Below are 144,179 nucleotides of genomic sequence, written 5' to 3' on the forward strand. Positions count from 1 at the left end.
GGTGGAGATTCTAGACCAAGAAGGCTTCTGAGCCATGGTTCACCCTGGATCACTTTCCATTTAAGAAATACTTTACATGAACTCAGGTATACGGGCATACAAAATGGGCATAATCAGCAGACCTTTTTAATTAAATAAATAAGGAATTTAATTTGAAACTGATTTGATACACAGAATTTCACCATTCGCTGAATAAGAAAGCAAATATCCAAGGCTATGGACATGCGTGTCTATTTTTAAACGAAGGACTAAATCTTGGCTGAGTGTTTGATACCGACGAGTGTTTCTACGAAGCATCTTCAGGGTCTTTCAGAGGTCCTAGGTCATTGGTCTTCATAATCTTCAGTACTGAGAATACCACCCCACATGAATTCCTACTACGAAAGTGGCAGGGCCCTTTTAGACGTTGTTTTCAATTTTGTCCTTAATCGCAAGCCAAATTCAGGGAATATGTTTTTTCTAGAGAAACTAAAGCAACTCGAACAGAATCTTTTTTTTTTTATGAATTAAATATTCTCACATAATACAACTCAAAGACACACCGATCTGATGCATGCTTAGTAATGATAATGGGAAAATATTAAGGTTTGTTTGCTGGTGTGTTTGGCCTGGAAATGGTACTAAAGAATAGAAAATGATATATATATATCAAAACAACCGAGCAGACTTGAGCCTGAGCGGAGATGTTCTGTGCAGAGTTCCTCGGTGTGTTCTTGGAACCGTGCTGGGAGCCAGGCTCTGAACCGGGTCGACATCACATGACCCAGCTTGCTCTGATTGTGGGTTTGATACTGAATGAATTTTCGGTTGTCGGTGAGTTCAGAAACCTTTCCCTTTTACAGTTTCCTTGGCCTTTCGTGACCTCCATGTTTGGCGGTCTGATCTATATCTAGTGTAAGGAGCGGGGTGCTAGGACTTCGGAGGAGGAAGCGTAATGGCAGCCGCATTTCTCATCGAGAACCCGATTCTCTGTGTGATGCGGGTTCCGGTTCATTTCGCGTCGTGCCAAGCAGAGAGTTGATTGTGTTTAATTACTGTTACCTCAAGGGTCTCAGAACACATCTCTCTTCTCCTGAGCCCGCAGAGCGCCTATGGTAATGTAAGAGTTGTAATGATAACAACTTAATACATCAGACAGGCTAGAGAACAGAGGTGACTAACTTGGGCCCATGAACCCCTTTTTTAAGAGATGAGGATATTACCAGGGGGTCCTCTCCCTGTTCATGCCTTCCTGCATCCCTCCCCTGCCCCGAGAGAGGATTTATTATTTTTTCCTGGAACTCCAAGAAGATTGTAATTAAAAACGGGGAGAGGAGGAGGAGAGGGGGAGGGGGGAGAAAAAGGAGAGGGAGAAATAGGAGAGGAAGAGGGGGAGGGGAGGGAGAAGGGAAGAGAGAAAGGGAAGAAAGGGAGATTGGAATTGAAGATCTTCTATCTGGGAGGGGGGCAAGGCCAACCGAGCGGAGTCTTGCATGTTTCAACTTTCCCCGGCACCATTTCCGTTACAACTGAAATTCTAGAAACTACACTAAGGGATTTTTCCCCCTTCTCTTTTTGTTACTTTAACAGCAAAAAGGAGTCTGTTACATGTTGATTATATTAAATTAGCCACTGCCTGTCCTCCACCCCCACCCCTTCCCCCAAGGGATGTTGAGCAATATCCTGAGGAGGGGAGACTGGGTGTGGATCTGGGCTATGTCTGGTCTTCTGCTGTAGTAGGTGAGGCTTGATTCCTGTGAAACCCTCCCCCCCCCTCCAAACACATCTCTCCCTTCAGGGTCCAGCCTGTGACTGTTAATCCTGCTGGGCTTCACCCTCACCAAAGGGCCAATTAAAAACAGAGAGGCGGCTGCTGCCCACGGGAGCTCTAAGTGCAGTCGAGACAAGGAATACGTGGTAGCTGTGGAAAGCTCTTCGGGATCCAAGAGGATGAAGCCTTGATGGTTGAACGGTTGTGTGAGGAACATACATTCCAAGTCACTGGAGACTACAATCACACCGCAAAAGTGCCGGCGTGTGTGTGTGTGTGTGTGTGTGTGTGTGTGTGTGTGTGTGTGTGTGTGTGTGTGTAAGCTAGCAGGCTCCACAACAATGGAACATGACCAAGAATCTTGCTATTATTATTATCTTCGTCAAGTTTGGACTAGCCTTTTCTCTGTCCTCAAAATATTGAAGAGTTGAATGGGGATTTTAAAACCTGCCGAGGGATAGATTTGGATTCTATGTACAAACTAAATGTCACCCAAAAGAAATGTCTCAATAGAAATAGGCGGTTCTCATGAAGATGCTTAATTGAGAGGATGCTATGTGCATGCGCACATGCGTGTGTCTCTGTGTAGGGAGTATACATGTGCAAATGTCTGCCTCTATGTGTGTGCATGTGTATCTGTGTGTGTATGTGTGTGCAAATGCATGTGCATGTATGTGCATGCAGGCATGTTGATATATATATACACGTATATATACACACATATATATACATATATATGTATATATCTGCCTGTCTTTGTGTGTGCATATGTAGATGTCTATATCTATTTGTCTCTCTTCTCTTCTCTCTCTCTCTCTCTCTCTCTCTCTCTCCCCGTGTGTGTGTGTGTGTGTGTGTGTGTGTGTGTGTGTTGTCTGTCTTTCTGTGTTCAATAATACCCAACCAAGAGTTAGCCCTTCCTACCTGCTAGGTAATGAGACATTAGTATTAAAGGAAGGTATGCACACTTTCTGAACTGGTTAGTGTGTGCTCTAGCCTCAGGAAACATGCATATATACTGTGGCTGGTATACAGAGAGAGAGAGGCATTTACACCAAACTGCAGAATGTGTACCATTAAATCATTAGCTAATAAACTTCTCTCCGTTCTCTGGGCCAGAGAGAAAAAGAAACAAGTCTGGAGGCTGTGTTGATCATGGCATCCCCTAAACAATACTGAAGACCGTTTAGTGCTGACCACGTTCTGTGCACCTTGAGCGTACCTGCTACTCATTACTATAGCCAAGGCGTTGGTGTTGCAGACTGGGCCCATCTTACAGAAGGGAAAGCCACGGCACAGAACAGTTGATTGTGATGTTTGACACCTTGTCAACTGGAAGTCTGACTCTAGTCCTCATTTGAAACCTGTGAAGCCTTTGCTATGATGGCTTCCCCAATTCTGTCCTCTGTTGGTTACATGGCATTGGTCTGATTACTACAACTAAGAAAAGCAGGGGTTAAAGAGTTATATTCCATTTTCTACTTTTTATAATCACCTCAAAAATACTGTAAAAAGCATCAGGATCCATTCAGACTTACATCACAATGACTTCTGACATTTCATCCTATCTTTGTGTATGTGTGTGTGTGTGTGTGTGTGTGTGTGTGTGTGTGTGTGTGTGTGCCTGTAGATCAGAGCCAGTTTCTGTTCTGAGACAGAACCTCTCAGTGAATCAGGATCTCATCAGCTCTGCTAGGCTGGATGGCCAGCGAGCTGTGGCAACCCACCTGATTTTCCTTCTATCAACTCTGAGATTACAGATGTGCATCATTTTTACAATATGGTTTCGATGTGGGTAGCGGGACTCAAACTCAGATCTTCACACTTGTGCAGCGAGCGCTTTACCTGCTAAGCCATCACCCCAGTTCTATCTCACCTTTACAAATGCCTTCTTAAAGTGGAAATATCTGAGGAAGAGGCTAATGTCAGATTATACCAGTCCCTACAGAGAGACAAAGAATGGGGTGGAGCAACAGGCATCTGTGTTAAATGTCATCAAAGAAGCAAGCATGGTGGATGGTCCGATACTGGGAATTTCTGGGTTTGTGTTAGACCTCATCTTGTCACCTTCAAGACATATTAACTCCTTTCCTGGGTGATGCTCTGGGTACCTTTCATTCTCTGAACATCTCTTGCTCCAAGAACCTTCTGCCCAAGAGATTTAGGAAATGCAGCATTAATGTCCCAGCTATTTTGTTCATGGCTGAGGAACCTTAGAGCTTAGAAAGAACAATGGGTCCTCCTAGGCTACTTGGCTGTTAACGATTAGGCTGGTTGAAGACTGGTTCAACAGAAGGTCCTTGAATTTGCTTTCCTGGTGGCTTCGAACTCACACAAAGGCTTAAGGAATGCCTAATTTAAACAGTTCATTCTACTAGGAGAGGAGATGTAGTGCTGACAGGAAAAGCAAGCTCTGAACCACAACCCTTTCTCCTTGGGCAGGAACAACTGAAATGAATTCAATCTTGCTAGCCAGAAGTGATTTCCAACCAATATTTTCCACGCACTGGATAAAGTCTTCTGCAAAATGTCACGGCAATCTTGACATGACAGACACGGAGTCACTGGTGTGACCTCAGTAAGGGATAGTTGAGAGGGTGCCAGTGATTCCAAATTCAAACCATCTGCATCGCTCCAACAGGACCACGTGCTGACCCGGACCTGTGCCTGATCTCTATGGGAATCCAAGTCATTGAGAAATTGAGGGTCAGAGTTGGGGTTCCCGTGTTTGTCTTTTTGTTTTGTTTGAGACTGGTCTCATGTAGCTCAGGCTGACTCCACACTTGCTGTGTAGCTGAGGATGGATTTTTGAACTCTTTCTGCCTCCATGTCCCAAAGGCTGAGAAACAGATACACCATCACAGGAGCCCTAGTGTCTGTGCTGTCTAAAGAACTCTGGATGATTGAGTATAGTCTGTGTGGAGAAATACTAACCTGAGACAAACAAGGTCCAAGGTCATTGGCAGACGGAGACGTGTTCTTCATCTCTTACACACACACACACACACACACACACACACACACACACACACACACCTTCATGTTTCTGTCTAGTCTGTATAGAAGGGGATACATGTGAAAGAAGTCCATCAGCACAAAGGGATAGATATAAAAATGTCACACATTCATGATGCTGGCTCATCCCTAAATGAAGATCACAGGTTCAAGTGCAGCCTTGGATAGTTATTTCAGAAAACACCAGGGAAGACCATTCCTCAGCCTTTGTCTGGGCTGTCTCTGAGGGACGGATTTGTGGGAACACAGTCATTGTGACCCTATGGCTTTCAGAGTCACACACACGAAGCTTTCAGTAGAACAGCACTTAGGTCTGAAAGCGTGTAGAAGGACCATTCCACATCTGCCTTCCTTTTGCCAACTATGTTTATGACGGGTAGCCCCACCTACAGCAGCAGTGCCTCACTCTACCCGGAGTGAATTCTGGGCCACGATAGTGGCTTCCTAAATCACTATCTCTAGGTTTCATTCTAGCTGTCCTTGCCATATTTTTGGAGATTTTTTCCATTTGCATAAATTTTAGGTATTTAAGCCTCCCTCCCATGTTTTCTGTAATGACAGACTTCTTGTGCCTAGCTAGACTGCCAAGTCCATCCAGGACAACAGCTGATCATGAAGTGTGTGACTCAGTGGCCGGCATTTGAAGACAGCCTTCAACTGGTTCCAAAAAAGGAGTCTACTGCCGGCATCTTCTAGCCATTACCATAATCTGTGAATTAGAGAAGGGGAGGGGGAGGGGAAGGAGATGGAGAGGGAGAAGGAGAGGGGAGGAGAGAGGGCTCCTGTCTGATGTCTTTAAAAGATTCTTAATTAACCACAGGAGGATCCTCTCCTTTGTAGAGAAACCAGCTTCCGGGGCTTCACCTCTGACCATGGGGACTTTTAGAATGAAGTGGTCTCTGAGATGAATCTGTAACTTCCTTTAATGTCTTAATTTCACTATTTTCCCTGCGCCAGCCGGAACCCGAGAGTCAGCATGCACAGTCTGCCTTGCAACCGAGCTGCTGGATCGATCATCTGTGACTCAGCTGTCTAGAGAGCCATAGCTGGCTTCACAATGATTTTAACACACACACACACACTCTCCCCGCCTCCCTTCTCCGCCCTTCTCCCCTTGTCGCTCACCCCCCCCCCCCACCGCGCCAGCTCAACCACAAGGTTCACTCCCTCTCTTCCTTCCCCAGCCCAGCTCCACAGTGAATCAATAACCAATTCCTTCCAACTGGCCCTTAGCACTGCCAAAGGGAGACTCCTAGTTCCCTGGCTCCAACCTCGAGCCAGCGAAGCAGCTCATAAGGTCAGCGTCCCAGGCTGAAGCAGACAGCAGGACAAATAAACAGCTTTGAGGAGACAGACACGGAGTCAGGAAAATCCCCTACTTGACTAGACTATCATTTTCAGTGGAGCCTGGCCTGGGAACACCAGGTTCAAACTCATGACGTTAGGGTGAAAACTACCGTAGAATAAGCGTTGCTCTCAAGCCTACTTCTCTTTAGTGACCATATCTTATTAAAGCATGTGTGCGTGTGTGTGTGTGCGTGTGCATGTTCATACACATACACACAGACACACACACTCACACACACACACACTCACACACACACACATTCACACACACACTCACACACACATACAGACACACACTCACACAGACACACACACACTCACAGACACACTCACAGACATACTCACAGACACATACACTCACAGACATACACACCACACACATTCACAGACACACACACACTCACAGACACACACAGACATACCACACACATACACACACACACAATCAGATGTGGGGGGAGGAGTCAGTGTTAAATATTCATGAAAATCATACACTTCTAGAACTTTAGTTGAGGCTGTATTATATCTCTCCCAAACTCAAACCACAGGGAGGATGGGAAACCTAATGAGTAGCGTCTTTGGAAAAAGAATGGGTGTAGGACCTGGGATGTTCCTTGAAATCATGGCTCCAAATGTACTTTGCTATCACAAATACCACCAAAGATGAATCTATCATACATTGCTAAGATACCATCCGTATTTTGAGGCACTCTTTCTTTTTTCTTTTTTTATTAACTTGAATATTTCTTATATACATTTCGAGTGTTATTCCCGGTTTCCGGGCAAACATCCCCCTCCCCCCTCCCCTTCCTTATGGGTGTTCCCCTCCCCACCCTCCCCCCATTGCCGCCCTCCCCCCAACAGTCTAGTTCACTGGGGGTTCAGTCTTAGCAGGACCCAGGGCTTCCCCTTCCTCTGGTGCTCTTACTAGGATATTCATTGCTACCTATGAGGTCAGAGTCCAGGGTCAGTCCATGTATAGTCTTTAGGTAGTGGCTTAGTCCCTGGAAGCTCTGGTTGCTTGGCATTGTTGTACATATGGGGTCTGGAGCCCCTTCAAGTTCTTCCAGTTCTTTCTCTGATTCCTTCAACGGGGGTCCCGTTCTCAGTTCAGTAGTTTGCTGCTGGCATTCGCCTCTGTATTTGCTGTATTCTGGCTGTGTCTCTCAGGAGCGATCTACATCCGGCTCCTGTCGGCCTGCACTTCTTTGCTTCATCCATCTTGTCTAATTGGATGGCTGTATATGTATGGGCCACATGTGGGGCAGGCTCTGAATGGGTGTTCCTTCTGTCTCTGTTTTAATCTTTGAGGCACTCTTTCTTAAAGGGACACAGCTGTGGTCTTCTAAGAGCATGTTTACACAGCTCCACATTGGTTTTTTTTTTTAAACAACAACAACAACTTCTTTTGGTATTCCTTTTCTTAAAGAGGGATCCCACAGTTCATCTAAGAGGCAAATACCTTAACGCCTGAGTCTATGTTGGGCTGGAGAAACTGGGTGGGGCTGGGCACGCCGGTGAAGAGGCTTACTCTCAGGGTCTGCATGTGTTCTTGATGGTTGGGGACAGAGAAGAGAAAAGCTGTGAGGTCCAGCTTTTCACTCCTGTTTGTGACTTAGTGTTCTCCTTTGTGCCAGGCTGCTCTCTGTGCTCTTTGGGGCCACTGAATACACACCTATGTATTTCTGTGTGTATGCTCACATTTCTGGAGAAGCCGATGGGAGAGAACATGCTGGGTACAAAGAGAACATTCAGTAAATGCCACAGAGGGTAGACCTTGTGAGCAGACTGGTGCCCTTTCTTCTAGACATACTAGAAGGACTTGTAGAATATCTCCCATCTCTGCAATGACTGTAGGGGATGAGTAACTGTCAGTTCTTCCTTGGGTTACTGCAACTGGAGCAATAGTATACTCTTTCTCTGGTCATAAGACGGAAAAAAGACATAATCCTACAGCTGATTTCAGACAGGTCTCTTGCCTGGTAGAAGAGCTGGTCTGAGAATGATTGGGGAGAGTCGTGCTATTTATTTATATTTATGTCAATTTAGCACAAGGCAGAGTTATCTGGGAAGAGAGAACCTTGATGACAAGATCCCTCAATCAGATTGGTCCTGTGCTCACTGCGGGCAGTGTCACTCCCTAGGCCTAGGTCCTGAATTGGATAAGAAAGTGGGATGAGCAAGCAAGTTATAAGGAACAAGCTGGTAAGCAACAAGCCTCTGTGGCATCTGAAGGAGTTTCTGTCTCCAGGAACTTCCCTTCCTGGTGGATTAAACTCAGCTTTAATAAATTCCACCCTAAGCTGACTTTGATCATGGTATTTTGTCACAAAGTAGAAAGCAAGTTAAGACGAGAGGTCAGTGGCCCTTTGGTCTGTGACTTCAGTGCCCATGAAGTCCTGTGTTTTTCATGGATTCACGCTCCTCTTGTTTTTGGAGGATGTCTCCTACATTCCAAACCGTTCTGCCTAATACGTCTTTTCTTCTTCCAACTCTCTCCTCTCTTTTGAGAAGCCTTCTGCCTAATACGTCTTTTCTTCTTCCAACTCTCTCCTCTCTTTTGAGAAGCCATGGCTTTCTCTTATTTAGATTCTTGGCAGAATCAACGCTGTATCTAGCATTTTTAAGGTTTCTGGCTCCTATCCAGTCTGCACTTGTATGCAAAAACCAACCAGCCAAACAACCAAACAAAAAACAAAAACAAAAAAACCCCCGAAACCAAACAGAAACAAAAACAAAAACGACAACGACAACAACAACAAAAAACTTCCAAAGCAACAATACCCACAGAAGGCTAAGTTGCCTGTGGTTTTTAAATGGAAGTGGAAGCTCTGAGGCTGACCAATAATGGCCATAACTTCTAGTATATATTACTTAGTAGGTTTATGTTAGATTTAAAAATCATTTGAGAACCCAAGGGGAATTCCGAGAGCTTCAAGAGCTCAAATATGAAAGTTGTGTTGACCACAGTATTAGCCTCACTGAATTCTTCAGCAAGAGGCAACTGTTGCCTTTGGGCAGATCTAGAGTAGCCACGTCCTGTGCTAACAGGTTTATATGCTTAGACATATAACCTAACATCTGAAGAGTCTAAATCTGACCCTGTCAGCTGCATCTTTGCAACACACAACCGCACAACACAACAAAGCTTGACTTCATCAGTACTCAAATAATCGAGAATAGACTCTTCCAGTTAGAAACGACCTGTAACTATTTGACAAATGGCCTTTTCGCATGATTATTTCTCAAATGCTAGTCATTGAAAGACTTGAAAATAGTGCTCTTCGAGATTCTTAGGCATGAAATAAGTGTGTAATTTAAAAGCCTGGTTTCACAACAGATTCTTTATCCAGATTTTTTATAAGTTATATACTAGACAAATTTAAATTGTAGACCGAGTTGAAAATTATAAGGTGCCCTGAAAAAAATCGGGCCAGAATTTTAAAATCCTAAGTTCTTATCTGTCCCTAAATGAGTACAATTTCTCTAAGCCTCAGTCTGTGCATCTGAAGAATGGCCGTTTAAGCTTAATAACAGCCACTGTTTATTGAGCTGTTGCTTCATGCCTATCTTTGTACTAGGAGGGTACTGTAGATAATTATAGCACTATTTATTTTCTCCTTCCTTCTTCTTAGTGGGCAATATTTTCTGTATCTTACTCTGAATGTGGAAGGAAACCAGGGCTCAGGTAGACTGAGAAACCTTCCCAAGTTCATGCAGATAGCAGTAGGTGGCAAAGTAAAAATTAAAATTTGGCAAATGTTCAAGATTTCAGATTGCTTTAAAGCCCGCACACTTGACTACCACTTGGCAATGTTTGTCTTGGAGCATCATGGAGATGCTCCCAGCTATCAAGCCCTTCCAGACTTTTCTATGTAGCCTCTGTGCCTTGATGGTTGTGATTTTCATTGTTAATATGTTTAAAGATCAGAGTGTGGCAGTTAATTCCCCATTCATCTGACTGTAATCTAAATGAGAGCTCCAGTCTGCTTATTTAATTAACTGGCTCAGAGCTATTTTGTGGCAAAATGAAGACATCTCAGTCATGAAATTCCAGCCTGTTCTGATAAGGTTGCATTTGGAGAGGAGTGAACTTAGCCCTGAAGGGTACCTGATAAGGGTACATGAGTGACCCTAAGGGCACAGGAATGACCCTAAGCTCTTTCCCTCTTGGTACCCCTCCTCCATAGCTAGGATGTTTTGCTTACACCCCAGCACCACAAGTCGACTCTAGCTGTTTGATCTGGCTGGTTGTCGGTACTGGTTATGTTTTTAATCCCACACCACCTCCTTGATTTTGGGTGCGATCTACACACTAGGGATTTAGTTTCAGAGAATGGCTAATATTATTTGAGGGGTTGACAGTTGGGGCAGTTATAAGACATGCCCCATTGCTCCAACAATCAGGGCCCAGATGATTAAAAAAAAAAAACTAAAAGGTAGAAGAAAGAAAGCATTCTATTTTAGGAACTTAAGTGCTATGCCAGACAGGAGAGAGTAAGCTCTGAGAGAAGGCTAGGGTGAGAAGAGAAAGACTGAATGGAACAAGACTTCGGTGGGACCTGGGGAGATGTTTCAGTTGGCAAAGTGCTTACCTTGCAAGCATGAGGGCCTTAGTTCGGGTCTTAGAACCCTCGATTAAGTTAAAAAGCCAGGTATAGTCATGCTTGCCTATAATCTCAGTTTGGGAGAGATAAAGACAGGTAGGTAGGGCCCATTGGTTGTCCAGAATAATATATTCAATGAGTTACTAGCTTTGCATGCAAACACATACACACACACACACACACACACACACACACACACACACGTGCACACATGCACATCATATGCATGCACACATGCACTCACGAATGCACACACTCACATGCACGTATGCATACACCACTACCCACGCACCATGCACACACTCACGTATGTACGCACAAGGGGAAGAGAGAGACAGAGTGACAGAGACAGAGAAATGGAGAAAGACAGAATGAGAGAACTTGGGTGAGAAAAGGAGAATGAGGAGACAATGGGGACTCTGAGGGTGTAAGCAGTGTGAAGAACAAGACGGACCAGGATGGCATGAGCCATCCTCTGTGAAGAGACTTCAAGACTTTTCAGTTAAAACCTAGAACGCCCCATCCAAGAACATTCCAGATCCACTGGTTGCAGTTGCGCAGACCCATGGCTCTGGAAGTGTCCTCCAGAGACCCCAAACTTTCTCCTAGGGACTCCTCAGACAGGAAAGTTTTCACCCCTTCTCCTCTTTTGTTCGGATTTAAAATTATCATATGAAACTTACAAGGAACTGTAGTCAAATCGTTATATACTGCAAAACAAAATTTGACTGAGTGCAAATCAATGAACCGGATACATCCATTCATCAGGATTTACTTTATCTGTAGAGCGGGGATTTCTTTTATAGGAATAGGAGTTATGAACTCAGACCCCAGGAAGACAGTACTACTTAACAATTAAAACTAAGTGAGGGGGACTGGAGAGAGGGCTCAGCAGTTAAGAACACTTGCTGTTCTCTTAGAGGACTAGAGTTCAGGTCCCAGTGCCCACATCAGATAGCTCAGAACTGCTGTAACTTCAACTTCCGAGGACCTAATGGTCTCTTATGGCCCCTTCAGTCCCTCTCCCCCTCCCTCCCCCGCTTCCCCTCCCCTTCCTCCTTCCTTCATGTCTACTCATGAAGGATCATTTCCCCTGACTCTCAAAAGCTCAATCAAATGATTAACTCATAAGGACATGGGGAAGAAGAGGAAAGCTAAGACGATTCCAATAACCATCTCTCTCCCTCTCCTAACATCTATCAGATTAGGACCCCAATAGTCCCTCACCCGCCGTGACTGACAGCGACAGGTCCAGGCTTAAGTAAGCCCAGTTAGGAAGCTGCAGCTGCGTCGAGGACATGATGACGATGGCCGAGCTGTACACGGATTGTGGGATTTTCCGGCTCCTCTCCTTGTCTTCTGGTACACTCTTACTGAACTTCTCTCTGAGCCTTAGGATGAAAGGTGTACATGTCCCATTTAGGGTTGAGCATTCACCTATCACTTATTCACAGTACCTTGAGCAGTCATGATTTTCTGTCTACTCTACATGTAGAAATTTCTCTAATAAAGGCTCAGAAGAATGTTTGCCTATGGATACAAGAATGGGAGACATTTTGATGCTATATCAATGTAGTTTAAAAAGACTAGTCAGCTCATTGCTAGGGCCTATGACATCTCCATTTGTGTATTTTTGACTGAGTCTACAGTGCCAGGCAGGAACTTTTCCTTCTTGCACAGCAAGCCTTAAATCCAAGCAGAGAGCAGTTGGTTGTCCCTATAACAGTTGTACCATTATCATACAAGAGGACATATCTTGCCTTGTAGGTTAAGGATCCTCGTTCTTAGGAGTCATAACTGGGTAAAACTATTGAAGTGACGCGTCTTCCCCCTGTATAACACCTTCCTGTGACTCTGTGAAAACTAGACAGCAGGGTGGAAGCTTCCAGTTCAACTCCAACCTAATTCTTCTATATCTTGTAACTGGGGTGAAGCACCCACATTGTACACACATATACAGGCACACATCATCTATCTACTACACGTGCGGATACACATAATCATACCGAAAAGCAAGGATCAGTCTTATACAAGTTCAATGTTGGATCTGTCGGAATATCTAATTCTCCTCTGTTTACTCAGCTAATCTCTCTCTCATAACAAATTTTCATCTGCTCCTTCAAGGGAGTTTTAATTTTCTGTCTTATTTATATTTAAATTTTCTGTACTTAATGTTCTTCTGAAAATGATTTATCCTTTAATTGAACATGCCTGGTAGGAGTCAATGCATTGTCTTGACATTGTGATATATAGATTCTGCCTATTAACACTACAGAAATCACTATAAACCTTTACTGGCATTTTAATTAAAATGAAAACTTGCTGATAGTTCACGAGCCCTGTGAGAAAGGGAAGAGAAAGACAGCAACAGAAAATTTGCCATGTAATGGATCATACATGAATGTGTTGGTAGGCAAATAGTACCACTTTATATATGTGCTGTGACATGGGGTTTTAGGACACATTGAGAAGTAAGATACATCCCCATAGAGAAGGCCGGAATGTGGCCGTTTCTCCTTTCAGGAAAGTGGGGGCTGACCCGCCCTTATAAAAACACAGTGTGATCTACTCCTTCCTCCTGTGACATTTTTTTTTTCTGTGACACAGAACCTGATGAACTAGAAACTGGTCAATTCTGATTGGCCTTTCTTGTTCTCCGGGTACGGTGGTGTATCTATTTGCCTTGGGAATTTCCCATGTTCCTCATTTATTTGCACCTGCCCATTAAGACAGAAAGTAAAAGTACCCAATGATAATGTATGGCCTGCTGTTATCAACAGAAGAAATAAAATATCCATCCGTCACGATGCCTTTTATAAAATTTTATAAAATCAAGAGGAAGTTAATGATTGCCTATTATATTAACACTCTGTGCTACGGCTACATTTTTATTACTTTCCGTTCACGTACACTTACATGATGTATTGGGAGCTAATGATTTTCCTTAGACAGCTGCAACCTATTTTGGTGAAAGAGTCTTGGATTTATTTTGTTTAATTTGTGACGCACAGCCTGATGATGGGACTCCTTTATGAGCTGACTTTTAGACTTTTGTATGTCACCCATGGAACTTTGTAAAAGCCTACATACTGCTTGGCATCAAAGACTGTCTCAGAGCCAACCTGACTTTTCCTTGGCCCCAGAATGTGAATTCATGTAGCTTTCAGAACACTGCAGAGCCTAACAATGAGAAAAGGAACCGTGACCTAAATCTGAGATGTAAGGATTCACTAAGAGCTGGGCAGAGGTGGAGAGCAGTGACAGCTGCTGCAGTTTCTACCTTCCATTGACCGTCAGAACTGGGAAAAATGCATGCATGCAAAATCAAATTTTGCACACTGATGTAGGGTGTTTACACCTTTTTTTGGGCTTATAGCAAGGAACGTCCTAATCACGGCTACTCCTCCACTGATGACTGATGTTGACTGAATGGCCCCATTACCCACACCACCATTCAAAATGTTTCTCCGGAGGTTCTGCCAGTGTGCATCTTGCATGACTAGCTTGTCATTCAGTATCTCCATCTTTAATCTAGAAGGGGTCTCCCAATCCAACAGGCACTTGAAAAAAGATTACAGAATATCGCTACAGACAGTGAAAAGAGGGCAACTGCTTTTGTTACCTCCTCTATGAAAGATGTTTGTTCTTTTCAAGGGTTCTGTGCTGTCATTGGTGTTTTTTTTGTTGTTTGTTTGGTTGGTTTGGTTTTGGTTTTGCCAACTTGACGCAAACTAGGGTCATCTGGGAGGACAGAACCTCAACAGAGAAAATGCCTTCATCAGATTAGCCTGTAGGCAGGCCAGGCAAGACTGTTCTTAATGACTAAGGTGGGAGGGGCAATCCACTGAGAAGAGAGCTGCCTTTAGGCAGGTGATTCTGGGAGGTATCAGAATTTGAGAGGAAGCCAATAAACAGCACTCCTCTATGGTCTCTGCCTCCTTCAGTTCCTGCCTCCAGGTTCCTGCCTGGAGGTCCTGTCTTGATTTCACATAGTGGCAGACTTGACCTGGGACTCAAAGTGAAATAAGAAACCATTTGTGGACATGATATTTTATACCACAATAGAAACCTAACTAAGACAAGCTCCTAAGGGAGCCTTTTACACTTGTTCACAACATGCCTCTCACTAAAAGGCCCTTTTCCGTTTAGGTCCCCTTTTTTGAAAGTGTGATAAAACCAAGATCCCATTCCGTGTTGCCTCCACTGAGGACAGCCCAAGGCCTGATGTTTCCTTCCCCTTTCTCGTCTCATGTCAGTGATACCTCAATAATTCAGCTTTGAAAATCGCCAGAGTGTGTGCATTGTGCGAGCCCATGAAAGCCTATATTGTTACCCACTCTGTGATTTACTCTCTGGTTCTTTCTGACCAGATCACACTGAGAGTGACTCGAGTTATTTTTTTTTATCCGAGTCCCTGGAAGTTGGCCTATAGACTGGGATCACCTCCTTCATGTGTAGGTACAGCTAAAAGTCTTATTCGAAATCTGACTCATTAGTTCAGTAGGCACCGCACCAAACCCATGTTCTTTGCATAAAGTGGAAATGATACTTGGCCAGCAGGGCCACAGACGGAGACCCAACTGCATAATAATAAGCAGATTGCAGACGTCAGCAGCTAGGGTGCTGCAGCCGGCTCGAAGCCTTCGCTACTTTAGCGTCTATTTGCATTCAAAACCGTTGTGGCTTTTGTGCCCTTTGAATGACGGGTCATCTTCAAATTTCACCGTGAGCTCCCAATCCAAGAGGGCTGGGGGCACTTACACCAGCTCTTGTGTGAGCTGTGCCATGCAAGAAGCAGCCGTCGCCTGAAAAAAATGAGGAATAGCACAGATCCACAGATTTCCTTAGAACCCAACCCTCCAGACAGTGCTCAGACACTGGAGGAAGTCTGAATCTTTAGAACTCACCACAATGTAAGTGAGAGGGGGGAGTTCCTCACTGCGGCCAGTGAAATAAGGGATAACTGGTCTCTAGCAAATGGCCAGACGTTTCAAAGACAATGTTCAAGGGGCAGTTATCACAGAGTCACACAGGTCTCCTCAGGGGGACCCTCAAATTATAAAGCATGAAAATGGTGCTTTGTGTTTCTCCGAGTGAGTCTGTCATGGAGCCAGCTAAATGACGTGAAAATGGTCATCTGCTGCGGATGAGAATAATAACCCCATAAAGTCATTTTTATCCTGAGTTCAGATCCGTCTGCTTCTCTCTCCTCTCTTTCCACATGCTGTAATGGCATAAGTGATGTTTCCAATCAGGGAGGGATGGGAAAAATTAAGAAGCTTCAGAAAACCTGTATCCTGACTTTCCAAGCTCTGTCTAGGCCAGTCTACAGTCTAGGCACAGGCTGCCTTCATCCTGACTGGAGATTACCACAGCCAGGGGAAGCAAGGCAGAGACAGCTGAAAAGAATTGCCCTTGTGACCATTTCCCAAGGAGATGCTAAGGTTGAAGACTTGGAGACTCGGTCTGTTACCATTTTGCCTTCATTTCTCTGGGTAAGAAATCATGCTGGATGAATCTGTGATTCACTTCATAAACACTTGAGGGGATGGTTTCTTGCCTCCCTGAGCTGTGTTTTGAAATCTGGTCTGCACCACCCTTCAAAATATAAAAGGAAAAAAATAAAGGAAAACCTTAATAAACCAAATGAATGTTTTGCTCAGCCTAGGAAAAGAGCATCTCTATTGGTGTTCATCGCGGAAGAGTCTGCTCCAATAGGGTGTGTGTGAGGTAGGTATTGGCCCTGCCTGCCAGAGGGGGCAGTTTACAGAGAGAATGACTACATTTCGAATGGTTTGAAAACATGTCTAGAAAAGTCTAGAAATGCAAGGCTACTTTGTTTATTCTGCGTCTATGTGGCAAATTTGTTGGGACCCAACTGCTTTTCTAAGAACACTCCCTACTCACTGAAGAAGCCTTCTTCATTTGGAATATGTATTCTTCCTCCTCTCTGGAAATTTCTTACATTATACTTTATGGTAGGGTGGGGAGAAGAGCCAGTTAGCAAAGTGTTTACATTGCAAGGACAGGGACCTGAGTTCAATCCTCAAAACCCACATTAAAAAAAAAAATATGGTGGTACAGGCTTGCAATGCTAGCCCAGGGGAATGCAAGAGACAGGCAGATCCCTGTGTCTCACTTGCCAGACAGTCTAACCTAATTGGTAAGCAGGAGGCCAGTCAGAAATCCCTGGCTTAAAAAAAATAACGACAATAAAAGTAAGTGTCAGCTGGGGAGTGAGACCAGACATGGTTCTCTGGTCGCCATAGCTGAGCGCACACACACATTCATATGCATACCCAGGTGTGTGCACATACACACATGCTCACACACATGCAACTCTACACAAACTATATGCTATTCTCACAGTATATGATTTTAGAAGAAACGTTTTAAAAAGAGACAGAGAGTATGAATATTCCGCTTACACTTAAACTGAGCAATTTGCTTGGCCCAATCAGCTAAGTTCCCAGACTCACATGGACTTTGGCCAACAAGATCTGGATGCTCTTCAAGTGAAATACCAGATGGCTCCGCTAACCAGCTCCATCCGCAGTTATCCAATTGCTTTTGCACAGAGAGACTGAGCCTTGAGCGGAGCGAGCCTATAGCGTATTGGTTGTCATCTTTCATTGACTCCTAAGTGAAAAATATATCTCTGGGGACATTCTCATTTCCATAGATGCACAAGTCTTCCATGGCAAGTCTTCCCAACACTCCGTAAAGCACAGCAGATTATCCTACTGACAGAGGACATCGCATGGAAAGTACCGGAAGGTTCAAAGCCAGAGTAGCTGGTCTCATGACACCCTCGTCTTAGGGATTTATATACGTGTACACGTCATTAACCCTTGGGTAAGCCAGTTGTTTGAAGGTACAATAAATGACATCACCAAGTGAACAACGTCTCAAGGCAGGAGACACTCCCCCCCACCACTTTCTCTTATGATATTCACATCATAGACTCCATCAACCTAGAACACAGGAAGGAAACCATTGGAATGCTATTAATTCATCAGGCAGAGGATGAACTTTTAAAGAAGCTTATAGGAAGATGGCCCCTTGGGAAGGATCTTCTTGTGTGGGGAATTTTGTTTGTTACAAGGACCTATGCTGAAACACAGTAAGGTACAGTAAGCATACTGCCTATGACCCGTCAATCTTTAACAATAATCTGGTGTAACTTAGCAACTAAAATACGCTTTGCATTGCTGACTATGAAGGATTTGGTGCTGAAAAATGGACAGTTCATCTCCTAAGATGTTCTACTTGGGGCTTCACTCCTCTTCACCTTGGCTTCGTGGATAATTCCTCCTTCTGTGTGATTTCCTTCTATCCAAGGTACCTTCCCCCCCCCCCATTATAGCTTTCAATGGTTTTTCCCACTCATCTCCCTGGCAGCCTAACTGTTCACTAGAATAACCCACCGTGGTTCTTATTTGGCTTTGGGCATCTTGGGAATCGAATTCCGTGTTCCACGCATGTTAAGCAGGCACTCTTCCCCTGAAGAGCCAACCCGAACTCATTGTACAGTTTAGAGTGGAGGAGATGACAGAAGTATTGGTGACAGCCCTGGACAAAGAGTAAATTGTGACGGCAGTGGCTGCGAGCGCCCCTGGAGCAGACACAGCTTCTTTGGAACGTCCCAGCATCCATTCCTGTGCCTGATTACCGTGATTTCATGCTTATCGGAAACCTTGCGGCTGCTCCTTTATACTTCATTTCCAATGGACACACAGCTCAGACCTGGCCAACCAGGGCATTGCTCCACTCCAAGGCCACAGTGACTAACTTGGAGTTGGAAGTGTGACCCAGCCAGGCCAAAGGAGCTCCATTCCAGGATTCTAGGAAATCTCTAAGGATTTTATTGCTCAGCTGGGAGGATGCCTTATCACCTTGTCATGCTACAAGGACTGTTCCAGAACAATGGAAGCCGTCAGAGAAATGCAGACCTGGACGATCTAGAGGAAACAGAAACGAGGACCATGGATCCACACTAGATCCAGATCTCTCAGATCCAAGCTGCCCAGTTAAGTAGCAATATCCCAGGCCTCAGTCATTTGCAACTAGCGGAGTCCACACTGCCACAGCTCTCATACTCTGATACCTGAGTGTCAATGATACTCATGTGCCCGGCATTAAGGTAAAGACCTCTCACAAAGGCCACCTCCTTTGTTCCACAGGACAGTCCTGCCACTGTCCTCATTGTAGAGATGAGAACACAGAAAGAGGCTACATAGCAGGCAGAGGGTACCGGAGTCTCAGAACTGGTACAGCCATGAGCTTAATTTATCAGGACGACCCTGGGTCATCACTCAGGGCTACAGTCCATCGCCCTCTGTATCCTTGGGTTCCACAACCTTGAATTCGGTCAACCTCAGGTCAAGAACGTTTGGAATAAAACTGTATCTTAGAACACTACTTTTTTGTCATTGTCCCACGAGCAGTAAGTGTAGCAGCTATCTACATAGTATTTAGATGCTATCGAGCACTAGAGTAATCCAGCAATGACTTAAGGGGTGGGAGAGGATGTGTAGGTTCTGTGTAAACACTGCGCTCCACTTTCTGTAGAGGACATGAGTGCCCGTGGGCTTTCTTATCTGCAGGGCGTGATAGAAACAACCTCCCCAGACATCAAGGGTGGCTCCCTTCAAGGGGGCTGGCATTCGTTAAACACCGACACTGAAGGCACCAGTTTAGAGGGTCTTAGAGCTTTAATAATGGTCTTGGCAGTGCTGGTTATAGATAAAAATCTAAAACTCAAAGCTAGACAGAATTTCACTGTCTATGCATGAAACCGGTTAGATACCGAGGCTGTCCACAGGGAACAAGAGTGGCCAGTTCCAAAAGCTTTTCTGAGAAGACAGTTTAAAGATGTCAGAGTGGTATAGTCTCTCCTGGGAAGACTAAGGAAGGTACCAGCCGAGAAAGGAGTCGGTATGGGCCCCGGTGGAGTTAAATGGCCGTCGCAAACATGAGGCAGAGATTCACCCGGGAGTCCCCCACCAGCCAGCTTTTGTGGCTTGCAATTGATTTGTCACGGTCTGGCCCCGGGTGAGGTGAGGTCATTGCGGTTGAAGGTAGAAAACGATCCCAGCATGTTCTCTGGGCCAGGCCTGGGCCTGCATGTCCTCAGGTCAATTCCTTGCCCCTCTCTTGCCCTGCTCTCCCACTGGGGCTGCCTTTCCAGGGTTCCTCTGTGGCAGAGCGACTGCTCGGGTGCTGCCAGTGGAAGGCACCAGCAAGTGTCCAGCTGGTGTGAATGAGTAAAAGTATTTCTCCTTTGTTTTCCGCGTCAGCAGCTGCTGAGTCTTCTGCCTGACAGACCCAACCATGGCTCCCTTCTGCCTCCTGACCCCATGCCCTAAGACCTTTCCATGCTTCTAATCTTGGGACTCCTGGTGTCTCAGACCTCTACCACCCACGTGGCCAATTCTGCTTCAATGTGGTACTGCTTGATGCTTCCTGGAGTCTAAAATACAAACTGATCTCCAGGTCAGCGGCCCTAAACCCAAGTTCCCCAGATTGAAAACAGTCCGGAAGCTTTTGCCAGCCTAACCCATGCGTTCACATCTTGCAACCCCCTCCCAATGGCTCCGTGGAACCAAAGATCCATTTTGCCAGCCTCCTTTCCATAGGCTGCTCCTCCAGGTTTCTGACTCATGTGAAGGCTTGGCGAAGCTGGGAAACAGCATTCATCTCTGAGCACCTTTCTGTCTTCTCAGCGACCATTGTAAATATTGGATTCTGTGTGGGCTGGCGAGAGAAAACATACTTCCCCTTCACCGGAAGACAGGCATCTCGCTCGTCATGGCTTCTTGACACAATTGCTTTTTCCCCCGTTTTTAGTTTAGGAGACCAGCCTGATTTACACTGGAATTGGTGGCTGTGGTTAATGGACTCCGCATATTAATCCAACCTCCTACAAAAGAGCACCAGGGGAGGGCTATCCTCGGAGTGGAGGTGGTTTGCAATGTTTCTATGCCACAGTGCTGTAAGACATCGGTCATTCTCAGTATCTGTTTCCCTGAAGCCATGTATCGCAGAAAAATCAACTCCAAATCCTTCCCTGTGCCCGACAACCAGAGACGTCATCTTCATCCTAAGCTCCGTTCCCGAGAATCTCCACGTTTCCGAAGTCCTTTCTCACTGGTCTGTTTGAACAACCCCTACCAGAATGGGTTCCCAATGGGCAAGCGAAACTGTAGTCGCAGCTGACTGGGAGCTGGCGGAGCCAAAGGGGCTGCTTTAGTGGAGGATTCTGCTGGCTGCAAGTTTGGGGCAGCCGGAGCTGGCCACAGCGGAAGAACCATGGGAGCGTTCACAGGAAGTGGATGTTTTCAGACCAGCTCATCCCTTTCCGACTCTTTCCAGCGATTTCATGTCTCCAAGTAAAGCATTTTGCCTTGTGTGTTCCTGCTGGAGACCTCTTGAGACAGTGGGTGTGTTTTCTTTTTCTTTTTCTTTTTGTTTGCTTTGTTTTTCAACTTCTGCCAAATATGAGGAGCAAAGTCCACAGTGTATAGATGCCCCGATGTTTTAGAGATGAGTCTCCTGCTGAATTTTTTCTTTTCTTATTTTTTAATCTTCCTTTATTTTATGTCCTCTACTTTGGATACAGGCACAGTAAACAGATGGGCCTAAAATCCCAACCATTTAAGAAACTTGGTTCTGACCCCCCCTCCCCATTGGAATGAGAATCTTGTTAAGACGCTGAGGAGGTGAGCTTGACAAACCTCTCCTTTTCCTGTGTCTTGAGCAAATCTGGATGAGAGAAGGGGTGTGGGCTGGTTACTTTTCTCGTTATTGTAACAAAATATCCAGCACAAGCCACTTAAGGGAGGAAGGGTCTGCTTCTGCTGACCGGTAAAAGTGCAGCCCATTGTGGCTACAGAGGCATAGCAGCAGGAGTGTGGATTGGCTGTTCCGGTTGCATCCATGTCAGGAGGGAGGGAAGGATGAGTGTTGATGCTTAGCTCAGCTTCTCCTGTTTAACAGTCTAGTTCCTCAGCCACCGCACATCCAGGGTAGGTCTTCTCTCTTCAGTGAAGTCTCTCTGAAACACCTTCCACAAAATTATGACATAGCGAGAAGGCCCTTGACCAATGCAGTCCCTTGACTATGTTCCCCCAACCCTTCTCCAACCTCCAGATCCAATAAACTTACATTGTTCCCAATTTACACAACCTGTCTCTTTCTTGCTTCCCAGCCCTGGCTTCTGCTTCACTACTGGATAGTCCTAGGCAGTCACGTGACCACATCTAGCCAACCGGCTTGCTTATTGCTCAACTCACACAGGGTTCAGCAGACCCAAGAACTCATGGTGGCTTTGTGCTACACCCGGTCTTTAAAAAAAGATCTCTTTCAGGTCTCGTGTGCCTACACCCATGCAAAAGTTCAAAAAAATTTTTTAAGAAAGATGGGGTGCAGTCTGTTTCAGAAAGCTTTATGTGAGGGTAAGTGTACTGACAAGACAGAGACTTATGTTACTTGGGCGGGGGGGGGGGGAGTCTTCCATGAAAGACAATGTACTATTATTTTAAAGTTGGCACGGATAAAATTATTCCCTGGAAATGAGACATTTACCCATATGAACTAAACTAACTTATTCCATCTGCCGGGATAGCCATGAACATTAGCGAAAGCTAATGTGTTCTGGGGTCCCCAACAAATGAGGCTGGCCCTAAATCAACCGTAGTTTGGAAAATTATGGGTCATACATAGTCTTAGAATGAGTATGGCTTCTCGGTAGCATTTAGCTCAGGGGCCGAGGGTTGGATTGCTTGACATTCTTGGAGCATCATTGGGAAAAGCCAGACGCTCAGGTGGCGGGGGTGGGGATGGGGGTGGGGCACAGGCGGGGTGGGGTGGGTGACAGAGGTGATGCTGGAAGTTGCAGAATGTGGTCTTTAAGAAGCAGATCGGTCCAGGAAGAAAGCAGAGTGGGGAAATTCAAAGCAAAAAGAAGCTCTTATGGATGAGGCAGAGGGAGGTTTTTAATTAATTAGTTAATTAATTAGACATTGTAGTGGTCCCAAAGGCAAGCTGTGAGTGCTGAGCAGCAAGTAAGAGAGGCGTGAGAGAGAAAAAATGGGGATGCTAATGCTAAAGGAATAGTGAACACATGACGAGGGTGGAGACTCTTCAAGGAGGAAAGGAGGACAGCGGGTTGGTGCAGAGGAATCGTGGCAGACCACGGATGGCTATGGGTATACCGCCTCAGAGCCCCAGAATGTCAGCTTTCTGTGGCCATCGAGCAAGCATGTGCGGAATACAGGGTTTAAGCCTATCTCCCCACCCCCGCCGCTGGTCACAACTTTAGAGGATCTGAAAGTCATTTTTTAATCCTCTCTTCAGAGTCTGGTTCTTCTCTCAGTATATAATTTCCCACTTGGGGCATGCTGCTTTGCCACGGAATAGCCTTTTCCTTAAAGCATGTCCAAACTGAACTTGTTTTGTTTTCCTCAAGCTGCATTTGCGACTCAATGAAGAAAACAAGGGGACCACCTAAAAGCTGGCTTCCCTCAAGTTAGACACCAAAGCAGGGTGCTGCCAAGTGGAAGGCCCATCACAGGCGATTCACATTGACACCAGAGTCATTTGTTTTTATTCAGGTGCTAACGGATATGTAGTCACATTAAAGGACAATGTTGGCGTCCGAACTGTAGTCTCAGCTGACCGGAGTTACCAACATTATCGTGACCTATCCACCGCCAAACAGGGACAGCAAGCGGGGCCCTCCCTCTTATATTTTAAAGGCTGTAAGATTTTCTGCAGCTTGTTAATCTGGAGAAGGAGGAGGGAGATGGAGAAAGATGAAGAAATCCCTCTTATCCGACTGGGGATGTGTCCTGTGGGGAAGGTCTGCAAGGTATGGTCACGGTCTCTTCTGAGCTCCTGCAAAATGGAGAACACCCTTTAACCTCCCTACCTTGTCTGGAGAGCCTGACCCCCCCCCCACACCCTCTACCTGGGGAAGGTCTAGTAGTCCTTGGCCGACCCACAAGTTCAAGTCCACCCCCTGCCCAAGAACCCACCAGCAAGCACCTGAGATTTCTAAAATGCCTCTCTATGCAAATGAGGTGTTTCTGGTATTTTAAACTCTAGCCAATGAAACTTCACCCTCCGGAGCACTACTTCCCACTCTCCAAGGTCCATATATGTGTCTGATTCACCACGAATAAAGTTTATGTGGACAAACCCACCTCAAATAAAGGTATGTGCACAAGCTAAAATTGTCTAAGAGAGCTGTTTCATTGAAGACAGACAAAGAGGCCTTCATCTGAAAGAGCTGTAACACTAAGATCCTCTGGACACCCTGAGAGGAGGGAGGGAGCAGAGGACACGGAACGACAGCTGGACACCAACATGCGTACCACAGTGTTCCCAGTGGGAGAGACTTTTTTGGCTTGTGTAAAGCCCTGACTTCAGTTCCCCATGATAGCCAAAAAAAGAGGAAAAAGGAAGGAAGAAAGGAAGGGAAGAAGGAGGAAGGAGGGAGAGAGGAAGGAAGAAAGACAGAGAAAAGAGAATCGAGAATGGGAGGAGAGGGGAGGGGGAAAGAGGAGAGGAGAGGAGAGGGGAGGAGAGGAGGGGAGAGGAGAGGAGAGGGGAGGGGAGGGGAGGAGAGGGGAGGGGAGGGGAGGAGAGGAGAGGAGAGGAGAGGGGAGGAGAGGAGAGGAGGGGAGATGAGAGGAGAGGGGAGGGGAGGGGAGGAGAGGGGAGGGGAGGGGAGGAGGGAAGAGGAGAGGAGAGGAGAGGAGAGGGGAGGAGAGGAGAGGAGGGGAGATGAGAGGAGAGGGGAGGGGAGGAGAGGGGAGGGGAGGGGGGAAGAGGAGAGGAGAGGGGAGGAGAGGAGAGGAGGGGAGAGGAGAGGAGAGGAGGTCCTTCACAGAGGTTAAGAGATAGGATGGTCCTAACACATATGAAAATGTTCCCTAAAGGTCCTGGGTGAAAGAGAGGGGAAATCATTGAGGAGGAGAAGGAGGTTGTTCAGGCAGACAGGAGATAGGGGGATGGCGCTGACAGTCTACTCCTATCTTGCAGACAGTCTACTCCTGTCTTGCAGACAGTCTACTCCTGTCTTGCAGTAGATGAAATTTCACTTGTCTTCCTTGAATTGCAGATTGACAGGAGAACATGTGTTTAAGAAAAGTGTATTTGTGCCTAACTTCAAAGGCAGATGAGTCTTGGAAGCCAAGTAGATGTGGGGATGAAATGTAGACTCGAATCCAGGGTGCGACAAGAAGCCGGACAGAGAGAGGCTCAAATACATATCCAACCAGTGTAGTTCCAGTGGAGAGAGCCATTTTCCAGCAGTCCCTTGGGACTGCTTTCCACTGCCACTAGTGGGGTGAAACAACTCTCCTCCCTACCCTATCTTGCATCTCATACAAAACTCACCCCCTTCATTTTCCGGATGTCACCCTGAAAATCCCCAGAAGAGGGGGTATTATATAACGGTCTGAAGTACCACAGAATATGAAGTAATGAATGAGGTATGTAAATGGCGAGGTGTGAGTCATGGCTCCCTTTGTCCTTACCTTCGTCCCTGCGTTTTAAAAATCGCATGTTTTCCCCACATGATAGAAAGGCAAAACCAAACAAAACCCAGAAAAACTCCTCTAAGTGCCCTCTCATGAAGGAACCTGTTTATTACGTCAGGTTCTGCCTAAGCAACCTTAGGAACGGCAGTCGACGTGTTTTTGAGAATCTATTGTGTGCTGGGCACTCAAATCCACCTACACCCATCTCTATTTCAGAGACAATAAAACCAAAAATAGAGAGGTTAGGTAACGTAGCCATGGTCACCTGGGCACTAATTGTTTTGCTGGAGACTTGAACTGAATCTGATGAATTCAAAGCTCAAGTTTTAATTCATTAAACACAGCATCTCCTCCCTATCCTGCCGTGCTGCCCCACTCTCCCCTGAGAACAGAATTTTCGAGAGCTTTCTAAACCACACTTAGAGCTCGCCACCCATGTCACCAGTGGAAACTTCCTGCTAGAAGACTCTGGGTATTAGCTAGAGTCTTTCTTGTTTTCTCTGCCCGCATCTTAAACTTTGCAGAATGAACCTTCCCTTTCTTAGATTAGACCAATCTACCATCTCCTCAATAACACAGAGAAATGCAAACTGGTGATGTGGCTGAGGAGGGCCGGAAACAATTATGTGTACTTTTAACTCCTGCAAAAGGAATGAATTAATTGCTGGCTCAGTCCGAGATATTACATACGAGATCAGTCTGGAGGCAGAAAGAAGCCAAATGAAGCTCTGATTGAGTTATAGACAGATACATGGGTTAAGGTTGATTTGTGAAATGAGCATTTCAAAATCGTGAGGTGGAAGGGTTCCTCTGAACATTCTGGAACCCAATGGAATGTCATCTTCTCTCCAAAGATAAAACGGACTTGGGACAAATACGGTATTCAAATCAATTTTAGGCTCTGCTGTGGGGACAGCCACACGAAAAAGACAAATCATGCTACTTAGAGTTTAGGATTGATACGATTCCAGTAGATGCGGGTAAATCAGTCAGTAAAAGATGTCAATATTCACTTAACGTAAGAAGAAATAATTCTTGAGAATAAGAATGCCAAGATACCTTCTTCATTTGATAAAAGCTTTCTCTAACAAACATATTAAAAGTCACATATACCTTTGAAATTTCAGTATGAATGTATATATGTATGTATATATGTATGTATATATGTATGTATGTATGTGTATGTATGTATGTATGATATGTTTAAAACATGGTTCCCACTGTGGAGAACAAGCTAGCCTTGACTTCACCCTGTAGCCCAGGCTACACCTTGAGCTCTCAGCTTCTGTCTGCTTCAGCCTCCTAGATCCTAGAATTACAGGTGTGAAACCATGCAGCAGCTCATACCTCAAGATGCTCTAAAGGCTCAGCTGCTGAAGGCTTCGTTAGCCCTGATGCTGCCAACCGGAAGTGGTCTAGGTCGTTAGGAGGTGGGGTCTAAATGCAAGAGCAAGTAGGTTATTGGAGGCGAGCTCTTGAGGGCATATTGAGAGCTTGGTTGTTTTCTGTTGCTCTCTTCCCAGCCACCATAAAGTGACCAAATGTGTTCCTTCATGGGCTTCTCGAGATGTTGCTGGACCTCACCTCAGGCTCCAGAACTCAGCTCAGCATCCATGACTAGAGCTGTGACACTGCAAGCCAAACTAAAGCTCTCAGTCGGGTCTCCTCAGGTAAAATGCTGACTGGCCATTTAGGAATAAAAAGAGAACTCGGACTTCATAGGTCTCGTTCAGTGCTGGCTTGGCCGTCTTAACCAACACAGGGAGCCAAGTGAAACTGGAAAGGAAGGTGTTCAATGTCATACTTGGTATCCTGTTTGATTATTTATTTTTTTAAAAAACTGAAGGAAAGCCAAGCAAGCACAGGGGAGCAAATTGATAATGACAGTACTCGAGAGGAAGAGGAAGGTGGGGAATGGGGTTGAGGTCCAGGCTGGCCTGTGTGGTGAGACCCATGTCTCCTCTGGCCCCACATATAGGGGACTGAAATTCAATAGTAGAGTACTTGCTTAACATAGTCCTCAAAATAGTTGAGCATGGCAATTGTAAGCAAACTTGGCATTGAACATTTTATAACAATGCCACACTAACTGCCATCTTAAGTAGCAACAAGGTCAGAGAAATTGCACCCAGCCCCCTATGCACAGGGGCACAACTAGGTTAGTGGTGTCCATACAAGTTACTTCCTTCATTTTGACAAATTCATCATGCAAGAACTGTCACAGTCAAACACGGCATAAGATTCTCCCTTCTCCGCTTCTTTACCTGCTCAGATGAGAACAAGCAGCCGCAGGCTCCTAAAAGCTGCCGCCATCGCCACCGCCACGCCTTCCCCACCAGAAGGGAATGTATCCTTTCAAGCTGTCAGTCAAATTAAGCCACTCCTCCCTTAAAGCGAAGAGCAACAAAAGAGAATGGATGGATGCTTGTAATGAAAAGAGGTCTCAGGCTGGAGAGACAGCTCAGAAATTAAAAGCATTTGTTCTTCCACAGGACCCACATGGCAGCTCGGAACCATAGTCACACGGTGCAAATACACACATGCAGGCAAAGCACTCATACACTATCAAATAAAATAAATAAGTTTCAATTTTAAAAATCAAAAAAATCTTCGATGTTTGCCTATAGCCAATTACTTTGTCTCTCTCTGTCTTTGTCACTGTCTGTCTCTGTGTCTCTGTCTCTCTGTTTCTATCTCTGTCTATCTGTCTTTGTCTTGTCTGTCTCTGTGTTTCTCTGTCTATCTTTGTGTGATATATTTGTCTGACTCCGTCTGTTTCTTTCTGTGTGTATATCTCTATTTGTCTGTGTCTATCTCTGTCTCTCTGTCTCTGTGTGTATGTGTCTCTCTGTCTCTGTCTCTGTGTATATGTATCTTTGTCTGTCTGCCTGTCTGTCTCTGTTTCTCTGTCTCTGTGTGTTTATATCTGTCTATCTCTCTCCCTCTCTGTCTCTCCGTCACCCACTGCCTCAGTTCTCTCATTCTGCCCTTTTACCTACTGACCTGAATGTTGCTAATGGCTTTTTTCTCTAGCATGGTATATTTAATGCTCACTTACATGGAAGCATGGCGCAATCATTCCTCTACACCTGATTGGTTCATTCCTGTTCTGCTCTATAGAGGCCCCAGGGTTTAACTATTCACCAGCTGAAGGACATTTATCTGATCCAAATTTTAATGGTTACGAGTAAAGCCACACGAATATGTGTATAGGTTCTGAGGTGACACATTTTTGTTTCTCTTGCCCAAGTTGCTGCTTCATACTGGAGCACTTATTTTTCTCAAATGGGTCAGCTTGAGCTAGCTGGGCTAGCAGCAACATAGGAGAGTTACTACAACGTGTTCTGGATCTCAGTCCTTTCTCACAAGCATGCTTTGCACACGTGTCTCAGTCTGCCCTCCAGTCTGGGGACCGTGTCATTCACAGCATGGAGTTTATTGCCTTTGACAACGTCCAAGCTGTCTGTCTGTTTGTTGTTTTCTTTTTTTTTTTTTCTTTTTTTCGGAGCTGGGGACAGAACCCAGGGCCTTGCGCTTGCTAGGCAAGCGCTCTACCACTGAGCTAAATCCCCAGCCCCCTGTTTGTTGTTTTCTTTCTTGTGGATAGAGTTTTGATGTGTTTTAGAGAATCGCTGTCCAGCATGTTCTTAATGTCTTCTGAGAGCTTCTATTGGCTAGTTCTTCATCAACTTTACACAAGCTAGAATCTTTAAGGAAGGAGGGGGACCTCGACTGAGAAAATGTCTCCAATAGATCGGCCTATAGGCAAGTCTGTGGGGATTATTCTTGATTAATGGTTGGTGTGGGAGGAACCGGGCCACTATGGGCGGTGCAAATCCTAGGCAGATGGTCTTTATTTGTATGAGGCAGACTGAGAAAACCATGGTGGGCAAGCCAGTAAGCAGTGAGTCATTTCTTCATGTCCCCTTCAGTTCCTGCCCTAACATCAATGATAGATTGTGACTGAGAAATGGAAGCCCAATAGCCCCCGTTCTCTTCAACTTGGTTTTTGTCAGTATTTTGTCGCAGCAATAGAAAGCCACAAAGAGCTTATTGCTGGTACACTTATCCTAAAACCCGGCTTCGTGTGTTTTATTATTCTGTTTCTGTACCTCATGACCCTACAGTGTAAATTTTATTCGTTAAAGAATAAGGGCAAGTATGGTGTGGTCTCGGCAGTGCCATGACTCTAAGAAGTTCTTTTTTTTCTCCAGACTTCTCCTATTTATTGTTTTGTCCTCAACAACCTCAACAATGTTCAACTCCTACATCGCTGCTGTGCCCAACAGTGTTGGACTAATATAGCTACTTAGTTGTTCTCAATAACACAGAGGATCTCGTTCACTGACTGAAGGGAACATTCTTGATGCTCCTCCTTCTGCTAACCCAATGAAATGAAGCCTCCTCCTGAGGAGACTGCTGTCACATCTTCAATGGAGACGACCACCCAAGGAGCTGGGGGACCCGAGAGTCCTGTGTTCTCAACTCAGCCGACTCTCCATACCAACAGACACATAGGCACCCGGAAGAAAACTTACAGAGGATTTAAGGAATTTGAGACACTGAAAAGAAACAACACAAACTGGGTGGAATTCTGATTAAAAGGCCATGCCTCATAAAAACAAAACAGGAGGAAACGAGAGACTCCATGTTATTTTTATAAGGACAAACAGCCAGATTCAGAGGTCAATAACTTGCCCTAGGAGCAACCCATGAGTCACTGTCATAACTGGGTTAGAACCCAAGGCTCCTCATCCCCAGCCCAGTGACAAGTCATCAGAGCTGTGGACGCTGGCCCTCACTAGGTCTGACACATCCTTCCATGATGCCAGTTGTCAAGGAAATGACCTCCTTCAGGACCCTCCTGTGGTACTGCTGGACTGTCGTTATCGGAGAGGAGGTGAGTAAATGTCTTCGTTTTCACTTGGAGAGAGGAGACAGAAGACAAACATGATGATGTGTATGGAGGTGTCAGGGGAGGGGCGTCTAGAAGAAGGCACAACATCCCCTTCAGAACAGCAAGCAAAGCCCAGGGAGTAGACAACATGAAGAGACTATCACCTCATGTTGGCAAAAAAACACACACAGGAGAAAAGAAAAACTGGAAGAAAGCTTATGAAAGTGATTCTCCTATCTAAAACCGTCTTATCAGTGTGAAATTATGGCTTCTAAAAGTCTTCCGAGAAAGGAGTCGGTTTTCTTCCGGGATGTGGTTCCTAGAGGCTGCCCAGGCCCTGGTAGGTACCCAACACCACATCCATGCTATATACATATATACATTTAAGTGGACTCTGTAGCCTAAATAAAAAAACTTTATGAGAACTCATGAAATTGCAAGGGAATCATAGTCGTGGGGATGGGGAAGTAATCTGAGGAAAGGGAATAGGTGTGGACTTGCTCAAAATACATTATATACATGTGTCAAAGGTCAATCAATAAAAGGGGGATAATAAAATTCTTTACAGTACCATGAGCTACTGAGAAAGGTTTTCTAAACAGAGCTAAACATTGTAAAGACGTTTGAACAGGTGCGTGCCATTACAAGGTGCGGTCTGAGGTCTTTCCTAGTTGACATTCCGTCATTACTAAACCTGGTTTGCCGGGTGAGAGGAAAATTACAAAACAGTCAGAAGAGTGATGTGAAGGAACTCACCCAGGAAGGAAAGCGGGGCTGCCCACTCAGCTCCACGAGGGTCAATTCCATGATGAATCATGTCCTGAACTCATTTCATAGTTTAAAAATGTGCAGTTTCAAACGGTTCAGTCTAACTCTCAGCCAGAGTTCAATGCAAGGGATCGTCTTTCTAGAAGTGATATGCTTCTAGTTTCTGTGCACTTCACCCACCTGCCTGAAATTGCCCTGTCCCAACCCGTCCCATCCTGTTGTCATACTCATGTCTCCCCCTCCTCTGCCACAAAGGGCTTGGGGACTCATTCCCCCCACCCCCATCATGTTCAGAACTAGACTTGTTCCAGTTTGTTCCGTCTGTTTTTATTGGCTTCTTGTAGTACTGAAAATGAAAGGTAGGGCCTTGCCCATGCTGGGCAAGTGTTCTGAAATGGAGTGCAACCCCATTCCTCTGCTTTACTGAAATGCTGTTTATCCCTTACAAACATTGGTTGGTTGAAAATGTAGTTCTCATTAGGAGATATTGGAGTGTCGGACCATAAGGGACTGAAGGGGACAGCGGTATCGGAAGAGATGGCGAAGCTGTTAGGAGAACTTACAGGCTTATCCAGAGGACTCTGGGGACCATTTGTAACTCCAGCTCCAGGCTAGCTGATGCCCTCTTCTGGCTTCTACCATCGCCCCCACACACACGTGACAAATACTTAGACGCACACACACGCACAGATGAAAAAGAGAAGAAATTTTTTTTTCTTTTGGGGACGTGATTAGGGTTGTGTCTTCATGAATGACCACTGACAGAGTAGCAATGGATTTGTGGGTGATGTCAAGCTGAATCAGGTTTAAAGAAATGCTTTGGCTGGACCTCTCGAAAAATCCCTGGAAGTCTGCAAACCACTGGAAAACACTTAGAGTTTTCAGGTTGTTAGTAGATACAGACCGTTGCCCGTGGACCAGAACGGAAGGTCAGATTAAACTTCTCTTTATAAATTATAGTGTTGCTAACAATGAAAAATGCACTAGAAAGGACTCCATCTCTCCTCATTGGCCATGGTCATCATGGTTCACAGGGTTAATCATACTACTTAGTACAAGGGATTACTGAGCCCTTGGAAAATGTCTCGCTGAGGGCTGAGGACTTAGCTCAGTTGGTAAAGTGCGTGCCACATACACAGGAGGTAGTAAGTTGGAGTCCCTGGAGTTTATGCAGAGGTCAGGAGTAGGGGAAGTGTGTGCTTTTGTAATCAGTGCTTGAAGACCCAGTGCTGGCTCCTCAGGGCTTACCAGCCTAGCCTAAGTAGGGGGAGCTCTAAGCTCAGGAGGAGACCCTGAAATCAGGTGGCGAGTGACTGAGGGAGACATCTGTTGTGGATCTCTGGCCTCTACATTAATAGGCAGGAGTGTGTATATGCACCTGTGTGCACTCACCACACACACACACACACACACACACACACACACACACACAAATGACACGCAAACACGAGAACATGCATGCATGCACACACACATTGAAACAGGGTCTCTCATTGGAACCCAGCTTACTAATAGCCTGCTTGCTCTGAGGATCTCTTGTCTTTGCCCCGAGAGGGCTGAGCCCACAGGCCTCCATGTCCACTGGGCATTTGTGTGGGTTCTGGGCATTGAGACTCTAAATGATGGTTTGGGAGATGCTTTAACCCAATATCCCCATATCCCTGTATCCCCGTATCCCCATATGAACTGCATCCCCATATCCCCGTATGAGCCATATCTCTATATCCTTGTATTCCCATATCCCCATATGAACCATATCCCCATATCCCCATATGAGCCATATCTTCATATTCCTGTATTCCCATATCCCTGTATCACTGTGTCCCCATATGAGCCATGTCCCCATATCCTTGAAGCCCCATAGCTCCATAGCCCTATATGAGCTACACTACCCTGGGCAAGAGGACACGTGCCCTACAGTTTTCAAGAGAATGCTTACCAATTATAATGTTGGTAGCAAGAGTGATTATGGGTGGGCATTGTACATAGAGGAAGTACATATGCCTTCAGATTTATCATGATCAGACTGAAGTTATCATCTGCTATTCTCTTCCTTGAATAAGAACACTGGCATGAGGTCTGTCCCCTGGCTACCTTTTAAGATCCGCCCTGTAGTATTGTTAACCATATCTGGTGCAATATTCTGCTTAAAGACGTATGGCAGGATTAGTCACCTAAAAGAGCCTTTATGGTGTCGGTCTCTGTATTAGAAACCCACTCTTGGGCCTTTCATTTATACTAAAGTTTAAATGTTCTTAAAATAAGTTAATGTTTGGAGCAGTTGAGGGGAGGACCGCAAGTGTTCCCTGCAGTCTTCCAACTGCTTTTGAATCCCAAAGTGAGAGCACTTTGGTAAATTCCCTTCTCCTTCCGTTTCTCCCAGACCCTGAGGCTAGTCAGCCAATAGGCAATGCCCGTCTGAGCCACTGGGTGGCACTGGCTGGCCTGAGATCTGGGCGAGAGGGAGGAGGAAAGAAAGGAGAGTGGGAGAGAAATATGGAGGCAGGGGAACCTAAGAGGAAGAGGGATCCAGACAGAGCGAGAGGACAGAGACTAAGCCACAGGCAAAGGCTCCCTGTGAACGCTCTGTGCTGACGTGATTGAAGGGCAGCCCAGTTCTGAACATCCATGTTCATGTTCCCAACAACACTGTGGTTCCCGGTCACCATAGAATGCTGTAGGTCTGCTGATCCTATCAAAGATGACCCCTATCAAAGAGACACAGTCTTCAGGTAGGGAGGGGTGTGTGTGTGTGTGTGTGTGTGTGTGTGTGTGTTAGAGAGAGAGAGAGAGAGAGAGAGAGAGAGAGAGAGCTCTCCTATCCTTTCAGGACTATCTGACTGAGTATCAAATCTTTGCATTGCGAAGAAGGAAGGCAGAAATCTCAAGACCTCCAACTGTCTAGGGCTCAGCGGTTTTGTTTTATGCTAGGCTGGGTAAAATATATTTGTCTCAGCAAACCATGCTCTCTCCCTTTCACAGCTCCCCACCTCTGCCACTGTGGTGTGTAAAAGCAGCTTTCTGCATTACAGAAATGAATGGGTGTGGTCGTGTGCCACAAAAACTTCACTTTCAAAAAAACCAGCAGCAGGTCACATCTTCCTGTGGCTTGTTCCGGTGGGTTCTTCCACAGCGATCTTTCTAATTTTTCCTCCCAACCTGTTCTAACAACCTGCAACACCGGTCTTGGTTCAGGACTACCTGTTGATTGGTTTCTCTGAATCTGGGTTGATTCTGACCCCATAAATCTGGGACGCTCCTGTAAATGGCCTCCAGGGTTAGTGCTGCTATCTGACCATAATCAAGGGGCTGTCTCAGGGAATGTTCTAGAGAGACTTGACCTCTGAAGGTCTCAGGGCACACGGACACACAGACCCATGGCTGTTGAACAGTCCACAATGCAGATGGAGAAGTTATCTAATGGGGTGGGGGAGCATGGAGTCTTGGGGATGCTCCAGCAGCAGTGAGCTAGCTTGAAACCAGATGAGAAGGGTTAGTCCCACCTCAGACCAGCGGGGACTGCAGTTTGCTTCTGGGACCTTCAGCCACTCACTCTGGGCATCCTCCTCTGTTCCTCAGAGCCCTTCCTGATCTCTGCTCTCACTCCCAGCCACCTTCCCTTTGTCCAATACTAACATGGAAATCGCCAATAGTGATTAGGCTGCCTCCCACTGAGGGTCTTAGCGTTTCCATAAGTCCAGGGAGCATTTTAACAAACTGACCCAAGAGTGATGCTGATGTGATACATGGAGGGAGACTAGTTCTTGGACGGGAATGGGTAGGAAGATTTACAAATATCATCTGGCCTGCAGAGTTCTAAGGGTTGGGGTATGAAGAGCAGTTCTATTTGAATTAGGCCACACAAGAGCAACCCAGGCCAGTGGGTTCTCTCTCTCTCTCTCTCTCTCTCTCTCTCTCTCTCTCTCTCTCTCTCTCTGTGTGTGTGTGTGTGTGTGTGTGTGTGAGAGAGAGAGAGAGAGAGAGAGAGAGAGAGAGAGAGAGAGAGAGAGAAAACACAGACTCTCTAAGGAATAAATGGCTGAAGTGTGAGCTTGTGTTTTGACTTTTTTCCACTCCCCCTGCTCTTGGCAAATGAAAGAATCAACATGGGTGAGATTTCTATACAGCACATAGAATAGAACACCCTGGACCGGATGAAGATGTGTTTGTCCTCCCCAAGAAGACAGGGTTTTGTTAGCATGTCTGATTGTGAATAGGTACACTGGAGACCTCTGAGGTACTTCAGAGGTTTCAACTTTCCCTAAACAGACTGCAGTAGCGATCTGTTCTTTGAAGGCCTGGAGACACTGCCTACAGGACTCCTGAGACTGGCGTGTGACGTCGCTTTCCCAGACGTGCAAATGGGAAAAGCAAGATGCTCCTGGTGCACACATGGGCAGTACAGAAATCTGGAGGTCGTTTTAAGATATGAGGTTCAATGGATGGATGACTGTTTTGGCCTTCCAGCTCTGAGATCATAGCTTACACCGATCCAAGCATCCTCTAAAGGGACCAAAAGGGCCAATTGCCCTATAGAGGGTCACTTCCTGGTGTTAACGCCCCTCTTTCCCTTTCACTCTCTGTCCCCTTAGATCACATCACACATGACCTGTGACCGAATTGATCTGTGGTCTCACTTTGTGGGAAACTGAGACAAAGACATTGCCCATCCAATTATGAGACCCCAAGACGAGGTATTGTGGTTTGTACAAAAGCAAAACTGTGGTCTAATAAACACACACACCTTACTACTTTTCTTTGCCTTTTGTAGTGCTGGGGAGGGGGGTCAAACTCGGGGCCGTGCGCTTGCAAGGCAGATGTTTTACCATTGAGCTACACCCAAGCTGACATCTTACTCATAAGTAGTGGACTTCAGTAACTGGATGGCTCAGTGGTTAAAGCGATGCTGCATCAGCCTGTGGTCATGGGTTCAGACCCTGAGCACCCACATGAAAGCCAGACATGGTAGTATTGTATCCACCACCGTAACCCGGTGACACGAGCTCACCAGGCAGCAAACCTAGCTGGAAAATGGTCAACTCCCAATTCTGGGAGAGATCCTGTCTCAAAAACTGAGGTAGAACGTGATAAAAAAAAAAAAAGACATCCAATGTTGAACTCTAGCCTCTGGAGATGTGTATACATAGATGAATGTGTCTGCACACAGACATACATACATCCCCTACCCTGTACCACACACACACACACACACACACACACACACACACACACACACACACACACACATACACACACATTGATGGTATGTGAATACTGGATCGTAATGGCGAAGTTTACCCATAATTCTCTCACCTACTTCTTCCTCTTGCTTGGGGAGTGGTGTCCTTTCTTAGCCCTCCTCCTAGCTCCCTATCTGATATGGACACTGTTCTAATTATGCTCAGTCTCCTAGCTAAAGTTAACCCACAAACAGTTCACTACTGAGGAAAACGGCTCAAGGCTGGTCAGTCTAGGCTAATATCACTGGTGATACCGAAAGCCCACCAGTTTATGCAGAACCTGGACTTGAAAAGATGCTGGAGGCTACAAAGAGCATGGGGCAATGTGCAGACAGAAACTGACTGATACTAAGACTCAGGGCATGAGGTATCCTCTAGGGCAGCATCGCAGTTATGAATGCCAACATGGCTATGAATTCCCAGCAACTGTTCCCAGGAGCCCCTCCTCCCTTATGGGATGAGCTAAAAGGTGCCTCTGCTGTCTTGTAATGAAGAGCGCCTAGCGTGCCTGCCTTCTCTCAAGACCCTGTCTGGCTCCCGGTCAGTAATAAACTGTGACAGGCTAAGACAGATCACACTAGAAGCAAAGACTCAGGAGACAGTTCCTCACCTCAGAGAGGTGAGACCAAGGCACTGGAGCTGGGCAGACCACGGGGATAGATTCGGTGACCCTCAGAAGACCCTCTTTATGGAAGCAGCACCTTGGCCTATGCGCAAGTTTAGTCTTATGCTAAGAATTCAGTCTTAAGGAAATGAGGGCGATCCAGTCACATCCTTCCCTTGTGGAGTGTGCATTCCACAGAGGCTGAGCCTGCAGCTTCTCAGCCATCTCCTCAGTGACTAATGCCTCCGATACAGCGAGTCTACATTCTGAACTGCTTGGGATTGTCTAGATATCAAGTGTGCCAACTCACTGGTGTATTCCAGAAGCTCCGGTTATGTCACAGATAGCTTTAACACAATTCGCGCTAGTGGCCCTTACAGTGGAATGCACTTAGAGGAGTCAAAATATCCACAGGAGAGTTCCCCTGGTTGAAGAAATGTGAACTATTCATAAAGATGAGGACACACTATGTCTGAAGACGTTTAAATATAATTTTCAATTTAAAAGAAGATCATTGTAAATGCATTCGATAGCATCGGAATCACTCGAGAATTTTGTCTTACTATGTAGACATTTTGCAAAGGAAAGAAGACATGGGTGTCCTAAAGGGATACTCAAGAGGAACACGCAGTTCAAAATGACGTTACTAGCAAGAGCTAGTTCGTCAATTATAAGATGAAGACGTATGCAGTAGACTGTTCTGTCTTTAAAATTAGGGAAGCATCTTTTGTCCGTTGGTTGCGTTGTATGTTCTAATCCAAAGCTTTTCCTTTCGTAGGGATACATATGCTGATGGTATATTTTTAGATTGATGGTATCTTGGCGTCAACAATCCAGAGTACCAGTGAGTCGCCACTCAATGGTAGAGGCTTGATAATACATTTCCTCACATGTATGTGTATTTGTGTTTGTAGAAGTATATGTGTGTGCTAGCGTATGCACAGGACGGAGTGTGGGATCCCTGGAGTTGCAGTTGGGTATCTCCTCCATCATTCTTTACTTCCTTTACTGAGGCAAAGGCTTGCATTGAATCTCAAATGTGTTGATTCTGGAGAGCCAGCTTGCCTCAGGGATCCCTTGTCTCTGCTCCCCAAGTGCTGGATTTGTAGGCAGTCACCACGCCACCTGGTTTCTAGATCTATTTTAGGGATGTAATCTCCAGGTCTCATGTGAGTACAGCCAGTATTTTATATGCTGAGTTATCTCCCCAGCCCAGATAATATTTCATTTAGTGTATAAACACAAGTTGATGATCAACCCCGAAGCAGACTTTATTTATTTCAATTTTATTTTATTGTTTCTTCTCTTTTTTTTTAATTTTTATTTATTTTATTTTTTTTTTTTTGAGGCAGGGTCTCTCTACATAGTCATGCGTGATCCAGAACTCACTTAATACGTGAACCAGGCTGGCCTTGAACTCATGGAGATCCACCTGCCTCTGCCTTCTGTGTGCTGGGATTAAAAGGAGGTGTGTTCAACCACACCCAGCTGAAGAAATTAACTTTAATATGTCATTAAAGATAAAGTTTGCAGGGAATTACACATCTACTCTCTAAGATAGTTATTGTTAGCATTTTCTCTAGGCCCCGCCCAACAGTTACCTAGCAACAGTCTGTGTCTCCGCCCCAGGTAGGAGCCAGGAACCAGGAGTATACAAAGAACCAGGGCTCAGCTCCTTTCACTTTCTCTCCATTTTCTCTCTGTCTTTCTCCTCCTCCCACCTCCCCCATCTCTTTCCCTTTCCCCTTCCTCTCCCTTCCCTACACGTCCCTGGCTGGCATCTTCTGTTCTTCTGTGTCCTTCTTCCTCTGCTTCTACTACTTTCCAGGTCCTGGCTCTGCTTCCTGGCTCCCTTCGCCCAGTAAGCTTCCCTGAGTGCTAGGCTTGATTTATTCAAGAGGATACCTTGGTAGGGCCAGCCCACCGAGGCGCTCCCTCCTGTGATACTATGCTTAGCTTCGTTTCCTAAAGCATAACACTTATGGGTTCACGTATTTAGGTAGTGCCTTGTCTCACACTCAAACAAACCTATCTTTTGAGTAATTAGTAATAATGTCAAAAGCTACTGTTGGGAGACACAGCTTGGTGGCCTGTGCTGTCACTTGAGATTTTTGATCTTAGCCATTCTGATGGGTGTAAGAGTCCTTTGATCTGCATTTCCCTGGTGCCCAGGGTGCAGCTCCACAGGAGAATATTAGCCAGTTGCAGTGGAGGCACTGAGGGGGCCTTTGTGATGAAACGAAATTAATTTGTTTTCTGTCCCTTGTGCTTTTAGAACTCTTCCTTGAGGCCAAGTCACAAGAATTGTTTGTAGGATTTCTTCTAGTATCCCTAGAGCTGTATCTCTGATTTTTTTAGTTTACTTTTATGTACTCTGTGTGATGGTTTGCTCGCCCAGGGAGAGGCATTATTATAGGTGTGGTCTTCTTGGAGGAAGTGTGTCACTGTAGGGGTGGGCTTGGAGACCCTCCTCCTAGCTGCCTGAAGATGCCCAGTCTGTTCCTGGCTTCCTTCAGATGAAGATGTAGAACTCTTAGCTCCTCCTGCATTATGCCTGCTTGGATGTTGCCATGTTTCTGCCTTGATGATAATGGACTGAACCTCTGAACCTGTAAGCCAGCCCCAATTAAATGTTGTCCTTTATAAAACTTGCATTGGTCATGGTGTCTGTCCACAGCAGTAAAACCCTAACTAAGCCACTCTGTGAGGTATAGGTTAAGGGTTTGGATTTTTCCGAGTGTTTTTATACTTATACTGTTTATTTTCAAGACTTTTCATTGACTATTAATGATGGCTGTCTGGATGGACAACTTCATCAAAGAGTAGTTGACCAGGACTGTAAGGGTGTACTGATGACCTCCAATTTACCATCCATCCATGGGTCTCTTCTCCAGCCTTAGGAACCACGGTTTACATTCAGTTTTGAGTGTGCATTGTACACGTGTGGACACACCTTGTGCATGCGTGTTGAGTGCCAGAGGTCAACATTGAGCATCTTCCTAATTTTCTACCATACTTTCCAGACAAGGTCTCTCCCTGAAACCTGAGTTCACCATTGGTTAACTAGCTAGCCTTCCAACCTTGAGAATCTTCTCTCCTCTCAGTGTTGGTTTCCAAGGACGTGCAAAGGGCCCACACTTGGGCCCTCGTGTTCATACAGCGGTTAGTCTGCCCACTGAGTCATCTCCGCAGTCCTCATACTTGGTTTTGAGATTGGCAGGAAAACCCTTCGCGCTTTCTGTCTTCAGGATCGTGTGAATGTCACTGCTCATGAGTGACTCTGACATCCACAAATGCAGTTGTCAAACCTGGAGAGGAAAAGGCAGGCAGGATGGCGTTCAGGCAAGGAGCAAAAGATTCTTACATCAGAGGAGTCAAATGTGAGCTTGTGTGTGTGTGAGCGTGTGTGTGTGTGTGTGTGTGTGTGTGTGTGTGTGTGTGTTCCCTGACATCGGAATCCTGAATTAAGAAGCTATTTTCTTTTGCTGTGGAATATAAACAATCTCTAAGAAAATTATTTTCAAAATCACCCTAATAAGGAACCTTAGCTTTTCCAATAAATTATATAGGTTTTAATCTCAGAGACCTTTTGGGAATTCAAAACACACTGTTATTAATTTAATCTTCTTACCCTGTAGGATGTCGTACAAGTGAAGGCCGGTACAAGATAGAACGAGGCCTGTCATTGGATGAGAAGGAAGGAGGGGTGGGAGAAAAGTTTTAGGAAGAGGAGGAGAGGGAGAATGGGAAAATGGCCGCCAGGCAACATGGCGGCTGACGTTAAGATTCCGCGCTGTACCTTTATAGGTTGTTATAAACGTTCTTTTTTTTTTTTTTTTTTTTTTTGGTTCTTTTTTTCGGAGCTGGGGACCGAACCCAGGGCTTTGCGCTTCCTAGGTAAGCGCTCTACCACTGAGCTAAATCCCCAGCCCCGTTATAAACGTTCTTAAGGGATGGATGTGTACAGGGCTTTGTATATTTAGGTGGGCAATTATATCTTATCAATTGGATCAGAGGTTATTGTGTTGTGTGTTCTTTCATGTGGCGATTTAAACTTAAGAGAGTACGTGGCAGCCCGAGACACTAGGCAGCCACGGAATTGAGATGTATATTTCTGGCATGGTGGCAACCTGCCTTGGGGACTGGATGGGTAGAGAGATTGCTGCCAAAGAGGCTCAAAGACAAGCCATCGGCAGTGTGATATGGAATGGAGCAGAGCGGGTGAGAGGCTTTGCTGACTGAGATGAAGATGTCTACCAGAGATCTTGGGGCACTATGGTACTGGACCTAGTGGAGATAAAAGACAGTATTTTTTTTATATAATTTTGCATAGACATTACCTCTGGGGAGGGGAACCCCTGAATTGGATGACATGGAAGTAATTGCATTTTGTTTTGTTTTTAATACCTTTAGCTACTTTGTTACAAAACTCCACATACAAAAGACCCTGTGTCCTTAGAATAGTGTGAGTTTCATAGACAACTGTGGTAAAGCAAAGACATCCACAGGTCAGAATATTGGTATTCCTAAATTTGGGGGTGCTAAGCCAGAAGGTGTATAGACTTAATCATCCAGTGGTGGCTAGCTAAAGGTAGAAGCTTCTAGTAACCTTTGAAATGGGGAGCGGGGTTAATTGGTTTTTCTAACATTTCCTTGAAAATGTGTGCTAGAAGTGGGTGGGGAAATGGCACCAAGCAAACCGTGAGGCCAGACTACCAGGTAGGAACAAAGAAAGTGGGTTCTGGGATGAAACTGTTGTAGATTTCCAAAGCAGGCTTCTTGCTGGCTTGGTGAGCTTCAGAAAGACATTGGATATTCAGTGTCTCTTTCTCTAGAAGTTGACAAATAGATCTTTGGGGGTCACTCTGAAGGGTTCGTGAGTAAGGGAGGCAGAAGGATACACTTAAGAATGTCCTGAGAACAAAACAAAAACAAAAACCAGCCTGCTACTGATTGGGCTCATGGTCAGGCTCAGGAGCCTTTTTCTCCAATCTGTGCATGTGGACAGATGTTGAGAAGGATCACACAAATGCCATAGCAACTAAATTATTATGATGCATTTGATATTTTTATATGGGTTCTTATTGTTTTTTTTGTGATGAATAGCCACACAGCAAAGAGTCATTAGGTGTGATGATTATTTTATCTGTCGGAAAAATTCCTCTTGCTAACCACTAAAATAACCACTAAAAAAAAGGAAAGCTGCTTCATCGTCCTAATTTCTGGAAGCGGAAACCATGTATCATCTCCAACCATGTAAGAATCTGTGCTCACCATGTATCAAGCTGCAGGTTCTCACAGGGACAATGGAACAAAGGTGATCCAAAATGCTGTGTCCTTGTCGCCCATCTGAGGACGTGAGAAAGCAAGCCTAGGGCGGAAGGCTAAATGCTCTTGATTTGAAATGCTAATTTGCTTGGCACGAAGACATTTGTACTTTGTTCACTGTTGCTTTTCTGGATGCTACAAGAGCACCTGGCCTACACCGAGCGAGCGCTCCATGAGTGCTGACTAAATGAATGCACACATGGCGGACTCACAGCAAGCGTCTGGTTCAGAGCGTTTGCAACATTGTTGCCAGCTGTGGCCCCTTTCTTCAGAGGATGCCTAACAATGCACTAGTGCAAGAGGTGCCTCTCCACTTCAGGTCAAGCCCCATCTCAGAGATGATGATCGGTAAGGTTCAGAGAGGAACAGGACTTGGCCAATGATACACAGCGTCAAGGTTGACCTGGGGAGTCCTGGTGCCAATGGTGTAAATGGGCACCTTCCCCAGAATGATTGTGTTACCAGGGGAGAGGGGCATATGGACACCATTGGGTCACCCTGGTGCTTACTTGGTCTTAGAGCCAGCAGCTGTATAATTTAATAAAAACCTTCAAGAGACATCACGAGGTCACTCTCTAACAGCGTGACTGGGTGTTTTGGAGGTACTGTTGAAACTTCTCAGCTATCTCTGCAGGAAATGAGTTCCCAATTCAAACACCCCCCCCCACACACACACACCAAACCAAACCAAACAGCAACAAACCAGTGGATACGGTCTCTCTATGATCTGTTTGCCTCAGATGAGTGGATGAGATTTGGGGCAGTGACTTTGGAGCTTGCCTGGCAGCCCCAGAATCCCTCCACAGAAGAAGGTTCCAGGGGTAGTGCTGAATCTGAGAGAGGGGTCCGATGTTCACTCTTCAAACATTCTCACACTTGCTTGGGTTCTGTCCTGCCATTGTTCTTCTATACCTTCCTCTCCCACTTGCTCAGGGACAGGCCACTCCTATCCCTGGACGCTATCTCAGGTGGACAGACAAACTTTGCCTTTGAGGTGGGTGCTGATAAAAATCCCTCTGCAGCCCTTCTAAGCATCAACATCACATCTTCTCTTCCCCTTCGTTCTGAGGGAGACCGCTTCTCACAGACAGGAGTTATGGAGAAGTCAGACAAATGTGTGAGTCCTGGCTACCGAAAGCAGGCCCCAGTCACCACATAAAATCGCTTTGGTGACCACAGGATTGCTGGAACACCCTAAGGCAAAAGGACCTGGGAGAGTTCACTAGTGGATGCTCTGACCGAATTCCCTGAGTCTGCCTAAAGAGGGAGCTGTTTCCTTGGAGTGCTGACACGAGGGGGCTGCTGCTAGAACTGGGTTTGCAGGCCTGCTCCTGGGAGACCAAGAATAAGTTTGAAACAAACCTAAGTGGCACTTTCCAGGAGATGGATGAGCAGCAGGAAAATCAGATTCCTCTCTCACCCACCAAAGCTACCAACTATACAACTATATGTGCTTTAGGCAAATTGTGAGCACTCAGGCTCAGTCTAGACCCATACAGTGGGAGCCTGGGAGGAGTCCTCCTGCCTCACTGCACCCACACGAGGGCTGTTTGTGCTTGTAAGGCTATCAGGGAGTCCTGGAGGATGTGAAGGATCAGTTTGGAGCTGTTTGCTTCCTCAAAGCAGGCTCCCAAGCCCTTCAAGTCTAGAATCTTATTTATAATGGGGGGGGAGGGGGCACATTTGTAGCATGCATGCAGTGTGTTTCGGGGAGCATGGACATACACACAAGCACACACACATACTCAAGCACACACACACACACGGAGGGGGGTGCATAGAAAGTTCTCGAAGCAAGGATGTTCTCATCCCTGTCATGTTATACAACCGTGAGATGTATTGTCTAGTTATTCAGTTGGTTCTCCACACATAAGCAAAGCAACATCCCAGAAGAGAAAGGCTGTGTTTGTAATCCACACAGGGTCCAGTGCGCCTCTATCTCGTCAGGAAGGGAAGGGACACGGGCCATGTGGATATGAGACAGGAGAGGAGATAGTCCAGTTTACAAATCTGGATAGAGTCATTCTATGTATATACACACATTACATTTATATATACATGCACATATACACACATATACACATGTATACACACATATATAAACATATATGCATATACACATATATATGTATGTACATGCTGTATATGTATGTGCTGTATATGTATGTGTATGTGTATGTGCGTGAATGCATATCACAGTGCATCTCAACCTTCCCAATGCTGCAACCCCTTAATACAGTTCCTCGTGCCGTGATGACCCCCAGGCATTAGACTATTTTCGTTGTTACTTCTGTAACTGTAAACTTGCACCTGCTATTGAATTATAACATAACTATCTGCGTTTTCTTCAATGGTCTTAGGTGACCCCTGTGAAAGGATCAGTTGACCCCTTTGAGGGGGTCACACGACCCACAGTTTGAGAACCACTGCTCTACCAGGATCAGTCCTTCCTCCAGCCTCTGGCTGACTCTCAGCTCTCTACGCATCACCCAGTCATAGAGCACACATCTCCTACCGCACAGCCTCAGTCTGGGGAGTGAAGGAGCCAATCCTGGCTTTCGTGGGATTCTCGGGGCAGCGGAAGACTGAGACAACTGAACCCACAGTCACAGTGCAGAGATGTGGTGAGTACACCAAGCTCTGGGGATACACGGAAGGGGCCTCTAGCCGGGGACATAAGGAGCGAGTGCCTCACACTTTTTTCTAGAGTAGGCTCTTAACAGAAAATGTAAATTTGCCATTTGAAGTAACGAGGGAGGATGCACAGGACACGAGTTTCCCTCTGTACCTCCGCATGAAAGGAAGACGTGACTGAGGTGGATCTAAGAGCATTCTCTGAAGGTTGGGAACCGTGGAGGGGTAGACCAAAGAGCTCCCCGGGTGGCATCTTGTCCTTGGACCCTTCGTTTGCAAGTGAGCATGAAAAGGATGTAGTGTATGGGGAACCACGGTGGTGTAGGAGTGGCTTTTGAGTCAAGAGAGGAAACGGGACTGGGATATAGCCATGCGTATTTAGAAGAACTGGAGCCAAACAGCTTATGGGTTGAAGGCGTGGGTGTTCAGAAATAGAGGGCAAGCAGGAAGGGCGGGGTCATGTTGAGCACGGGTCTGACACAAGGTCATGAAGATGCATTGGAAGCAGAGGGCTGAGGATGGAGCTTAGTGGTTAAGTTGCTTGCCTAGTGTCTTAGTTAGGGTCCAGCACACCTAGTATGCGTGAGGCACCGACTTAATCCCTATAGGCAACTACTTCCACAAAGATGATGACAGCACTTAGGAGGGAAAACGGACACAACTTGGTAACTTGGTGAACAGTGGGGAAAAGATAAACAAACGAACAAATCTCTAGACACCAATGGGCGCATGGGATAATGCCATAGGCCCAGCATAAAGTATTTAATAAATACCATCTGTATACACACAGACTCTGTGGCCCTCTGTCTCCCAGAGAGAAATGTATTCTCACATAATAGAATAAGAAAAACGCTAGCGTCCCAAATCCTCCATCTTGGCTTCTAGTGTGTGGTAGTTCTGCTGCGATCTGGGAAAGGGAGAGAGATGGCCCTGGGGATAAGCATGTGACAATGAAAACTTTCAGAAGGGAAGCCATCAGCACAGCAGGGAAGAATCGAAGTTATGCAAGGGAACATAACCAGGATCCTGTAGAGACCTTAAAGATGAGTTCGTTCTTAACTCAAGGTTTCTTCTCGTTCGAGTGTAGACTAAGAAAACAGTAAGAAGGAACCTGAATGTTTTTCAAAGATATTCACAGAAAGGTTGTTTATAACCTTGAAAATCTGAAAATGACCGTCGTGTCATACAGGAGTAGGCAATGGTCTTAGATAGACCAAGGGGAGTCTGCTCTGTAGCTGAGAGACCTTCCATAGAGTAGGGACTGACAGAGAGATGTCCCAAGGACCTAGCGAGGCTCTCAAAACCACGACTTTAACAATGGAAATGAGGGACTCATGGCAGCCATATATGCCTGCATCCCCAAATATCTCCAAGCCTGTAATAGGAAGACATGCAGACTCACTGTACAGATAACACTGGATTGGGCCACCCAGAGCTCCAGATCCTGTCTTTGTTGTTTATTTATTCTGCCATGCTCTATGCTAAGCCCCAAAGAGAGACTGACAAGAAACCATAATTCCTGCACACACGGTAGACACTGATACATGTGCACTCGATGCTAACACTTCTCTTCTGTGTTGCTAAGCAAACCCTGGCTATCTTTGGCATCTCAGTATAATCCAACTGAATAGTCTATCTTACCTCCTCTTTCTGATATCAAGATAGCCTCATTCCCACCACTGAAAGGGAAGAAGAGCTATTATTAGAGGGGCAGGCTTGGTTACTGGCACCTTATTGTGTATTGGGTCAACCTTTTTGCCCACCTTGAAAGTAGAAATGGTAACGGACCAGCCATTTTAAGACCACTGGGGGAGAGGCAGAGGAAAATAACCACAGGATAAAGATAGCTGAGCAGAAATGTAGAAAGAAGCAGGGTACCTCGAGATATAAATTTGGGTGTGGTATGCTGGTACACATCTTTAATCTTGTACTAAGGAGGCAGAGGTACGTGAATCTCCATGAGTTTGAGGCCAGCCTTGTCTACATAGTGACAACCAGGGTTATCAAGTGAGATCCTCTCAAACAAACAAACAAACAAACAAACAAAAAAGAGCCCCAAAGATATCATGAAATTGTCATAACAATGTTATCTGTCCAGAAAAATGTATTTTTAAAAAATAGATAGTCCCCTAGTTTTCCCAGCTACTGATTGGCTGGACTTCTTGCTACTTACAGCTGTATTAGCCATTTTAGAAACTTTTCAAGTCTGTGGCCCAGGAAGGTATATTCATATCTAATAATTCACATCTAATAAGTTATGGGATCCAATGCAATAAGCGATGGTGTGGTCACAACACATGGGACACGGTACAGTGGAGTCAGCTGTTCTTTGATGGGAGAGGGTTCTTCTGGGGAGAGTCACTTGTCTGACAAGACTTTGAGGGAGGCAGGAATGCTTGAGTTGGGTCCAGTCAGCTATTGTACGGAGAGATGGCAAAATACACACACACACACACACACACAGAGAGAGAGAGAGAGAGAGAGAGAGAGAGAGAGAGAGAGAGAGAGAGAGAGAGAGAGAGAAGTGAAGTAGCATGTCAAACGGAAGATGTTATGATGATGTCATAGTAGCATGTCAAACGGAAGACGCTATGGTGATGTTACTTGACCGGAAGAGGGGGGTGCCTGTGAGACAAGGTGTGAGATCATATGAGGTGATTTAACCAGGTCATTTAAAAGACTCCGGGGTCCTTGGGCAACTCACTGGACTGCCTCTTCTTGTCCCTCCTCAGCTATCAGAAGGGCTTTGCTGAGAGGAGAAGGTGGCTGTGACAGAACGGCAGCCCTGTAAGGATGCTGTGAGAGACCCTCCCGGAGGCTCCACTGCGTTGTGGGACACGGAAGTTTCCATGGGAAGTACCGATCTCGCCCTGCCCACTTGGTTTCACGCTGCATACTGTGCTGAGGACGGAGCTGGCATTTCAGCGTGAACACTAAGTGGTGACTCAGAACCAACAGAAGTGTGGACCGCTGTTTACTCAAAAGGAAGCCTCTGGTGTGACAAACGAGAGTGGGCTGCAACATTGTGCAGGACTCATGAGCCAAGCGGCTTGGAAATAGCACATACCACCGCGGCAGGTGATTCATCTCTCGTTCGATCTTCTCAGGCAGGGCATCAGACGCCAGCCCAGGCAGACCCAGAGCCGGCCGGGGGGATGCTCGGTGCCTAAGTACTGTGGACATCCTTAGTTTCCTATGACACTGCCACTGACTTTGACGGTTCTGTGCGAGCGTAACACTTTCAGTCTAATTAACCATGTTGAACCAACCCGACCACCCCCCCCCGTGCCCCCCACACAGAGTGAAAATTGTAAAGTTCAAAGGTCACACGTGAATTTTCAGCTCACCAGAAGGTCCCTTAATCTTTTTCTTGGAATATTTAAGGAAGAAAAAAATATATTGAAATCGATCCGGTAGAAGGGAGCAAAGGGGTACGGGTAATAAGGTAGTGTCTCAGGCCTCGAGCTAGCTCAGCTTCAGAGATGGCCCAAACTTCCTCTGTAGGCCAGAGGCGACAGAGATACTCAGTACAAAGATCAGGATTTGAAGCCTGTCCCTGGCACAGATGGCAGGGGCAGCTCTGACTGGATCCAAATCTTTCCTAGTTAATGCTTCCGGTCCCCCAAGTAGAGGCCATAGTACTGCCCACCCCCCGCAGAGGCTGTGAAGCTCACAGCATGGGCATGAAACAGTGCTACTGTGGGTTGCACAGTAGGTACCCAACAAATGACAGCCGATTCTATGAGGATCAGGAATCCAGCAATGCTGGATGTTGGGAAAGGCACTCAGCATGACACTGCAAGGGACATCTGAAGCTGCACTTGAAGGTGTCAGGGGCTTTTCCACCTCCACATTGTTCTGTGGTTCTCAGACCTGTGAGGAACAGCCCTGTCTGCAGAGGAGAAAACTGATGGAATGAGGCTTGAGAACATTTAGACACAGGTCTGCTTCCACACTCATTGAGGTTGCTTCCTGCTGGGTAACAAAGTGCTTCCCCTCAGAAGAACCAGAGGTCGGTCTGCCGTCTGGAACTGGCTCGGAGGGCTCTCAGGAGACTGATATGTCTTCAACCCCATCATCCTCTCTACCAAGGGTTATTCAGCAGTTACTAGTTGCAATGGATTCATTCCTCCTTCCTCTTCCTCCCTCCCTTCTTTCCAACCTTCTTCCCTTCCTCCCTCCTTTCCTGTTTGGGGAAGAAGCACAGAAGAAGAAAGCCCAAATGAAGGCTTACAGCAATCACTGATGGAGGAGAGAAAGCTTTCTAACCTGTCCTTCACTATTTCTGACTATTGTGTAATAGGAGCTTTGTCTAACATCCCTCAAAGGACTATCAGGAAATGGCACGCTGTGGCTAATGTGTGTGCAGGGGAACCCTGGAGAAGGCTTCGAAGAAGGTAGGATAACTGATCAATGGGTCCTGAAACAGGTACCTCACACACTCACACCCTGTGGGACCAGCCAGTGACTCATGACCGGCTTTTGCAGAAGAGACCCATGAGCCGGCCTTGTTCTCTATGTTTGTAAGGTTCTTGTCCAGTGGTATTGGGCAAGCATGGTGTTGTCCTTATTTTAAAGCTCTTATTACTCTCTGAGGCCATTTGATCCGGGTTGTTAATGCAGTTGCTCTCGGGGACCTGGTGTTGCTCACACAGACTTCAGGTTGAAAGAATGGTTCTACCAATACATCCCAAGAGAGACAGGGCTGTTAATTAACCTAGAAGTTGTTGTTCTCCATAAGGTGACATGCTGTGCCTCCTTACTGACTCTATTGCCTGTGACTCTGCAATGGAATGGCTTGTGAGGTCACAGCTTCCTCTCTTATCAGAAAGTGTCCATTCCTAGTTGAGGTCTAGTCAGAACTTGGATCCCCACTGTATAGCACTCTAACATAACACTCCCTTCTCGAGTCACTAAAATGCTCGTACGTTTCCACAGGGAGTGCTTAGAAGAGGTATCTTGACTACCCCGGACTCACCGGACACCAGGAGATTGACAAATGCGTCCTCAAGAACTGCGCATACTAGGACAGAACACTGGATGGGTACTGAATGTACCCAGTGAAGTTATAAGACTGGCTCGCTAAGCTGGATAAGAGACGCAAATATTGAATTAATAGTCTAGGCATACATGCACATGCTCACGCACATGCACACACTCATAAGTAGCAGTAGTATCCTTCTGTCCCACCAGTGAGACCTCATACAATGCTACGGGGTAGCTGTCCGAGACCATGAGTCCCTGAACAGAGAGGCCTAGGGCCAGCCACACCCAGCTTCCCTGGGAAGCCGTTTCCATCTTAAGCTCCAACCCTTCAGCATGACATAACCTTTCTATGGTGAAGAAAAAAAAAAAAGGCGAGCCTCAAGGGAAGTCCCTTGGCTTTCTGCATGAGACTAAATAAAGTCTGTGCTGGAAAACATGAAGTATCATAAAGTGTCTCACAGTGCTAAAACTTTTCCCTCTGCCATCTTTTGGGGGGAGTTGTTAAAATGTCCTCCAGTTTCCAAGGAGGCAGGGTCTAGTGGCCCCATTTACTGGACCAGATATTGCGCTCCCAGGGCTCTGAGTTGCCGAGGGCAAAGGGTTAGTCAGCTTCACCTTGCAGAGTTTTAGTAACGCGTTGGCAGCTGATGCAGCTATTTTACACACATGGGGAGCCCAGAGTATCCTCTGAGAGTGGATTCGGGCAGCAGCTTAGTCCTCATTCCCAAGCTGTTGAGACATCCCAGTTTCCCTGGCTGAGGCATAAAGCCTGAAGTGTGTGCACTCCTCATTCTGGTTTATTGGCCCCGGGGAGCCCCATATGCGCGGGTTCAGAACCCACCTCAGCGCCATCAGCTTCCTGGGAAGTTATTACCACTTACTTATATCAGGCTGCTTCCAAGAGTTCTCTCCCTGGAGAAATGGATCAGATCACCCCTTTCTCCTTCTGAAACATACTTCTTAGTTTTACATCTCCTGTATGCAACCTTTTCCTTCTTTCCCATAATTTAAAATCCATCCTGCCTCCCAGCGCCCTCCCCCGCCCCCGCAAACCCACCCGGGCTTGAGAACCACAATTCACAGTAACAATGACACATCATCTGAAGGCAACCAATTGGCGTGGGCTTAGTGTCCCAGAGAACCCTGGGAACTCTTTCTCCATACCGGCATTGACCAATAATACCATGTTTACCATGAGTCAGGTGGCAGCGCTCTACAAACACATCTCATCCGAGTTTCAAAATTGAATTTTTGTAAGGCGCCTAAGTCAGAGTATTGCCTAAGACCAAGAAACATCAAGTAGGTTGTTCGCGGTCACTGCGCTAACAATCAGCGGATCTGGGGCTATGACACCGGACCGCTCCCAGGGCTGGGAGGTGGGGCAGCCGCCACTGTTACAGGTAAGAGAACTGAAGTTTATCAAAACAAAGATCTCCGGGCTGGGGATTTAGCTCAGTGGTAGAGTGCTTACCTAGGAAGCGCAAGGCCCTGGGTTCGGTCCCCAGCTCCGAAAAAAAGAACAAAAAAAAAAAAAAAAACAAACAAAAAAAAAACCAAAAAAAAAAAAAAAAAAAAACAAAGGTCTCAGGCAGTGTTTCTAAGCCTGGCTACTTATTCTAACCATCTGGAGAGTTGAAAGTAAGACCAGTCACGTGATTAGTGCTTCTGATAGTGGCTCTGGGGGGAGAGTCTCGAGCATCAGAATTTTTAGAAAGCTTCCCACGGGGGATTCTAAAATGCAACCCTATTTGATGTCGAATGACGTATGCGACGGCTCTAATCCAAAGCTTACCTAGCCTAAATGGTTTGCGTACTGCAGCACGTACGGCTAGGCAGTGTCAGGACCAGCAACCGTGCTACCCTTCCATGTGCCAAAGGGAGCTGAGCCAAGTCTGCTCACCTATACAATGGAGAGAGTGGAAGAGGCTGGGGAGGTGGCTAAGAGTGCTTGCTGCACAAGCACGAGGACCCGAGTTCAAATCTCCGAAGTTCATGTAAAAAATTGACATAATTCCAAGTGTCTGTAATCCCAGCTCTAGTGTCGGAGGTGGGGGTAGGGCTGGGAGTGGGGAGACAGACTTGGCAGTGGCTAACCCAGTTCAGTGACAGACCTTGTCTCAAGAGAAGAAAACAGAGTGGTCACCGGCACACCTAATGTCCTCCTGGGCTCCACACATGCACCCCAGCACACACCTCCACACAGGTATACCTTCCTTTTTACGTTCCTTTTTAAATAAATGCAATGGCTCCCTGGGAGTATTGATTCCGTCTGGAACTATCTAACACTTATTTTAGGACAAAGCGGCCAAGAGCCCTACTGGTCTTGAACTCAGTTGTCAGTCATGAGAGACAGAAGTGTCCTGGATGGACTTCAGTTATTACAACCCAATGGCAGAACCTTGTCTTCTATGCACGCCTAGAGCAGAAGTTGTCAAAAATGCCCCCCATCTTTATATGTATGTATGCATCCAGGAAGCAGCGCCTTCAGCCACATTCTGGGCAGATTACCCCAGATGGCAGGTGGCTGAGGCAGGGTGGGACTCGAGGGTGCTGAGCGCAAGCTTTCGCACTTTGCAGTGTCAGTCTGAGTGTGCAGGACCAACCCCCCAACTCAGAGGAAACGTGGAGAGGAATCTTACTACTCCCTTGCCCAATCATTTCCACTTAACACACGATGAAAGCAGAACTCTGTGACATGTTTGCTCTGTCTGGGCAAAAGTTCTGCTTTTTTTTTTCTGGAAGATCTTGGCAAAGGAAAAAAAGAGAAAGAAAAACCTTCAGGGAGAGAGAGAGAGAGAGAGAGAGAGAGAGAGAGAGAGAGAGAGAGAGAGAGAGAGAGCGCTTTGCAAACTTTCGACCATTCTGTGAGCATTCATTCTAGCATCGCCCTTTGCTGGTTTCTTGTGTTGCACTGTGCTAGGACGGAGACCTAAGAAATGCTAATCTGGAGCTGATTCAGGCCTCTCCACCTGGGGTGAGGAAAGAGGCTCCCAGCCAACCCGGAGTCAGCAACTGGGATTTCTTTGCCAGGGTCCCTGGAAGAACTTGGCATGCTGTCAGGGTGCATCCTGTTTTATGATCCTCTCGGTAAAGTTGAGTCTTAGACTGCATGCAGAGAGGTTGAGGAAAGAGTTGAGTAGCTGCCCTGACTTCCCCCCAACCACACTGTCCTCAATACCAATCAGACAATGCAACAGTTAAAAGTTGCACTGCCCCCCTGATACAAGGGCTCTCTTGGGGACAGTGGTTGGTCTGATGGGTCAGCTACCGTGGTAAGTTAGATGTTAATTATTTTGACCTTTAACCCTGTCTGGCCAGTCACCAGTTATTAGAGTTCTTCTAGAAAGAGAACTTAGGGGTTATTGTTCCTGGCAAGCTAGAGATTGGCGACTCATCTTGGAACCCTATATACATAAGAAGAACATGAGTTTTACTGACAACTAATTAGAGTAACTTAGGTGGGGGGTCCATGGCTATGCCAAGGGGTTTAAGTCCTTACCTACTACATAAGCCATTTCTCGGCAATGTGTCTACCATAAATGCGAAAATTTAGGAGGCCTACCTCTCCAAGATGTAGCCATGAAGAAAAAGAAATGCACTCATCCTATGGAAACTCAAGCAATACTAGAGAAATGCTTGCCCTTTAGAAGGGCTGACTCAGGGTTGCATTGTGTAGAAGCCTTTCCCCATTGGATAGGAGACGGATCAGGAATGCGTTTGTTGACAAAATACTAACATAGTTTGCCCATGAGAAAGCAGCTCCTGTGGTTACCACCAAATGACAGCTCTTTTCCAGGCAGAACCCTGGATAAAGGAACGCTGGAGACATGATTGACTCACCGTGGCCCTTCCTTGTTTTAGCCCGGCCCTTTTCTGGGTCACATTCCTCTACTTTCTCCAGCTGTGTTTCCTGGCTTCCTCCTGGGGTTCACCACTCAGGGTGCTAAGAGGGCAAGAATAAGGAAGAGGCCTGAGATTTCTCCTCTGCCCTGCCTGCCTCGGCAGTGTCCCAAGCTGTGGTCTGTGACTTTTGGAGGACCGGTTCTGCTGGAGTTCCACATGGTTCATGGGATTGAATAGGAGGGCCCCAGTTGATGGAATTGTTTGGGAAGGATTAGGTGTGACCTTGGTGGAGGAGGCGTGTCACTATGGGAAGGCTTTGAGATTTCCAAGGACTTACACCATTTTCAGTTAACTCTCTGCTTCTGTTTGTGGTTTTGAGGTGTGAGCTCTCAGTTGTACACACACACACACATACACACACACACACACACACACACCCCACATCATTTTACTTCACTACCATGGACTCCAACTCTCTGGAGCTATAAGCCCAGTTAAATGATTTTTTTTAAAAAAATATGTTGTCTTGGCTTCGGTGTTTTACCATAGCCATAAAAAGTAACTAGGGCAGGCACCACGTTTGATTGGTTTTCCCAGTTGCACTCTGATCAGTACAGTAATTGACTCTGAATTCTTTAGACAGGGTTACCCCTATTAGTGGCCCCCATTTCCTCGTCTTCAAACGAGGGAGGAAGTGCTTGCCAAGATTTCTCTCAGTCGCCTGGTCTGTAAGTCTCTGGAGACCTGCTTACCAAGGGACAGTATTGTATCAATCTCCACAATCCAAAATACCCTTCGAGATGTCCCTCAGTGGTCCCCCTTGTCTCCCAGAGTAATATTTACTCTGCCCTCCAACAAAACCTTTCCTTAGGTAAGTTCAGAGTCTAGATCAGTGTTCCTAAACCTGTGGATTGTGACCCATTTGGGAATGAAATGACCCTTTCACAAGGGTCAACTAAGACCATCAGAAAACACAGATATTTACATTATGATTCATAACTGTAGCAAAATTACAGTTATGAAGTAGCCACAAAAATAATTTTATGGTTGGGGGGGTCACCACAAGATGAAGAACTGTATTAAAAGGCCGCAGCTTGAGGAAGGTTAAGAACCACTGGTCTAAATAGTTAGGAATACAGTCAACTAAAAAAATTAGATTTGGTGTTTCCTTCCCATACATTTCACCTCTGTCATTGTCCTGTGCTCTTACTATGCTCTGTAAGTTGTGGACAGTTTGCTACATCAGTACCAATTGCTAAGTCATCATTTTCAAGAGTTTGTTTTATTGAGCAGTGGCTTGGTTGTTTTTGCCCACACACAGATGGCCCTCTTTCTGATTGGGTGATTCCGGTGCATCTAGATCATTGTTATCATTTAATCGCCTGCTTTGTATCCTCGGATGTCGATGGGCATCTTGCATGGCTTCTGTAGGTCGCTACTCAAAGATGTGCGTAGTCACGTGGTTTAGGCAGAGAGCTATTTTCTTTTCCAAACGAGTCATCGTATACAGCTCCAATCGCGTCCCGACTCCTTTTCCCAGGTGGAGGCCCCACAGGAATAGAGGTTGGCTTGGCTGCTCTTAATCCATCCTGGTGACAAGCTCAGGGACTTCCTCAGCTTCTTAGGGAGCTTGTGGACAACCAGAGAGCAAGAAGCTTGTGTTGCAGATAGCTGGATCCTTTCAGGAGTGAAACACTGACTTCCTAGAGGCGAACTCTGAGAGGAAAAGAAGAGTGTCCTTGCAGGGGCAGTGACAGTAGACTGGGAACCATTTTTTGTTTATAGCTAGATATGGTCACAATCACTGCTCCCTTGGTATACTTACCTGAAAGCTTTGGTTAGCCTAACACGACACTCTGAGTAAGCCGTGTGGATTTCCTGAGAGCATCGTTTTCTTTGGTTCACACAGGCCAAATGGGACATGTTTTAAAGATGAAGAAACAGCTTAGAGCATCAAGCAACTTGCCCAATAAGTGGGAAATGATAGGGCCAGGAAATCCCCGGCATGCGCTTGATGAATGACTGCATTCTTGCCTTTTGCTTGTAAACTAAAATGCCCAAACTTCCATTACCTGCTCTGTTAACACCAAACTATTTCCGCCTGTCTTTCTGTGTTGATTCTCTGCCCGAAATGTGTTGATTTTCTGTCCTTGCCTTTCTATGCCGGTTTACCAATACACTGAGCTCGCTCAGATAACAAGAGAAGGCTGGCTTAATGGCAGCCATTAAGAACACTTGTCACTTTGAAAGAAGGCTCACGGCAGTCTGAAATTCTAGTTCCAGAAGATCCAATGCCCTCTCCTGACTTCCATGAACACCTGGCACCCACGAGGCCCACACACGTACAAGCAGACAAAATATTTATACCCATAAAGTAAAAACAAACAATTGTTTAAAAAAGACAGAAAATGTGTCATCTCAAATAAGCAAGCAAAATTCACCCATAGATTTTAGGAGTCTCTTGGGGAGTTTACATAGGTGGGCCCTATTGGGTCCTCAAAACACCTGAGGATAGGGGATGAATCTGAACCTCGTTGGTGACAGCCATTGACAGACACAGTCTCTTTTTTCCGCTCTCTTTTGTTATTTTTCTTTTATAATTTTGTTCTTTTGGGATGAGGTCTTGCTATGTAACCAAGGCTGGCCTTAAACTTTCAATCTTCCTGCCTCTGTCTCCAATGGTGCTTACATTGTAGATGTGCCTTGTGCGACTCCCTATAGATGTGTATCAGCACACCTGGTTAGGCAGAACAGTTAAACAAATACACCCCTGCACCCATACCCTAGGGTGACGCTGCCTGTCCCATCCCCAGGTAACAGCTGTGCACTCCCGGCTTCAAGGGAAGGCAGGAGGAAGGTCTGTGCATACCTTCGGGACAGCAGGGGTCCGGCTACAGGTTATAGTTCTGATATGAAGTTGCAATTCCAGCAGAACCTAGGTTGTCGAAAAACACACTCAGTTTCCCTCTTTCCTGAGTTCTGGCCTTCTAGAGTCTCTGGGAGTGAGACTAGTCTGACTGATGGGAACCAAGCAGTGGCAGTTTTACAGGAGACAGCAATGACACTTGGATTTCTTACGAATTCTGTTGACATTTTCTGGATCTTTGCTTGCTTTATAAATAGCTCACAAAAGGAAGTAACTGGAAGGAGAAGGTTTACCAAAAACAAAAGCTGAATGGCCTTAGAGAGAGCACAAGTTGAAGGGCAGGCAGTAAAGAAGTGGAGGCTAGGATTTTCCACAAAGTTACAAAAGAGGAGTTGTGGGGTGTATGTGTGTGTGTGTGTGTGTGTGTGTGTGTGTGTGTATGAGTGTACATTTGTGCACATGTCTCTATGTGTATATGTGTATGTGTGTGTATATGTGTATGTGTGTGTATGTGTATGCATGTGCATGTGTGTATGTGTGTACACATGTGTATGTATGTGTGTATACACATGTGTGTATGTGTGTTCGTGTGTGTATGTGTGCATGTGTCTGTATGTGTATGTGTGTGCACATGTGTGCATGTGTGCATGTGCATGTGTATCCAAATCAAGAGGCAGAAGAGACAGAAGCACTAGAAAGCAAACGGACATGTTATTTCATAAGATAATACACCTACATTGTCACTCTCTCTACAGTAGGACACCCGTGTGTTCAGTTGAACTTCCCTTCACCGGGAAGATGTCCTGCATCCCCTGAGATTGGAGCTCCTCTCTTTCCTAAAGGCCAGCAGATGTCTTCCTATGTCTCCGTCATCTATCACATACAAATGCTTTGCTTCAGCATCTGTATTCATCTTTAATTCTGAGCATCTCAAACCCAGGAGCACGGCTCTTTCCCAACCTCAAATCTCCTATTCCTGGAGCAGTGCCAGACACAGGGGAGGGAAGGCTGGGGAGTTGACAGGTGAGCGTGCTGCTATAACACACAGGACCCTCAGACTGTAACCTGTGGGTGTGTCTGGCTGGCAAGGCTGCCCCCGTCCTAGAGAAGGGGACAACCTCATCCAGTGAGTTTCATATTTTCCCTGGGGTTCTATACTTGTGGCTTCAACTCTTACACTACCACATGCTGAAACTGTCTCCCGCCATTTTATATTTTCAGGATTAGTGAAAAGGGCGCTCGCAAACGGGCTGGAAGGAGGAAGGGAGATGGGTCAGTGGGTAAATCCGTCGCCTTGCAAGCAGGTGGCCCCGAGTTTGGATCCCGAGAACACACATAAAGGCAGGAGAGGTGTCACATGTCTGTAACTCCACAGGGCTCTCTGTGGTTGGCTAGGAGACAGAGACAGAATCCCAAGAAACCTTTATGCCATCTAGTTGGGCAAACACAGTGGCAAGGAAGAGACTATCTCATGATGGAAAGCAAAGAGCATCGCCTGAGGTTGTCTTCTGACTGACTCAGGCATGCTATAGCAGTTCTCTCCCTCCCTCCCTCTCTCTCTCTCTCTCTCTCTCTCTTTCTCCTTTTCTTTCTTTCTTTCTCTCTCTCTCCCTCTCTCTCCCTCTCCCTCTTCCCCTGCTCCCTCCCCTTCCCTCTTCTCCTCCCTTTCTTCAGCCCTCCCCCACCTCTCTCCTTCCCACCCCTCTCTTCCTTCCCTCATCTCCCCTTCTTCCCTTCCCTTTTCACCCCCCCCCCCACACGAAAGATAAGTTTGATTTTCTTTTTAAGAATGAAGGTTGCTTAATCACCCCTCAGAGACTCTGGAATTGGAAACCGTGACGAGTTGGGGAACGCAGACTGAGAATGTATGTTTGCTTTTTAGAAACAAGCGCCCTCCTAGTTAGATTTGCACAAAGATAAACAAACCCATCTGTGAACAGATACATAAGAGAGAGACAACACCCAGGACTGGGGCGCTGCGGGGAATCAAGCTCAAATAGCCAAACTCCAGTTACTGAGAAGGCAAGAAGTGCATCTCTCTCTGGTGGAACAGAAAAGGGCAGCTTACTCAGAATAACGTGGGGTCTGAGTGGGAAAGAGTCTGAAGGACAGTGTCCCAGACTCACACTCTCGCTCACTCCGGTGGGCGCGGGGGAAGGGATGTAACTAGGATTTAATTCTGCTCTTCCGGGTTCTTTCACTGTGCCCTGATCAATACAGTTCCAAGGAAAAGGCACTTCTTTTAATTCGTCTCTGGTTGATGACACACATGTTAGTCACCTCCCCTCTCTCACCCTCTCCTCCTTCAGAACCAGCCAAACACACCGTGTCCCATGGCAGCCCCAGAACTTAGGCAGGGGAGAAGCTGGGTGTCAGTCAGCCTGGTTCCGGGTGTGAGTCTTCTTGAAGCTTAAGTGAACTCCAAGGAACTCCTCTGGTTGCTAGGAGACAAGATATCTTTAAATGTCAATTACCGTTTCCCTCAAAATAGCTCAAATATCACCCAGCGCTGGGGCTTTAAAAGTTTTATGCGATGCTAGATTTTAAAAGTGTGGCTTAAAACCCCGAGTTCATGATACGCTGCTTTTGAAGAGACACAGATAAAAATCCCAACTTGAGTATTGCCTGGCTGGGTGACCTTGGCTACTATTACCTCTCTCTTGGGACTCCCTTATCTCCTCCCTTAAAGGAGAACAGACACAGAAGTCGACCTCACAATCTCTGAAGCACAATTCACTCCAACTCCTCAATTATCATCACACAGGAGAACATGTGCGGGAGAGCCAGAAAAATAGAAAACCACCAAAATACAACTTATTTTCGTAGGCGCTTTTATCTCTCTTTCCTTGTAAATTATTTTTTTTCCGTGTGTGAGGTACACATCAAAACTTCTGGGTGGGGGGGAGGGGGGAGATGCCAGGAGGTGATGTGAGATCTCAGAATAAAGCTTGGGTGCTTAGAAAGGAACGGTGTGGGGGGAGGTGAGGGGGTGTTTCTCTCCTTGTAATTCTTTACCCTTCAATAAAATGGGTCGATCTGTTCTTATGTGATATTCTATGTCATTATGTTGATGTTAGTAAGGAGCCAGATAGCCTTCTTATGTGTTACTCAATTCACAAAACGTTGTGGTAGGCTTCATTCGAGATGGGACACGTTGCAGCATAGCAGGCATGCAGCGACTTTCAAGGGGAGTGCTGAGATCAGGGCTTTGGTAGGCAGGCAAGAAAGGACTGTGGGAGAGCCATCCGGACTGTCCATGGCTGTCATGGGCATAGTCCATACACCGAGCAAAGGACAAGTCCCTTCAACTGTTCCTTTTGCCACGGAGCTCCTATGTGGGCCAATCCTGGAGCATTCTGCCTGTTCTTCCTCTCAGAACAGCCATTACTTTGAGAACAATTGCTTACACTTTGGTTTAGATTTTCGGGGTGGCCAGTTACTCGCCAAGGATCCCCAAGCAAGGGTACTTCAACTCTCTGCGCGTTCATATTTGCTTAGCTGTGAGTGCATATGGTAACAGAGCTCACAAAGGGTTTATATTGGATAAAGAAAGGCCATTTTCCATGGTGTGGAAGAGGGATGAAGCCATGAGTGTCGGGTATAACCTCTGAGAATGCTCACAACGGCCTTGAGTACAAGATCAACAACCCACCAGAGTTACCCTCCATGTAAACATCAGTTTGGTTCTGGTGCAATGACTCTGCAAGGGGAATTCATGATTAAAGGTTTGGCATGTTCATGCGTAAACACATAAAAATGCATTCAAAGGCACACGTGTGATTAGCTAGACTCATAAAAGCAGAAATCCAGATTTCTTTTTTTCTTTTGAGATATGGTTTTGCTATTGTGGACCAGGGTGGTTTTGAACTCACACCTACCCCCATCTCCTGAGTAAATAACTTTATTTTTTTACTTTGGAATAATCTGCATGCTTTTTCTTGTGTTTACTATAGGTCTATCTACAAACCAGAAAGGCAAAATGTGATTTATATTCCCTAAGCTTGCATCATCCACCTTTGGGAAAGGAAGCAGACTCAAAATGCTTGAGAAAGAGATTCATCTGGATGGTGTTCATGCTCAGAGAGTCAGACACAGCTGGGAGGAGAGTGTGCGGATGCATCAGGAACGCTCAAAGGAAAAAGAAAACCAGGTTTCTGAAGGGATTGAACTGACTTTCTGTGCCAAGGGAGAAAGTCCTGACTGTGAGCCAGGATAGGAGAAAAGGTGTGGAGGGTCAGTCCAGTCTTCCAGTGTTTGAAGATCAACAAGAGGAAAGGCTCGTTTTCCCATCAAATGGACTCCTCATTAAACTGTGTGAGACATTTACAATTACGCAATGTAAATAATATTACCTTTGAATATTAAGATGCAGAAATCTGAAGCAATCAAATATATTCTAAACCCTCTGAAATAATTAACATCAGCTCTGTAGGAGAGACATCTCTAAAAATATCTTTCGGTGCTTCAGTTCTTAATTAGCTCTGTGTGTGTGTGTGTGTGTGTGTGTGTGTGTGTGTGTGTGTGTGTACCTTTTTGTGTGTTTGTGAGTGAGTCTATGTCTCTTTGTGTGTCTGTATGTGTGTGTCTGTATGTGTATGTATCTCTCTGGGTGTGTCTGTGTCTGTATTTGTGTGGGTGTCTGTGTGTGTCTTTGTGTTTCTGCGTCTGCATGTGTCTCTGTGTGTTTGAATCTGTGCGTGCATGCATGTGTGTAGGCATGCTTGTGCCGTGTCATGTGTGTGAAGGCCTGGGACTAATACTTTCCGGTTTTGATCCTCACCTTCCACCATGTTCGAAGCAGGCCTTTCTGCTGCTTTTCTGTTCTTCACATCTCACGACCTTCCCACAATCCTCCTGGTTCTGACTCTGATCTCCCCAAGGGAGTTCTGGGATCAGAGCTACATGCTTCCACGACTGGCTCTTTATCGACTGAGCTATCGTCTCCTCGGCCTTAGGCTTGTTTTACTTTTTTATTTCTTCGTAACAAGGACCATCTCAAAGTCGATAAAGAATTATCCACCATGAGTTGGATGAGCCAACACTTTCAGAAAACTTTGCTTTTCTATTGACTAAGTTATTCACATTGATACTACAGAACCATGAGGCAGTGTATGCCCCAAGGAGAGGCGTCTTTAGTCTTTCCATCACATAGAAGGAGAAAAACCTAAGCCTCAGAGAAGTCAAGAAACTTGGTCAAGGCCGGGCAGGCCAACGCAGAGCTGTCTGACAACCTGGTCCCCGGCCTTCCTCTGGGTCACACTTCTTGGCCACTTCCTGTCTTGACTAAACAAGTGTGCTTCAGGCCAAATCCAGTATCACTAGTGACCAGTGACGAGGCCCTGTCACATCTCCCAGATGAACCCTGTAATTTCCGAGTCTGAGTTGCAAGACCTTTGGCTCTGTGTTCCTGTCTGGCCTGCCCCGAGAAGATGTTTACTCTGAGATGTGCCTCTGTCAGGATGGCTGAGTATCCCCATACTTGCTCGAAATGTGTGTACTGGACCGTGCTGAACCTTAAGATGTGTGACCTCACAGTCAAGACTGGCCCATGTCTCTGCTGCCCATCCACGGGCTTGTTTCAAAGAGGGCGTCGAGGCTATAAGTAGGTTCATGGAGGTTATAAATAGTGCCCTGGGCTTAGGCCAGCTCAGCCTGTTTATGTTTTTTGAGTTGCGCTGCAACCACTGTTGTAATTATAGATGCGTGGGCGAGGATGGGTTCTGACTGACAGTTCCTCCCCCTGCTTCCTTCTTTATTCAGGCCAGCACTTGGGGGTATCTGAACTCAAAATCCCCATCATAAAGTCCCTCCTGCCCAATCACTACTATACTTCCTGGTTAAACTGAAGAAACAAAAGCAACTGGAAGACTTCACTAAATTTCCTTGATCATTCGGATTGCCTCTTATGTAGTCTGTATGGCCTTTAAAAGACATTCTCTTATGGGACACTTAAAAAAAATGTTGCTCTTTGCTGGAGAGATGGCTCAGTCACTAAAGTGATTGTCTCACCGGTACTAGGACCAATGTTTGATTCCCAGAACCCACTTTTAAAAAGCCAGGTGTGGCGGCAGGTGTTTTTAACCCCTATACCGGGGAAGCACAGACAGGCAGACCACTGGGGCTTTCTGGTCAGCCAGTCAGGCCTACTTTGTAAGTTCCAGGCCAGTAAGACTTTGTCACAGGAAAAGGCAGACAGCACCTGAGAAACAACATGAACACACACACACACACACACACACACACACACATACACACAGACACACACATATACACACACTCAGACACACTCAGACACACACAGACACACAGACACGTACACACACACAGACACAGACACACACATAAACACACAGACAGAGAGACAGACAGAGAAGAGAGAGAGAGACAGAGAGAGACATAGAGACAGAGACAGAGATGCTCCTATTCCTCCTACCTGTACAGAGAACAAGAAAGATTTTCTACCCCCATGGCAAAGCACACGTCCCATGATCTTTTTAAACAGGTTTAAACAGGATTCATGGATCTGACCACAGCAATGGTTCCCTTACTCCATAAGGTGTGACATGTATATTGTCTGTACATGAATCTAGTACATTGCTGTGCTCAGAGATGCAAGCTTAGGAAGGGTTATTATGGTCTACATTAGTACTTCCAATGTGCCTGCCATCTTTCACCAGTGAGCAGGGTGGGGTCCCCTCTTCCTACTATGGTCCATAGGAGCCAAAGGACTGACCACAGCCTAAGAATATTTCCTGGCTAGGCAGATCCAGCTACCAGAACAACCAGGAAGATCCCAGCCTCTACCATTGAGACACCAGGGGACTAGATACAGTTGGAAGACATCAGGAGGAATCTGCTGTCTGTGGGCTTAAAGGTACATACATACTCCTGAGGGCAATTTCTCCACTCCAACCACACTCTACCCATGCCTTTTGACATCAGTAAAAGTGAAATAGAAGGAAAGAGACACTGAAGGTGTCTGAGGGGGGCTAGCCCATGCTACCGTCCTGTCTTCCTTTACTTTTGTTATCTAGTTCCAGGGCTATGATGACTTAAGTTACTTGGGGTTTGGGCTGCCTTGAGGGTGGGAACAGTCCAGTACAAATGATTTAAGCTTATCCTGGACTGTCTTACAAATAAAAGATACTCAGACTATGGTTATTTTACATGTTTTTGACAAATTACTGGGGAATAATCCTTAATCTACTCTTCTAACTGCTGGCCTGGCTGCCTCCCCAGCGGTGTACCCCAGATACTTGCTGTTTCTCCTGGCCATGTTCTCATGGTCTCTCTCCCCTCATGGTAGCTCCTCCACCTCCCTCCTCCTTTCTTCTCCTCTTCTCCCCCAACCAGGTCACTCCCAACTCACGTATCTCTAATCCCCCCAGTAATTAATTGGCTGTAGCCAATTTTATTTAACCAATACTTTAAATTAAGGAACAAGGTTTGCACCACAAAAATCTGTAAACAGAAGTCACTTGTAGGCCTAGGCCTTCCTTCCAGTATAGAATTTAGCAGTACAATACACAGCAGCAGACCAAACCTCGACAGAACAGCACAGTGCAGGAAGTCAAAAGAGAAAATAATCCAGTGGTATCCACAGACATGGACCTGAGGTGACATAAACTTGTGACGGACCATTCACAAAAACTACAGATTGGTGCAGCTGCTACAGTGTTGGCCATAGAAGCACGAAGACCTAATTCGGATCCCCTACAAATCCTCATACAGAAAGTGGGGCACAGCATTCATGACCCTCTGATCATGCCTCAGGATGTCACGTGACTACTTCCTTCAAACTCATAGCTCCATGACTTCCCTGCAGTAACTGACAATGATCTGGAACTGTATGCGAAAATAAACCCTTCCTCCCCAAATTGCTTTAGAAAAAAACAAAACAAAACAAAACACAGGATATCCTCTCACAGGAGCAGAAATGCAAGGATGGATATGGAGGTTTTCTGTATTTCCATTTGAGGAGGTTCCCAATCAAAGGCAGAGTCAGCTAGCTACTGGAGCAGGGGGATAGTTCTATTAGGAAGAGTACCAATGTTGCCCTGTGTTTCTGCAATCGAGAATGAGTGTCGGCCAGGTCCAGATCTAGACGCGATGATTTTAGACCCCACCCAGCATTTCAGCGTGATCTGGGTTCCCTGTTGCGCTCTACCCCAGGCTCTCAGCCCAGGTCCCACCCTTGGCCACACTGGAGCTTGTCTGCTGGGATTGATGGAATCATCCGTTTCCTTTCACCACACGTAGCTAACTCCTACTCCTCAGTCGTCTGTTCACAAGCTTTCTACAAGTTTTCGGGCCACTCTGAAATTCTCCCAGCGTTCCCTTGATCCTTTATTTATACTTGGCTAATCCATTCCACACCCTGTATGGGATTTTCTAGTCTGTGTCCACTGGTCTAGGTGCTCCTTCGGACTTATTAGCATGTCTCACCACTCAGCTAGCTCCCAGCTCCTGATGCATTGTGAACAGAGGGGAACTGAAGCTCTTCCCCGTGAAGAAGAACAACAAAAAATATTGGTGCTGACTGTATTGACCCAAACACTATTCCAGTGACTTGGCTAGCCCAGTAGGGATCAGGCGGTAAAGGGCTAATTTTGCTTTCCCCAAGGCTGAGCACACACTGGGTATCCTTAAATGCTTCCTAGACTGACCAACTTGTGATCCTCGACTTTCATGTTTGTCTTAACTGCCCAAACTTCTAATGCTGTATGCCTTCCTACCTCTAAGTTGTCTTCCTGTACACGGAGACCAGAAGTTCATTCATCCGTTGCTCAAAGAACACTGAAAGCTCGGCATCATGAAACTTTCTCCACGGCAGTGCTGTTCTGTCTTGGGATCAGGGAGCTGTCTGAATATTTGACTGCATTTTAGTGAGGTATAGAAATAAAAGAAAAAAGTGCCAGTGTAGACAAAGTGCCACATCACAGTAGAAAGGCTAACGTAAGTCAGAGAGCACTGGTTGTGCAAAAGTGGGCGGGTCTTTATGCCCAGTCTGATACCCAGTTAGGGCTGGGATGGTGTGTGTTCATTAACAAAGAACAAAAAACAAATTAAGAGATGTTGAGAAATTCTGAGAATATACGGTCAATTATAGTATACAAAAGCCATGGTTAATGTTTGTTTGTTTGTTTGTTTTAAAGCTTAGCTTGGGACTGGAGACATGGCCCAGTGATTAAGAACATTTTAACGCTCTTCTGAAGGTCCTGAGTTCAAATCCCAGCAACCACATGGTGGCTTCACAACCATCTGTAATGGGAGCTGATGCCCTCTTCTGGTTTGTTTGAATACAGCTAAAGTGTACTCATATTTATTTCTTAAAAAAAAAAAAAGCATAGCTACCATTTTGCCATGTGTGTAGATGCATATGTTCCTCTGTGTGTGTGTGCGCACACACACATACACACGCATGTGCGCACGTTCAAGCATGTGTATGCATGGGAACATGTGCATTTGTGAGTTTCAGTATATGGAAGCTCAGGGCTAGCCTCAGCTGTGTGATTGGATGGGTGGGGCTTTGTAACAGAGCACAGAACTTGCTGATTTGGCTAGATGGGCTGGCCTGCAAGGCCCAGGAATCCTCCGGGCTCTTCCTTCTCAGTGTTGGGAATATCTATAGATATTGCTTCCTTGCCAGATTTTAAGTGGGTTCTGAGGAATCAAACTGGGATCCTCAGATTTGCACGGCAAACACTTTACCGAAGACCAAGCCCCATTCTTAACCTCCACGATTAACATCTTTACAATTATTTATAAAATTCTTGGAAGTCTCCCTACCCCTCAAATAGAAAATGTCTCAGTGTGTAGCTTGATGTTCCTACCGTTGGTTTTCATGTTGGCTGAGGTTTGGGTTCAGTTGTCATGGCTGCTCCTGGTCTCTGGTGTGTTTAGCGAAGGATGGAGAACCACTTAAGAGAGGCGAGGCCTGTGAGAGACAACTAGGTTCTGGGATTGCTACCCTTGGAAGGGACTTGTGCAGTTCCGCAAAGTGATCAATGTTTATAAAACATGTCAGTCCACATGCTCATCTCTTTCTGCCCAAAGCTGTTCACTTCTCTCCCATGTCATGGAATTCGTTAGAGGTCAAGTGGATAGAGTCACGTGATCTTGAACTTCCAGCCTTCCACAACTGTGAACAAAGGAAACCTCTTTATAACGTACCCCACACCAGTCATTCTGTCACATCAACACGGGACCAATATCACGTGTACACGAATCTAACATTCAAGTCAAAAAAGAAAACGGTGTGTGTGTTATTAGAGTCTTAAAACATTTTCTAGCCTTCTTTCCTAAATGTCTTTGGGAGGAATAGCACTTTAGAAGAAATAAGAGGTCACAGCCTTTTTGTCTCTGCGTCTTCAGCATCCCTGGCATGGGGCTCTGAGCATGGAGTACGGAAAGAGCTTTGTGTCGATGAAGGCAGTTAATGTGGAGATTCCTATCTGGCCAAAGACCTAAAGTAAGTACTGATGAGCCACCTGGCCTTAAGCTGGGCATCCGTACCCCCTCCCCCCATCCCTGTCAGACCCGGAGATCATGAAGGACCAGGAGGAAAGAATATGACTGTAGATGTTTTAGATCCGACATTACCTTTGCAACCACGAGGGTAGGGCAGCTATGGATGCCTGAACACTACCCTCTAAGGTCCCCATCTTTGAATCATGGGTAAAGAAGGTGCCTAGGGTGTGCTATCCTTTCCAGAGAGGCTCCTGACTGTTAACGGCTGCTCGAAGAAAGGGTGTCATTTTCCCTCATGGTGCAGGCACTGGGGGATGGAGTTGGGGGCTAGATTGGGAGGAGAGATGAGAAGGGAAGAAACAGGGTCCCAGAGTGTAATGGGGCATGAATCAAATCACAATCTGCTAAATATTTGTGCGAAACTGTCCAATGTATAGGAGAAAGAGCAAAACTATTAGGCCGTGTCATTTGCCTGCTGCCTGTTGCCTGTTGCCTGTTGCCTGTTGCCTGTTGCCTGTTGCCTGTTGCCTGTTGCCTGTTGCCTGTTGCCTGTTGCCTGTTGCCTGTTGCCTGTTGCCTGTTGCCGATTGACTCGGAACACACGGGTGACATAGGGACAGCTAGATAGACATTGTGGGGTTTTTTTGCCATTTCCTTGCGGTGCCTCTCGATGAAGTTATTCACCAATTTCACCTTCTTCCTCTGGGAAATGAAGACCTAGCAAGATCCATCCCAGAGGCTGGCCAAAGAGTGCGGGAGGGAGAGGGAGGATGCTTCTGCATTTCATCCGCAGGGCATGCTACTCTGCACTCGTGATGCAGAAGCAGGTTTTCTAGGAACCACGGACACAGAAGAGCTTGGAGGGATAAGGTAGCTGTGACTCCACCTGCTGTCCGAGATCCCGCCGGATCCCGAGCGCTATTAAAAATCTCAATTCGGAAATACCTACCGCTTCTGTGACTCTACCCCTGACCTGCCCACCGGGTCATTCCAGCTGTTGCTGTGGTGAGTGGGTGAGCTCTATTTGCTCACCTCACGACTCCTCCCAAGTTAGAGAAGTTGGAAACGCTGACTACCGTCCCGTCCGCTGCGACCTTCATGTCACCCACTCTGTGCTCAGCCAGGCGTGTCTCCTGTGAAGCTGTCACTTCTGCACATGCAGAGTCTTCAGTTGCCTCGGCCTCCTCACCCTTTGAAGTCGGGGCTCATGACTTGGCAACCCGACGATCAGAAGAGGCTGCGTTTGGAATGCGCTGTCGCCAATGGCATGGGGTCGGACTACTACGGCCACCAAAGCGCACGGATGACCCAGGACCACCCCAAGCCTCTGGAAGTGAGTTTGTTCCTCTTGGTGTGGCTCTAATTCTATCCCATTTCCACGTGACAGTGCACTTGTGTAGGCTTTTCAGAGGCTCTCGGGGGTTTCATGGCATTACCTGCTGCTGACTAACATTTGTTTGTGAGTGCCAGCTTTGAGTCTACAAGACCCTCAAGAGCCTCGCATCTCTGTGACTGTGGGCAGACGACCTCGAGGCTGTAAGTCCAGCTAGGCAGGAGACAATAGTCTGAACGGGGAGGGGAGAATAAAAGCAAGACCAAGGAGACAGCACCAGAAGGACACAAAGGCGACTCATCTGAGCCTAGCACGGACAAGTCTCAAGAGGAGAATTCTACCCAGGTTCTATCAAGCCACTCTCGCCTCTTCCGTGGTTAAAAAGAAAGCCAAAACAAACAAGCAAACAAACAAAACCCCAAACAAACCAAACAAAAAAAGACTAAACAACAACAACAAAGACAAAGACAACAAACAAAACCCCCACAAAACCAAAAATCCTTTCGGAAGGAGTCACCATTCTACATATTTGCAGACTTCTAAATGATGCCTGACATCTCCCGCGTCCTTGAATCTGAGCTTTCTACCCAGCGTCCCTCTCTGACGGTCCTCCTTCAAGGTCACCGGCTGCTTCACCACTGCCTTTCTGCGAATCTCCACCTCACTAGTCCCCACCCAGAACGATGCCAGGGACAAGCCTCTCCATACTGAACCCCGTGTCTCTACTTTCCTCAGCTCAGTTTTCTCCCCTTTGTTCCCCTCGTGGGTTCCCTCTCGAGCCTCTCTCTCTTTGTTTTAAGTTAGTGAGATAAGAGGTGTGTCTTTGGACTTCCATCCTCTCGGGCCATGGCTGCCTTCTGCCCTGGAGCGAAATACCACTACACACATCTCCCACCATCTTTGTAGATCTTTACGGGCTCAGCCACATAGTTTCATATAACAACTATCTCTGATTATGGCTTCCAGGTTCTCAGTTTCTGGTAATACAGCGTCTTAAATAGTACATGGTCAAAGCAGGATGCAATCGTGTGTTGCCCTGCTCCCCCCACCCCCAGACTGTCAATCACTCTTGCTCAAACTGAGACCACCACTGAGCCACCCTACCCCCTGAGCCAGGCAGACTGGCCTGCACACTCAGAACAGCTGCTCAAGCCCATGCCAGGTCAGAAACCATCCAACCCACAGAACAACTGTCATTTGCGGCTTGGAAGTCAACAGAGAACCTGCCGGTAGGGTAACCTTTGTCTTTGCCCTCATCCCCGCCCCCTCCAAACTGTGCCACTTAAAGGTCATGGTCATGGGCAGTCCTTATCAATCAAAGCATCAGGAAGAAAGAGAAAGAAAAAAAAAATCCCACTTTGGGATATGGCTAGACGTGTGGGTTTCAAAACACTACAGATTGTTAAATGAGTAATGCGAGTGTGATCTTGGCACGGTAAACACACCCCCGAAACGGTAATAATACTGGTAAGCAGGCAGGAAAGGTAATGTTTGCCTGCAAGGACTTTGGGGGAGAAGTCCAGGCTGTAACTTGTCCTACCGGAGCAGGTAAACTGAGTTACCCCCTCTTCCTCCCCCAGGACAGCATGCCATGCCCACTCTGGGGGAAGGGTGTTCGAGCTGGGGGAAGTAAAGAGAAGACTGAACATAGAGGAAGAAAACAAAGGCCTTCATTTTCTAGTCCAGTCACTGACTCTGGTTGGGCAAGAGTTTCTCAAGAAGAGTGAGTGTCTCTCTCAGGAAGTCGGCTTCATCATTGGGAGGATACTCGGCTGCAGGCTTGCCCTGGATTGGTTTTTCCCTTCTGTGGTGAGGAGATAACTCTGACCAGGCATGGCACCTTTCCCAACAACCAGAGAATCATCTGGATGTACCCAGCGTCCACCTAAGCCTGCCCACCATCCTCCTTGCACGGTGTAAAACTGAAGATGGGTTATGGCAAATGGGAGAAGTCTGCAGCTTCTAAGTGTGTATAGAGGCTAGTCAATGTCTGCCACCTGAGATGGTGTTAGGCCAAACTGAAGCAGCCTTCATGGCCCAGAATATTCTCATCCCATTAAATAACAAGTTTTCCTTTTCGCCCATGGCTTGCTTGACTTCACCTCTTCTTTCTCTGAGGTCTGGTGCCTTGTCTAAGACCTTTTCCCATCATAAGGGCCTCTTCTCCTCATTGGAAAACAATTAGGCCAATGGATTCATTCTAGGATATTGGGTTCTTTTCATTTTTATTGACATTGCATACACATTTGGGAGAGAAGTAAACAGTTTATCTGGAAGATGTATTCTCTAACGGTGACGTGTCTGTCTTGTCCAGATGAGATTCTTTTTACTTTCTAGTGCCCAGAACTCCTACTTGGTGACCACCCATGATGTTTATGCCCAAGCGCAGTGAGTGCCTAGACCCAGGTCACTGTTCAGCCACAGGAAGCGACAGGCAACTTTTGTCAAACGTAACAGGTTGCTTTGGTTCAGTGGCCACTTCAATGTTCAAAAGCATTACTCAATAAATTGAGTGTGATGGCGTGTCTTTGCCCCTGGCCCAAGATGTTTAGCATCTCCCAGCCCTACCCAGGCCCAGGCTGAGAAGGAGTGAGACCATGAAGCCTCGAGTAACATGGGGTAACTTGACAAAGGATGCTCGGAGGCCCTGGGTCCCCCCCATGAGCTCATGCAGATGCATGCAGATGTATTAAGCTCTACAGATGCACCAAGGGACTCAACAGCCAGAGGCCCTGCAGAGATAGAGCAGAAAACTGGAAATGGTTCAGGTTACTTCTGTTTATCTGTAGAAAGCAGAACTGGGGCCTGTGGGCAGCGGACCCAGGAAAGCGCATTTCTGTTCCAGATGACATACAACCAAATATGGAATGCTCGAGGAGCTCGCTTTCCCCGCAGGAGCCGCATCCAGATCTGCATTTGAGCAACTGCCTGAATGCTTGCTGCAGAAGATGCGTGCATGGGACCGGACCAGAACTGCTGCTCTCTGTGACTCTTCGCAGCTACGGGGACAGATGTTCAAACCAAACTAAAATCTCACGTGCACTCCAATATAGAAAGGAGTGGGGCCTCTGCAGCCAAAGGGGGAGTTTTCTTATATCATCCTTCCAAACCCTGGATACCCAGAGCACCTGGATAAGGTGACCAAGAAGTTTCCTCCCATCCCAATGTCCTCTGGGTCTGTGACTAAGCAGGATGATATAGGATATCCTCAGATTCCTTCTCCTCCTTCCTCTCCTTCTGTCTTTTCCCATGACACAGCCTAGATCAGTGGCTCTCAACTTTCCTAATGCTGCAACCCTTAATATAGTTCTTCATGTGGTGACCCCTAACCATAAATCTACCGTTTTGCTGCTACTTCACAGCTGTAATTCTGCTCCGCTATGAATTGTAAATACCTGACATGTGACCCCTGGGAAAGAGTTGCTTGACCCCCCTAAAGGGACTCCACCTACAGGTTGAGAAACAGTGTTCCAAAAGCAAGCAGAGGAAGGAGGCAGAGGCTGTGGCCTGTACAAAGACACGTCAAGATCCTTAGCCGGTTATGTCGGGATAAATCAAAGGCAGCATCACTCTGATGTACCTGGAAGTCAGAAAGGCTCCTTCCGTTCCAAATGTTTCAAGGATCCTGGACTGTAAGAAAAAGCGAAGAGATCAAAAAGGCCATAAGGACCTCAGAGGAGGAAGAGGTAAGACCACAGAGCGAGGAGGAGAGGATGCTCGCAGGTCCCGAGCAGTCAGGTACAAACATGGATCGTTACCAGAGAGCCCAAGCGTATGTACGGGCTTTGTTGCTGGTTTATTGGGGGAGGTTGGATCGTGTTGGTTTGTTAGCGCTGGGGATCTAATGCAGAGCCTCAGCCACACTGTGGAAATGCTTTCTTTGCCACGAGGCTGCACCCTGCACTATCAAGCTTACTTGAAAACAGCGGACTCTCTCCTTACAACGAAGATGTAACAGCGGTGAGCGTAGGATCACGGCTCGTTCTCCTGTCTGCAGCACGGAACTGCAGAAGTGGTTTCCCATGAGGCTCTGCGTCACCCGAGTCCCGCCCTCGCCGGGCACATTGTACTTGGAGAGAGGACAAGGCTTCAGCAGCCCTGAGTCCTTAGAGCTGGAAGCTGCTCACTAGCTTGGAACTGGTAAGAGGAAGGAAGACAAGACTGGGAAGCCCAAGATCTCTCAAAGTAAGGAGAAGTCATACAGTTCTCCAAACCGCCCGCCATGACCTTGCAGCCATACTGACCTTCAGATTGCCCGCCATGACCTTGGTGTCACCCTGAACCAAAATGATAGGGGGTCTTCCCTCCTTTCCTTTTCTTTCTTCCTTCCTTCCTTCCTTCCTTCCTCCCTCCCTCCCTCCCTCCCTCCCTCCCTCCCTCCCTCCCTCCTTTCTTTCTTTCTTTCTTTCTTTCTTTCTTTCTCTCTTTCTTTCATTATACATCCCGAATGTTCCCCCTTCTCCCCCAACATGTCCCCTCCCCATCTCCTTCTCCTCTAAGCGGGTGAGGGCCCTCCCTGGTACACCAAGTCTCTGCAGTGTTAGGTACACCTTTTCCCACTGCCACCCCAGATAAGCCAACCCAGTTGGAGAATGGCAGGTAATAGCTTTAGGGACAGCCCCTGCTCCAGTTGTTGGAGGACCCACATGGAGACTAAGTATGTGCCGGGGGTCTCGGTCCAGTCTGTACTCTTTGGTTGGTGGCTCAGTTTCTGAGAGCCCCCAAGGGTCCAGATTAGTTGACTCTGCTGATCTTCCCATGAAGTTCCCATCCCCTTCCGAGCCCTCAACCCTTCTCCCAACTCTCCCATAAGAGTTCCCAGGCTCTGTCTAATGTTTAGCTGTGGGTCTCGGTATCCGTTTCAGTCGGCTGCTGGGTGGAACCTCTCAGAGGACAGTCCTGCTAGGCTCCTGTCTGCAAGCAGAACAGAGTATTATTAATCATCAGGGGTTGTTTGCTTGCCCTGAAACAATGTTTCAAAGGTTCCAGACAAGTGATGACTGCCAGGCTCAAACTTTCTAGTTCCATGGTCCCTAGAGTTATAAACCGAAATGGGAGAATAAGTTGAGTCTGCTGAAAGCCATGGTTTCTTTTAGCATCTGATGAATGTGAAATTGCAAGGTTACATGATGGTTGAACTCTGACTGGTACAACTCTGAGTAAGTCTGGTTTAAAATAAATTAAGATGATCTTCTTCTGCAACACTTTTCAGAGGCTTCAAAATACTACGGCCATCTAAGAAAGGTCTAAGGAATGGAACGTTTCTTAATTTTATCTGATTCTTTAATTTTATCAAACAAAACAAAACAAAAAAACCAACCACTTTGAACATGTTTTCTCATCGGACAAAGCTTTTTCCTAAATTGCACTTTGGAAGATGCTGTTATAAGTCAAACATGACTTAGGGGACGGATGGGATAGTAAAATGCTTGCCCTGCAACCCAGGGGGCCTAAGCTTTACCCCTGGGTAGAGGTAGGGAGATTGAAGCCGTATGTAATGTGTGTACTTGGAATCCCAACACTGGGGCATGGAGACAGGGAGATCTTACCAGATCAGCAGCAAGCCAGCCTCTTCTAGATTCTGTTTTCCAAGCCGGTGAAAGGTCCTGTGTCAAAAAAAAGCAAAAGTGGACGGTCCCTGAGGAGGCATGCTTGAGGGTTTTCCTGAACTGTACGTGTGCATGCATACATACGAACTTACTTAGGCACGAATCCACCTGAACACTAATGTACACACACATAAATACATGCACAGGCATACAAAATAAATGAATAAGACAAGCATAAAACCAACTCCTATGAACTGAGGAATTTATCAGTGCCCACGATAGTGGGACAAAGTGTTCCGTGGAGGTGAGATGTCACACGCCGTGGGGCTTTATTCACGTTAAGACAATGAAATTGCTTTATGCCAAGCGTCTTCCAGAAGAACGTCACACGTTTACACGTTTTATTTGGATGTTCTATTCTAAATGCTTACATTAAGAATGAAGCAATAGTGGGCTGGTGAGGTGACCCTGCGGATAAAGGTGCTCGCTAAAATGCCTGATAACCTGAGTTACCCGTTTGACCCCCAGAGCCACTCCTTCAGATTGACCTTTGACCTTCACATACAGACTGTGGCCCACATTCAACCCCTGCCAGGTATACAAAATAATAAAAAAAATGAAATAAGTGAGCAGAGGAAATAATATACTCCTGAGTCTAAATATGCTTACTTTTCAAACCTTGAAGATTGCTTGAGATTGGGTTTTGACAATTGTATTATAATCTATAACAATAAATGTCAGTCAGTCATTACATACATGAGATAAACTTGGTGAATTCATCTTATTAGCAAAAGAGAGCATCTCTTTTCTTTTCTTTCTTTCTTTTCTTTTCTTTTTTTTTTTTCTAAAATAATTGTTTCTCTTTGAAACTTCATAGCCAGTTAAATGATTAAAGTTTCTTAGAAATCTTCCCAGTGGACAGTCTAAAAGTGAGCTGGGTAAGATAAAGTATAGGAAGTTTCTGGACTCTTGATCTATGTTACAAAATTCCCTTCCAGAAGGTTTGTAGTTCACATGGTGATAATTTTTTTAATGTATCTATATGCTCATTTGATAATTGCCATCTCGTATTTTCTTTTTTTCTCTTCCTGTGCATTGGTGTTTTGCCTGCGTGTATGTCTATGTGAGGATTTTGGATCCCCTGGAGCTGGAGTTTCAGAGAGTTGCGAGCTGTCATGTGGGTGCTGGGAATTGAACCTGAGTCCTCTGGAAGAGCAGCCAGTGCTCTTAACCACTGAGCCACCTCCCCAGCCCCAACACTTCATTTTTGATTGCCAGTGAGTTTGATTATTTACTGAGATAAATTCGTTAGCAATAATTTAGCTATCAATAAACTATATATGTAAATATTGAGGCCCTCTGCTGAAGCCTTAAGATTTTCCTCACTGATTTCAATGCACTCTGACAAGCCTAATGGGTGACTTATGTCAATAACTCCTAAAACTTAATATTTACCAGTGTTTTTGTTTCACAATCTTCTGCTTTATCGCACCACACTCCACCAGTGAGCTAACACTCCAACCTCTTTTTCACTTTCAGTTTTGAGACAGAGTTTTGTGAAACTGTCCAAGCTGGCCGTGAACTTGGCTCTGTAATCTAAACAAGGCCTCAAATAGAGTGACCCTCCCTCCCCAGTCTTCTGAGTAGCTGGGATTACAGGCTGGGGCTACCAGAGCCAGTTTTTAAGATAAACTATCATATCTACAGACACACACACACACACACACACACACACACACACACACACACAAAGGTTTTCCTTTTTAAAATTGTGTTGCTGTTTCAGATGTCAGGCCCACCAGAGTTTTCTCAAGATGTGTTTTAGTTTCATTTTAAAAACTGTTTTTAAAAAAATGATATGTTGCTCTATTTTTAGCTGAACTAAATGAGTTGTTAATGCCTTGGGGAGGGTCATGGGTTTCAACAGTGTTTAATGTCCTGTGCCATGCCCAGGAGCCACTGAACAGGGCAGGGGTAATTTCCCCATTCTGTGCCCTTCATTCTTCTGTGATTTGCCAAGCGCCCCAGCTGGCCTGGACTTCTTAACACTGAACCTGTATTTTAGGTTGAGCTCCTAATTCTCATTTCCTATCTGGACATTGACTTGCCACTCAGGAATTCTTGCTTTTCCTCACTTCACATAGCACACAGGCAAACTCATACTCTTAAAGAATGTGTTAGCTGAGCCTGGATGGGGAAGCCCATCAGTGCATCCTCTCGAAGACGCTCCCTCGGAAGAGATCTCTAACATGACTGAGGCTGCTATCAGCTGACCTTGAGATGTGGAGATGCATCGAGATTATCCCATGAGCCCAATGTCATAACAAGGGTCCTTACAAGTGAAAGAGGAACACAAGAGAGAATCAATGTCACTGTGTTCTGACATGACTAGTCATTGAGGCTTTTGAGATGGGAGACCACAAACCAAGACATACAGACGGCCTCCACCACAGGCTGGAAGGCATCCTGAGGTAGGAGACTCTTCCTTGGTCCCCTGGCTGCCCTCAGTGAAAGACTATCAGTCAAGCATTCAGCAGAACCACCCTCATGCTGGCACCAGCCCTTGTGACACTCAAGCTACCGGACAACCTAGCTGCTTGCTGCTGAGGCACAAAATCCAGCTCCTCAGGGTACTGTCTTGATTGGGAGCTTTCCAAGTAGCCTGTGATGAATGCTCTATCCTCCCAGCCCTCCTTAAACACTAGAAGACATTGGCCCCTTGGACTAACCAGAGGGCAAGCATCTCTTGGTGGCCCAGTAGAAGGTCTATGACGGATGTAAACGCAGTCCTTCGTCTACATGACTCAGTAAAAAGGCTTCTCTCCAGTGGTCTTCTCTTGCCTACTTTTGACTTTTGTCAGCCACACATTCGTCTGAGATGATAACATGAAATGGGGAAAAGAGGAAGGCAGAAGGTAGCTATGCAACACTGAGGCAATGGCAGACGTGCCCTTGTGTTATGTCCATGGCAATAAAGACAGGAAGCCACCCAAGGAGCTCTAGACTCCTGGGTGGCAGTGGTTCTCAACCTTCCTAGTCCTGTGACCCTTTAATAAAGTTTGTAGTATTGGGCTTACCCCAAATCATAAAACTATTTTCATTGCTACTGTAATGAAACTACTATTTTGCTACTATTATGAATCAGAATGTAAATATCTGATATGCAGGATATCTGATATGCCACCCCTATGAAAGGGGTCACAAGGGTTGAGAACTCTTGCTATGGTGTCTAGAAAGTCTTCAGGGCAGAAACACCAAGGAGCCAGGCAGCCTCTAGACACTGGAAGTTGAGAGAAAGCAAGAGCGGGAAGAAGGATGAAGCTGAAGAAAAGCAGAAGGCTGTTACCTGAGACAGGAAGACCCCACCTAAACGTGGGCAGCATTCCTCTCTGACTTGAGTCACAAACTGAGTAGAAGAGAAAAGGAGCCAAGGACCAACGTTCACCTCTCTTTGCTTCCTGACTGTAGATGCCCCGTGACATGCCGTTTAAAGGTCCCGTGGCCACACCTTCCCTGCAGTGGTGGAGGGTACCCTCAAATTGTGAGCCAAGGTAAGCCCTTCCTTTCTTTAGTTTCTTTTTTTCTCTTCATTCAGGTGTTTTGTCACAGCGGTGAGGAAAAATAACCAACACACACACTTTACATCTCTGCTCCCGGAACCTAAGTGAAAACCGCAGGGGCTGCTAGGTCCCAGGGCTCATGATGACTAAACGCCCAGGATAGTGAACCCAAACTGAGCATGGAACTCTGAAGTCTCTGACCCCTAAAAGATTTGGAGCTGGAACTCCCAAGTCTGCCAGGGGAGTTCCCAGGGGCTGTGCTCTTTCTCCATATTGCCAGCCCTGGAAGAGCTTCTCTTCGTGGGTCATTACAGCCCGTGATTGAAAGCCACAGCAAGCTGGTTAGTGACCGTTCTAGACACCTTGATGAGTGCTCTTCTGGCTGCACGGCTTTGCTTCCTCCAACACCCAGATATTTCCGAAGTGTCTGGAAACACAGCCTACGTCTAGAGCTGAGTCTAAGTAAGATGCGAGATTATAGGAATCTCCCCCAGCAAATCAAGTGGCAAAGACTCGGGCAAAGGGTGAGATAGAAGGAAGCTGGGGAGACGTTCTACTGAAACTTTTTTTTTTTTCAAAGAAATCACAAGGCTGGACCTTCTGCCCAGTGTGAAAAGGAGATAATACAGGGCCTTGACCCCTGGGTTGGGTGAGACTATTTAACTGCTGTCTGCACTGGGACAGATAACCGTCATTGGCTCTTGGGTACCTGCCCCCCTCAACCACATCTCTAAAAGACTGAATAGTTCAAGAGTGTGAACTGAAACCACTCTTAGCTGGAGTTATTGAGCGTTGGGATGGCAAACTACTCCCGGATAAGATATTGTGCTGCCCAAACCAGTCAAAGCTGCTTTAGCCCTTGTCTTAGTTAGGGTTTCACTGTGTGAATGGACACCATGACCAAGTCAAGTCTTAGAAAGGACAACATTTAATTGGAGCTGGCTTCCAGGTTCAGAGGTTCAGTCCATTATCATCAAGGCAGGATCATGGCAGCATCCAGGCAGGCATGGTACAGGAGGAGCTGAGAGCTCTACATCTTCATCTGAAGGCTCCTAGCAGAATACTCACTTCTAGGCAGCTAGGACTAGGGTATTAAAGCCCACTCCCACATTGACACGCCCACTCCAACAAGGCCACACCTACTCCAACAAGGCCACACCTACTCCAACAAGGCCACACCTACTCCAACAAGGCCACACCTACTCCAACAAGGCCACACCTACTCCAACAAGGCCACACCTACTCCAACAAGGCCACACCTACTCCAACAAGGCCACGCCTACTCTAACAAGGCCATGCCTCCAAATAGTGCCACTCCCTGGGCCAGACATATTCAACCACGACAGTCCTCAAGAACTGTGTTCAAGTAAGACACTGAGTGTCAGGAAGAAGTTGTCAGCTCTAGTCAGGGGAATCTGCCTCAGAAAATGCCCTGGGCCTTTGTTCATTGGCTTGAGAGGATCCTCCTTTCTGCATGTCATGACTCTTCAGAGGGGACTCTGAAGAGAAGGTTCTCCCTGTCTTTAATGCCTGTCACACTGCATGGACTACATAAGAGGTGATCATTGCTCTGAGAATGAATATTCCAGGATCTGCTGTTATTACTAAAGTCTACTAGGTACCTAGCAATATAAACGCAATATTCATACTTTTCCAGCTTTTACTGAGATGATGAATTCCCTAGCTCTAGGTCAAGTTCATGCAAAAAAAATCAAAGGGAGTCTTTTTCAGCAAGAATAGTTTTCTTTTTTGCAAATAATATATATATATGTATATGACTGTTCTATATGTTTTATATATATGGTTTTATATATATGGCACTGGAAATTGAATGCCAGTGTTCTAAGTTGTTGAGCCATTTCTGTAGCGCCTCCCACTCCATGCCAGAAAGTATCTTTTTCACCTTAAAAAAAAATTGGCAGGGTTGGGGATTAAATCCAAATCCTGAGGATTCTGTGTGTGTGTGTTATGTGTGTGTGTGTGTACACATGTGAACATGTGTGTAAGGACCAGAGATGGACATCAGATATCTACCTCCATTACTTTCCATTTCTCTCTCTCTCTCTCTCTCTCTCTCTCTCTCTCTCTCTCTCTCTCCATCACCTCATTTTAAACCCAGCATCCACTCCACCTATTGGCTAGGCTTGCTGACCAGTGATCCACCTGCCCCCACCCTCCTTCTACACCGTACTTTGTCCCGGATACTGGAGATCCAAATTTAGATCTGCACCCTTACGTGGCAGACATTTTGAAGACTGAGCCATATTACCAATGCCATGATGTATTTTACTAATGCATTAGAACGTTTTCTCCTAAGAGAGAGAAAACACTGTGTTCTCTGAATTGTAAGATTTGAGGTGGTGTTTGAGGAAGAAAAGCAGAGCAATTAAAGGTAAAATAGGTTAAAAGTTATATCGCAATGCCATAATTGAGTCCATGGTTTTAATAACAGTGTGCACAGGGCGTTGTGTGAGTAGAGCCTCGTGGAAACACACTCAAGATCTACTTCCTGGCGTCCCTGTTACTCTGCATGGCTGTCCGTTCTTCAGTGATGGCGATGCCGTGCTTAGAAGGGCTGGGGAGATGGCTCATCAGTGAAGAACACACACTGCTCTTCCTGAGAACCCAAGTTCAACTCTCTTTAGGTGGCTCCCAACCACCCCAATAACACACACCCCCGGGGGGGATCTGACGTAGCCGGCCTCTGTGAACACTTGCAATCATGCGCTTATCTCCACACGATAGACACATAACTACACATGATGCAAATGGAAATGGAAAACCAGATAATACATCCTGCGAACACACTCAGAGGAGATCATAGTTTTTAACACCCTAATAGGGTATTTGGTTTGATAGCGCAGAACAAAAGAGGGTGGTGGATGAACTGATTCTGCGCAAAGAGCAGCACACTTTCGCAGAGAGGGAGTTCCTCCTAACGGAGCTATTCTGAGTTTTAAAATGGTTTTATTTATTTACATTCCAAATACTGCCTCCCCTTCCTGGTCCCCCCTCCAAAGGCTTTTCATCCTATCCCTCTTCCCCTTTGCCTCCGAGAGGGTGCTCTTCAGACCACCCACCCCCTTCATCTACCCACCCCCACCTCCCCATCCTCCCTTTTTAGGCATAGCCTCTCCCACCAAGGCCAGACCAGACAGTCCTTTGGTGCATATATGCAGGGGCCACCAACCAGCCTGTGCATGTTCTTTGGTTGATGGCTGAGTCTCTGGGAGCCCCCAGAGGTCCAGATTAGTTAACATTGTCGGTCTTCCTATGGGGTTGCCATCTCTTTGAAGGCCTTCAATCCTTCCCTTACTCTTCCATAGGGGTCCCCAACCTCGGTCCAATGGCTGTCTGTAAGTATCTGTCTCAGTCAGCTGCCAGTAGAGCCTCTCAGTGGACAGCCATGTTGGGCCTAAGGAGCTATTCTGAATCCCCCCACACACACCATTAAAGCATAGTTCCTCCAGTTGACATTCATATTCACTTCTGATTTGTAGCACTGTCTATTTATCGTGGCCCATGTAACTAAGTCTGGATCAATAAGCTCGATTAAGGTGCTTGCACAAGGCCCGGAACCATGAACATGATAGGACAAGGTGGCGAAGAGATTGGGTATGTTACACAGCATCGACCAGGCCAACTCCCAAGAGCGTACAGAGTGTGCTGTCAGAGAAACTGCGCTGGTAGAGCATTACAACTGATGGGCAGCTCTCCAAATGGACAAGTGAGTAATAGACTGATGAGAAGGGAACTTCTCGTATCCCTGTCTCAACGCAGTGTGGTCTGGTCTGACTCCTATAAGTTTGTGTGAAGCATGGTTGAGATAATCACCCAGCCCGTTCGTTACCCATTGGGAAGTGTTGCAACTGTTTTTGTAACCCCCAAAAGATGAGAACAGAGTGTCCTTGGATGCATCAGGGGTTTAACTGTTCCTCAAACCTACAAAAGAAGCTTCGAGAAGCATACGCAGACATTGGTCCGCATGCACAACCTACTCAACTGTGCCCAAAGCAAAGTGCCCAAGTGATGAATAGGTAACCACTCTAGTATGACCTCCCCTGCAAAACGGTTGCCTTGGTTGGGTTTCTTAGAGGCTCTCCCAGGGTTCCAGTGTTTCTTGCTTGGTAGTCTGGTATCTTTGTGAGCTTCAGAGTAGGAGAGAAATTTTCCTTGTCTACATTCTGGCTAGATCTAGCTTTGACCTCTTTATAGGGGCTAAGTGAGGGCAAGAAGATCCTAGAGGCCTGAGAAAGAGAGCAGGGCTCTGTTGTCAACCAGACGAAGATTCATTCAGACTTCTGTCACCTGCCACCTAAACAAGGGGTTTATATACAAGAGGGCTCTCCGCCTCCATGGCCACACCTTAATAGGTGAGAATAGACTAAGATGGTCCATGTAAAGGGCTTACATGGTACATGGGTGCTCTACCGATGCCAAATGTAACTAGTAACAATTTGCCAGCCAAATTTCCAAGATTATAATTTCCTGGGCTTGCAGCTAAATCATCTTCCATCAATGGCACATTGTATTTATTACTTTTGTTATATTGTGACAAAAATAACCTGGGAACAATTTGCCTCGTAGGTGGAGGACAGTCCACCTTGGTGGACCAGGCAACGATGCTGGAAATCATCATTTCATGGTGGGCGGGAACCCATAGTGGAGACTCCTCATATGACGGCCAAATATGATTGAGAGTCAGGAGTGGGTGTGGCCTATAAATGCCCCTCCCCTAGTCACCTACACCCACGCTCCTTAGGCCCCGCCAACCAAAGAATCTATAGCTTCCAAAATAGTGCCATCAGTTGGGAGGAGCAGGTGTCCAAAAACATGAAACAGGCACCGGGTCCTTCCCTGCTCAAACCTGTTCTTTCCATCACTGTCCAAACCTTCTCTTGCACACACGAGACTCCAGAGGTTCGCCAAGTCGCCTAGCTGAAAAGGACCAGATATAAACAAGGCAGTGGCAAATGTACTTGCCCTGAGGATTCCCCAGATGCTTTTTAAATGGTTAATATAGAGAGTAGAGAGAGGTTTGGCCTTTTAAAAAATACTCTACAGACAGACATTTTGAAACTGCGAGGGAGGGGGAAATAACACCACCCACACTCCCCATTATCTGAACATTGTACCATTAGCCAAAGGAAAAGCCAGACAAACACATCCATTGCCTGTCGGCCTCCCCTTGGCTGTGCTTACGCTACCCTGGCTACCTTATTTAAAGCTACAGCGACACAATTATTTCTTTTCCCTTCGTCATCTTCCTGTACCTTTAGAACCTCCTCACCTTCTACCAGTGTGGCTACTGATTAAGCCCACCGTAGCTCTTCCTTCCTCCCTACAGTGTAAGCTTCTCTCAGGAAGTGAATCTTAAGTGTTTACTTTTATACCCATCTGTCTAAACAGCCTGGGATCCACTGACAAGGATGAATGAGTCAAGGAATAATGTCTCTTAAAGTCTAGATGGGTGTCTTTCGTGAATGTCAAAAGTGACTATTATTCACATAGTAAATATATATTCTCAATTTTTATGTATGTGTATATGTTTCTATATCTGTGTATGTGTCTGCCTGGGATGTGAAGACACCTTTGGAGGCCGGAAGAGGGCATCAGGACCCCTGGAGCTTGAGTTAGAAGCTGTTGTGAATTGCCCAACAAAGGTGCTGAGGACCAAACTTGGGTCCTGTGCAAGAGCAGCAAACACCCTACCCATCTCTCTAGCCCCTTGTTTTACAATTATATGCATGATTTGTATGATAGATTTTAGGGTGTAGCCTCCGTTGCCCAGGTAGTAATGATCTGGAGCTGAAGTGTAGGCAAAGATAAGATAGAGTTCTCTTCTTTTTTTTTTTTGGAGCTGAGGACCGAACCCAGGGCTTTGAGCATGCTAAGCAAGCGCTCTACCACTGAGCTAAATCCCCAACCCCAGTTCTCTTCTTGAAGGCAAGTGTGTTGGGGTTTTTTTGCTGGACTCTTGAATGTGTTCAGTGCCCTGGGACCTCTTGAATGACATCATGGCGTCATTTGACTTTGAGTCAGGTCAAGAGACTGGGATGTTTCTCTCCCACTTTGGGCTTTCAGAGCTAGGTCATGGCAGTTGACTGTGTCTTTTTCTGGACAAAGCCTCTCTGTCTTTCTCAGGACCCCTACTCTTGCTGGGTTGTGTTGTTGTTGTTGTTGTCGTCGTCGTCCTTGTCATCCTTGTTAGTGGTTTGGGTTTTGTTTTAAGCTGCTTCTATACTTATCCCCTGGAGTAGAGTGAGGGCTAACAGCTCCCCAGTTATTTTGCAGGACCCAGAACCCTTCACTTCCTTGGTGGCTCTTCCTTTCCCTGCCCACACCTTTTTTAAAAATCTCTCTCTCTCTCTCTCTCTCTCTCTCTCTCTCTCTCTCTCTCTCTCTCTTATCTTTATTAACTTGGGTATTTCTTATTTACATTTCGATTGTTATTCCCCTTCCCGGTTTCCCAGCCAACATCTCCCTAACCCCTCCCCCTCCCCTTCTTTATGGGTGTTCCCCTCCCCATCCTCCCCCCACTACCGCCCTCCCCCCAACAATCACGTTCACTGGGGGTTCAGTCTTAGCAGGACCAAGGGCTTCCCCTTCCACTGGTGCTCTTACTAGGCTATTCATTGCTACCTATGAGGTCAGAGCCCAGGGTCAGTCCATGCATAGTCTTTAGGTAGTGGCTTAGTCCCTGGAAGCTCTGGTTGCTTGGCATTGTTGTTCATATGGGGTCTCGAGCTCCTTCAAGCTCTTCCAGTTCTTTCTCTGATTCCTTCAACGGGGGTCCCGTTCTCAGTTCAGTGGTTTGCTGCTGGCATTTGCCTCTGTATTTGCTGTATTCTGGCTGTGTCTCTCAGGAGCGATCTACATCCGGCTCCTGTCGGCCTGCACTTCTTTGCTTCATCCATCTTATCTAGTTTGGTGCCCTGCCCACACCTTTAATAAATATCCTTCCGTGACTCGACTGAGCATGCACTAGGCTCCTTTCCAGGTCTCTAATACAATGGAGAAATACGCTGCAAACCCGAAAAACCTGGACTCTAATGCCAGTCTCATCTATGACTTAGGCAAAGCTGGGCACCCACTGGGCTCCATGTCTTCATCAGAAATGTAAGAAAATTGAGCAGGGTGACCTCTGTCATCATGTGATCTGAAAAAGGCCTTTTCTGTTTAGGGGAGAAGTAAACCTTTGGTCTACTTCCCCCCATTGGCTAGAAAGTACCAATTTGATCCATGTTCTCAAAAATCCTTGTCTTCCAGGAACTCAAGCCCTCTGCACCCCATTCCCCTAGAAGCTGCTTAGCGGACTCACTTCAAAGCTGATGTCAGCAGTGACTGAAGGGACAGGCACCAGCTCCGTGTTTGCCTTCCCTTCAGTTTCCAGTCAGCAACTTCCTAGAAGTCCCAGGTTGCATTGAAAAACTATTATTAGAATGTGAAAACATTTTTATGATAGGAAAACAAGAGCACACCACTACTTATCCAAAGAGATGCTCATTTAACTCTAGAATTTACAATCGATGTCTCTAAACTACTCAGTCTTTTGCTGAGCCATTCCTCCCATAGATACTTAGTGAGTACCTATGTGTACCAGACTTTTCCAGGCATGCAGACACAGGGATAGACTTTCAGTGTTGTGACATGTTTAGTCAGAACTCTGGATACCACCTTAGCTGTTCCCTTTGGCCAAGTATGTTAAAAATTCCTAGAGAGTTACATATTCTCTTCTCTTCTGTGAGGAATTCAGAAATAGGATTCCTTGGGTCTTAGAGGAGTAAGTTTTGTCCAATCTGTTAAAAACAAACCAGACCCTACCTTTGACTTAGCTTTTCTATCTCTGGGTGTGAATTACCAACCCAAAACAACAACTGTGAAATCTGCTAGAAGATAAAGGACATTTCTTGTGAAATGGGAAGTGTCTGACCAAATAACACCATAGTTTGTAAGGTAGGTGTGTGTGTGTGACTTACAATCGCAGCACTGGGAAACCAGAGACAGGTGCATGCCTGGGGTTCACTGGTTGCCAGCCTAGGCTAAGCTGTGAGCCTTGGGTCCCGTGAGAGACTGTGTCTCAAAAATGAAGTTGTGTGGTTTTACACACACACACACACACACACACACACACCACAATTTATATATGTAGTATATGATATGTGCATGTCTATATGTGTATATTACACATATATGTATATATTACATATGTGTATACATTACATACACATGTAATATATACAAACACACACATACATGCATATACATATGTGGTGTTTTGAAAGAGAATTCCCTTCCCCACTTTGGTAGGCTCCGGTATTCAAATACTGAGTCACCAGTTGGTGGCGCCATTTGGGGAAGTTTAGGAGGAAATACGTCACTGGAGGTGGGCTTTGAGGACTTACGCCATTTCCGCCATTTCCGGTTTCTCTGCTTTGTGTTTGTGGTTGAAGAAGTGAGCTCTCAGCTTCTGAAGTATTCTAGCTGCTGTTCCAGTAGCTTGTTGGTTGCCGTGCCTCCCTGCTGTGATGGTGATGGACTCTTAGCACTGTGTAACCATAAGCCAAAATAAACTCTTTCTTCTTTACGTTGCCTTGGTCATGGTGTTGTACCATTGCAGCCACGGGGAGCGGGGGTGGGGGGGGCAGAGAGAGAGACAAAGAGAGAGAGACAGAGAGACAGAGAGAGAGCAGCACTGTGAGCCTCATATATTTGACACTAGGAGCCTCTAAGGTTGTGAATTTACTAGTTCTACTTTGTTGAAAGCTGTAGACCTTTGTAAATATTTAGTCTATGATAACACTCATATAATCTATAGATAGATACATGGATAAACACACACACACACACACACACACACACACACACACACACTCTTACTTGATATTTACCTCATCTTAAAAAGAAATTTCCATGCAAAAGTAGAAGAGAATGAAGTGGAAATCCTCCCTCAGATTATAATGACTTTTTGTTTGCTTTCTGTTTTAATTTTGCGGTAAGGGGTTTTTTGAGTTGAAAATTAAAAATAATTATAAGCCTTATTGTAAACAAAATTGCAAATAAAAAACATCCCATGTGAAAATGAACCAGACCAAAAGTCTCTACATCTCAAATAACTTCTACACGGTAGAGTAGCCATTCTGAAGACACAGGGCTTCACGATGGATTCTAAACTTTTACTATCAGGTGCATTTTTCATACACTTAACTACCACCACAAATGAAAAGCCTTTAAAATTACATGCGCATGCATGTCTCTGTGGTGGTGAGATGTGAGTGCAGGCCTTTGAAGGCCAGAAGAGGGTGTGGGATCCCCCAGGATCAGTGTTCGAGGCAGTTGTGAGTTAGCCATTGTGACTGCTGGGAACTGAACTTTGGTTCTCTACGAGAGCAGAGCTTGTTCCTAACGTTTGAAACATCTTCACATCTGGAGATTTTAAAAAAAATTATTTTTATTTAGTGTTTAATGCATTCATGCATACATTGGTGCACATATACCCAGACAAACAGGTGGGAAGACAGTGTCAGGTCCTTTGTAGCTGAAATTAACAAATGAATCAACAAAGGTTGGTTCTGGGAACCAAACTCTGGTGATCTGGAAGAGTTCTTAACTTGGCAGGGGGAGGCACGGGGGTTGAGGTTGGGGGGAGCTGGGAGGCATGGTTAAACATAGAAGGTGACATGGACTTGGGGAGTGCACACAAGGGAAGCTCTGTGGACCCGCAGTGACAGGAGAGACTTTTTTAATGAGTGCTCAAGCAGAGAATGTGGTCCGTCACTGAGCCTGCCAAATGGAACAAATTGCTATAAGACAGTTACCTTGAACTCAGGAACTGCGGCTTTGTCCGGGGGGGTTTGTTCATGAGAACTATGATTCAAGCTTAGTTTGTCACATTTCCTGCCTTTACACAGATAGCCCCCTGTCATTTCGAACACACAGAGTGACTGCGACCCCAACACCTGCTCCTTAACATTCTCACCCAGATCAAACCGTCCCCATCGTATATAGCTAATTCTTCAGCAACCCTGGGCTGAAGGGGCTGGGGTGCAGTCATCAGAAGACAGAGCAGGAGCGCAATGGGCCTCATGCATTTGACACTGGACATTGTTGAAGTTACCTTTTCAACTGCGCTTAAAGCCATACAGCACCGCACTGAGAAGGCCTTAGACAAGGATAATGAGAGGTCCACAGATTCTAACCAGTTCAATCAAAGCCGAAGCTCAAGGTGACAAGGCTTCAGTTTAGTTACCACACCGGCATCTGTGTGACTGGCCTTGCTAGATGTCTGCGGAGCGTGATCCACTCATGGCGAGGAAGAGGCATACACTAAATGAGCCAGTTGTTGGCAGTTACACTGACCAAGGGAAAAGAACTGGTGGTTGTAGGTAAAGCATGTCATGAAGAAATAATGACATCTGTTTCATGTCTGAGGGATGCCAGGTGGAAGATGGAGATGTTCCTCTGAGTTGTGCCTCTGTTTTTGCCCACGAGCATGTTACACTGGCGGGCCACTGTAGGACCTGGACGACTCCTCAGTATCTCACGAGGTCATCTTCCGAAAAGGTCAACAGTGTGATAACCCACCCACAGTCTCTTCTGAGGGGCTCCACCCTGCCCACACTAACGGGGCAGGCCTTGAGGTTACCTAGTGCCTAGCCCTCTCTAGTGACAGGGTTGGCCCTAGCTGAGCAGCCCAAGCACATGGTAGGCAAGCCACAGACTGCTCAGAGAGTTACAACCTACGCTGAGAGATGGCCTGGCCATGTTCTACCTTGGGGCTCTGAACAAACAAGGCGTCAGTTAGTTACAGAAGATGGGATGTGTTGCTTAATCCTAGCAGAAACAACAACAACAACAACAAAATACCCAAACAAGCACACAAACAACACACACACACACACACACACACACACACCCCACATAAGTTTCTCCTGAGGAAGGCATAGAAGTTACTTGGGATATGGAGTTATCTGTCTTGAGGCCAAGATTTAATATGCTTCCTGCTCTTGGGGAGGAATAATAACTCCTTTTCATATATATATATATATATATATATATATATATATGATGTACATTTATATTCATACATATCATATATATGCATATATATCCAATAGAGACACATCATATACAATACACATATACATATATAGTCAGACATAAGATCCATGGTTTTCAGTTGCCCTGAATAGACTTTGTAAGTGTCAAGAAAACAAGCCCACTGAAACCCATGGGACATTGAAGTCGGCTCCCAGCTGAACTGCTGGGCCATAGGCCTTCTGAGGAAACCAAAGGAAGCACACCGGTAAACTGGTAAAGTCTTGACCATTACTAGGAAGACAATGGTACCCAAAAAAAGAAAAGGGGGAAGTGAAAGTCTTTCAAGATGATTTGAAAAGTTGGTGTGTGCACCTCCCTATTAACGGTGCAGCCTTCATTGAGCCACGACTTTCGGAAGATGGTGTGGCAGATGAGTGATTTCCCACACACTAACAAACACCTTTAAGATAGAGCCCAGATAGATGGACTGACTCCTGCTTGTAAGACAGGCTAGGCACACTGTAAGCACAAGGGACCAATGCCGACTTAGAAGAAAACAACGATACCCAACAATGAGTCAAAAAAGCAGGTGCTAAACTCAGGGTATGCCTGTAGGGTCTATATTTATTATTTTCATTCAGATTTATGGAAAACATTACTCTCTATTTTAAAGTGTATATCCTTGTATGTGTGCATGCTAAGCGTGACTAAATAAAACATCCTTTCTAAAGCTTCTCAAATGGTGCTACTCTTGGTCAAAAATACTTCACGGTTCAAAGCTCAACACAAGGTGGCCTCTGTAGAAACATCTGAGTTTAGAAGTGGAATTACCCTCCTGTTCAGTGCAGAAAAACATCCTACTGGTTTGAGAACTAGAACTGGTCATTTACCGCTCACAGGAACTTTCCCGTGACGGTGGGATGATGAAGAGATGGGCTTTGGAAACAGGTGGGTCTGAATTCAAATCCTGATCCCAGTTGCTCCATTGTCATGGAGCCTCAAGCAAGGCCTTCCCACATCATCATCATCACCACCATCGTCAGCAACACCACCATCACCATCACCATTATATTCTAATACTTTTAATGTTGAGATTATAATACAGTTAAAACATTGCCCTTTTCCCTTTTCTTCTTTCAAAGTCTCCTACATATACCTCCCCGATCTTCAAATTCACAGTGTCGTCTCTCATCGCTACTGCACACATATATGTAAAACATCCCTGTACCCAACATCTCAGGCAATCACTGTGGAAGATGGGGCAGAAAGATCGAAAAAAATGAAAGCGTCAGGGACTTGCAGTGAGATGGTGTCTCCTAGCTATATTGCAGGTTGTACTCATAAAGTATCACCAGCATGGCCACCCAAAGACAAACTGAGTAAGGTCAACCCCAGAATATGCCTAAGGGATTGGGGACAAGCCCAGAGTCTTCAACCCTACCTACACAAAGAACTATAGGCAACTGAGAAAAGCTAGCAGCTGGAGAGGCGGCCCTCCCCAGGGAAGGGCACGCAAATCATTTGTCTGGTGCCCCATGGTCAGCCTTGAAAACACACATACAAGAAGTAGACCAAGTAAGATGTAGAGCAAATGGGTTACATACCGCGTCTTTATTCTTAAAGAGTGGTGCTGAATAGCTCACGGCCCACAGGGCACTGTAAGGATTCAATAGTTTAAGATATCAATGGCTGTGTAACAGAATACAGTGGGTTCACATTAAGGGGGTACACGAAGAAAAATTCCAAGCAAACCCAAGAGATAAGAGTAGAGAAAGATGTATTTCCTGCAGCAGGGAAGGAGTGTGTGGGAGTTCTTCCCAAAGCAATGCTCTGCTGCAACAGAGGAAGCATGGAGATTCGATAAAGGGAACCGATTTATAATCAGAAGAGAGAGCAAGGGTAGGCCTATTCCTGAGCATGCTCAGTCGGGGAGGGGCCCATTCCTGAGCATGCTCAGTCGGGGAGGGGCCCATTCCTGAGCATGCTCAGTCGGGGAGAGCATTTCTGGGTGTGCTCCTAGTTGAAGAAGAAAAACTGTCAGACCAGACAGGCTCTTCTGCCTGTTTATCTCAAGGACATTAGAGTCTATTAGTCAAAAGGGCAAAATGGCTGACAGGAACACCGTTGGCCGTGCTTAGCTTACATTATAAAGATTAGTGAATAGGGCATCTTCTGGGCATGCTCAGTTTTTTCAAAACAAAACAAAACAAAAACTTGTACTGAAGCAAAAGGCACTACACTTTGAAAATCGTGTTAATATAGGAGTGTTCCCCTAAAGCTGTCCGGCTCTTTAACTACTAACAATGCAATGCTAGACCTGGATGATATAGTCTACAAATGTTTGCTGTTAATGTGCAATTTCTTTCATTGGACTTGCAAAGTGTTAAGGCAGACTGAGTCAATATTCTGCAGAGCATGCCTTCCTGTTATCTTGTTGGAGAACCACACCAGAAAAGTATCAATTATTCCGATTTTTACAGTGGCAGAAGTGAGGCCAAAAGTAAAAATTTTTAGGTTAAAATTCTTATTTTTATTAACAAATTAATATCAATAAATTAATAACAAATTAAATTTTATTATATTTATTTCTTTATTCACTTTATATCCCAACACCAGCCTCCTTCTCCTCCCAGTACCCCCTCACCCAGATCCTCCCCTGTTCCTCCCTTCCCTTCTCCTTTAAAAAGGGGAAGCCCTCCTCTAGGTATTAGCACCACCCCTCTACTCTCCACCTTCCTCCTCTTCCAACCCTCGCTGCCAGCACATAAGTCACTGCGGGACTAGGTGCTTCCTCTCTCGCTGAGGCTGGACAATGCAGTTAAGGGAACAGGATCCACAAGCAGGGGACAGAGTCAGGGACTCTAATTTGTGCCCTGATCAATAAAGCGTGGAGCTGGGATTCATTCATCCATTTTGTGCGTTTTTATTGAGTACTGGTTCTGACATTGGAGTTAGGTGTCAGAATACTCTATGGTCCCAAATCTTTACCTCCACAAAGGATATCCTCAGTCAGGGGGACAGACAAAAAGCCAAGCTGAGTCAGTAAAATGTCGAGCAGTTTGCAAGATGGGCGCGCTAAAGACAAAACTAAGTAGGGAAGGGAACCAGAGAGATGTAGAGAGGAGAAGGAGTCAGATCATTGTTTCCAGAAGGGACGTTTGGGGAGCAGTATAAGAAAACGGGAAGACTCCAGACAGAGCGGGTAGAGAGAACATGACTACCGCGTTCCGGCATCAGCAGAGGAAACAATAACGAACTGGGTCAAGGGGACCAGGCCCTGACTGGACGGTGTGTGTGAGAGCCCCTCCTCATGTTCTTAATGCCTCGGGCCAGCACATCTAAAAAGACTGCAGACAAGAAAAACACCCCACTTCCCTACCTTTCTCTCTTCCAGGGAAGAAAGCCCAGCCCTTGGCAGAGGTATTTTGTCAGAATCGGACTCTACCTAAGTAACAAAGGCGTCTGAGGGCAGCCATGATGTGTGAGGCAGTCCCTCCCAGCGCCCCTCTGTGGTCCCCCTGAGCTCATCACCACCCCTTCTTATAGAGGAGCTTCAATTCAAGGCCACTTTAGGTTCCTCTTTAGCAAACTTAGAACAAGACCTACTCAGGGGTAAGAGTTGTCAGACCCCATGGGACATTTATTTTCCGCTTGGTGTTTCTTTCCTCATCTACACTCAGTGTGGTAAAGGTGAGCTTGTGTGGCATTTCCAGCTGACACTTTAAGGAAGGTGACATGAGCATATGAAGCTTGTCACCCTGTGTTGAAACCTCCTCTTGCACCCAGGTTGGTCTAAGCACATGAGAGTCAGGTTACCTGGCTTCGAGTGCCCATCCCATCCAGTAGAATCTCTGTGACCTGAGTCAAAACATCCCAGCCGTCTGAACCTCCCTCTTTAGATTTTTCCCCAACGGGGATGGTGTCCGCGTTGTGCACAGACCGCAGGACTAAATGTGTCTCTGGATATGAACACATGGATTAGCTCCTCCCATTCTGGGTGGAGTTTGCTTGCTCGCTTGTTTTAGTTCTACAAATGAGGATGGTCCAGACACTGAAGGTAGGTGTCCAAGGGACGAACCATCTCTGCCATTCTACTCAAGCCCCATCCAGTATTTCCATCTTCCGTCTCTGGGCTGGGTTCCACCGTCTCTGTCTGGGTGGTCCCGGCCTCTCCCGATGACCAGCTTCTAGAATCCATGAGAGTCTCTTACTGCGTGTATTACCTTCCTGCTAGGGGCAGAGACAGAGCTTTGTGGACCTCACATCGCACTGGGAGAAAGGTTTGTAAAGCCTCCAGGGGGAACAGGCTCTCTTGCAAATGAAGAGACTTTTATCAAGAACAGCTGCAGTGGTATTTTCCCCCTGTAGCTCTCATTCTCCATGGGTGGCTTACTTAGACTTTGGGTTTTGTTTCATGACCGTGGCTTGCTAAAAAACATCCTATTCCTGTAGAAATGAAAACTGCTACTGTGCGACACGGGTTAGAAAGCTCTGACTGGGACACGATCAGCAGTCAACATGACCGTTTAACATCAGCAGAGACCAAAAATCATGTGTCAGGAATAGTTGCAGTATTTTATAGGATTAGCCAGAGCAACTGTCTCAGGCTCACAAAAAAAAGTGTCTCTAACTCAGTGATAAAAAAAAATTCAGTCACCTATTCTTAGTGACTCATATCACTGTGGTCCAGTGAGTTGGCATGACTCCAGAGTTTCTCTCAGAAGCAGAACCCTTTCAGGTAATGATCTCAAGTTTCTCTGGTCTGCTGTCGCCATGGTCTCTGACACGTGGCCTGGAAATGCACTTAGAAAAGGATTCTCACGGGCAAAGAGACTGGCACAGCGAGAGCAACTGTCCCTAGCTTACTGACTTACCTACCTCATTTGTGACTGTAGGTTGAGGTGAGACAGAGATGTGCAAAGAATGAAGAGATGGGAAGACAAGAGAGCTAAGCAGGAAAGACATGCCACGCTCAGTGTGAGCTCAATACCAAAGACATGTCTGCCAAGGGACACCACTGATAATACTCATAATGCCCGACCTGGAAACAAATGAGTATTCGACAACGTGTTCTGAGTGGTTGTGGATATAGGTTCAATGGAACACTCCTCAGCCCGGGACACATTGAAGCACAAAACTACAACAGCTAGAATGAAACCAGATGCAAAACGCATCTTACTTGATTTTGAAGCATTTCAAACTCATTGATGGAGATGGCCAAGAAGAGGACAAAGTTTCCCTACCTGGAGACAAGAGGGTAGATGCGGAAAGGCACAAAGGATTTGCTAGAGCTCCATAATTACAGACTGAATACTGGTAGACTGCATGTGCCCTGTAGTGTGCTGGCTGCTGGGGTTGTAGCTGTGAGGTAGACTCCGTCGGTGAGGGAGGGCAAGACTTCAGAAGCTACACACAGACTTATACCATTTTGAGACGGGACACTCAGTATAAGAAGAAAAGCTTCCTGGAGATCGTCTAGGGGAAGGCATAAGAGAAGGGCCTGATTGTTTGGCTGGAGACAGGAAAGTCTCCAAGGATGTCACAGGGGAGCACAGATGTGAAGACTGGGCTGGCCATGAGGATGAAGGATGAGTGGATGGGGTTGGGGTAGGTAGCCTTGCATTCAGATCCAAGAAGCAAGATGAACTCTCCTGAGGTTCAATGTAGGGACAAGGGGAAAAATGGCCATCCTGGAGCTGAGGCACGAGTGTGCAGGGCTTTCCAGGCCTTGTCTGGGCTTCACATCAAACTGAACTAAGCAACTGTGAATGTCTGAAATGAAGGATAGATGAGCTACACTCATCAACTATTAATGTCTGAAATGAAGGCTGGATGAACTATGCTCGTCTGATCATTACCCCTTAGATACATCACACCAGACTGTACGAATATGTCCAATAACTGCAGGTCAACTAAAAACAAAAGAAGTCCAGTGGAGACTGCCATAATAATCTAAGATGGGATAGCCTAGGTTAGGATGGCTGTAATAGGAGAAGGAAATAGCTCTGGAGGTGGAAATAGCCTCTCTCCTCTTCCTGTGACCTTTCCCCTCTTCCAAAGATGGCTTCTCTCTCCCTCTCCCTCTCCCTCTCCCTCTCCCTCTCCCTCTCCCTCTCCCTCTCCCTCTCCCTCTCCCTCTCCCTCTCCCTCTCCCTCTCCCTCTCCCTCTCCCTCTCCTTCTTCTTCTCCTTCCCCTTCTCTGTGTGAGATGAATGTTTCCAATTTGTTACTCATAGACTATGAAGGAAGAAAGTCAGACAGAGGCCAAGACTGTGCCATGTCTGCAGGTGATCGATTGGAGCAGTTGAGGCTAGGGAACGGTTAGATGCCTACCACCAACCGTTGGACTTGCTGCTGTCCCTTTTGACTCTCCAGTTTCTTGCATATTTCTCCATTGTCTGGTCTTCATCTGAAACCCCACAAGATGACACTTAAGCCCAAGGCTGTAGATAGCATGAGGTAAAAGACAGTGCCTACTCAAACTCTGTGCTTGACTGCAACTCTGGCCAGACTCTTACGTAGAAATGCTCAATGTTTGGGATTGGAAGGGTGAGGGCAGGAGTCAGTTACTAAACTCTTAGTGAGCAATGGCTGTGAAAGGGTCTGCCATGTTCCACTGACAGTGGCAACCTGTGAGCAAAAGTAGCCATGCTTTATTTTTATTTTTATTATTAATGGCATTGGCATTAGAGTGTGTAGTAACTTACAATTTGATAAACATTCCCACGCAGACTTTGTTTTTCCTCTTCTTTCCTTCCTCTTTCTTTCTTTCTTTCTTTCTCTCTTTCTTTTTCTTCCTTCCTCCCTTCCTTCCTTCCTTCCTCCCTTCCTTCCTTCCTTCCTTCCCTCCTTCCTTAAGATGGACTTTCATATCTCTGGAGATAACCTTGGACTTCCAACCTTCCTGCCTCTGCCTCCTCAGTATAGAAATACAGGCCCTCCCTCCGTACTGTGTTCAGCTTTTACAGTCTCCTTTTGAATTGCACACTATTCCCAAGAGCTTGCTCGGACCTCATGTTAACTAATCTCTGAAGCCCATAGAAGTTAACAATTTATGAAAATAGAAACAAAACACACAACTCACCAACTGTGAGGTCAACGTGACACGTGAGACTTTCAGATTTGCAATGTGGAGGTCCTTGGAAGGGGTGAAGTTAATTTACCTGGGAGGTGCCCTTAGTGTAGAAGGCACTGGGACACAGCTGCCTAGAGGACGCCCTGTCTTGTTGCCGAGACCTATTTGGGAGGACAAGGCCTTTCTGAGTTGTTTTCAGTAGCTAAATATTCCTGACACTTGAGTTATTCTGAGCCAGACAATGAGCACTTTGTAAGGAGACTTCATACATTTCATTCAGTTGGATGCACTAAGAACAATCTAAGTGAATGCATTGTGTGCATTCCCTCAAAAAAAAATCACCCAACAAAACAGATATTGTTGTGATGGAAACATCCAGGCTTGAAAAGCAGGAAGCACGAGCACAGTGTCTTTACAAACCTGCTGGATTCTTTCACATCTGCTCAGCAACCATGGCGTCTCCCATTCTCCCATGAGTCACAGCGGGCATTCTGTAGTCATAGAGCTTTAAACTTTCTTGTGTCATCCTGTGTGCCCCCATTTCTACAGTCTGATTGGTAAGAGTCAGCTGGGTATCACCGAAAAGATAATAGACTCAAGACCAGCCCTTGTGGATATGCGTCTTCATTTAAAACTAAGAACCTTGAAAAGGTGATCAAGATGAATTGAGTCTTACTTCAATCCAATTGATGTCCTGGGAAATGGGGGTAGGAATGGGGATCCAGAGACGGACAAAGGATGAGTGCGTAGGGACATAATGCCCAAGGCTACTAGAAGTTTAGAGAGAGGCCTAGACTCAAGCTTCCCTCACACGTTCATAAGGGGCAAAGCTTGGAGGTAACTTGACCTTGAGTTTCTGACCTCCAGGGCAATGAGGCTGTAAGTTTCTGTCATCTTGTGGCTCACGTTAACAGCAGACTTAATAGGCTCACTAAACACACATGCACATGCACACACGCATGCACACTTATACCCAAGATGTAGCCAGAAAATGGCAGGGTTTTATTATTATTTTGTGTGTGTGTGTGTGTGTGTGTGTGTGTGTGTGTGTGTGTGTGTGTGTGTATTGGAGAGAGATTTGTTGTTTTCTGTGCTGTTTTGCAAAACTCAAGACTACATTGAATAAGCACCCAATGGAAGTGGCTAGTGGTAGGCACATTCCGAGTGTAATAAAGACTTGAGGTTCCTTTTCCCATCTTAGAAGAGGTTATCTGTAAAGGGGAAGAGATGGTGTTTACTCTATTAATTAAGCATTGTACCAGTTTCCATGGCTACGTTAGAAACTATAGCAAAGCGAAGAGTCTTAAAATAACAACCGTCACTTGTCTCTGTCGGTTTGCGTGGATCAGGAGTTGGTAGTGACTGTAGTTGGGCAGATCTGAGCCAGGGACTTTGCTATGATCACTGTACCTGAGCCTTCCTCAAAGGTCTCTCTGCTCACCTATCTGTCCCCTCATCTGGGGCAACTCAAGCACCTGGAGCTCCTTGGCTGTCTCTCTGTCCCTTTCCTATCTCTTCATGTGATTACTGAAGGCTTAAGGATTGAGGAACAGACTCCTGGGAGGAGAGAGAGAGACGGGGGTCGGGGGGAGAGGCACTTATTTTTACATCTGAATAGAGAAAAAGAAAAAGAAAAAAATCATTTTCTATCATTTCCTGTGACCTGATTTTAGAACCCAAAGGCTTCATTTCTGTAGCACTTCTTTATCCAAGTAGTCCCAAAGTTCTCTTGGACTCCCTGGGGAGACCTAGACTCCACCCACAACAAAAGAGTGCTGTGTTTCTAATGGATACATGGGATTGGAAAATTGATGCACTCTATCTATTCAGTATTAGCAAGTGCTACTTAAAGCAATAGTACACTACAATACTAGTACTTTCCAAGTGTGTCATATACTAACTGACTGGGTGAACTGGGTACTCACCTTCATTTTATAGATGGTAGACCCTGTCTGTACCCCACCTATATCTCAGTGACCCTTACCCTGTCAGTACCTACCATCCAAATGCTAGAACCTGGCCCACAATCTCTCACTGGGCTTTTCAGATGAGTATATTCTTATATGCTCAATGTGTTGGAAAACAAATGACCTCCAGGACTAGACATCAAGACATCAACAAGTAAGATCTAGTATTAAACAAAGGTATGCACGCGCATGCAAACACACACACACACACACACACACACACACACACACACACCTACCTTAGAAGGATTGGGGAATGGGGGATTCCATTCTGAAGCAAGTTCTAAGGCTTATGCTTGCCCCTGGCCCCAGAATCTTAGCAGCATAAGCTCCAGTAGCAATGGCTGTAGGCTATAAACAGACAACACAACTTTGTCATCTGTCTTTTCTGTCTCCAGACAGGTGTTTTCTGACCTCCTAGATGAACTATGCGGATTTGAATCTGTCTAGGACAACTCATATTGGGCTTTCCTGACTCTAGATCCCACTGTTAGCAATGTGAACTTACATTGTAAGTCCAGATAACTTTCAGAAGTTCAAATGCAACGAGGCTAGAGAAAATATGGTGAAAAAGACCAAAAAGTCCCAGATGGAGAGTTCTGTGACATACTGGGGGCCTGGGATGCCCCAAGGTTTCATGTGCCAAGCACTTACTGAGCTACTAGGAGCCAGGCACAGAGTTGGCTCTGAGATTTATACACACGAAAGACTCTACCAGCTGTGATTGACGTCTTGGTGACTTCAATTACGATGAGTCTTAATGAGAAAGAGCTCTTCTGTGGCAAGTTGTGGGTAGCCAGGTGTGCGTTAGCTCAAGCCTTTAACACCATTGACATACTGGGGGTCGTCTTCCGCCTTCCATCTCCTCCCCAAGCCCAGAGCTGGTTTCTCAGGACTCTGCCGTCTCTCTTGTTCGATGACCTTCCAGCTGATAAAGGCTCCAGGTAAAACGCCTACCGCTGTGGCTGAAGAGTTGTTGCCTTTGTGGCTGCTTGTTTCATGACTGTGGGAACCAAAAGCCTGACCTTGGGCCTTAAATAAGAAATCCCAACAGATTAATCTAATTTTGCTCTCATTTCTCTATTTTTATAGGCAAATATAAGATCATTGATTTTTAAGCCAACCGAATCCCTTCTGGGTGTGGAGTACTATGCCAAGCACCTACCATGAAGCTCCACCTCCCAGAAATAAAGATGAAAATTCAGTAGAAATAAGCCTACTGTCATGGAATCATGAATTTCATTCACCTGAGCTCTCACCTTGGAGAGTTCCTTTATTGAACACTGGCAGTTCCCCGCTTGAGGTGTCTGCCCCACTGTCCTTTGCTAGTGGGTGTCTCTGGGACCATCAAAAGCCACCACCACAGTGAATGGAGAGAGAGAGAGAGAGTAATAGTGGGTGGATAAACAACAGCCTCTCCCACTCAGGTGGATGAGTGTGAGGTGAGTCAGACAGTAATTTTTGCACACTGTAAACCAGATTTGACCAATGTTTCCTATCAGAGATAGCCAACATTTCAAGATGCACTTCCTTGCCTTACCATCCCCCTCCACTGTTCTGGGGTCCCCTCCCACATCCCTGCACTCAAGTCTTTAAGAGCTATTCCGCATAGTCAGCAAATGCCCCTCATATTAAACACTCTGCTATCCGGTGCTGGCACCACAGGTATGAACACTGGTAATGTTTGCATCTCTAGAACACTTTTGAGAGCTGCCTGACATTACCATATGTGAGGGAATATCAGCCATAAAGAGTTTTCCTAGAATGCTAAGCCTGGGAGCAAAATGGGGCGACAGCAGTATCCCAAAGAGGTTCCAATAAAAACACAGGATCTTCAATAATTGGTCAAACAACTGAGGACCAAGGACTGGACAGTTATTTGAGCTGACAGCATGCTATGTGTCCTGTTATGGTTCAGTGGCGAACACTAACTAGATAAAAGTCAGTGGTGGGAATGGCTGCCCCTGCCTGAGCTGGAGATGGGAGGTGGAATAGCTGTTCTTCTTTTCAATCAATGCTCTGCTTTTGCCATTTGTTGAGACTGACCAGAGACCCATGAGCCACTTAAGAACGGATTCTTCCACACAGATGCGGACGCAGGAAGACGTATCTATAACCCAAGATTTGCATTTACCTAGAGTGATCAGACAGCAAGTTGCTAAGTCTCCAGAGTCATAGGTACCCCCTGTGAACACGGTACAGATGGTGTCAAGAGGTTGCGGACCCAGTGATCTGGTCACATGGTCTGCAAATATGTAGCAGAGAAATAAATATAATTAATAAATTGAATAAATGCAATTCATCTTTCTCTTTGAGATAAAGAACAATTTGTTTTCAAGCCTCCTCCCCATAATAATGATAAATTAGACATCAGTAGCCTGCCTCGTGGGCTGGAGAGGAGTAGAAATATGCATGGTTGTAGCCTTCACTGGACTCTGGAGGATGATCGTGTTTCCGACAGTTTTATGGAGCATGGTCCTGACCTGCAGAAGAGGAGATGTGTAGGATGATGTCATACAGGTGAAGACAGGTACAAGACAGAATGAGGCCTGCCACTGGACAAGAAGGAAGGATGGGCAGGAGAAAATTTGAGGGAAGAGGAGGAGACGAGAAGGAGAGGAGGAAGAGGCAGTGGAGAGAACAGGGAGGCAGATGTTAAGATTCCCCTCTGCACATTTACAGGTTGTGATGAATATTCTTAAGGGGTGGATGTGTACAGGGCTTTGTGTGTCTAGATGAGCAATTATATCTTATCAATTGGATGAGAGGTTATCGTGTTGTGTGTTCTTTCATGTGGCGAATTAAGTTCAAGAGAGTGTGTGGTGGTTGGAGACACTAGGCAGCCACGGAATTGGGATGGGTATTTCTGGCATGGTGGCAACCTGCCTTGGAAACTGGATGGGTAGAGAGATTGCAGAGAGAAGCCATCGGCAGTGTGATATGGGATGGAGCAGAGCAGGTGAGACGCTTTGCTGACTGAGACAAAGATGTCTACCAGAGATCTTGGGGCACCACGGTGCCAGACCTAGTGCCTGGTAAAAGACAGCTTCATTTTTTTTATTATTTTACAGCATCAGAGATGTGTTCAGGATGTTCAGTGACACAGGAGTGTAGGCATAAAATTTTTCTCAACCTACTTTAATAAGCATTCGACTTCCTCTCTAACCAGCCATCCATCAGAGATAGTGGAAAAGAAAAATTATTAGAATACAGGAGAAGTGGACCTGTTTAGAAATAGTTTTTTGGAGCGAGTCCAATCTTCATTGTTCTCACTCCAGTCCACTAGCAAACACCAAACATGAATCAGCAGCCCAGTCCTCTTGGCCAGCACCACACACAGATCAGCAATGGCAGTTCAATCCAGAAGAAACCATGAAGCACACCAACCAGCCCAGGTGTGCCAAAGGTGCGAGGAGTCCCAGGAACCTCAAGAGAAGTTCTTCAGTGAGTTTCTCTCTATCAAGCCACTAACGGCAAAGCTCACCACTGCACTGTAAGGTAAACCAATACATGTGTGCTGTCAGGGAAGAATTGCAGGGCAGAGCAGAGCGAACCGATGCAAGAGTTCACACTGTCTGTGGGGTCATATTTATATTCTTTCTAAACATCATCTGTCCTTCCACGTGTCTGCTGTAGCAAAACATCCACTCTCCTGGGTGCCCCAGGAAAACATCATTTGACAGAACAGACTTTCCAAGCAAACCAGAAGTTTCCACTTCACAGGAGCACAGGCACTGCATAAGGATGCTGATGTCCACTGCTCTGGAAGACGGACGGAGTGGAAGGATGGGTTTGGAGACCTTTCCCTTGTGACAGTAGCAACTGTAGCTTTCAGTTGCTTAGTTTCTTTGGCTCTGATGTTGACCTTCCTTGCCTGTGACTGTGTTTCAGATTCTGAAACCTCCCCCTCCATAGCCTTGAAATCAGTTCTTCCTCCTTTTCTCTGTATTCTACCCTCTAATCTTTCCCTCTTTCTACCTCTCTTTGTATGATAAGCAAAGACACCAAGACGCCATCCCCTCACAGCAGTTCCCCTGGAAATGTGTCTTACCTGCTGTCCCAACAGCACCACTGGATTAACACGTCCCATCTCAAACTGTTCCTTGGGCTTTCTGTGCCCCTATGTGTTTGAGCAGCAGCATAAATCTTTCATCAACACACTCTCGAAGCTTGGAAGGAGAAAACTGAAAGAAAGAAAACTTACAAATGACTGTTAGTCAGCTCCCGGATGTTGTCACACTACCTCATTGAATCCTGAGGACTAGCAAGGATCTAGACCATGGGGTCTCAACATGTGGGTCATGACCCCCCTTGGTGACCCACCATTTCCAAAAATGTATTTCCTTTATGCTTTAATTTTATGGTTGGGGGTTGGGTGTCACCACAACATGAGGAGCTGTATTAAAGGGTCACAGCATTAGGCAGCTTGAGAACTACTGGTCTGGACCATATGGACCACATGAGGACAGAAAAAGAAGTTCAGAGAGCTTAAGGAATATGCCTGGAAGTACAGATAAAGTTAGCTTCAAAAAGATGGAGTCTTTGTCTTTAAATTTTGTGGTGTCTTCCAGAAGGTCTCGCGTCTTCCCCCTTAACTATCTCTTTCCCTTTCATGTTTCATTATGCTGCCCCCTATGCTACACCCAGTGGGAGAGCATCCAATAGACACATTGCCCTAAGAGAGTCAGCTGTGTATAGACTCTGGCCTCAGACAAATTTGAAGAGATTCCTACTGGTTTTGGGGGATGTGGGAAAAAGTCATTTCAATAATCCCTCCTTAGACACTAAGGGGTTTACTTTTGTGTGAAGATCAGTGGAGGAAACGTCACCAAGGGGATGGTGGGAGGAAAGTGAGACAAAGGGGTGGGAGGTGGAGAAGGGAGGGGAGGGGAGGAATAAGGTGTGGGCTACAGATGAAACTTGCCATCTCAGGGTTTCCATAGAACCCATCCACTGTCCATTCCAAGCCGGATTTTGTGCACTGCCACCTCACTTCTCCCTGTGGTCCAGGGTGAGTAACCACAGTGACACATTGTAACTCTCTCTTACCCTGACATAGTCTTAAGCACACAGCTAACAGCATGAAGAATTGCCTTGAAGGGGTGGGGGTGGAGGGAAGAGATAGGAGGTGTAAACCTCGGTTCTGTTCTTAGCTGTGGTTGTTATACTCTTACTCATGGGCCCGAGTCTATGCTAAGCCTCCTATGATATCAGTCCATGTGACAGCTACAGGGCAATTTACAGATAGGTAAGGTCAGCTCATAGAGCCCTGGATAGGGTACCAGGGTTGAGATGGATAAAGGCAAACTCCAGAGAGCCCAGCTCCAAGACCTTGTGATCTATAGTACCTCAAAAAGTCACCCAAGTATATCCCTGAGAGAGAAAGAGAGGGGGGATCATTACAAAGAATGGGTAAATCAAATAATTCATATAACCACACTTTCTGAAATAGCCTGAACTGACCTAACCACTGTTACCACGTTGACACGTTGATGCTCACGTCCCCAGATATTTCTGTATTTCTGTTTCCTATTCTTCAGTAGGAATGGAGGATAGGGTATACACAACCGTGAATTTATTTGTGACACTAATTTCATACATTTATTTTTATTCCCTAAACCAATTTATGATGTGCAAGGTCACTTAAAACCCCTCATTCCTTTGAAGGAATGTGGCAAAATTCATTTCAATAGTCCTTCCTTAGACTCTGACTAAGATTTGGTTTGGTTTGGATTGGTTTGGTTTTTTACCTTGTAATAGAAAAGTCTGTGATTGAAGGCTTCTGGTGGGTTCCACGACCCTTTCAGCTGTCCACCCCCGAGTCTTCTGACAGGCTGCTCACATCTGGAAAGACCAGAGTCATAGGCGGTGACACTTCCTGTCTCTGAATCTTGCCCTCTCTACCCAGTCACCAGCTGGCTTGGGCTGTGTTATGGTTATGGTTGTAAGCTTTGTAAGATCTCAAGTCAGCTAGGAGACAGGCCTCTAAGCACGCCTGTGAGGGAATATTTTACTTCTGCACAAACCTGAGGAAGTATATTGATTGGGTTGACTAGGATGAAAAACCCATCCAAAGGGCATTCTCTGGGCTCTGGTCGTGAACTGGATGGTAGTAGGGTTGGGGAAAGCACAAGTCAACCAACAGCTTTCATATCTGTCTACTTGTTTATTGATAATGTAAAGGGACCAGCTGCTTCCAGACCCTGCCACTTTGGCTCCCTACCATTATGATCCATACCCTCAAACTATGAGTAGAAATTAACAGTCACCTAGAAGTAGCTTTCATCAAGGTATTTTATCTCAGCAGCCATTCTCTTGGGTCTCAGCCAAAATGCACGTCCCTCTAGGAAGCCTTCAGCGAGTTCCCAGACTAGATGAGGCCCTGTAGTCCACTGTCCTCATGACCTTACACATTTTCTTCTTGGAATTTATGCTTAATCATGATGAATTCATGGAGCGTGGCATTGTCATCGAGGGATGAGATTCGTGGGATCAGCATCCACAACTCTGCCACAGTTCACTGTTAGCCTCAGGTTCTAGCAAGGCATGTGTTGGGAGCTCACTGTTGTGAGATAATTAAGTAGGAGTGGAAGAGAGAGGTAACTTAAGGGCTGTGAGCACTTGCTGCTCTTCCAAAGGGTCAGAGTTTCTTTTCTAGCACTCCTATTAGGTGGCTCACAACTCTCTGTGGTCCTAGCTGCAAGGGATCCAAATACATCTGGCTTCTGAAAACGCCTGTACATATGTGCACATACCAACATGGAGACATACACCTACATAATAATACACATACATACTAATACATACTAATACACACATAATTATTATATAATAACATAATGACTATTTAAGTAATTGAACGAATAATGTTAACATTAGATGGACAAATACAAGGTTGTGGGCATATATGACTCTTCCTCAGTTAAGCTTTTGGAGTGAAATAGCTAAGTTAAAAGCTTTTAAGATTTCCCACAGAGTGTCAATTGCTTTCTAGAAGTGATTTCACTCCATCTGAGGTGTGCACAGGATGAGGCGCCCTGTCCTGTCTGTTGCTTATCTTTAGAACAACAAAGGACAATGGAATGTCTGCCCGTAACCCAGATGGGCATCCAGGGAAGCTGTGTGAAATCACTGTTTTATAAATATGCCTTCTGAAGTCTCAGAGCATGGTTAGAATCCATGATACTCATGATGATGGGGAATGTGGCAGCAGGCAGGCAGGCAGGCACTCAGGAGCAGTAACTGAGAGTTTACATCACAAGTAGGAGGCAAGAGAGCTAACGGAGAATGTTGTGGGAGTCTGCCCCATGCGGCACACCTCCTCCAAGGCCACACCCCCTAATCCTTCCCAAACAGTTCCACCATCTGGGAACAAACAATCAACCATATGAACCTATGGGTGGCACTCTCATTCAAAATAAGGCATGTAGTTTGAATCACTACTCTCAGCTCCTGGGGCTCCTAAGCATTATTATGGTGAACCCTATTGTTTATTTACCTGCTGTTTGCCCAGGATCTCACACTGCAACTGGACTTGGGTTCTGTTGCCCAAACCAGTGAGCACAGGCAAGAAATGAATCTTTTTTTTTCTTTTTCTTTTTTCTTTTTTTTTTCTTTTTTTCGGAGCTGGGGACCGAACCCAGGGCCTTGCGCTTGCTAGGCAAGTGCTCTACCACTGAGCTAAATCCCCAACCCAAGAACTGAATCTTTAAGTTGTGCTCTGTTCAGAGAACCAGAAGTCTGAGAAGGCAGGAGGTTAATACCCTAAACACTGACCTTTTATCTCATCTCTAGCCAGCAGTTCGTATTGGGAAGGAGAAAGGAGTTGTCAGTCTTTCCAGAACTCAGTCTGGCCCCTCAGCTCAGGTGCCCAGACTCTTGATTTATCATCTTCTGTCATCCAGTGGGTGTCTGGGCTCTGACACATCTTTATTTATTTCATTTTATTGTATATGTGTGAATGGTTTGCCTGCATATGTATCTATGCACCACTTACACATCTGGTACCCTTGGAGGATAGAATAAGGCAGTGGATCCCCCGGAACAGGTTACAGACTGTTGTGGGCCACTGTGTAGCTACTAGATATTGAATTTGGGTCTTCTGCAAGATCTGTAGGAGCTCTTCAACACTGAGCCATCTCTCCAGCCTCTCCCACACATTGTAAAACATAGAGATCAGTTAGTAGCTACTGGTTCAGACTTTCTATTCCTCCCTGAGCACCTGGGCTGGGACAAAGAAGTAACTCAAAACAAAACAACAACAAAACCCATGAAAAGTATGCACCTGTCAAACTATTAAAAGCCTCACAGGCATATAGATTCCTTTCTACAATATTGAGTAGAAATAGGACTTTGAAATACAAAATATCAAAGCATGTCTCTCTACCCTTCCTGTTCTCATCACTGAGTTAATCCCTAAATACACTGTATCTGTACTTTTCCTGTTTTGCCTCATTCAAATCAAACACAACCATAATGGGAGAGGTAACATGATCACTCACAATGCCTGTGCTCGCTACATTTATGTAAACTTGACATGAACTGTAATAATCTGAGAGGAGGAAACCTTGACTGAGAAAATATCTTTACAAGGCTGGGCTGTCAGCAAACCTGTAGAGCATTTTCTTAATTAATTAATTAATAATTTCTTAATTAATTAATGAGGGAGGACCCAGCCCATTGTGGGTGGTGCCATCCCCGGGTTGGTGGTCCTGGGTTCTATAAGAAAGCAGGTTGAGCAAGCCATGTGGAACAAGCCAGTAAGCTTCACCCCTCCATGGCCTCTGCATCAGCTCCTGCCTCCAGGTTCCTACCTGGCTTAAGTTCCTGCCCTGACTTCCTTGAATGATGGGCTATGATGAAGAAATTGCTTTGGTCATGATGTTTTGTCATAGCAATAGCAACCTAACGAAGACAGCGGCCAAGTGAGTAACTGAGGCACAGAGACGTTGGTAGCTTACTTGAGATTTCACAGCTAGCCATGATTGAAACGATGTCTGGGCACATGCAGCCTTCAATCTCAAGCCCTGTACCTCATGCCTTGGGACTCACATCAACTTGGTTTCATTGTCTTCATTTCAGGACACCTTTGGCATTTCTGAGATGATACGGTGAGACCCACAAAGTTACGAAGCTTGTCCACACAGCCGAGAAACAGCAGAACCAAGAATTGGAACCTACATCTCCGACATATTGTTCATTCATATATAAATCTGTTAACCAAAATAAATAGAAGAAACAAGAAATGTGTCTGCCAGGAAAAGCACTGGATGGGGTGGGGGGGTTGCGAGTGGAAGATAATTGTTTTTTTGAATGTTGCCACCGATCTTGCGATTTTATGCCTGAGAGAAATGATGAGTTCTGTAGTCACTTTCAGCTCTAATCCTGTACCCTCTGTGAAGTGGAAAGAACTCTGCAAGCTGGAGCAAGGGAAAGGCTGCAGACTCGAACCCAGGAAAGTTCTGTTTCCAAAGCGTGCGTTGGCACTTTGTGGCTGATGGGTTTTGGTCATGACACTTCAACATTCTGAACTGATTTTTCTCATCAGGAAAATGGGCCGGGGCTGAGCCGGGCTGAGTCAGTTCTGTGGTTTCTTCTGTTAACCTGCTCGACACTCTGTCTTGCTCCACATAGAAACTGCACACACATTCATTGGCAAGCATTGCCCCATACGTGCTCATGTATGTTTGAACTTTCCAGTGACTAGAAGGCTTTGCAAACTATCTTAAGGCTGACCTTCAACGTATGGAAATTCTGTAAATGTACAGTCAGTGTTGTGTGACTGTGACTGGCCTTTTTTTTTCCTCTTTCTCTCTCTCCACTTTTTAAAAAAATCAACCCTGAGGCATTCCCCTTGTGGGTGTATGATCTTCCAGGGGCAGAAAAGCTCAGGTGGCTATAACCACAGCTCTCAGCCTGCTGCAAATGCATGCACAGTAGTTGCAGAATACCTAGCATCTTGCAGGCTGGGTTCCCAGCTCTGTCTGGGGGCCTTCTAAGAAACAGCTGGTTGAGCTTTAGAGCCTGTAACTTGCTCAGAAGCCTGGACTGTACAATTAGCTCCTCCTCCCTGGGACAAACTGGTTCTGGGAGAACATTTGGTCAGATCTCAACAGCTCAGGCCACCAAAGTGAGCCGGAGAACAAAGACTGCCCCCACAACAGTGTTCCACCCAACAAGGGTACCTTTGTCAGAGGTTCAACAGGAAAATGCATCTGAACATCTTACATCGGTTTCAAGAAAGACCTGGCTAATCATTTCAGAAACAAGAGGAGAGCGGCAGAAATTCTTTTCTGCCTGGTAGCCCTTAAATGCTAGCTGTTCTTCAATATCACAGCAAAGTGGGCGAGAAATGTGGGGGAAAATACATTATCTGGTCTTCATATCAAGGTCAGTAGGTGCTAGGCATTGTCTAAGCAGCCAACAATCTGTATAGCCCCAGACAGGAAGTAACACTGTTGCAACTGTTGTTTTCCTTGTTACTTTAACCTAATTAAGCAAATTAAGGGAGGGAAGGCTTTTTCGGGTTTAGCTTCAGAGGGAGACCTGTCCCTTGGGAGAAGCCATGATGGCTGAACTTGAGTTGACTGGTTATATTACGCCTGCAGCCCGGAAGCAGAGAGCTGAATGCTGGTACTCACCCTAGTTTCTCCTGGTCAGTCAGTCTAGAACTATTCTCCATGAATGGCCATCATTGACTCATTGACGTATAGGAAGGGTCTTTCTTTTTCGCTTAGACCTTTCTGGAAACAGCCTCACAGACACAGCAAGAAGTGAGACTCCATGTTGATCCTAAAGTCTGACCAGTAGACATTCATGTTTAACCATCATAACAGCTTTGAAGATTGGGAATATGAGTCTGAGGGGTTGACTAAGTCCTCAAAGTCACATGGAGTTTGCATCCATCCAATAGCCTGTCTGCAAATGCCACAGGACACCAGATCTCAGGAGAATATGTATGCTTCCTGTCACCTGGGACCAGGAGCTGTGGTCAACAGGTGTGCTTGAATGCTGGCAGAGTGTACACCTGCCATTGTAGAAAGGTATTTTTTTCTGTCTCTTAAAATGTAATCTGTGATTTGGGCAGGCTGGCACAAGCCTTTAATCCCACAACACTTGGGAGGCAGAGGCAGGAGGATCTCTGAATTCAAGGCCAGCCTGGTCTACAGTTCTAGGAAAGCTAGAGTAAGTTCTAGGACAGCTTTGGCTACACAGAGAAACCCTGTCTTTAAATATATATATTTAATATTTATAAAATATAAATATTTATACACACACACACACACACACACACACACACACACACACTAGCAAGATGGCTCAGAGGGAAAGGTGCTTGCCAACAAGCCTGGTGACCTAAGTTCAATCCCTAGGATCCACATAGTAGTAAGAGGGAACTGAAAGTTGTTCTCCGAGCTCCCCAGGTGTGCTTTGGGATGCTTGTGCTCATTCTCAAACAGGAAGTAAGTGAATAAATGAATTTTTTTCTTTTCCTTTTAAAAAGTCTTTGTTTTTATTTATTTTAGAAAGTTTCATACATGGATACAATGTATCTTGATCATTCATATCTGTGTCCCCCACATACACCTAACTATCCCAGGATCCTCTATCTCATTTCCTCTCAACTTCGCTGTAACTTTATTTTTGGCTCCTTTATTCAGTTCTTTTTCCTACCACCCTTTCAACCCCCAACACTAGGTAGGAAAGAAAGAAGCTTAGGGAGGAAAAGGGACGTCAATCTCATTAGACTACTTCCTGCTGATAAAGGGCGTTCAGGTCCTCGGGGCAACTTTGATCTTTACTGACAAGATATCCAATTTCTTCTGATCTTTTTGCACATGACTACTGGAAAACCCAGCAACTAACTGCAGCAACAGCGACAAGCCACCTGATCATCCCCTTCTATCAGGGTTCAAGCATTTTTATACACAAGAGTCCCCAGAGTTCCAAATGTCACAAACCAGCAGACACTATATGCAGCTGGCAAAATCACACCCTCACCAGAGCATGAGGCAAATCACAGTCACCTGCTGTGGATAATCTAAAGCAACCCCACATCCCACACTCAGGACAAAAACAAAAACATATTCCTGTACCATTCCAACACTTTTAAAGAAAATGTAGGAAAATTTGCACTATTTTTCTGGTCCTTTTATAGTGTTTATTCTTTGGTATATGTTGTGGACTTCCCTTGCTCCAAGATTCCATACCCAGTTATTTCCTTGACTGGAGTGCTCAAACAACTTCATGGACAAGGATGCTGTCCCATGTTATGGGACTGCACACGAGAGCCTTGAGCCCTGGATGGGTCACCTCTTGCAGAGCACTAGATCCCCAACTATTTATAGGAATGTACCATAAACACTTAGCTGAAGAATGACAGCTCCAATTCCTCCGGTTTGCAAGTAGGAGGTCAGTAGTGCTGGTGTAAGTTGACATACATTTTGTAGAAGCAAACGCGAATCAGAGAGAGGCTCTGATGTTCCTAAGCCCTGAGCACTGGAGAAATGGCCTCCACGTACTGCATGACCTGAATTTCCTGCTCAGGTTCTTTTGATTGGGGTCATTGAATGGGAGACTCCATCAGGTCAGAAATGGGAGTAAGAACAGGAGAATTTATTCCCTGTGCCTCCCCACTCACCATTACGGCATCTGACTGTGATTTCAGTAGTGGTTGAGATTCCCCAAAGGAAGCCCAACTTCCAGGCACCGGCTGTTTTCAGGGATGTGGTTCAGCAAGGGTTTGGTAACACCATCCTCTCTCAATCGCAGAAGAGGAGACAGGGTTACTGTTGCCAATTCCTAGATCCCATGCCCCATTCCTCCCATTCACTTACATTCATGCATACCACCTTGACGGAATAACCTTTCACTGGAGCCCTCGAATGGCCCATGCCTTTTCTCCAAACTCCTCAGTAATTCAGCCTCAGATATCATGTCCTGTACATGAGTGCTGAACGCCTCACAGGGAGGGCAGCATCCTAACCACCATCTCAGGGAGGCAGTGATGCCACCATTAAGGGCTTAGTTCTTTTTTTTTTTTTTTAAGTGACCGAGAGCTAAGATGTAACACATTCAAAGCAAACTCTTAAAATTAGGTCTCAGAGGGAAAAAGCAGCTTGAATTAAAATTGTTATTTCTCTAGAAAGTTCCTAAGAATTGTATCTAATGAAGCAAGGCGGTGGGCTCAGAGAGGAGCTGAGGCAAATGAAACTGCTTTTCCTTAGTTCCTTACATCTCAAGGAAGGATACCCTCCACCACGTGGTCTCCAACCTGGACTGGTTCATCTGCAGTTTCATGTCTAACCACCATGCTGGCCCATATCTCCCTATATACCCCTCATTTCGCCTGCCTTGATCCAGGTCCTGACCTTTTCATGTCTGCTTTGGAACACCGTGATGAGTGGCTCGTATCTTCCCTCATCTGTGCAGTCTTAGACTAGCAGAATATGAACGGGTCACTCGATAAAGGTTGGTTGTGTGCAAAGCTATCAGTCACAGCAGCAGCCCCGCCCCTTCCTCCCCCAAGCATTCTCCCCTCTTCCACTTAACCCACTAAACCATTACTAGTGCCGAGTCATGGTTATATTACTGATGTGTTGGTTATTGTTCCCTGAGGGATGGGATTTGGAGTCACCCAGGAGACACACCTCAGGGGATGAGTGAAGCTGTTGCCAGAGAGGTTGAACCTGAGGAGAGAAGGCCCACTCTGAATGTGGATGGCACCATGCTGTGGGGTGGGGTTCTGAGCTGAATAAAAGGACAAATGAGAAAACAAGACGAAGGACAGCATTCAAATCTTTATGTTCCCGGACCACAAACGAAATATGTCGAGCTGCCTCTTACTTCTGCCACCACAGTTGGAACAACTCTCTCCACCACACCCTCCCCACCACAGTATACCCTCAAACTGTGAAACAAAATAAGCCCTTCCTTTCTTAACCCCTCCTTTCTTAGCCCCTCCTTCCTAAGCCGTCTCTTCTGGTGTTTTCCTCTGATGACTCCACTAGGACTCTCAGCCAAGGCAGTTCCAACTTTCTCTGTAAATGGAGGACAGTTCGAGCCCTGTTAGCCTTGTAGCCTCTGACGCAGCCACTCGGCTCCTGTGATATAAGGTAGCCACAGATGATAGGTGATAAATGTATCCTGTTTGTGTTTAAGAAAAGTATTATTTGCAAAGACAACAGACTAGATTTGATCCAAAGGCCAGTTTGCAAAACCCTGCTCTTAGCAAGTTTGTACAACAGTTGTATCCATGTAGTCCCTTTTCTCTAACACTCCTCCTCCTCCTCCCCCTCCTCCTGTGTAGCTGTGCCCGGAGGTCACTTTGCAACCCCTCACCTGTGGCACATATGCTAAAGTATCTGTGATGTGTCACTTGCTACTGGCTCTGCTGGTTGCATGCTTCTGAGACACTTGTCTTTCTAAATTCCCTGCATTAAAGTTTTTCCCCATGATTCCCAGTGTCCTCTCTAAAGTCACCTTGACCTCCTGTGGACTCTGTACCTGCTCCTGCTCTTCTGCGTTGTCAGCTCTGGTTCGCCATGACTGTTGATGCATCTGTCTTGGGTTGGAAGGCGGCAGTGCCTATTGAGAAGTGCTTAGGAAACTGTCGCCTGTTCAGTTGAAACTAAGGTGCTTTCAATAGGGGGATTCCAAGCTCATCTGGAGCAGTCCCGATCTTGTCTGCTGCCCAAACAATTAACCATGCCCTTTTCACTCAGAGGTGACTCTGTGTGGGTGGTGGAGTATACTCTTGCCCTACATTTGGATTTTTAAACTCTAATTTTAATATTGTAGCGATGTGTGCATCTGCATGTGTGTCTGTGTACACGAGTCCGCTTCCCATGGTGTCCAGAAGAAGGCATGGGATTCTCTGGGGCTGGACTTCCAGTGGTGGGAAAATTCCTTGCATCTTCTGTAAGAGCAGTAACTTAACTGCTGAATCTTTGATCTTGTCTCTACCCTATTTTTTTACACCCTCTGTGTACCCTGCTACATGGGATCTGCACAGAAAGACATATGGTCCCTTTCAAGCGCTTGCCCTCTTCCCAGTATTGACTGGCAAGTCAGTGACCCTGTTTTCCTCAAGAGTAAGGTTAAATAGTTATCAGGGCAGATCCACTTTTCTTTGTCTACTTAGTCCAGTGGAAAAGAGCCAGTCAGGATGCTGAATACGGTACACATTAAAAAAAGTTCCAGTTCTGTTGGGCCACTTAACCTTGCTCTATTCTGTGATCCCAGAACAACTCTGCCTGAAGACAGCACAGAGAGGAAACAATGGGATCTTCAAGATCAGTACTAGGAATTTCCAAGGCTCAGTCTTCACCAGGGACAAGCCATTTGTGGGGTCTCCATGGCCAAGGTTGGTATATCTCATCGGAACAGCCACAGAAGTAGCCTATGGATGAGATGCTCAGGAAGAGGAGAGGCACACGACTTTCCTTTCACTATACCTCCCCTACCGGTTAGAAGAGCTTCCCAGTTGGCCTAGCCTCTTCTCCAAACTTCCTCCCTCATCCTCTCCATCTTGGACAGAACCTCTGTTTTCTGGGTCCCTCGTAGGAATCCGGAGTGGCTGCCTGACAGTAGGCTGCATAAGGGGACTGACTGGTTCCTGGAAAGCAACAGCGTATCTGGAAGTCGTTCCCAAAAAAATCTTGAAGCTCTGGACTGAGCAAAACATAACTGGATGTGTTTGTCAACAGTGCTCCCCTCTGTAGGATCCTGAGTATAATCTTCAAAGTCATCTCCATGGCATCACCAAGGGTTTCCCTCCTATTACTATTTCTGAGAGAGCTGTGTCCCTCCCAACCCCAGGGTTCTAACACGTACACGACCTTGAGTCCATGCTTCTGGGTTTTTGTTCCTTGTCTTTTGAGCAACCTTTGGAGAACACCGACACCAGTCCCAGCAGCTTCCATTGTCCTGAGTAGACATGAGTCCCTTGCTGTGCATCAATCAAATCATGATTTAAAAATACGCCAATGGAGCCAGTGAGATGACTTAGTGGGTAAAAGTGCTTGCCACCAAGGTTGGTGGTCTGAGTTTGATCCCTAGAATCCACATGGTTCTCTCGGACTTCCACACATGACGTGACACGTGAGCATAGAGCCCACCCACCCTGCATGCACAGAGAGAATGAATAAATGTTTAAAAAAATATTTTTAGTATGTCCATAAGCAAAGCGTCAGGCTTAGACAAGGAATTCCTCAAAGACGTGTTAAAAGGTACATTGCGTGATGAGAATCCTCCAGTTTCTTTCGAAATTGAAGTGTGCTGGGTTCAAATATCTGAGTTCTTAGTGCAAAGGCTTCAGGAGATGCTGCCAAGTGAAGATCACCTCACTCACAACAGAAAGGGGAAAGTTGCATCCAAGAAGCAGCGTGCTTGTCTTAGGATTTTACTGCTGTGGACAGACACCGTGACCAAGACAACTCTTGTAACAACAACATTTTATTAGGGCTGGCTTACAGGTTCAGAGGTTCAGCCCATTATCATCAAGGCAAGAGCATGCCAGCATCTAGGCAGGCATGGTGCAGGAGGAGCTGAGAGTTCTACGTCTTCATCTGAAGGCAGCTAGGATCTTAAAGCCCACACCCACAGTGACATGCTTCTTCCAACAAGGCCACACCCACTCCAAAAGGCCACACCCCATAATAGTGTCACTCCTTGGGTCAAGCATATTCAAAGCACCACAGTGCTCTTTGACGTTCCTCATGTGCAACAAGCCGTAACTTTCATAGAGAATCAATGACAAAGTCAATTGCATATGGTGCTAAAGAACATGTGATGTGGAAACATGGACTGTGAATGAAATGGATCACTTATTACAGAAAGTACTTCATAAGCTCAGACCTTGGGAATCTTACTGAGCGTTGTTCCCTTTCAGTAATATGCCTCCCATTCCAGGGAGAGATAACAAAGTATAAAAGAGCCTAGAGCAATGGCTCAACTCTTAAGAGCACTCCTTGCCCTTTCAGAGGACATGGGTTTGATTCCCACTGAACACATAGCAAACCACAATGGTCTAAACTATAGTTCCAGGGGAGCCAATGCCCCCTTGGGGCCTCCATGGACATTTGTTCTTTGTACAAAGACATACATGTAGACAAACACCCTACACGTAAAATAAAAATCATAAATAAAATGTTGTTTTCAAGAGAAAGTATAGGAGGAATTCACACAGGGCAGAAGTGAAATATGTAACCTTAGCCATTTATGTGAGCTAAGTTGTAAGTTAGTGTTTAAGATGGGAAGTAGTTGCTGCGTAGAATCTTGACAAACACTTCAGAAGGGTGATTGAGGTGAAGGGTGTAAGGCTGGGATCCCAGACTGAGGTTGAATTTTGAATGAGCTTTGATCCTCCCAGTTGAAGGGTGCTCATAAGGAGCCCCCAAAGGGTTTTTGATGCGAGCAGAAGTCATGTCTGTTATATTTTAGGTACATCTGTTGGGGAATAGTGATCCTCATAGGTAATGGCATTAGAAAGTGAAAGCCTGTGGCAGAGAACGGCAAACATGGCATCCACAAGTTTTGCCTTGTACCCTTCCCACTCTTGCTAAATCCCACTAGATCACATTCTCAAAGCTATCCACCAAGATCTGTTGCCTCATTTGGCCACTTCTTCCTCCTGAGGCTGAGCACCAAGTCCAGCTCCCAAAGGATTGAAGTCCAGCAATCAAAAACCCTCTATTGACTGCCGTAATTAGCCTGTTCAATCAGGATTAAACACCTCATCCTAACATGGGCTCCTCCCTCTTTTTCCATATAAATTTCCATTTGCCATCTCCCTTGCCCAACGTTTCCCTCCTCGTTTGTGTGGTACTCCCTGCCTTTGTCCCACTGGAAAATAAATTCCCTTTGTGCTGAGAACTTGGTCTTGGTGTGTCCTGTGCTGACTCTGATCTTTTCAGAGTCTAGATAAGAAGAAGGCCTCACCAAGCTCAGAATCTAGAGCAAACAAGCCAATGGGGGCAGATGGGAAAATCACTTTGTAGGGAAATTGGCAGGCCCAATTTCAGAGAGAGGGAAAGATGGAGTTACCTTTCAGGGACTCAAAATATCTTGAACTTGGATGTGGATGCAATTTTTAAAAGCTAGAACATGTAGGGAATAAAAAGTCAGCCAAAGGCAAAGGCACAAGGACACCCACCACTCTAAGGATTCTATAAGGGAAAGGTCCTTGAATGGCAATGAGTCCCCGAGTCATCATCTGTGAAATGGGAACATGGGTGTACTCTAAAGCTTCCACCAAGAGCTGTCTTATTTCCAAATTTGGACTTCTTGGGGTCTGGAGTTTCATTACTCATGATTCACTGTAATTTGAGGAGTAAGAGTATGAATCATTCTTTGATTCTAATTATATTTACTCCAACTTTGCTAGGCTGACTTGAGCCTACTGGGGAAGTCTAACTATTGGCCCAGTGTTCCTATGTTGGAAACAAGAAGGCAAGACCTTATCTTTTGCCAAGTCTTGGGACAACAGTGCACAAGGCTCCACCCAGAGTTTCTGAGACCTTTCAGTGTCTTGACACATTGGATAAAAATTAGAATTCAGTTTCCTTCCGTGTATCTGTGGGCTTTCCACCTGTGGTTCAACAAACCACAATCAGAAATACTTAAAGGGCTGGAGAGATGGTTCAGCAACTGAAAAGATTTTCTCCTCTTGTAGAAGAACAAAGTTCAGATCCTAGAACTCACAGCCTCCTGTTGCCCCAATTCCAGGGGATCCAACATCTTTTCCTGGATTCCACGGATACTTGTACTCATGCACATATCCCACACAGACACACACAGGCATAGACACACAATTTAAAGATAATAAAAATATTTTTAAATCATAGGGGAGGAAGTGAGTTGTATGTAAATACTGCGTATTTTATATAAGCTGGCCACTGCAGATTTTGGTATTTCGGGGATCTTAGTACCAATATCCATCCTATGATGCAGTGAAAATGTTTAAACAAGTCAAGTAAGAAATATAAAACATTTCCATAGGGAGAATCTAACAGTTTAGATTCCCTGTTAGTGTGAGGAATCCTAGAGAAGAGAATCCTCAGAGCAAGCTGCTGGCTGGACCCAGAGAAAAACATCAAACTCCAGGGGAGACCATGCCCTAATATATAAGGTGGAAAGCAATTGAGGAAGACACCCAATGTCAACCGCAGACCTCCAAGGGCATACATGTGCATGTGGAACTACACATATTTGAACATGCATACATGAGTGCACACCACATGTACATGTATATAGAGTTAACACCTAGTAAAGGAAAGAAGGAAGGAACAGAGGGAGGGAAAGAGGAGGGAGGAGGAGGAGAAAAACAACAACTAAGGTAGGAGGGAGAGAGAAGAAGGTGAGGGAGAGACAAAGGAAGGGAGGAAGGGAGAGGAGGGCAAGAAAGGAGGGAGGGAGGAAAGAAGAAGAAAGGGAGAGAAAGGGAGGGAGGGAGAGAAAAAGGAGGGAACGAAGAAGAAAGGAAGGAAAAAAGGAAGGAAGTCATCAGAACTTCTGGTTTAATGGTGGGCCCCATGGACAGGGTTCAAGCTATACAGGAGACAGGCTCAGTTAATGCTGCTTTCAGACGAGCTGAGAGAGGTTGGATCTGGAAACACCAGGAGAAGCCATTCTCAAACCAGCTACCAACACTGAGGCAGAGGGGCCATGACTGGGGCAATGCTGACATGAATGGCCAAGGAGGACCTGACATGATGTTAGCTAACAAAGAGGAAAGCAGGTTTCAGAGTCCCGAGTCACCAGGAGAGTAGAGAGAGGGAGGTCGGGGGGTCAAAACCGCCAGCTCAGTGACTGATAGGATGATCTTTTTATAGCACATGAATGAAGAAATACCACATTTTCTGAGCCAGCAACCACAACATTACAACAAGTGCTAGGAGTGGTGGGAGACAATTAAACACTCTCCCATAGGCCTACAAGGAAAAAAAAAACACCAACAATGAAGGGACTCATGGGGGTGAAAGTTAGAATAGTAGTTTCAAAAACTGAAATCGGCCCACCCTGACAAGACCACCCATAACTCCCATCCCCTTCAAGGAGCCCAAGAGGTACACAAATAGAACACAATGAAGGAAATACCAGGGAGGAGATACAATGCCTCTCCCTTGATTAGTTACCCAAGCTCAATCTTAACCCACTTGAGTGAGATCCTCTTACCAGCCTAGAAGAAGCAGACCCTGTGTTATGAATTGCTCATGACATACAGGACCTAGAGTGTGGGCTCTTGCTTCCTACCATGTTTAAAGTTGGCAAAGGTGTGTAACAGGCTAACTGACCATTGGGCTTCTGGGAATCTCCCATCACTACCTCCCTTCTTACCATAGGGGTATTGGGATGGCAGACACAGGCTACTATACTGGCTTCATGTGAGGACTGGAGCCCAACTCCTCCCACTTGTGTAGCAAATGCTTCAGTCACTGATTCTTCTATTAGGTGTGCTTCATGGTCATCTGTCACATGCTGTCTTAGGATTTTTCTGCTGTGAACAGACACCTTGACCAATGCAACTCTTATAAAGGACAATATTTCATTGGGGCTGGCTTACAGGTTCAGAGGTTCAGTCCATTATCATCAAGGTGGGATCATGGCAGCATCCAGGCAGGCATGGTGCAGGAGGAGCTGAGTTCTACATCTTCATCTGAAGGCTGCTAGTAGAATACAGGCTTCCAGTCAGGATGAGGGTCTTAAAGCCCACACTCACAGTGACACAGCTACTCCAACAAGGCCATGCCTATTCCAACAAGGCCACACCTATTCCAACAGGACCACACCTTCTAATAGTGTCACTCTCTGGGCCAAGCGAACACAAACCATCACACACGCTATAGTAATTTGTCACTAGGAAGCTCCTTATTCTCCCTCTCCCATCTATGGTCAATATGGGCCTCTTAAGGAACATTTAAGTATTTTTCAGTCTTCGAGATGGCAGACTAGTATAGAACACAGAAGTAACCAGGCGTTGCCACCCACTGTGAGGAGTTCAGATGGTCGTGAGCCTGCAGGCTGTCAGAGCATGCCCTGAATGGGAGCACAGGGGGACCTTTAGAGGAGGTCTTAGCACAAGGACAGTTACTGTTAAGGAAATGTCTAAAAATCGAGGTGGCTCTCTACTGTTCAACTTTATAGCCTTCCTTCAGCTACACGATGTGGACCAGGAGTAAAAGCAGTTCTTCCTCAAAATATTTCCTTCCCTGAGTTAAGCTCACATGAGAGCATCTAGTTGAAAATCCAAAATCCAGAAAAAAAAAATTTTTTTAAATGTGTGCTTGGACTTGCTACATCTCTGGTAGAGATTAGATTAGCGATTGTTTCTCTTAATAACCAGCACTTCCTCTCACAACTGTGCCCAAAGCAACCCTAAAAAACCTCTAATTTCGTGAAACGTGTCATTTCCTCTTCTCTCCAAGACCCCATTTTCCTTCCTTCCCCTGGGCCTCACTGGATTTTTTTTTTTTGTTTCTTGACTGCAATGCTTGAGCGTTTGAAATACTACTCCTCCTTGGCAACCGATACAATAAGAGTTTCCATTTGGGAGGAGGGGTGTTTGGTGATGCCGAGAGTTTTGATCCCAGCCAAGGTCCCACGCAAGGTCAGAGACAGCAGAGCTGAGATTAGACGCCTCGCCCCAGGAGCCTCAGCGTGAGACCCACAGCAGTTTCCCTGTCATCTTCTGAGTTTGGAACGGCCTCCCACCCACACAAGCCTTCCTTCTCTGGTACTTCCTTCCTTTCCCTAACTTCGCTCAATCACCCAGTGTCCACACTGACTACAGGGCCTGCCTGTGGTTTTGACCAATTCCGCATGCATGCTACTCCGGAAAACTCGAAGGCAAAACCATGGAAGTGAGAAGTGGCCTCCTCCCTCGTGCACCTAGTCCAAGCTGAACTCAGACTTGATTGCCCTGACCCGGGGAAAGGACCCAACAAAGGAAAAGACAAAGGGTTGAAGGAAGATGCTCTCAGCGGTGCTCTGTTTGCCTTGAGTGTTGGGGCGAGTACATAAGCCCCTCCCTCTCCCATCTATTTCACACCAGGTTGACTCTCATGCCAATCAAATGTTGATCCTTCGCTGGTCATCCTGGGAGCTGTTTGGGGGTGGGGGTAGGCAGCCTTATCTTCATAAATTCTCTAAAGCACATGTACTCCTCCCACAGGGAGTATAATTAGGGAAAAAAAAACACTGCTCCACTTCAGGCTACCATCTCATTTAAGGTGGGCTATTAACTTTTCAGAGGGCGTGAAAAGCTACCTCGCCATTTTAAATAGAGCAAATGTGGAGGATCTGCATTTAAACTTCTAAACCAGCGGCAAGCGCCCACCACCACCCACAGACCTAGCAATTGGGGCTTTTCTTTCTCTTTTCTTTCATTCTTTTCCCGGCTTGGCCTATTATTTATTTAGAATCGGAACTAATTCCTTTCAGGAGAACGCAGCCATCCAAGCTGACATCTGGAAGCATCTAGAAGGAAGTGTAACAGTAACCAACCCCGAGGTAGGCAGACTTGCAAAGTCATCAGTACTCATCTACCCATAATCCCCTCCTTCTCCCCCTACATTGCTAGACCTGGCTCAGAAGAGACACACCCGGTTTAGATGTAGGGGCAAACCAAAGTAGAAACAAAAATAAATTCAGATTCCTTCCAGGTAGAGGGTTCCTTGCCACGAGACCCCCGAGTCTTGCACTCTCTGGTAGCCTCAAAAATTGCGTTGAAGCGGAAATTGTGATAATATTCGGTCTGTCTCACCTATGTGGAGATCCTGGGAAGGGGTTTGGGAGGGGGAGGTGTAACGGGTAAAAAGGAAAACTGTCTCTCCTTTAAAAAAAAATACAATTGAGTTCAAAAATTAAAATTAAGTTGAAAAAGAAATTAGCTCCGAGAGAATTTTTTTTTCCTTGAAGAGTGACTTTGCTGTGTGTCAATTAGGGAGCCTGTGCTCCGGGGAAAGCTTCTTCAGAGCCAAATCCTCAGCCTCCCACACAGATCTGTGAAATCAATTGTCTTCCCCAAACATGTGGTAACCACAGTGCAGTGAAATGACTAAAACGGCTCTCAGAGATGACATCGCTCCTCTAGTCTTCTTTCCTGGGGCCCAGAAGGGACCTGAGGGGGGAGCAGGGGCTCCTCCTGAGGATTGAGGATTTTTTTTTTATCAGTGAGTTTCAGACTTTCGGTTTAACCTACTTATTTGGGGGATGGAGAGTGTGTGCGTGGCGGGGGAGGGGGGACAAAAGCCAATCAAGTGAGGACTGTCATTGCTGACATACTGACACCTGCATGTCAATGCCAAGGTGGGGGGCTGCTAGGGCTCCCCCGGGAGGCCCACATGACCCCTCCATGTGTTTCTCCCATCACCCCACCATGGTGCAAGACTACCATGGAGGGTAGAGTGTCTGGCATACTGAACCTGCCATCCTGTGACATTTCTCTGGAGAAGGCAGCTCAACCACAGCCGCAACAATGCCAGGAAGACAGGCGAAGGCCATCAGTCTCCATTAGGGAGACAGGGTTATTCTCTCATATTATCCCCCTGTCATGTCCCCTTTAGTCTCCAAAAGGCAAGGCTGTCTCATACATCATCATCAGTACGGTCTCCTCACAAAGATGGAGAACCCCACGGAGGGGTCCTTTTTTTGCCCAAGTCCCTCCCGAGATAGCCAAGGGCCTTCCCCTTGACAGGAAAGATGCTAGACTGCCAGCAGAGACATCTGCATCTTAATTAAATGCTGGGCTTTGAAGAGTGCCAAGGAGGGACCTGACCTCCAGTTTGCAAATCAGAAGTTTAAACAAACTTCCACAGCCTCCACAGGCGGGGAGAGCACCCCTGTCGGGCCAAGAAGGGAAGGGGGGGAGGAAAAAACCCAGATCCAGTTCTTGGGAATCCAGCTATGATTAAGCTTGGCACGTACACAGTCCTGTCACTGGAAAGTGACACACTATTTATAGCACTTATATTTAATTAAGCCGCAGATATAACATTTTATTTAATTCTTCCACCAGCTTCGCTTTCGATTTAAAAGACATATTTTTTTCCCGGAGACAAATCCGGGAGCTCAGAAAAGCAGTTTTAATGAGAAGAGATCGATTTTGACTGATCACAGACATTGAATTGGTGACTGTGGTGTGTTAGCTGATTGGATATGAAACATTCTAGAATGCTAGCGTATGTCCCCGATGACAACGTTCTGAGTTGCCACCCACTGAGACTGACAACAGGTCTTATCCTTGTTCCACATGTTTCCACCCTGTATGTAGTCTCAGTTAATTAACAGAGGGTGGGCATTATCTACATTTCCTAGTTAGACATGTTCATTAGAACTTGGGGAAGGTATATAACTCACTAAGTCCTCAATGGGTAAATGGTAGTTCGAATGCAGTCTTCGGCACTCAGGTGTCCATACTTAGCAACTTCATTTAGGTGTCCTTACACACAGCAACTCCAAATCCAGATATTTTGGGCAACAGGCTAAATGGACCCAGCAGAAAAAGCTAGCTGAGTGGTATGGCCTATCCCTTTAATCCCAGCCCCTGGGAGGCATAGGCAGGCAGATCTCTGAGTTGGAGGCCAATCCGGTCTACAGAGCAAGTTCCAGGACAGCCAAGGCTACATAGAGAAAGTCTGATTCGAAAAAGCAAAACAAGAAAAAGAAAAGGCTACGCTCTGACCACCCCCCCTCACGTGGGCTCCTCACCAGTCTCGGTCTGGGAGACTCAGTTGAAAATGGACTTCTTGGGACCCCCTCAAAGCGTCATGAAGCACCATGAGGGGAAAAAGTGAGGACAACGCAGGCCTTCCTTGGTCAACCAAGAGAGACACAAATTCCACTATTGAATCAGCCACCAGCACTCTCTGTCCCCGGAGCACTGCCACACCAGCATGTGCTACCCTGGGCTTCCTGCGAATAGTGAAGGTTAACCCACTTTTAGCCCTTTCTCCATTTAGTTTAGCGTGGGCTGTAACATTGACCTAAGACTCTAGCTATTCAATTGCCTGCCTCTATTGTTTGGAATGTCACCCACAGGGTTAGGGAAGGGCTTCTGTCCTGCCCCAACATAAGGTGGGCAGCATCAGAAATCCTAATAGTTCCCAGGTTCCCTGTTGATGTCCTGACCCCAGCTATCTCTTTTCTTTCGGTGAAAAGAACCCTGGTTGCTTGTGGTTAACTCCCCTCTTCATAGCCAAATGTTTTATTAAACCCAGACTGCTAACTCCTTGCCCTTAGCTGATGGGAGAGTCTGATGCTGTCTCATGTTGACTTATCTGTTACAGCCGGTCAGCGGCCTGTGGGGGTGGGGAGGGAAAAGCTTTGGAAAGGTTCCTGTGTAAACAAAGCAAGTAACAAGATGTACCCAAAAGAAAGCAAGTATCTTTTTCTCCTACTACAAACCATCAAGGACGGAAGTGACACCCGGAGCTGCCAGTCTTGTGCTTGCCAGACACTTCCCCCGGAAGGAGGAGGACAGTTATGAAGATGGAAAGACTCTGAAGCCATCAGAATGCTGGCAACCTGGAGCTGTCCGATTAGAGTATTTATTTGACTGTGTAGGGTAATGTATTACTCTCATTTGTCAACAAGAGTTTGGTAGAGAAAATACTAGCAGTGTGGAATGTGGAGGCTACAGCCCGGTACTCCATCCAGCGAGTGTGTGGGGAGTCATGAGCTGTGTCTTCTCCCTTGCGGAGCCTGGAAATGAAGGCAGCAGTTTCTGGTGACCTAGTTCAGGTCTTCGGAGAAGTTGCAGAAGCGTCCTCCCTAGTTCAGGTCTTCGGAGAAGTTGCAGAAGCGTCCTCCCTAGTTCAGGTCTTCGGAGAAGTTGCAGAAGCGTCCTCCCTAGTTCAGGTCTTCGGAGAAGTTGCAGAAGCATCCTCCCGCAAAACAAGGCTACTGAGCCACGACAACCATGCAAGCAAAGTTCAGAGATTTGATGAAAACTGCTGTCTCATCTGCAAAGCTTCAAACCCACAAGAAAGGATACAGTTTAGAGCAGTTCTGTGAATTTCCTAGCCTTCTTCATTGATTGAATCACAACCAAATGCTCGGTGGCCTTCTCCTTGTAGATCAAATGCGTTAAGGAGAGAAGCAGAGCTATCCCCCTGTCCACTATGTGCACCTTATATGACACTGGTGCCTTACAGGTGCTAAGAAAAGGGTGTGATTTATAATGGGGTCCCAGCAGTTGGTTTTGAAGCCTTAGCATTTCTCACTTACGGCTAATTAGAAGATTCTTAATTAGCAAGTCTTCTATCCGTTGTGTTAGACAATGAGGGTTTCCACGTCTACTGTCATGGCTTTTTCTTTATCTCACCTTAAGAAAGCAAACTATAAAAACGTTATTGATAACTATAAAAATGTTATTGATAAGGATCTCTGCTCACAGCCTGTGACCCTCAGGATGAGACATCAGGAAGGGTGACGCTATGTAGAATCTCATTTCTTTTAACACCGACTTCCTTTGGGACTAGGGCAATTCACAACCATTGAAATCTCTTTCCTTTTATATGATCTATTACTTTTTTTAAAGTATGTGTATGTGGACTTAGGGATATGCAGGGATAGATGTCAGATGCCCTGGAATCAAGAGCTCCACATGGTTGACACTTTCAGCATAGGTGTGGGGTACAGAACTTTGGTCCTCTTCAAGAGAGGGAAGCGCTCTTAACTGGCTAGCCCTCTCTCCATCCCCTTCTCATGAATGAAATGGAGTTGAGTTAGACCATCATTTCTCAACCTTAGCATTGCCAATATTTTGGACCAGAAAATTCTGTAGATGTTTGCAGCATCCCTGACCTCTAGCCAGTGACATCTGTTTATTGTGTTATGACCAAACATGTTCGCACACATTGCCAAAAATCCTACCTAGTGGGGTGAGGTGGGGGTAGGCATAAATCACCCTAACTAAGAACCATTGAATAGGTCAGGACTTATAAATACCGAAACACATCCAGAAGTTATGGATATGAGAGATGTAAACCATTTTTTAAGGAAGTAAGCAAATTTAAGAGTTAAATATTCGGGGTTGGGGATTTAGCTCAGTGGTAGAGTGCTTGCCTAGCAAGCGCAAGGCCCTGGGTTCGGTCCCCAGCTCCAGAAAAAAAAGAAAAGACAAAAAAAAGAGAGTTAAATATTCTCATCGCCTGTGGACTTTTGCCATACCTTGTGTGATTACATATATGTTCATATGTGTGCAGGCACTGACAACCGGGAAACCTCAGCTCTCGGTTCTCAGATCCTGGAAGACAGTCTCTCACTTGCCCAGAACCTGCCAAGTTAGATACTCTGGGTTGTCAATGAACCCCAGGGATCTGCCTGTCACTGCCTTCTCAAGTGCTGGGATTACAAGTGTATACAGCTAGCTTCCCTCTGTGAATTCGGGAAACTCAATGTACACGTCCTTGTCTGTCAAGCACTTTACTAGCCGAGCCATCCCTCCAGTCCTCTTTCTGTGACCTACACTTATTCAAGAGAAAGCAGTGATTCCATGGTTACGTAAAATCCCTTGGCTCTTAAAAAAATGCCGGCAAATCATTTCTTGCTGCTGACAGGGAGGTGAGCTCTGAACTTATGCAGTCCCGGTTCAAATTTCATGTCAGGTCTGCCTCTTAACTTCAGTACCGGGGTAGCTCTTTAATAGGTCTTTCTTTTCATATATACAAAGTAGCAGTAATGCACTTTCTAAGATTATGCCCGACTTACACAACACAGCGCCCATAAGAGACCCAGGAAGGGGCACACAGTAGGTACTCAGTAAATAGCACATGTTTTTGTTTTTTATCCCAAAGCTATAAAAACACTACAAGTCAAACTAAAAATGTCTATGAGCCAGGTTGAGCCCATGGGATAGTCATAACACTGGACAATGGGATTTCAAGGGTCCTTTCAATTTTTCTAAGGTTTCCTGGTTCTATTTTATGAAACTAGGACACCGTTTGCCTCGTACTACTTGATATAAACTACTTGAGGAGATTGAACTCTGGTGCCTGCCAAGACCAAGTAGTCAGGCTAGACTTGTGAGCAAACACCAGTGGCAAACCGTGTTCTTGACATTCACGAAGGAAAGATGGACACCAGCCCTACTCTTCATTTAAGAAAAGGCTACCTATGTGTAATTGGCACATGCACTTAATCCTCCTACTTGGATGGTAGAGGTAGGTAGATCTTGGTGAGTTCGAGACTAGCCTGATCTACATAGGACAATCATAGCTACACAGTGAGACCCTATCTCAAAGAACAAAATAAAAAAAACAAACTAAGGGGCTGGAGAGATGGCTCAGCGGTTAAGAGCACCCGACTGCTCTTCCAGAGGTCATGAGTTCAATTCCCAGCAACCACATGGTGGCTCAGCCATCTGTAAAGAGATCAGATGCCCTCTTCTGATGTATCTGAAGACAGCTACAGTATACTTATATATAATAAATAAATAAATCTTTAAAAAAAAACAAACTAAAGCAGGCTAGATTTTACTGCTCTCAGCCATGGTCATAGATGCTTCTATTGGTAAGGGAGAAGCTCTTAAGTGTCTGGTGCCCATCCCTAAATACAACATCTATATGACCCTCTTCCAAGGCTCGACATCATGGAAGAAGGGGTCAGAATGAGCCGGTTGGAAGGAGTACTGTGCTGCAAGAAGAGCTATTCCAGACATGATATGACTGACGCATCTACGAACTCCTAGTAGCAGTGGTTCCCTGAATAAGACTGGGCCCGTCAACTTTCCATCACGCTTGGGGGTGGGGCTTATAAGTCTCCGCCCCTCTCCCTGAAGAGGAACGGACTTAATGGAGTTAGTGGTTGCTCAGAGAGGAGAGGACATATTCCTGAGTGTTGTAGCCGCTGGCAAGTGGCCCTTGCTCACATAAAACACTCCTCCCCCTCATTGAGGCAGGCGACACTAATGAAATACGATGGTGATGTCCAGACAGACAACAAAAGTCAGCATGGAAGTAGGGGAGGAACCCGGTGGGAAGAAGAGATTCACTTGAGCGAGAGAAAAATGTGATCTCTTGTCTCTCTTTTAAAAGGAAGTGCCTGAGATGGGGGCAGGGAAGAGTATCAACCTGGGAAGCCACCATCCTCAACCTTTCCTTCCGGAGAAATGACACGGAAGTGCAGTGCGCTGCTGTGTGCTTTACAGCTAAAGTAAATCGACAAGCGGAAGTTGGTGTCAGTCGGGTCAATGGCTCGTCGGTGGGCCTGTTGATGAAGGCAATAATAGATTGTCTTGTCCAACCTGATCCTCCCACTGGAAGATAATGTACCCACTCGTGATCAATACTTTGATCTGAGCTGCTTATAATCCTGTCAGACATGCGTATCCGCTTCACTCCAAGGTGCAAAACTAAGACTGTTTTTTAATTTGCTTTTTGCAAAATTGAGATCAGACATTACATGGCCTTGGATGAGCTGCATTGTGGTCTAGAACCATATAACCAGATCAGCGAGATAGAGGATTAGGAGGAGCTAAGGGCTTAGCTACAGTAAGTGTCGTCCCCCCCCCCCGACCCCCCCCCAGACCTTTATGCCATGGGAGCTGGGAGGATGGCTCATGCTGAGCAAACATGAGGACCTGAGTTCAAATCCACACCACCTATGTAAAAGTAGTCATGGTTGCTGCACTTGTAATTTCAGTTTGGCATGAAGTGGAGATACGGGGATCACTGGGGATTGTTGCTTTAAGAAGCCTTGAGATGGGGCTGGAGAGATGACTCAGCAGTTAAAAACACAGGCTGCTCTTCCAGAGGTCCTGAGTTCAAATCTCAGCCACCACATGGTGGCTCACAACCATTTGTAATGGGATCCAAAGTGTTCTCCTGGTGTGCATTAAGTCAGGGTACATAAAATAAATAAATCTTTAAAAATTATTATTAAATCAAATTATTAATTATTTTTAAAAAGCCTTAAGCCACTGGGTACTGAACTAGGTTCCTGAAGGTCTATCCCACAGAGCCACTGGGTACTGAACTAGGTGCTTGCCACATAGAACTAACTAGCAGCAAAGGTATGCCTCTCCCTCCAGTTAAAATACAAACATTATAGTCAAGAGAGAATTTCGTACAAACACCATAAATGAGAATCCAAATTCTGTGCCGCTGAGATGGCTCAGGGGTGGGAGTAGGGTGTGTGTAAAGGACACCAAGCATGATGACCTGAATCCAATCCCCAGGCCGCACATGGGAGAAGAAGTTATCCCCTGACGTCCACCCACACACAACATGTGTGCAACTGCTCACACACACACACACACACACACACACAAAATCAAAATTTTAAATATAAAAATCCAACTCTACATATTATCTAGATCAATGGCTTTTGCAACATTTTCAAAAATAGGATATTTTTAAACAAATATCTTTAACAAACATATTGAAACAAAAACTGTCTTGATGTATAAATGAATGAACATTTTCAGTAGTGTTACTTTAAGAACCCTAGATCTAAAACTACCTTCACCTAATAGTAGGTTGAGTATGCATGGGTCAGCTAATAAATAATTTACTTTTAAATCGGCAGTGATGTGTCTATGTCAGTAACCATTTTTGTAAGTTGGACAGAAGTCCGAAGTGCAGACAGGATCAGTGTCCAGTTACAATCTTCTTATTCAGTGGCATCTGAATGACACGTTGAAATGTCCACGTAAAACAAAGGCAGATGGCAATTGTCTTCGTGTGCAGGGAGACCACCCCTATATGCAAAACAGGCAACACCCAGGCAGCTGAATCTCAGGAGGAAAAAGGAGGAAGCAGAAGAAAGACCCGAATGCAGAGTGGCTGAGATTTTTGCAAAGCCATTGAAAGATGCAGGATCAGTAACCACTGAAGCAGCTAAAGAAGTGGTTCTCAACCTGTGGCTCGAGACCCCCAATCCTTCCCGGGTGTCGCCTGAGACCATCAGAGAGAACAGATATCTAATTATTGTTTCCCCCATTTTCGGTTTTTATTGGATATTTTATATATTTACATTTCAAATGTTATCCACTTTTCTGTTCTATTCCCCCTCCCATCCCCCTTCTATGAGGGTGCTTCCCCTCCCATCCACACACTCCCACTTCACTGCTCTGACATTCTCCTACACTGGGGAATCGAGCCTTCACAGGACCAAGGGCTTCTCCTCCCACTGATGCCCAACAAAGCCAACCTCTGCTACATATGCAGCTGGAACCATGGGCCGCACCATGTGTCCTCTTTGGTTGGTGGTTTACTCCCTGGGAGCTCTGGGGGGGGGGGTCACCAGGATAGGCACATGGTAGTCAGCCCGTTAAATAATCAGGGAAAAGGTAGTTAAAGCAGAAGGGAGCAGGTAGGTGCTGGCTGGTGGGGTGCGGGGATTATTCAAGTACAGGGAAAACAGACGACAACTAAAATAAAACCTTCCAGAGAACCCTACAAGTGCTGGAAGCTGGCAAGCCCCATTGTACTACAGTGTCAACAAACTGAATGGTCCTGAAAACACAGAAGATCTAGAAAGATCCTTCAACTGCCCTAAGAAATGGCCTAATAGGTATGCTCAGAACACTGTGCACATCTGGTAGTTCTAGCCCCTGGTGGTGAGGAGGGTGTTTCTCTGGTGTAAGGTCCTTTGGAGACTCAAGTTCTTAAAGTCCCTTTAATCCAGGCACCTGGGAGGCAGAAGCAGGCAGATCTGTGCGAGTTTGAGGTCAGTCTGCTCTACAGGGGGAGTTCCAGGACAGCCAACCCATCTCAAAACTCCGTCTCAAAAAATGAATGGATGAATAGAATCTCTGTTTTCTGATCAGGGGTACTGAAAACGGGCTGTGATTAGTAAGAGATCACCATCGCTGACATGAAATCTCCTGGGAACTGTTTCATGTCTCATAGGAGTCAAAAGCTGTGGTCTGGAGGGGTAGGGGGCACAAGTCTTAAAGACTTCCTGTAAACAGAATGTGTAGATTTTAGTCCCTTCCCTTTCAGCTTGGAATGACCCCTATTCCTAAGGAGGGGCCCTCAAACATAACTGGTACACTTGTGCTCAGTAGCATCCACCCGGAATATTGTCCAAGGTCACATTTGTCTTTCTCTTCTAATTAAAATCATACCCGTGGCAAGATAATGACAGCAGAGAGAGGAAGGCATGGGCAGTGGCTTGTCTGGTCGATAGGGAGAAACTCCAATGTTCTCACAATCCTTTGGAATTCATCGGGACAGTTCATCTTAATCCCTTCTGTCTTCAGGTATGTCACTCGAGAATCGGAACGGGAGAAATGAATGACTGAGCAATCAAAGGCCAGCTCGAGTCTAAAGTAAATAAATTACTACAAGGAAATGCAACACGAAGGAGTGGGCTGGCGTGGGGAAATTAGCCCCACCCTCCCGATGTTTTGAGCAGGGGAATGAGAAACTTCGAAGGGCGAGAAATGTTGGTGCCAAAGTGGCAAAGAGGGAGGAGTGATTAGCTCCAGGTGGCTGTCAGGGGACCTCCAGTCTCTCCTCACTTGTGATACTTCTGTGGATTTTTTTTTTTCTGGAGGAGAGCTGGCTGTCACCCTTTGGGAAAAACCTTCTCTCTAACTCCTTTTTCTTTTGATGCCTGGGGAGCTTAGCCATTAAAATCTGCCTTGGGCAAAAACTCAGCAGGCAAATTTCCAGTCCAAGAGAACAGCTTTGACAAAACTTTAATAAAATTTAATAATAATAATAAAAAAAACCTAGTTCTGATTGGCACCAAGAACTCAGAGTTAAACAAAAGTTTACCTGTATATTCAGATAGGTGGTCTGAGGAGAGCCAGTCCCTTTTGCAGGATGCTCTATAATGAAGCTCTCTGCTAGCATTTGTTCACAACTTCCTGAGTCCTCATGGGGGTTGGGGGAGTTTCTTAGGCAGCCTTAATGCATTTAAAGGGAGAATTTTAAAAAAACTTTCATATTATGTGACAGGAGGCTGAAGAGGGTTAACACATAGGAGATAGCATTGAGATTACATTTCATTCAAACACACACAAAAGAGCAAAGTGCTTCGAGACATTTTACCAGCCCATCCAACATGTCTGCTACTCTCCTACATATCTAAGCCACACAGAGAGTCTATAAGGAACCATCTTTCTTGTCCTACTTACCAGGATGGGTAGTCACCTGCAGTAGTAAAATAGTTCTATTCTCTTCAGCTCCAGTCAACACACAAACTGTTGCCATGAACTTACAAGAGCTTGAAACTGTAGCCCTTACTTTTCTTGCTACAGTGAAATACCCAACAAAAGAAACTTAAGGGAGAAAGGATTTGTTTCAGCTCATGATTTGAGAATACGGTCCATCACAGTGGGGAAGGTATGGCGGCAGGACACGGAGCATCCATGGTTAAAAAGCACAGGTGCTGCGGCTCAGCTAGCTCTCTCCCTGTGACTTGGTTTGAGACACCAAGCCCATTTAGGATGTGTCTTCCTTCATCAGTTAATCTAACCTAGAAACTCCCTCACGGACTTGCCCAGAGGTTTGCTTCCTAGGTGATCCTAAATCCCATTGATAGTCATGATTAACTGTCACAAAAGCATCTTCTGTAACAATTTAGTTTTATCCAAGAGGTTACTAAACAGAGGACAATCTTTCGAGATATCTATACATTTTTACCTAATTTACATCTACTATAAAGATAGACATAAAGATGATATATATACATATATGTATATATAGAGAGAAATAGGTTATGATCGCTCTGCTTAATAACCTTTCATATTAGATAATATATATGCACATATATATAAAGGAGCCCTAAATGGGCTTTTTCAGGTATACCTTACAGAACAGTATGAAGTGTCAGCAAACTCTGAAAGAGCCTCACAAGAACGTCATCTTTCTGTTCTGTTCCTGTTTGTCCAGTTGCTCCTTTCAGTGAGGTCACAGAAAGACCCTGTTCTAAGAATGCTATGCAAATGCTCTAAAATTAGTGTGAGACTATTTCCACCCTATGCTGCCCACTCTTACTCTAGTGGTGAAAATGACAATAACAAAAAAAAAAACGAACCCCAAAGACCTGGTGTAAGGGAAGAAAATCTTTTTGCTAACCTCTTCCTTTTCATAGCTGGAGTCATACAAGCACCAAGCTGGCATGATCACATGGAAGTTGAGCTTTTAAAGCACAAAGAAAATCTACTGTGCTTCCTTGTTACACCTCTGTTTCTTGGGCCACTAGCATGTGGATATATGTATATGTGTATTTCCAGTCCATTTCTACTGATATCACAGATGCACTGAGTGTGCTTCAGCACTGGCATACATGACAATGGCAGAATCACATAGCAGTGAGGTGCTGTCAGGCTGACTCTCCTACAAGGACACGTTTGCTTTCCAGGTCATCTGTCCCAGCAACTTTGTACTAGCTGCTAACAAAAAGGTGTGATTAATAGTCCCTACACTGTGTCTCCATTAGAACTTTTTTGTTTTCTTTTTATTTAAGATTCATTTTGGGTTTTATTTATGTGTATGTGTTCCTGTCACTGTGTGTGTGCCCATGTCTGTGAAGGCCAAGTAAGACTTCAGATCCCATAGAGCAGTTCCAAGGAATTTGTGGTTGCCTGCTGTGAGTACTAGGAACTGCACTCAGGTCCTTTTCAAGAGCTGTAAATACTCTTAACTGCTAAACTGTCTCCAGGTTCTAGAACTTGATCATGAAGTGAATTGCTCAAAGCCAGGGGCAGGACAAAGCTTGTTAAAACCCCTTGGCTTTTTCAGAACTAACTCAATGTTCCACTCTGACAAAAGCCTGTCAATCACTTCCATTTTTCCCTATTGTGGCTTCTCAAGTGTTTGAGTCCTGCCAAGGGCCCAGGGTCACATGACTTCCAACTTAGCCATATATGGAGATAATCAAACAAAATTCCACAAAACAGACATCAAGAGGAAGCAGAGGCATGCTATTTCAGGGTATCACACAGAATGGATGTTGTTCCTATGATGTAATACTTCTTCTCCCTCCTACATTGCAGACATATTGAGAGGGTCATGCTTGAGCCAGTGTTGAATGATGGTGTGATTCCTTATCTCACATAGCATGACTTGGATTTAGTTGGGAGAGTAAGAAACAGTCACAAAAAAGTGTGACTACCAGCTCATTAGCCAGTGGGCCGAGATATATTTCTGAGAATACTTAAAATACACCATCACCCCGCTTTGGAAGTGTTGTGTGTCTAACATTTGTTGATTTTATAATGCTCAAAATGTACATATAGGTGTGTGTGTGTGTGTGTGTGTGTGTGTGTGTGTGTGTGTGTGTGCCTTCCTTCACCTCTTAATAGCTTATCATGGATCTAGTGGCCATAAACACACCATCTCTAATAATAGCTTCTCCTTCCAGTTTCAAGTCACCAAGACTAACCATGACAAGCTTCCTAATCAATAAGGTTGTTACAAATACAGTGGGTGATGAACTGGTAAGATCCCCCCAAAGATACCGTGAACTGTACACTGTCTTCATCAGGCACCCAAATCAGATACACACATACCATGCAAAAACAGAGAAATATCTATATCATTGAAATGTGATAATTGCCGTTAGCAAGAGGATCTTGAAAGTAGAGGAAAATGTGACAGTTTCATAATGGGGGGGGGACTAGAGAGGAAGTATTCAGATATGAGTAAGAGTTCACAGGAAGAAGCAGCAGAGCAGATTACACACACACACACACACACACACACACACATGCACAAACACACACTTATATGTACATTTTAAACAACATACCATTAACACACATAAAACACACAACTACAATACAAATAAACACAAATATAAAGTAAGTTTCCACTTCCAAATGGAGGGTGGTGGTTTGAATGAGAATGGTCCCCATAGGCTCACATGTTTGAATAAGTGGTCCCCAGTTGGTAGAACTGTTTGGGAAGGATTGGGAGGTGTGGCCTTGTTGGAGGAGGTGTGTCAATAGGGACCAACTTTGAGGTTTCAAAAGCCCACACCATTGCCTGTCAGCTCTCACTATCTTATCTCTGTAGGTCAAATGTAAGTTCTCAACTTCTAGAGCCATACTCTCCTGTTGGCTGCCATGCCCCCTAGGGTCATGAACTGTAACCCAAATAAAATGCTTCCTTCTGTAAGTTGCCTTGGTCATGGTATTTTGTCATGGCAACAGAAAAACAACTTAGACGAAAGCTTAGCTTTCACATTGAGGTATTGCTGTGGAAGGCTTGACCATGCTGTTTTGTAGAGAAACATGAAGACTTTGGTCTAGAAAGCAGTAGAATATTGTAATCAAGGCTTAATGAGGCATGCTAATAAGAGCTTGGAAGACAATAAAGCTAAGCGCAATGTAGACTATGGAGGCCCAGTGCAAGAGATTTCTATAGCTGTAGGCTTTTCCACCTGGCCTCTTTGTTCCCAAAAATAACAACTCTAAGACTTAATTATATGTGAATAAGTGCTGAGGCCATAAGCTTTGGCTTCTTCCCTGACTAATTTGTAACTTATTTAACCCATTTATCCTATTTTATGAGTACCATGTGGATGGTTACCTATCCTTCAGTTTCATGTAACTGTCTCCTCAGAGTTTCAGGGTGAACTTCCTGCACCTGACTCTATTTCAAAAACCCTCTTTCTGTACTGGAACCTTGACCTTCCTATTTTCTAGCCAAGCTAATATGCCAACAACATTTTATTGACAGATGATGCTTCTTTACATTGCATAAGAGATTCTCTCTATAATTTTAAAGGGGGATGATATTAGCAACTTGCCCGGAGACCATAGTTGTGATATTTGGCTACAAATATGACTGCTTTGGGCTCTTGTCCTAAGAATATGTCTGAGGGTAAATTGGAGCATTCTTGAGTAATTTTATTGGCAGAAGAGATTTCAAGATTGCCTCCATCTATTGGGTATTAGTGATCACTCTTATGCAGAGCTAAAATGAAAAAGAGATACGAGATGTACAGTTTGTAAAGAAGAATAGCACCAGGAGATTTAAAGTCGGAGCCAAAGGTTCTGAGGAAAGAGACAAGGAGGTGCCTGGTACAAAACGGAATAAAGGGAGAGGTACTTTCATTGGGTGACCCCCACCTAACTGACCCTGTAACCTCTGAAAGGAAAAGTCTAAGGAACTCTCTGGTTCTAAAAAAAGAAGCAATGAATCAATGTTTATGGAAATACAATTCAAGGAGTGAGGCTGGCGCCATCCCATCAGGCAGCCAAGCTTAGAAGCTTCAGCCACAGTGGTTCTGGCTTTAGAGTAAGGAAGGATACAAGGATCATTGGATTGTACACTCTTCGTCCAAGGTTACAGGAAGCAGCTGAGGCCAGGGGAGTCCCTGGAGTGGAGGCTCAGGGAGACCATTTGTGAAGCTGTGAAAGTGACATTTAGATTATGTTGAGGACCCCAAGATGCTGGAGACGTCAGAACTGTAGGATGTCTGCCAAGAAAATCTGCAGACAGAGTGGAACCCGCCCAAGAGAAAGACTTAGCAAAGCTGGAAGGGTGGGGCCATCTAAGCCCTTTGACACGAGACATGAAGTTAAAGGATTTGGAGTTTAATCTGCTGGTTTTCAAACTTGCTTTGGTCCAGTATTTCATCTGTGCCCTTAAACCTCCCTTTTGGAATGGCAATATGTGTTCTTTGCTATTGTATATTGAAAGCCTATGCTTTGCTTTTTAATTTTACTGGAGTTACAATTAAGAGATCATCTCTGAATATATATATATATTCATATTCTCCATAATTGGTGACTCTAATGTTTCTATGACAAATAAATAAATTGAATACTCAAAAGAGGTTTTGCATTGTACAGAAATGTTTACAGGACACTTCCCTAGTTTTCACTTTCTTTTTTCTTTTAATTTTGTCACTAATTGTTTTTACATCCCAATCACAGCTTCCCCTCCTTCCTCTCTTCCCAGTTCTTCTCTCTCCTATCCCCTCCCCTCCCCTATCTCCCTTTCCCTTTCTCCTCAGAGAAAGGGAGGCCTCCCATGGATTTCTACCTGCCTTGGCATATGGACTCCTAAACTGTTTTGAGACTGTGGAAGGCTATAGGGGCTTTTGAAGTTGGTCTCAATACACTGGTATGAGTACAATCTTATGGGGACCTGGGGCTAGAAAGTGACGGTTTAAACAAGAATGCCCTCATATATTTGAATGCTTGGTCTGTATGAGGTGGGACTAATTGGAAGGGTTCAGATGTGCAGCCATGTTGGAGAAGATGTGTCACTGAGGCGTGGGCTTTGAGCTTTCAGATTCCTTCATCATTCCCAGTTAGTTCTTTCTACCTATTTACGGACCAGTTGTAAGCTCTCAGCTACTATTCCAGCGCCGTGCCTGCCTGCCCCATTCCGCATTCCCTGCCGTGATGATCATGAACTCTAGCCCAAGGAACTTGGTCATAGTTTTTCATCAAGGTAAGAAAAAAGTAACTCAGATGGGAACAGCAGTGGGAAATGAGGACATAGGAACCAGAGGAAGCAAGGTCTTGACAGACATTGGATACCCTGCCAAAGATCATGGGAGCCTGTAACTCAGGAGACCGACATGATGGTCTACTGGAGAACACCCAGAAGGATGTAGAAGTATGGTAATAGTCTGGGAACAAGAGAGCAAAGATTCCAAATTGCTCACGTGTTGCCTTCTTCCAAAGAAGAGAAAAGGGCAATACTGAAGTATAAATAAAATATTAAACACATGGAGTTAAGTGGGATAAGAGAAGAATAGAGACAAAGGTTGAAAGGTTTCATGGGATTGTGTGTGGAGTCCGGCACGTTGGCACAGAACCGTTACCCCAGTACTGGGGAGCCGATGCAAGAGACTGTGTCAGAATTAGTCTGTGAAAGTTGCTGTGGTCCAGTGGCATAGCATTTCTGTGTTTGCTAGAATGTAGCTCTATGCCTTAGGCTGTAACAAGCTGAAAAACAGAAAGCCAAGCTAATGTGTTGACTTTAAGAGAGGAGTTGATTTGTCTCCCTAGATAGGAATTCCAGGGGTAGAAACAGGGCTCGATGGGGATCAGCATCTCTACCAGAGACTCAGACATTGTCTTAGTTTGGGTTTCTATGGCTGTGATGAATCACCATGACCAAAGAAATTTGGGAAGCAAGGGGCTTAGTTCAGCTTACACTTCCAGGTAACAATCCATCACTGAGGGAAGTCGAACTTGAACTCAAAACAGCGCGGGTACCTGGAGGCAGGAGCTGATGCAGAGGCCATGGAAGGATGCTGCTTACTGGTTTGCTCAGCCTGCTTTCTTATAGGACCCAGAACCAGCAGCCCAGGGATGGCACCACACACAGTGGGCTGGGCCCTTCCTCACTGATCATTCATTAATAAAATGTCCTACTGCTGGGAGTTACGGAGGCATTTTCTCACTTGATGTGAGAGCTTCAGATGATGCTAGCTTGTGTCAAGTTGTGTGTTTCTGCCCTGTCACTCTGGATGTGGGTACAGTTTCACACTGGCCCTCATGGTCCCAAGATGACCACTGCATCATCTTGAGGCTGCCTGTCTTCTCTACAGAAAAGGAAGAGAGCGAAAAGGAGAAGAAGAAGGACACAGGGTTAAAGGGAAGTGACTAACCAGTCTGTGCCTTTTGTTTTCTGAGGAAAGGAAAAAACTTTCTCAGAATCCACACTTAGACTGCTTCTGCTTGTCTTCTGATGGACAGAATGTGTCAGATGGGTACCACAAGCCAAAACTGTCTGGGTAAAAGGGGTTTGTGGATGCGAGAAAGGTCAACCTTCACCAAAATTCTCACGAGCTACACTCGCCCAGGCCTGGTGATACATGCCTACAACCTTAGCACTTGGGAAGTAGAGACAGGAGGAGTCTGAGTTCAAGGCTTTCTTTGATTACATAATGAGTTCAAAGGTAGCCTGGGACATAGGAAACACTTTTTTAAAAAAGCCTTTCACCCTAGATTACAATGAAAAAGTAAACGACTTTTAACATCTAGTATTTGGTATAAAATATAAAAATTGTTTGAGACACAGTCTTTCACTGAACCCAGCCTTCACAGATTCAGCTAGACCAACTGTCCAGTAAGCCCCAGGGGTCCTTCTATTTCTGTCTCCTGTGCTGCCAATCCCAGATTTTTTTTTTTTAAAGACTCATTTATTTTATGTATGTAAGCACACTGTCGTTTTCTTCAGACAAACCAGAAGAGGGCATCGGATTCCATTACAGATGGTTGTGAGCCACCACGTGGTTGCTGGGGATTGAACTCAGGACCTCTGGAAGAGCAGTCAGTGCTCTAACCACTGAGCCATCTCTCCAGCCCCACCCCCCCCCCACCCCCAGACGTTTTTGGATGAGCATCCTGAGGCATCTGCACACCACATTCTTTACCCACCCATCGGTCTTCTCAACCAAGAGATTCATTTTAAATGTAATGTGGGCCCGGAGCGCTCCTAGGATGCTCCCGTGTTTTGCTGTTTCAGTCGTTCTTTCGCCCTCTTGCAGGACCAGTGCGGGTCCTCTCATCCCTCTACCCTCTTTCCCCTCCCCGTTCTCCTGGTACTTGGTGACTACACTTCTGGTTCTTCTCAACAACGCAGCAGCAGTGGAAGAGAATTTGTAGAGCTGCTCCCGTCCCCCCCTCCCACCCTCCCACGGCCCTTGCTCCATACTCTCTGCCTTCCTGTCTATCACTGTGTGTCAACCCTTCGGATCCTGTTTGAGTTCAACACCTTTGCTCTTCCACTAGATGCCACCCACCTCTCACCTACCCAACATCAATGGCTCGCCCGACTCATCGGATTTCTCTTTTTACAAAATCACCTTTGTCGGTTTGCAAGTGGGCCACCATCCCGCCCATCTTTAACATCGTTTTGTCTTGAAAATTGTCTGCCAAAAGCCAGTTTCTTTCTGAGAAACATCTCCCAAAAGATTTGACTATTTTTGTTGTTGTTGACTCCAATCAGTACTTCTTTCTCTTTCTTGAGCGTATTTCAGCCAGACTTTCGTCCCAAACGTTAGACCACAGCACTCACGTAAGTCACCAATGATTCTCAAGTTGCCAAGTCCAGGCCTGCTGCCTGTGCTCTGGACCACTCACTGCCCCACACTACCTGCCCTTTGGGAGTGAAGGTGTGATAGCATGGAGTCAACAACACAGTCTCTGGGAGCAAGTGAGAAACACTGCAGCAAGTTATTAACCTCTACCCGTGCCCCATTGGTCCCAAGAAAATTTCCCTTCTAAACACCAGTTCCTGATTGGCTGTCATTGACTGCATCATCAATCCTTGGTCTCTGGGGCAGTCCTGAATTAGGTCCTGCTGCAGGAGATGCCTTTGTGGCTGCTCAGCCCTCAGCATTTACATAGAGGTAGGCGCTGCTGTTCCTCCTACCCATGCCAAACCTCAAGCCTATCTGATCAGTCATTGTGTATAGTAGTCACTCCTGGATAAAGCAAATCCATCTCTCTCTCTTAGGACTTCAGCCCATTCTGGATCCCCTCTGGACTCCCAGAATGCTCTATTCCTCGAGAACCCAGAACTTAACTTGTTCTAAAACAATGCTACCCAAACTCAACTCTCCTCCCACGAACCACTCTCTAGGATGATAGTAAGAATACCAAGAGTAAACCGGTTGTTCCAAACATTGTAATGTCTGAAGTTTCCAATCAGTGTAGTTCTAGTCTTGACTGCTCCCCACACTTCCAGGTTTATGACTCCAGCGATGGATACAGCGTTTACGGCTAGATATTCAAGTCTTTTCATACACAAGACATGCCCAAATTAAGTCTGGCCTTTGCTGTAACTCTTGCCTGGTCCCCTGTCTGTACCCTAAGCTCAGAGGAAAGCAGCCATGCTGACCGTGAAAACCTCCTGGTCTTTGTGCTTCCTCTATGGAAACTCCTCATTATTTTCTCTCTATCCTGACTCCCGTGCATCTGTGTTAGCTCTATCTCTCTACACATTATCATCTCTCACCTGAACTTATAGTAGTAGAGTCTCCTCTTTTTGTCCGATAATTGTCTCTTTCATACACTTAGTACGGGAGTCAGGATGGCAGCATGGTCCTCTGTGTCACTCTTTTATCACACTCAGGATAAAATCTTGAATCCTGTCACAGCAGCCCTGCCATTTCTCATCCACACTATAATATTGATCTCTTAGGAAATCTTTCTGAAACTGTAGATTCTTGATCAGAATAATATTCTTTTTGAGACAGGATTTCTTGTAGCCAAGACTGGTCTTGCTCTTTGTGTACTGAGGTGACAATGTTTATGTCACCCAACCAAGCTTCTGCAGGGATGGAGTCGGAATCCAGGGTCTCATGCATCTAGGCCTACACTCTTGCACTTGAACTCCATCCTCGGGCATAACAAACATTTCTGGATCCATACATAATCTAGATGCAACTGAAAAGAAGTGATATTAAAATGCAGTCAACAGAGATAAAAGAAAAGCGATTGTGACATGTGAGTATATAAAGGTCCTCAGTAAATGACAGTCCCTGAAAGACAGTAAACTGAGAGACTTCATTCCAGACAACCTGGTCCCCGCTACATCTCTAACCTCACTTCTAGCTACACTGTCCTCTAGGCCCTGAGCTCTGGGGAGCCCATCTTTTTCCTTTGGAATACCTAGGACAGAGCTCAGTGAGCTGTACTCCATCTCCAGGTCATTTCCTCACCCAGCTGGCTTCCTTGATAGTCCATACCCCTCATACCTCAACAATTTGACAGTTGCTTTCCCCACCTCCCATCCCCCACCCCCGGAATCTCTTCTGGATTATCTCTGTGCTGCCCCGCCCCTCTTTGTTCCCTGACCAATGTCAAACATGCCTCACCAAGGAGGCCTTCCATGCTGCTTGGTTTCCTTCATAACCTTTACGACCTTCTGTGAGGCAGAAAGAGACAGCTAATTAATAAAGAGCTAGAACACGAACTAGTCTTGTTTTATTATTTCTGTGGTAAACCGAAAACAGCAGCAAAATTAAAACCCTCTGACCAACAGCAAGTTGGGGAAGAAGACTTTCAGCTTACACACCCAGTCTTTCACAGAGGGAAGTCAGGACAGGAACTGGAGCAGAAACCATGGAGGAAGTCCACTTGTTGGCTCAGTTGCTTTCTGGTACAGGCTAACTGGGATAGCCTTGGGATAGCCTTCTTGTAATTTTGGTCCAGCCTAGCCTTCATCTGCTGAGCTAGCTTTCTTAGACAGAGAGAGCCCTGGCTGCCTAGGGTTGGTACCGCCTAGAGTGGGATGGTCCTTCTCTCTCTCCCACACCCATTGTCTGTCTAGATTGCCTTTCACAGACATAGCTGCAGGCCAACCTGACAGATTCAGTTCTTCAGCTTGAGGCTTCCTATTCTCTGGTGACTCAAGGTTGTGTTAGTGATGAAAATTAACCAGAACACATCCATTCATACATAAATAATAGATAATATATATACTATTCTAACAGATATGATACATGATAGCACATATACTGTATTAGTTATTCTTTTGCAACCATGACCAAGGCAACTTACTTAGATTTATGGATACAGAGGGCTAAGAGGACATCGGGGCAGTAGGAGCAGAAAGCTGAGAGGTCACGTTACCTCAAACACAAAGCAGAGAGACACAAACTGGAACAAGGGTGAGGCTCTGCCCTCTCAAAAGCGACCTCCATATGTCCTCCAGGAAGAGTTTACCTTCTGAACCTGCCAAGGACTGAGTGCTCAAATGCCTTCTATGGGAGACATTTCTCATTCTAACAACTACATATACATGTATGTATACATGCACATCTGAGAGAGTCTGTCTTGGCTAATTTTTTTGTACAAACACACTTATAATTTCTAGAAGGACAGACTAATTAATTTTGTTTATTAATGCACTTCTAGTACCTACTATATTGCCTGGCATACTTACTGATCCTCAACAACGATTTATTGGAAGAAGAGACAGCAAACCTCTCTCTGCCAAGTGAATCACTATGAGGGTGCTGCCTTCTCTCAAGTCAGATAGCAACTGTGACCGAGAAAGTGACTTCAAGCCTGGTATAAAAATGTTTCAAGATTGAAGCACCCATGGAGAGGCTCTCTGGGTACAGCTCAAGTGTGGAGTGCTTGTCTAGTATGTAGCAAGTCATGGGTTTGACCTCTAGCAACATACATATGCACAAGTGTGCATACACACACACACACACACACACACACACACACACTTCTTGTGGGGTATTACTCTCCAAATGAGACATATTACTTCAGATGCTTCATTCTGGAAGGTCTGACATTAAGTAGACTTCTTTACTTGAGTGTTTGGTCATGTGACCATTTTTCTTAGTTTCTATGGGGAAAAAAAATGGCCACAGCCATTCTTTCTCATATCCAGGCCTTTTACACAAGATTCTATCCCATAAACTCAGCATAAAGAGACAAGAAAGAAAACTCAGTGCTAGATTAGATTGTACAAGATACTGTCAGAATCTTAGCAACAGAATCAAAATAGTGTTCAGGGCGCTGCAGACTCGTGAAAGGACACACTGTTTCCTTAATTGGGGCGCTGTCCAATCCACAGAGAGACGTATTTCTTCTCCAACGCTGCCAATTTCAAACTGGGACCACTGAGCTCTCTCTAACCCTGAAGCTGAATGGTCCTGAAAAGAAAAAGTGACAAGGGACCGTGGGAATATTTCAAACAAGCAAAATAAAAGCTCACCAGGGCGTTGCAAAGACTGCAGGCAGGGAGTCAGTCTCCACCTTAATCCCTTGTGTTGAAGGTAACATAAAATCAGGGTTAATGTTTCTGTGTAGTTTCTGCTGTTCGTTTGGTGGGAGCTTGATCCTGCTTCGCTTTGAGCCATTCCTACTTGAAGGCACCAGTCTGTTTCATATCTGTTTTGGGTTGTCTGTGTAATGCACTTACTTGGTGATTGTTCACACAGCAAGGGGTCACAAAAGGAGGCTCCACAGGGTACTGACGGGTGTTAATGAGGCCTGAGATGGGTGCTGGAGTCTGGAAAAGGGAAGAAAGTTCTACCAAGTGGTGTAATGGTCAGACCAAGGTGACTGGCACACCATCTTCCAGCATCCACGGTTTCTTTATGTCAGGAGCATTCCAAATCCTCCCCACGAGAAGCACACCATTGTCAACCACTGTGACCCTGCTTCCATAGGACATGAGACTTTGATCTTCCAGCTCAACTGGACTCCTGCACCTGCTGCAGCCTTCTCTCCATTCTCCTTCCCTGCCTTGCCCAGCCTCCAGGACCCACTGCTTTACAGGTAGATAGCAACTTCTTCTCATCTTATATGACGAAGGGCCTGTGGTGTTACGTGTGTGTGCGCACGTGTGTGTGTGTGTGTGTGTGTGTGTGTGTGTGTGTGTGTGTGTCTCTACTCCTTACTGTATTTCTTCTTCCCCACCCCCAGCATAGCTTATCATGGGAGGAGGAGACACTTGGACATTTCTCCCCTGAATCTGGGTAGTTTTCTAACTAGAGGATCATCTGAAGCCCGTAATTCAGCTGACATTCAGTGGGCAGTAGGATTTGCTGGCCTGACCCAGCAGTATAGACATCTGAGAAGCTAGCCAGGACTTTGCTTTTTTTTTTTTTAGTGAAACCAGGATGGGTATGGAGGGGATTCTGAAAGTCCCCATTGATACAGGCCAGGTGGGGCCGGTGGGACCAGGAAGACAGAAACCACGTACATATTTATGAGAAGGAATTAAACCTTGGAAATTGGTAATCCAGTTGATGACAGAGTTGAGGGCCCAGAGGGAGGTAGTAAGAAAACTCAGAGATTATCCCCCAAGTAGGCATAGATTTAACTCTGCTGGCATGGGAGACAAGGATCAGAGATGGCATGATTGGGGTACAAGGACTCGTCTGATAGGAACAAGGACCACAAAAAGACACCCAATTTCTGCCAGAGATGCCATTTGTACCCCAAAATCTGCTTCAACCTCTTCGGATTGTGGGAATCTTCCCCAGATCCAGCTGGTCTTGAAGCCTGGACAACCACAGCTTGAAGGAGTCAGTCTCCTGTGATAACAGAAACAGGCAGAGAAAGAGGTAGGAGGAGCCCAAGACTAGAAGAAGCTATGAGGGCAGCAGGGGCTGGTCTGCTGCAGCACTGCAGGGATGTATGGGGACCCCTGGAGACTGCTTCCCAGAGCTGAGAAACAAGACTGGCAGCATGACCCTCTCAGACGAGAGAAACACTCATCAAGATTGGCCGCTGGGGCGAGAGAGCTAGTGGGTGACATACGTGCCACCCAACCCTAAGGACTGGTGCTGTCATCCCTGGCACCCACCTAAATGCCACGGGTGTAGTGACTCATCTATAATTCTGCGTCCATCTGGAATACGGAGACTAGAGAGCCCAAAGACAAGGTGACTAGCGAGACTAGTCAAATCTCAGTAGATAAAATGGAGACTTGTGGAAGGGGGCACCAGGCAGACACTTCTGGTTTCCCTGTGCACAGAGATACACATCACACACATGCATATGCATTAAATAGAACCATTGGCCAGCCAACCCCATGAGAGGGCAATGCCATGCATCCTCTAGGCTGAGAGAGCCACGTGCTGGGGTAGTTGTCACCATCATCTCATGAGAACAAACCAGCCACATCCCAGGGGCTAGGCCTCACCTCCACCACCACTTCTCAATTTTGTCTCCATTCACCACACCCTCACTGCTGGGGACACACTCACCTCTCTTGTCTTATAGAATTAGAGGGTTGCAGTCATTTCCAGTGTCTTAAGAGAGTGGGAAAAAAATCTCAAAACTTCCTCTGAGAAAAGTGCATGAAACTGGTGTGTTGAACTGGGCAGTGACAAATTATATCGACATCTGAGTT

At 45.7% G+C, this 144,179-nt stretch overlaps 1 protein-coding gene and 3 long non-coding RNA genes across 6 annotated transcripts; 1 reads left to right on the top strand and 3 right to left on the bottom strand.

The window, feature by feature from the left end:
• The first annotated feature begins 30,024 nt into the window (after positions 1-30,024).
• On the top strand, positions 30,025-60,875 carry LOC102550965 (uncharacterized). Of its 3 annotated transcripts, XR_015645180.1 has the most exons (5): positions 30,100-30,502; positions 35,523-35,624; positions 44,463-44,726; positions 47,469-49,133; positions 49,675-50,160. It is a non-coding gene; the product is annotated as an uncharacterized LOC102550965 (long non-coding RNA). The 3 variants fall into 3 exon arrangements; XR_015645179.1 differs by lacking the exons at positions 35,523-35,624; positions 49,675-50,160 and adding an exon at positions 60,385-60,875 and having other exon boundaries at positions 30,025-30,165; XR_015645178.1 differs by lacking the exon at positions 35,523-35,624 and having other exon boundaries at positions 30,025-30,165.
• A 10,061-nt stretch (positions 60,876-70,936) lies between these two features.
• Positions 70,937-72,338, bottom strand: LOC147998605 (uncharacterized). The gene is made up of 3 exons (XM_087598793.1): positions 72,151-72,338; positions 71,815-71,864; positions 70,937-71,233 (listed from the first exon to the last, which is right to left on the bottom strand). The coding sequence occupies exons 1-3, from the start codon at positions 72,256-72,258 to the stop codon at positions 71,014-71,016; spliced, it is 378 nt and encodes a 125-aa protein (XP_087454919.1). The 5' UTR covers positions 72,259-72,338; the 3' UTR covers positions 70,937-71,013.
• Positions 72,339-72,666: 328 nt separating this feature from the next.
• On the bottom strand, positions 72,667-95,609 carry LOC108349058 (uncharacterized). The gene is made up of 4 exons (XR_015646009.1): positions 95,468-95,609; positions 85,749-85,936; positions 73,784-73,840; positions 72,667-73,148 (listed from the first exon to the last, which is right to left on the bottom strand). It is a non-coding gene; the product is annotated as an uncharacterized LOC108349058 (long non-coding RNA).
• Positions 95,610-122,958: 27,349 nt separating this feature from the next.
• LOC120098946 (uncharacterized) lies at positions 122,959-131,269 on the bottom strand. Its single transcript, XR_015646010.1, has 2 exons — positions 131,187-131,269; positions 122,959-123,394 (listed from the first exon to the last, which is right to left on the bottom strand). It is a non-coding gene; the product is annotated as an uncharacterized LOC120098946 (long non-coding RNA).
• Between the last annotated feature and the right edge of the window lie 12,910 nt (positions 131,270-144,179).

The sequence above is a fragment of the Rattus norvegicus genome, chromosome 20 (genome assembly GCF_021556685.1).
Source record: "Rattus norvegicus strain SHRSP/BbbUtx chromosome 20, alternate assembly SHRSP_T2T, whole genome shotgun sequence".
NCBI lineage: Eukaryota > Metazoa > Chordata > Mammalia > Rodentia > Muridae > Rattus > Rattus norvegicus.

What these genes read in the sequence shown, in the direction of transcription:
- LOC147998605 (XM_087598793.1), bottom strand. Translation starts at nt 72,258, where the DNA reads ATGGGAAACCACTTCTGCAGTTCCGTGCTGCAGACAGGAGAACGAGCC. An exon ending in AGAGAGTCCGCTGTTTTCAA is followed by an intron (nt 71,865 to 72,150) that starts GTAAGCTTGATA and finishes TTTTTCTTACAG; the next exon opens with TCCAGGATCCTTGAAACATT. An exon ending in GGAGCCTTTCTGACTTCCAG is followed by an intron (nt 71,234 to 71,814) that starts GTACATCAGAGT and finishes CTGTCCCCGTAG; the next exon opens with CTGCGAAGAGTCACAGAGAG.